General features: G+C 42.4%; 1 protein-coding gene and 1 long non-coding RNA gene across 2 annotated transcripts; one reads left to right on the top strand and one right to left on the bottom strand.

Moving 5' to 3' along the window:
• The first annotated feature begins 9,897 nt into the window (after positions 1–9,897).
• WWC2 (WW and C2 domain containing 2) lies at positions 9,898–123,842 on the top strand. Its single transcript, XM_072123366.1, has 23 exons — positions 9,898–10,266; positions 53,599–53,708; positions 63,806–64,009; positions 65,605–65,681; positions 68,088–68,167; positions 72,470–72,599; positions 73,841–73,987; positions 77,360–77,433; positions 86,172–86,414; positions 87,640–87,729; positions 92,775–93,364; positions 98,000–98,123; positions 98,947–99,018; positions 99,826–99,909; positions 109,001–109,193; positions 111,684–111,836; positions 113,280–113,398; positions 115,364–115,556; positions 116,600–116,764; positions 119,309–119,401; positions 120,595–120,837; positions 122,014–122,141; positions 123,561–123,842. The coding sequence occupies exons 1-23, from the start codon at positions 10,139–10,141 to the stop codon at positions 123,625–123,627; spliced, it is 3,507 nt and encodes a 1,168-aa protein (XP_071979467.1). The 5' UTR covers positions 9,898–10,138; the 3' UTR covers positions 123,628–123,842.
• LOC140076714 (uncharacterized) lies at positions 123,210–125,746 on the bottom strand. The gene is made up of 3 exons (XR_011849641.1): positions 124,345–125,746; positions 123,539–123,790; positions 123,210–123,372 (listed from the first exon to the last, which is right to left on the bottom strand). It is a non-coding gene; the product is annotated as an uncharacterized lncRNA (long non-coding RNA).
• Between the last annotated feature and the right edge of the window lie 1,605 nt (positions 125,747–127,351).

Genomic DNA, 127,351 nt, shown 5'->3' with positions numbered 1-127,351 from the left:
ATGGACTATACAGTGTTCATGTGAGTGCAGCCTCAGGTTGAGACATTAGAATGTGATCAATATACAAACATAATTTATGCTACATTTAGACCTTTTTATGGTTCTCTGTTGTAAGGATAAGTTGGGAGGATTCCTAACGTATCTCACTGTATGCTCATGTAGTGGGATATGTTGTCCTTATCCTCCTCTCTGCCTTTATGGACAGCTGCATCACCGGAGACCTCTGTGAGCGTATGCTCAGTGGAAGCCACAGGGGGATGCAATACAATTGCTTCTGTTCCCCATAGGTTTGATGATACTGCCGCCAATACCCTATTTGTGATCCGGATCGCCCAGCTGACTAACCAATGATGTAATCGGCACTTCCTGTGTCACAGAGATGTCACCGACAGCAGTATCATGATGCTACCTGCGTCCTGTAGGAGAAGCGTGGGTCTGGGGGTAGAGGAGGAATATGCAATGTTTTACTGGTCACAATGATGGGGGTACTGTATACAAGGGGTGTTCTGTGCTATATTACCAAGGGGGTCCTGTGCTACATTACTAAGAGGGGATTATGTGCCATATTACTAAGGGGTGGGGGACTGTGCTGTATAAGGGGGATGTCTTGTGCTACATTACCAAGGAGAGGTCATGTGCTACATTACTAAGAGGGGTCCTGTACTACATTACCTTGGAGGGCTGCTGTGTTAACTAATGAGGGGATGTTAAATTTGGGAAACTTTACCACAGGATATTCTATAACATATTAAGGGGTCAAAGTGTATAAAATGTATATCGTCATTTTTGAAGGGTAAATATTACTAAAAAGCTCTGTGGGATATAACACTAGGATATTGTACTGACTGAACTGGTCATCAGCTGCCCTTTTTCTGGCTCCCCCAAGTCCCCATAGAGAAAAGTGTGGGCTCCTGATGGGAGGTTCCCTTTAAAACTCACCTAGGATCTCCTTTAATGGTGCAACAATACACATCTGGGCTGGTGCTGAAGCTCTAGTTAAGAGGCAGAATCTTAGTGGCATATATATATTTTTTTTAAATCAGGTATTTTTTATTAAAGGTTTTTACCCCTTTTTCCATACATCAATAAGCAAAATGCATATCAACACAGAAAAAAAACTGCCGCAGGCAGCAAACAGGAGTACACATTATCACACGCAAAGTACCAAATTTACACTGTTTCCACATTTCTGTACCGTTTTCTGTGCTTTTAATCTACCCGTAACACATACATAATCCCAACAGCCCCCCCAAACCCCTCCCCATGAGCCAGCTCCCTATTTGGGCCATTTGATCCTAAATCAACTGAGGCGTGTGTGCCTTGTAATTCTTTATTTTGCTAATGATAGCTGATATTCTAGACTCTCTCTAATTCTAACCAAGGCAGCAGAGGGCAGACCGGGAGTATCGAACCATCTACCCCATATCTTTTCAAATTTAGGAATACAATACCTTTTCAGATATGTACTATATTCTAGTCGTATAACCGCATTCATACGTTCTACAAACTCCTTTTTGTCTGGAGGCCGAGGCCTTATCCAATGGGCAGCTATAACCTTTCTAGCCTGATACAACGATCGCTGTATCGCAACATTAATGGGTTCAGTCAAATTATGTACATTTAGCACCCCCAAGAGACATGCCAGAGGGGACTCTTCAACAGAAATGGAATAAACTTTACGTATGATGTCTAAGACAGACTTCCATAGGGTTCCTAGTTCCCTGCACTCCCACATTATATGAAGTATCCCAGCCTCCTCAGCTCCACACCTGGGACATTCAGAATTTGGTCTAACGCCTATTTGACACAGCAATTGGGGAGACTTGTATGCTCTATGCAGGAGCAGCAAATGAGACATTCTGCGTGCTTCACTAGGGGAAAGAGTAGGTAGCAATTCCAGGGCTTCGGTCCATTGTTCTTCTGAAATAGGGCCCACATCCCTGTTCCATTTAGTGAAACATTTTAGCGGGGTGTCCTTATTGGAGTCACTAAGCAATACTGTATATGAATAAGAAATTAACCCTTTGGTAGAATTTGCTTTTAAAATCCTATTCAATGCGCCACTAGTACCCACCTCTATTGGCTCTTCCCTATTCTGTGTGTTAAACGCATGGCAGAGTTGTAGATATTGGTAAAACCAGGCATGTGGCAGTTGAAAGTCTTCTTGCAATTGGGCGAAAGTTTTACAACTATCATCTATGCATAGATGTTTCAGTGTCTTCACCCCCTTTGCTTCCCACGGAGTAAATCCCTCCAACCAGAAGATTTCTGGTAGAGCCGGATTGCGCCATAGTGGCGTATCTGAAGTATATTTGGGAATGCCCATAATTACCTTAGCTTTCTGCCACACCTTATTCATAAGGGATAGGGTCGGCTTTTTCCTCATATCCCTACCGCCAAATGCTGCTTCTAAAGCGTGCACCGGTGTTGTGTGCTTTGTCCATAGACTTATTAGCCTACCTGCGGAGGTAGTCTTTCCCTCAACAATATCTTCCCCCCATCCTCTGAGATGCTGTATCTGTGCTGCTAGAAAGTAGAGCCACGGATTTGGGATTGCCAAGCCACCATCCGTCTTTTCCCTTTGCAGTGTGGTTAAACTTATCCTAGCTTGTTGCCCTTTCCATATCAACCTCCTAAACAAGCCATTAATCCTCCGAAAGTATTTCTGCGACAGCCAAACTGGCGAATTGTGAATTATATATAGCAACTGGGGCATCAGCACCATTTTGATAAGATTGCCTCTCCCGATCGGGGATAGTGGGAGTTTGCACCATATTTTGATCTTACTTGCAAATTTGGCCAGCAACGGTTCTAAGTTGTCCTTAATGTAATCACTGGGATTTGATAGTGGCATATATTTGATAGTGGCATTCATTATTCTTTTACCACAAGGATTTACAGCAGCCTAGATGAATAAATACGAGTCACGGCCAGGGTGTGCCCAAACACAGTGTCAGACACTGTACCCTTCATTCAGTGCCATTAATCAGTTTGACTTCTACAATTTATTTTCTGGAAATTACAATGTAATCAGCTGCTCTCACTTCTTCAGATACAAACACCCTTGCCAACTTTTGAGTGCCTCTATAAATAATAATTTATAATTAGATATCTCCAACATTTTCCAAACCTCTTTTTGAAGGTTCCCACACATGAAGTTTGCATCTTCAATGGATATTCTACTAGAACACCCTTATCCAGATTTCATCCAAACATCCCCGACACTTGGTATATCTAACAAGCTATCAATCAGTTAATGTTGGTCTAGTACTGTTGGTATTTGTCATGTGATATATTCATATAACATGGGACCAAAGATCTCAAGCCAAAAATGGTATTTAACCCTTACAGCACTCAACCAACTTTTTATTCAACTCAACTTTTTTGTTTTTGCATTTCCGTTTTGTACACCCCTCATTCCAAAAGCAACAACATTTTATTTTAAGGTTTACAGAGCTGTGTTAGGGCTGGTTATCTTTTTAGTATTCCATGCAATGTACTGGAAAGCTGGAAAAAAATTCCAAGTGCAGGAACACATTTGTGCCGTTTTCTTGTGGGCTCTGTTTTTACGGGTTTTATTTTGCGCTTCAAATGACATTTTCTCTTTATTCTTTGGGTCGGTACAATCACCGGGAGTTTATATAGATTTTATTAGGTTTTAATGGATTTTTAAAAAGTTAAATCTTTTGTAAATAAAAAATATTTTCCTTTTTGCCAAATTCTGAGGCCAATCATTTTTTCACACTTCAGTGTATGGACCTATGTAAGGTGCCATTTTTTGCAATATATGCTGTCCTTTTAATTTACATTTTTACCATTATTTTAGACCCTCCAGGGTACTTTAACCCTGCTGGGTCTGATTGCTAATAATACTAGCAACACTACTCTTTTGCAGTATATAGCAATTTTACTGCTGATCTCTAATGTTGGCTTAGAAGTCCTGAGGAATGAATTTTCCTCAGTAACTTCTTACTAGGACACATCTACATCTGTAAACTGATGGTGGATGTCCTTTAAGCTGCATAGATAAGTGGGAAAGAAGAGGAGAAGGCTTCGGCAGGGGAACCAGGAGAGGTAAAAAGTAAGAATTATAAGTTTTAGGGCCACAATTGGGAAGGGGACACAACAGGGAAGGCAGAAGGCAACTTGGAGATCCTTAATGGGAGAAGGGGGTACAATAGTTGGATTATGTTTGGAGGGCACTATAGGGGGGTAGTTATAAATGGGGATCATTATAGAGCTGAGGATCCCAGGAATGTTTTAATAAAAAATAGCTAGTTTATACATTCAATTTGAAAGGTCACCCAATTTAAGCACTAAGATTATATTGGGCCCTTTATAAGCTTTACTGTTTTCCTACAGTAAGTCATTTAAGAACATTTGGCTTTTATCTTTACACAAATGGTAGTTAATGGTTTAGAACCATGGACAGGGCAAGGCGGCTGATTTACCCATTTTCTTCTTTCTACATTACTGAGTACCTTACTCCACTACATCTTTAAATAAATGGGTTCCCCAGAAAGCAAAGTCACGCTATTGGTGCACTTTGGAGCTCATTCGGATAAAATACCTATTATTTATTTTTTTTGTACAATGACATGAGAAACATGTTAGGCATGTCTGGACTATACAATACTGTGTTTACATGTGATGTACTGATACTTTGGGAACTAGTAGACTCCTTTTTAACCCCATTTGTAAACCTTTGAGTTGGCAAAGTATAGTATAGTGAATGTTTCTCCCGGATGACAATGCCATATATTAAAACAACAATTTGTAGATTGACCTTTGTATGTCTATTGTTTAGCAAATACCTTCTAAGCATTGCCAACAATTGACCAAAAAAAAACACCTTACATGACAGATGGAATTATCACAGTTATGTTACATGCTGTGTAAGACACTGCCTTTCCTGTCACATGCTTGGTTTCTGTTATTTCAGCTTTGGGCATTGATGGTGCTTTGCTATTCATCTTCATTAAAGTCGCAAAAGTGAAAAATGAACTATCCTTACTATTAAAAAAGTGGAGGTCTGAATGCTGGCTTTAGAGACCATTACCTGATAGATGGAGCTATGGTACACAAGCAAATACTGGGGCACATTTACTTAACCGGCCGACGGAGTTCACCCGAAGTGCATTGTCCGACGACAATGCACTGTGCCGCGATTCACAAAGAGAGCGCGCCCGATTTCCTGCATCTGTCGCTTATCCTCTCAGGTCCGCCGGAGTTCATCATCTTCTTCTCGGTGTATGTAAGTGCATTGGTTGCGACACAATTTGAATATAAATCCCGCGTTGTCTGAATCAATTGGATTTGGCACCGATGCGCCAAAATCCAATCTCGTGCGACACAATCCCCTTCTAAATAGCGGTCACAGTGGACCAAATTTCCAAAATCCGGCAAAAGTGTGTTCCGCGGACCTTTACTAAATAAGCCCCACTGTATCCTCTTAAGTGTATTCTGGTCACGTCTGTTGTTTAGCTGCTGTTCAAGTTCCTGCAGCTCAGTCATCATCATTATCTGCACACTGCTCCCACAATTCTACTTCCTGCTCCCTCATGCAGACATGAGCTGACAGAGATTTGCTTGTAGCAAAGGGACAGCTCATTTTTGCATGAGGGAAGGGGAAGGGGGGAGGAAAAAGTGGAGTTGTAAGAACAGTGGGCAGATAATGATGGTGACTTAATGCAGTTTATTGGCAAAGACCCAGGTAAACTTTCATCAAGAGTAAATGAAACCATTAATGTTAATTACAAAAGCAGATTGGGAAACAGTATTAAACAGGTTATGGGAACCTGTGATTAGGTCAAAATGTGAAAGCCTGATGACAATTTCCCCTTAAATGAATCATCCTCCAGAACTGCTAAAAGGCTCCGGACTCTTGGTAGATCCAGAAACAGGAGATTCAAGCTCCCATACAGGTAAATTTTGTGGGGCCACCATTCAAGCACACATTACAGTTTACCATTTAAAATTTACTATTGATCAGTGACTACAGTACTGATCAGACACAAGTAGAATCAAGAAACTTAAAGGGAACAATTGTGCCCCAGATCATGCAACCAGATCACAGCCCTCATAGCGGCAGTGTGAATGTACCCTTAGTCTAATAGCAGTTTTGATCATACAAATAAATAGACAGTGTTAGGTATTGGCCATGGAAAGCTGTGTTATCAAACCTTTGCGTGTGACAGAAGTGTAAAAAGTGATTTTTTTATTTCAGGATTGTAGCTGGACTAGGAGTGTTGAGGGTGTGTCCACTCTACCTAACATTGTATGCAGAAGCAACAGGCTCCCATTTCTTAATGCAGGACCATCAGTGCCTTGTACTGTTGCTTTGCAACACTGGGTTTTTAGTTTCAAGTCAAGTTATGTGCAGTGATGCACCTCCAATGGTGCACCTGGGTCTAGGGAACCCACACGCCACAATGGTGTTAGCAATTCCAACTATGGACATGGCAAAAGCTATTGGTAATTCTGCATGGGCAATGTTAGAATCAATGGTATCTGCACCTTTAAGATTCCATAGATACCATACAGTGGGAGAGCGGTAAAGCAGAGAAACCTGAGTGTAACCTTTCTGTGACACAGGCAGCATGATGTATGATATCATCCCGCCATGTGCGTCCTCATGCTGCAGCTGGGGCAGAAGATTGTGGCTTTTATTATCACATTATATATAGGTTTGATGTAGGATTCCTAGTCTGATTTGTGCTATGGGGGACTGTATTTTTATGTACACCCCTGGGCAGAGAACCTAATTTTTTCTTCAACTGCTACTAAAAAAAAATCATTAAAAGATAAATCAAAATGCCAATATATAGAAAAGTATATTGAATAAAAACTTCATCTCACCCCGCTAAAAATAAACCACAATATGACCAGAAAAAAAGGAAAAAAATTATGGTCCTTAGAAAGTAAAAACACAAAATGAAATTATTTATTTTTAACCCCTTGGAAACCTAGGACGTAAATGTATGTCAAGTTCAGCAGGTAGTTCCCGCCCTTGAACGTACATATCTGTCCTGCACTGCTGTCCTGCACTCGCTGCTGTGCCGAGGTCCGCCGGTTTTTCCAAATCCGCCGGGTTTTCCAACGGCCACGCCCCCCATTTCCGTCGCATGAAACCTGGCGCTGATGCGACACAATCTGATCGCGTGCGCCCGGGGCAAAACGGGGCAAACCCGGGGCAAAACGGCGCAAAACGGTAATTTTTGGAAAACCCGCCGAAAATGATCGATTTGGGCCCTTAGTAAATGAGCCCCACAGAGTAGGATAGGACCTACATGTTGGTCTAGATCAGCGATGGCGAACCTATGGCACGCGTGCCAGAGAGGGCACGCAGAGCCCTCACTGCTGGCACGCGCCCCATCCTTCCAACCACTGCCAGGTGTGGACAACCACTGTCCACACCTGGTTGTCATGGCTGTTAGCAGTATCGGCGCTGACACTGCCTGCTGTCACTCTGATCACTGCAGCGCACAGGACGGTAAGCATCCCCGCGCTGGCAGCGTAATGATGTCATTACGCTGCCAGCGCTGGGCACCTTACTCTGTGTGCGCTGCAGTGATCACCCGGAGGAACACGGAGTCTGAGGTGAGTTTCTTTTTTTTTTTTTATTCAGCGCATCCGCGGGGGGAAAATTGATTAGCAGGAGGCTGATTTCCGGCCCGAAACTCACTGCACCCGCTACCACAAGCCCCCCCGCGCCCGAACCCCAGCCCGCTTCTTCCCGCTATCGCATATCTACCCCCCCCGCCCACACTCCGCACACTGCTGCAATTTGCCCACCCGAACTCCGGACGCTCTCACTACCCCCCCCCCCCAACTCCGGTCACTGCCCCCCATCACCCCCTCCCCTGGAACTCATAACCCCACTGCCCCGGACTCCAGATGCTGCATTACCCCCCCGCCCTAACTCTGGCCGCCCACCCTCTGCCCATCTACCCTACTGACCCCCCCCCCTGGAACAACAGACACCTGAACGTCTGCCTGCCAGCATGGCCGCCACCTTGGACAACCAAAGAGTAAGTAACATATGTATTTCTATGTATGTATTTATGTACTGTATATGCATATTATATATTTATATGTGCATTTATATATTTATACCTGTGTGAGGGCTTATTTTTTGCGTTACATATTTTACTTCTCATTTATTATTCCATGTCGTGTACTGGGAAGCTGGATTTTAATACTTTCGCTGTGCGCTCCAAATCATTTGTCTCCTTTATTCTTTGGTTCGGTAAAATCACAGAAAATACCAGATTTGTAGGTTTTATTGTGTTTTAATACTTTTTCAATAATTAAAACAGTGTACGAAAAAGAAAATAGTTTTGCCATCTTGTGACGCTAATAACTTTAGTGCACGGAGCTGGGGAGGTGTGATTTTTTTTGCTTAATGAGACGTTGTTTTCATTGCTACCATTTTGAGGACCTTTTGATAACTTTTTATTACTCTTTTATGTGATGTAAAATGGTGTAAAAGTGGCGTTTCAGTGTGTATAGGACTGCTGGAATCCGAGCTCAGGCAGTCCTGTGTAAATTGATTCTAAACGAAACCGTCAGTTTTCTGGTTAAATTGCCGTACTGGCACTTTGCGATAAGTAATTAGGTTTTGGGTTGCAGTTTGGGCACTCGGTCTCTAAAAGGTTCGCCATCACTGGTCTAGATCATGAATAAGTCTTGTAAACGAAACCCGTAGGTCGCATCCAACTCTGTGTGTTAATCGTGCATTTTAACACATATCAATAAAGAAGATTCATACTTTTTCATCGTCCATCTCTGAATATGTGTGCTGAGATCTTTCGCTTTTACTGCATGTTAAATCTGGCGCACGGTCCGACTGAGCACCGGAACCCCCTTATTTGTGTTGCATGATGCCTAGTGTGCCACAAAAGAGTCACATGGCACACTTATGTGGCGCAGACAATACAAAAAAGAACGTGCAAAGTCCAACAGAAAACTGGCGACCCTTGTGCAAGCCTTGTGTCAGTTTTGATGAATCTGCCGCACTCTACACGTTTCACAGGCAAACTGCCTATAGAACAGACTGCACAAGTTTTGATAAATGTGGGCCTATGGATAACAAATATAAGAAGATTATCACAGTCACGGTGCCTGGATCTATTAGGGCGGTTTCCCACGTGGCGTCTTTGTTGCGTTTATAAACACATCCAAAATGCAAGTTTTGGCCAAACCCCCTCCCACTTGCGTTTTGGATGCGTTTAAAAATGCGAAAAAAACGCCACGTGGGAAGCCGCCCTCAGGAAGTGTCCCAGGTTTAACATGATACATTGTGATGGTAGATTTTCATTGTATGACACTAACAAAACAAATTTATAAATCACTTATCATCCAAATTTTACTGACCTGTTATGATAAACTGTGCAAAATTGAAAAAAAAAATGTCTCATTTCTGCTCGGGTGTGGGTATTATTTTTCTTGTTGTGTTTTGTACCAAAATTGGATTCATTGTTTCAAATGATTCTTGTGATCATTTTTACTTTGACACAAAACTTTTAAAGTTTTGTGTTTCAAAAAAATTGATCACAAGAATTGTGTTTCTTATCATCCGGTCCAGATTTAATAAGATTAAGTCAATAAATTATAGTCAACACAAATGCTCGTTGTCAAAAAGTACAACTCGTTTCACAAAATAAAGTAATGTACAATGAATAAAATAAGAAAAAGTTCTAGCTTTTAGGAAAGGCAATAGGAAAATTGCTGTGAGGGTTGTGGATAGTGAGTGGGGCTGTGTACAGCGCTGCAGAACATGTTGGAGCTACACGATGGGGTTTCTCTCCCTCCCTGCAGGCACTGCAGTGTGAGCCGGCACACAAGGGGTTAGCGCTGTGGAATGCAGGAGTGTGGAATGTGCATGCAGATGAGACGGATGCTAATCTCATGCTAATGAGCCTGTGGCTGGGAACAGGCCGAGGTTATTGGCTTCCCCGGATCCTACTCCAGACGGCTCCGTGCTGCTTGTGCGAACCCCGAGCCGGGAGCCCCCAGACATGGCGCAGCGCAGAGCCGAGGGTGCGTGTGCCCTGCACTAGGGGCTGCCCGTGCCGCCGCCGCTGCCCGCTCCTGCCCCTTTGTGTACTTATGGAGGAGTTAGCAGGGGCTGATCACTATGCCTAGGAAGGGGAATGGGCAGCTGCCTCTACCGGATGGCTGGGAAGAAGCCAGAGACTACGACGGGAAGGTGTTTTACATCGACCACAACACCAGGCAGACCAGCTGGATCGACCCCCGGGACAGGTAGGTGACACCAGAGACACCCCGTGGTGCGCAGCCCCCTCCCGCCCTGTACATATGGACTGTTACACTGTACAGCTGTCGGACGGTGAAGTTGTATGTGAGCCCGGAGCCTGGGGGAGGGAGTTTGGGAAGAAAGACAGGCAGGGCAGGGGGAGGTGGCAGCACCGGCCAGGGGGGGCTCACATGGAGCAGTCACTTTGGGTAATGGGGGGGAGGAGTCTCCTCAGGAATGTGAGGGAAAAAATGTGGTGAGGCAACATAGAGCTGGGCCTGGAGGAGGGGGCAATGCTTTCCCACACTCCCAAAACTGTTGTGCTGCCCTTCACCCTCCAAGCGCTTCATAATAATATTATCTAGAAAGTATAATGTGTGCTGCGCCAGGGGAGAGATGCTGCAGGGTTGTATACACGTGTGCCATAGGGACTGGAGCGCCATTGTGTACTACAGGATAACCCCAGCGTACATTCATTGTCATACTAGTCCTAAGGAACCTCGTAGTGCACCGAGGCACGTCCTGGTCCTTGCACACCGGCCCGCCGAGGCACGTCCTGGTCCCTGCACGCCGGCCCGCCGAGGCACGTCCTGGTCCCTGCACGCCGGCCCGCCGAGGCACGTCCTGGTCCCTGCACGCCGGCCCGCCGAGGCACGTCCTGGTCCCTGCACGCCGGCCCGCCGAGGCACGTCCTGGTCCCTGCCCGCCGGCCCGCCGAGGCACGTCCTGGTCCCTGCCCGCCGGCCCGCCGTGGCACGTCCTGGTCCCTGCCCGCCGGCCCGCCGTGGCACGTCCTGGTCCCTGCCCGCCGGCCCGCCGAGGCACGTCCTGGTCCCTGCCCGCCGGCCCGCCGAGGCACGTCCTGGTCCCTGCCCGCCGGCCCGCCGAGGCACGTCCTGGTCCCTGCACGCCGGCCCGCCGAGGCACGTCCTGGTCCCTGCACGCCGGCCCGCCGAGGCACGTCCTGGTCCCTGCACGCCGGCCCGCCGAGGCACGTCCTGGTCCCTGCACGCCGGCACGCCGAGGCACGTCCTGGTCCTTGCACAATAATAATAATAATTCTTTATATAGCGCCTCCAGATTACGCAGCGCTGCACAGAGCTTGGTGCATACTGGCCCACCAGGGCACGGCGTAGTACTTGCATACAACCCGCATCCGAGGCACCTCGTGGCACTTAGATACCCTAGCATGTTACTGCACATACCAGTGTCACAGGATTCCTCATGGCTCTGTAGCTGCTGCTGGCACACAACTGCTGTCATGACTGGGATCACTGAGGCCTTTGCCTAGAAGTCTTTGTTTCAGATTTGGTAAATGAACGTGGTTGCAACAGAAGTAAACGTCGGGCAAAAAACTGTGAAAAGCTGCTGTGTGTGAAACCATTTGACACCTGTCAATACGTGAAATGTATGTGTGAAGGGAGGGCCTAAAGAAAAATAGTCCTCTTCTGGTTATTTACTGTCATCACTACTATGAGCAGATGTGTGATATTACCAGTGGGTTTGGTTTTCATATACACTGTAGAATGTTATATATAATAAGTATATATTACGGGCGTTATTACCAGTTATTGTGATGTATAACCAGTCCTCTGCTTTATGTGGCCTTGGGCTTTAATTTTTGGGGTATACTCACTTTTTTTATTGCTGCAATTTCTGTTCGGTGTGAACATATCCACGAGATACTGTAACTACTCAGAACTAAATTCATTCTAGCAACAATGTATCAAAAGAAGTCCGGAAACCGTCCAGACGATACATTACTTCCAGGCAGAAGATATGGACACAAGTTTGGATCACGAAAGTGGATTACAGTTTGCATTTATTGCTCTATCATAAAATCCTTTCCCTGAAAAGATTCTTTTTGTTTGTGAAAGGACTTTCTGATTTTCAGGATTGAATCTGTTCCACATCTTTAGATCACACAATATATCTCATTGTTTTGAGGCTACATTCAGACCGCCGTTGCACACCACTACATAGGAATATATGGTGCATGGTGTCGTATTCTGTAGAAAGATAGACACTATCTTCCTACAGGGTATGGAGCGGTACGGTGCCGCACGTGTGCTGCACTTTACCGGTCCCGTTGGGCGCCGCTGTATATCGGCCCCCCCATACGTTTGTGTGAATGTAGCCTTGGACTGGGCTCGCCTTGTGTTTTTTGTATACGCTCATCATATGGGTCAGGAAAGCTCCCGACGAGTACACATTGCCATATGCTGCCAAATAGAGGCATAGTTGATGGCTCTGTCTGACCACTATACATCGCATGTACTGAAAAAGGCAGGAATGGAAAGACATGGCAAGCTATTTCTTTCCATCCTGCTCCCTCCTGCGACGTATTCTCTCAGCGGAGGTAATAGAAGCCCAGAGCGGTGTATGCAGGGTATTGTATCCCTCCTCTAGGCGTGCATGAGCGCATATGTCTCAGCAGGAGTGATGTCACTATCCATATGTCACACCCCATACACCGCTAGTAGCCAATCACCAGCTACTGCCGATGTACATTCCTCCCTCAACGTATGGCACAAAACGTAATGTGAACCTAGCCTAATAATGTTGGGTTGTGCACAGCTACAATCTAGTGACATGAATGAGCGATGCATAAGGACCATCCATTTCAACTTATTATCCAGCAGTGATGACCCATCAATCTCCAGATATCTATTAACAATAACACGTAAAATTGTAACTCACAAAGCCATAGGCCAGTGATGGCGAACCTTTTAGGGACTGAGTGCCGAAACTACAAGCAAAAGCCACATGTGTTTCACAAAGTGCCAATTAGAGTAACTCCCAGGTTTTTAAATGTATTGGCATCCTGAGGACACCAATACAGTAGAAAGAAGGAGAAATTTGAATTATCATTCTTGTTCAAGGTCCCCTTAACATGATGTATCGCAGGTCCAGAGAAAGGGCTACAATCATAATCCGGCTCTGTCCACACCTCCTTGATCTTCCTGCACTTCAAGTCACTTTAAAATGGCGCTGAACGTGGCACGTCCTTGGCTGCCTGTGACTGCAGGAGGAGGTCTTGCTGAATGGTGACCTTTGCACTAGGGTTCGTTCAGAGAGGGCTTTGAGTGCCACTTCTGGCACCCGTGCCATAGGTTCGCCACCACTGCCATAGGCCTTTGGTGCGCTCTTTAGTAACTTCCTTTTATGTTATTGCCCTCTTGTGCTATGTGGCTGCATTTTGATATATCTGCATGAGATATGTGACAAGTCTCTATCTCTGTCATGTACCTCTGGAGCAGGCAGTTTACTACTACAAAATGAACTTTATACGATACCTCTAGACTCTTCTAAGCGTGCTTTCACATGCAGTTTTTTAGATGCAGTTTTTGATGCCCAAACTAGAAGTGGAGTGAAAAAAGAGGAGCAGTAGCACAATATGTATGTTATAATCCAAACCTGCTTTTGGATTACAATGGATTTCTGGATTACATCAGAAAAACTAAAATTGGGAACGCACCCTAATGCTGCTGTGCTAGATTAGGCTAAAGTTATGTACCTCAATGTTCCACGCTAGGTCTGCTATTATGAAGCTATCTATAAGTGATCATGATAATAGGACTGTTACTATTTTTTACAGGTAATAGCATGTTACTTTCTGATCTTATTTGGAGATGTTTGAAGTGGAGTCCCAGCCATTCTCCCTAACCCATGCAATGGTGCCAACGTTTACTAATGTATGTCTTTTCCTTCAATGTGGTATGAAGGATCAATTTTCACTCTTTATACCTTAAAGAAGACCCCCATCCCCCACAGAACTCCAACTCTTTGCATCTATAAAAAGATGCTGCTGCTCTGATTCTGGAACATTTTTGGAATTTTTTCTTTGGCTCTTACATTCCCAAATCAGTGTCCTTATTTTTTAAATCTCTACAGTGAAATGGGTGCCGCCAATCTGCCTGTCTCTGCCTAATTAGCATACATGGCTACTAAAACTACTCTGAAATTATGTAGCCAGGCTTCTGACTGTCAGATGGGTGGTCCGTGGTCATAGGCAGACAGATGGGTACCGAGATGAAATTAAATACATTGGAGATTTATATGGGTTGTACCAAGTACTGATCTGTTGGGACCTGCCACGAACATGATAAGGGACCACCACTGTTTGGAAGAATGGGGACCCATTTATTGAATGACGCACAAGTTGAGCATGCCTCTTGTTGCTCCATTAATTCCTTTATTTATATAGTGCACCCTGGTGCTTGCGGACTTTTGGGGGCTATTTTTGTGATCAGTGGCAGTCCTAGAATTCAGACCCCCACAATCAGATTTGCTTCCTCTGTCCTGTCCAGTTTGTAGTTCTTATTAACTGGGACACACAGAAATCTTAAAGTCTGACTCACTATCTCACGCAGCATATTTGTGTGATGAATATCTTTAGTGTACATCCAAATATATGTGGCTGTGTATTTATGTCATGGAGGAATAGAATCAATATAGTGATACATTCAGGCCATGCCACAGGAACCCCTGGTACAGGCGGTCCCCTACTTAAGGACACCAGACTTACAGACAACCCATAGTTACAGACAGACCCCTCTGACCTCTGGTGAAGCTTTCTGAATGCTTTACTATAGTCCCAGACTGCAATAATCATCTGTAATATGTCTGTTATGAAGCTTTATTGATAATTATTGGTCCCATTACAGCAAAAAATGTTTAAACTCCAATTGTCACTGGGGCCAAATTTTTTTTTGTCTGGATCTACAATTATAAAATATACAGTTTCGACTTACATACAAATTCAACTTAAGAACAAACCTCCAGACCCTATCTTGTATGTAACCCGGGGACTGCCTGTATATGGCAGCAGCCTATGTTGTGTAGCTGGGATCTATGTGTATGAGGCTGTGGTCAGCGTCCTCTCTTAGATCTCTGTGGCTTTAGTAAATGCCTGCACTTTGTATTGTGCTTTTACCTGTACCCACAAATAATAATATGGACCAATGGGTGCTATTTAAGAATAAGTGTTTAAATGTTTAGGTTATTTATGCAGTTTTTTTTTTATACCAAAACTAGAAGTTTATTAAATAAGAGATGTGTGTCTGTCCTCTCTGTTTATGGTGGTAAAAACTGCATAAGAAAACATGAATCTGGAAGATGGGTAGCACCCAGCTGTCAATATATTCATAAGCATCTAAAGGAAAATACATTAGTGAATTGTTACCTCTTGGGGAATATAAGTACAGTAGTTTGTATATGTCAGGAGAAAATGTATCCTAGAAACATGAAACCAATTGTCCTGAAAGGGAGAATCCCTTTCAGGAAAAGAAAGCCAAAGGCAAAACACCGGCGTCTCGTTCCCGATCGCAGGCGTTTCCATAGAAACGCCAATGCGATCGAGCCGAGGCCCGCCCCGGTGGGCGCGACTTTGTCTGCGTTTGCAAGCGCAGACAAAGCGCTACGTGTGGCGCCGGCCTAACTGAAAAATATATGCCAATGTAGAAAACTTTATTACATACAATACATTAAAAATTATTTAAAAACATCAAGGTGATAGCAGAGGAGGAAACAGGGCATCACCGGACAAAATGTGGAGCACCTTCCCGGACAGTGGAGTGTGACTTCTAATACTAGGGTAAGACTTGCACAATGTTGTAGCTTTGTGTTGGGAATTTGGTCGGTTGGACATTTGTACTTTACCTTGCATGTGACATTATTATACTGATTGCCCACACTCAAGTTCAGTCTATACCCCTTTATTTATGTACCCACTTTTTTCCACATTTTGTCCGGTGATGCCCTGTTTCCTCCTCTGCTATCACCTTGATGTTTTTAAATAATTTTTAATGTATTGTATGTAATAAAGTTTTCTACATTGGCATATATTTTTCAGTTTGGCTTTCTTTTGCTGAAAGGGATTCTCCCTTTGAGGACAATTGGTTTCATGTATAGCTATATAGCCACACTCTTAGGTGCAACATCTAGGGATCCACACTAGTGTTAAACAATATTGTAATGATCCCATCTTCCCTGTTCTAATATTGTGTCTTTGGGGTCCTAGAAACATATGGATCACCAATATAATGTTCTGGTGCCTCTGGTTAGAGGCAAAGACAAGTACAGACAGTGAGCTGTGATTGGCAACTAGAAATATTCTGACTTTCAGGCAGCTTGATAAATCTGCACCGATATCTTGGTTCCAGCGGTGCTTGGAGATCTTCAAATACTAGTAGATCCTGATTTTCATGTGATGGATCCAATGATCCTGCTCTATTACTCTTATAATTCAAATTGTTAAGGGATATTAAAATTGTGGGGGGTTTTTTTTTTGGGGGGGGGGGCTGCTGCTTATGCATTTGGGGTAGACAATCTTATTCAAACATGTTTGTGGGCAGATTTAAAATGCCTTAATAATATCTGCAATTCTAACAGTATCTGTGTTGGATCTCTTACCTTGGAACCAGGACAATCCATTGTTTGTACCAGAAACACATGGCGGACATTTACTTAAAGTGTCGGTGTCTGCACTCGGCTTTGTTACCGACCTGCTCTGGGAAAGAAGATACACATTTAATATTGTAGAGCTGTGCAGAGACATTTCTGGCGCCGAGACCATTTTCTGTCCCTGGGACCAAAATCTGTCCCTAGCACCAGAAATGTGTCCAACAGTCCCTGCTAGACCAGTTTTCTTTTGGTCTACTTTCCGCCGGTTTACAGCGCCCAAAAAGGGCTGCGACACATATTAATTGTGTCTGAGTTTCCACTTCGCCAAAGCCACGCCCCTTTTCGGAGAAGAGTCGGAGCAGACGGAAAAAGTCATTTTATCTGGCGCCGCCAGCTAATAAATAAGTCTGAGAGCAGAATATGTGGTGAGAGCGCCACAAAACTGGCGGAAACGCCATAGTAAATGTCCCCCATTGTGATACAATTCAACTTGGTAGCTGAGGCAGATTAAGGTGGGCCCAAGGTTGTATGGAAATTGTGTCTTCAAAGGTCCTGAAAGATATCTTGAATACATGTGTGTTTAGAGCAGGACCGCAAGTATGAGGGTTTCTTTATAATCTTTACAGAGCAGTACCCACCTTTTAATGGGTGTTCTGACAGCCTTGTGCTACTGCCCATTGCATCCATAATATTAATATGTTACTGCTTGATCACTAGTTACTTGTGTCTTTCAATTTGGTCTGCAGACTTTTACTGTAGTTTTCCCTCTTTGTAATATTCAGATTTACCACACATCTCCAATGTGGACACAAACTAATAACTATGCATCAATATTTTTATTTTAGATTGCTTACTTCATTACATATCAAGAAGCTTGCTTTAGAGCTTGCTTATTTGCAAACTCTGAGCTGCATGGCTGTTTTTTTTGTTTGTTTTTTTTGTTTTTTTAGGCTGCAGTGAGCGGCTGTGTGTTAGGACGCCGAGGCTGCAGTGAGCGGCTGTGTGTTAGGACGCCGAGGCTGCAGTGAGCGGCTGTGTGTTAGGACGCCGAGGCTGCAGTGAGCGGCTGTGTGTTAGGACGCCGAGGCTGCAGTGAGCGGCTGTGTGTTAGGACGCCGAGGCTAGAGTGAGCGGCTGTGTGTTAGGACGCCGAGGCTGCAGTGAGCGGCTGTGTGTTAGGACGCCGAGGCTGCAGTGAGCGGCTGTGTGTTAGGACGCCGAGGCTAGAGTGAGCGGCTGTGTGTTAGGACGCCGAGGCTGCAGTGAGCGGCTGTGTGTTAGGACGCCGAGGCTGCAGTGAGCGGCTGTGTGTTAGGACGCCGAGGCTGCAGTGAGCGGCTGTGTGTTAGGACGCCGAGGCTGCAGTGAGCGGCTGTGTTTTAGGACGCCGAGGCTGCAGTGAGCGGCTGTGTTTTAGGACGCCGAGGCTGCAGTGAGCGGCTGTGTTTTAGGACGCCGAGGCTGCAGTGAGCGGCTGTGTTTTAGGACGCCGAGGCTGCAGTGAGCGGCTGTGTTTTAGGACGCCGAGGCTGCAGTGAGCGGCTGTGTTTTAGGACGCCGAGGCTGCAGTGAGCGGCTGTGTTTTAGGACGCCGAGGCTGCAGTGAGCGGCTGTGTGTTAGGACGCCGAGGCTGCAGTGAGCGGCTGTGTTTTAGGACGCCGAGGCTGCAGTGAGCGGCTGTGTGTTAGGACGCCGAGGCTGCAGTGAGCGGCTGTGTGTTAGGACGCCGAGGCTGCAGTGAGCGGCTGTGTTTTAGGACGCCGAGGCTGCAGCGAGTGGCTTCTAAGGTTTCGGAGAAGCACCTTGTGTAATATGCCGTGCATTCCTGGCATGTGACACAGCAGGGTAAACAAGCTGCTATGTGTATGTTGTGGTTACACAGAATAGGCAGCGATGTGTCAGTGGCGAGGTGACATACCTGTGACTGGAATGTGCTCTATAACACGGCTAACCTTACACTGCACTATGACCGCAGTCACCTGACCCTGGAACAATGCTTTTACTCCTTTTTAAAACCTCCATTTGGCATGTTCACTATATTGACTACGGAAAGGACCGAGAAGTCATTGGATGTATGATACAACTTGGGACACAATCCTGTGTAAAACTTTGTGTACACTCCTTGGCTCTTCATCATGAGCGTTACATCCATTTATGTACTGAAATACTCTTTTCTATAGGCATTGCTTTAAGGTGTGACATAGTCATTTCTGTATGGATATATACGAATATAGTGCACAGGCCTGTATACAGAGGCACACGCATCCTCGGGCTTCCCGCAGAGCTGAAACTGCACCTTTATGTGCCATAAACCTTTAAGAATTGCTCTAACAATGCTGTTTGGCTTTGGCTCATAAATGGCTTTGGATGAATAGGCAGTCAGGTGTTATCAGGGAAACTTTTATGTGACACTTTTGTGTATTTTATGTCTTTATTATCATTGCCCTAATCACATTTTTCCGTCACTGTGCAAATATACATGGAGAGATAGCCACGTTAAAGCCTCATACATACATTCATTGGAAAGTAAAAACTGATAAATACTTTTGGCTTCGCCAGTGTTTACCGACCTTTGGAAATGCACCTTTTTATAGTATTTTAATCAGAAGGTTTACCAAGACGGACCACGGCTAAGTTTGGATCGTCTGTGAACTGTAGCCATAGGTCAGGAGTGAGAACACAACCCCTGATCGATCTGTAGGATATGTGGTAAGTGTCTGATAGCCTCGAGCCACCTCATTCTTCCTCTTTCTTTGACCACATGGAGAAATTTGAATTTCAACAATTAAAACATTTCCCCAATTAAGAGTTCTAGTGTAGGACGGTTTCAGCTGTTTCCATTAATCCTATGCTAAAGCTCCACTCATACATATCCTACCTGAATTTAAGGGGAGGAGGTTGGGGACTCCTATTCTGTGATTAGAGGGGTCCTCCGTACTGGAACATCCTATCCTGTAGATACCGTATATACCGGCGTATAAGACGACTTTTGAAGACAGAAAAATCTTCTGTCTTCTCTGGGGTCGTCTTATACGCCGGTAATCGTCTTATACGGCGGGTCCCGGTGCATGGAGAGGGCTCACGGGCTGAGCCCTCTCCATAGCCGGTAAGTCTTTGCTGCATATTGCAGCAAAGGCTTACCGGTAACACCCGCGATCGGTGCTAGCACCGATCGCGGGTGTTTGCACAGCGATGGCTGCCGGCAGCCTCAAAAAGACATTGGGGTGCATATTCACCCTCCGTTGGCCCCGATGTCCGCGCGGATCGTCTTCCGTGCAGTCTTCTTTCTTCTGCTGGGCGCCGCCATGCTTTTCCCCGGCGCCGCCAGTGTTCTCCCCTGGACGCCGCCTAGTATGACGCGCCGCTGCTGACGTCATACTAGGCGGCGTCCAGGGGAGAACACTGGCGGCGCCCGGCACGAAGTTAGTGAAGACAGAAGACGGGCGCCGAAGCCAGAAGAGTACCCACGCGGACATCGGGAGAGCAGCGCTGCAGGTCGGGGCCACCGGAGGGTGAGTATATAAGTTTATTATTTTCTATTAATGCTGGGCTGGCTGGATACTACTGGGGGCAGTGCTGTATACTACTGGGGGCAGTGCTGTATACTACTGGGGGCAGTGCTGTATACTACTGGGGGCAGTGCTGTATACTACTGGGGGCTGTGCTGTATACAACTGGGGGCAGTGCTGTATACTACTGGGGGCTGTGCTGTATACAACTGGGGGCTGTGCTGTATACTACTGGCGGCAGTGCTGTATACTACTGGGGGCTGTGCTGTATACTACTGGGGGCAGTGCTGTATACTACTGGGGGCTGTGCTGTATACAACTGGGGGCTGTGCTGTATACAACTGGGGGCTGTGCTGTATACAACTGGGGGCTGTGCTGTATACAACTGGGGGCTGTGCTGTATACTACTGGGGGCTGTGCTGTATACTACTGGGGGCTGTGCTGTATACTACTGGGGGCTGTGCTGTATACTACTGGGGGCTGTGCTGTATACTACTGGCGGCAGTGCTGTATACTACTGGGGGCTGTGCTGTATACTACTGGGGGCTGTGCTGTATACTACTGGGGGCTGTGCTGTATACTACTGGGGGCTGTGCTGTATACTGCTGGGGGCTGTGCTGTATACTGCTGGGGGCTGTGCTGTATACTGCTGGGGGCTGTGCTGTATACTGCTGGGGGCTGTGCTGTATACTACTGGCGGCAGTGCTGTATACTACTGGGGGCAGTGCTGTATACTACTGGGGGCAGTGCTGTATACTACTGGGGGCTGTGCTGTATACTACTGGGGGCTGTGCTGTATACTACTGGGGGCTGTGCTGTATACTACTGGGGGCTGTGCTGTATACTGCTGGGGGCTGTGCTGTATACTACTGGCGGCAGTGCTGTAATGGTAATGTTGTTGTTGTATACCTTATGTTTATGAGCGACAGTTTTCCTGCTATATACCTGCATGTCATAAGAATTTACATTAAAAAAAGGACCATGTTCAATTCAAATCTGTTTTTTTTTTAATTTTTACCGGTGTTTTGTATGCGTTGGAAAAGGGGTAGTCTTATACGGCGAATATAAACTCTATATTTTAAACAGGAAAGTAGTCTTATACACCAGGTCTTCTTATACGCCGGAATATACGGTAGATGGTTGTTTAGAGGTGCACTAAAAATACTCAATGTAACCAAAATGACTTGAGCTTTGGCGTAATCCAGTGCACGACTTTACTTTTAGGAACCTATAATTTATGTGTTAATATCAACATGGTTATATACACTGACAGTGAAGTGCTGTTGTTCAGTGAGTTGTGAAAATATAGGGACTGAAACCCCTACAGCTGTTCTACTAAAATCCTAGTTATGTACAAAAACAGTAATGTTATGGGGTTTTATTTAAACTTGTTTTCCACCCAACAATGATGATGTTAGTTGCTGGATCGTTAGACCCATGGTCGGGATAAGATATGCAACCATAATACAGGCACAAATAATCACATCTGTCAACTATGTAAACTGACATAAAGGTGGCCATTCACCCTAGACTAGTCTTATCTTTCCATACAATATCTATGGGGTTGTCCTGCAGATGCTCGGAGAAAGAATTGTTTCCAATTGTTATAGAAGGGGGCATGACATAACCTGGGAGAGCACACTTAATTCTATTGTGCTGGATCTTCAATAATTGGTTCACATGCATGAAGATGAGAGCAGATGGACACAAAAATACATTGAGCCAGAGAAAGCGAAAGGATGACCCTGCCTGTGAGGGCTCACAATCTTTATGGGGAGGTAGATGGAGTTATTAGGTGAGGGAGCATATTGTAGGCAGTTCTAAGCAGCTAAGTTCTGGGGTTACATTTGGAAGGTGGGGGACAGTCTGACAGGATTAGGTAGAGTGTATGGGGGTATATGTACTGGGAAGCAGAAGGGCTTGTGAGGATCAAAGATTTTTTTTGTGAGATGTTATTGGCCGTTTAGGTACAAGATATATGATGATGGTGATGGCCTTGTGTGTCCATGGTATTTTTAATTGACTCCGTTGTGCAATGGGAGTAAGTGGAAAGACTGGCAGAGAGGAGAGGCAGAGGAGAAACATGCAGAGATGGATTAGCCAGGCAGCAGAGTTAATGAAATATTGGAGGGGACGTATATGGGAGACAATAGAGAATAATGTTGCAGTAGCCCAAGCGGGAGATGAAGAGGGCATGGACTAAATTGAAATGGATCGATTGTAAGAGATGTTCTCAAGGTGGAGATGGCAGGTTGTAGTCAGTCTCTGGATGTGGAGCCTTAAGGATAAGTCGGTCAAAGGTCACTCCAAGGAAGAAGACATAGGTGATTGGAAAGAGTGTGGATCCCTTAAGTATATGATGATGTATTAGCTCATCGTTTCAATGTTTTGTTCTTCTACTGGATTTTATGGAGGATATGTGTGTGGTATCCTGTATGGTGATGGAGTACGAGTGTCCTCTGTGCTGTTTACTCCTTTCTTTACTTTCTACTAATGAGTTGTGCTTACACTATTAGGAGACGCTTCCTTTGTTCTCACTATTTGTGCTCCTGTGGAGCGTCAAAGTTATTCTCTTCTAATGTGGTGATACCGAGATAAGATCCCCAGGTAAGCAGAGCTATATTACTGTGCTTGCTTCATTTCATTATTTTGAAGCATTGGTTACTTTAGCACCAATTTATTCCACATCACTGTAGAATATTTCATCTTCCCATCATATGTACAATAACAGAACTTTTAATTGGCAGCCATTTAAAGGTGTTGTGCTCTGTTTTATTGTTCAGAACATGCTAATAAAGGTGTCTAGGGGCCCTCACCAGCCATGAGAATGGGGATCCTGTTTCCCTTAATGGTGTGCATGCGCTATTCACTGCCTATGGGAGTGTTGAAGATGGCGGAGAATGAATGAATCAGCAGGATACATGACCAGCTGTAATACCAATCGGAGGAAGGAGATCATTGAGTCAGATCTCCATAGATCTATGGATAATCTGTAGTAGCTTTATAAATAAAGAATTATTATATTATTAAAGTTCAGTTTCAGTGGATTGCATAGTATGAAAATCAGATTTTAGGGGGTTGGCTGAGAGGTGGTAGAGAATAGAACAGGGGTTCAGGAAGTAAGGAGATAAAAAGGAGCTTAGAGACTGGTCAGTAGTTAACAGCACTGGATGGGTCCAGGGAAGGTTTCTTCAGTAATGGGGTAACAGCAGCATTATTGAAAGAAGAGGCAAAGACGCCGATGGAGAGTTTGAGAAGTGACTTCTGGGGAGATGTGAGGGGATGGGGCAGGTAGTGGGACGAGAGGAGCCTGGACACTTCTTCTTCGGCTCAAATCAAGAGACCAAATAGGGTGAGGTACCGGACGGAAGAGGATTAATTAATGGAATTAGTAGATTGGAAAATTATTTCCACTCAGTTTTTATCTTTAAAGTAGGTGGCCAGGTCTACAGCCCCAAGGCCTGTGACAGGAGGCTGCAGCTTAGTTGGTAATATCTCTGACCTAAAATCTGCAGGATCATGGTAAAGCTTAGACTAGAAAAGGTTGTCTGACTGTGGGACAGAACATATGGCCCATTATAAGGACAAATCCTAGACTTCTTTATCTCTGCTCTACTTATTAGCTTGATGCGCTGGTGTAACAGATGGCATATGGCTCACATTTTATTTTATTTTTAACGTTGTTCTTACAAGCATTACAATGCTTCCGGTGTATAGGCTGAGAGTAGCCATAGACATATACTGGCAGGTGCGGCCATTCTTTTTGCTGTCTTCTGCACAGTGTATATTACATCCTGCAGAAAACGGGATGGAAAAATGCAGCAAGTCTTTCTACCTGCTCCCTCCTGCTGAGCAACGTATGAATGCATCCTCCGGCCTCCGCTGAGCATACGCTCTGGGAGGTTCCCAATGATGTTGCTGTTCATATAAGGCCTGTTACATCACTGGGGAGCTGGGGGAATTGCTGGCTTGAACTTATCCCACTATATAGTGGGTTACCGTGAGATAGATTCTAGCCCTACATTATAAGGACAGGTTGGTAATCCTTACAACAGAGGGTCACAACGTGGGGTTTATTCTGGTATAGGGGCCGTTTTTAATACAGATGATTTAACTATGAAAGTGCTGTGGCATATGATGGTGCATTATAAATAATTAATAATAATATTGAACAGTGATGCATTCTGCTTCTCCACAAGACTAAATTACTTCCAGACTAAAGAGGTTTTACTCTGCTTGATGGATTCCCCTGGAGAGAACCCCAGTACCTCGGATAGTCTTCATGAGAATATCCCCTGCAATATTGAATGCCAATAACTTGGCTCTTGCTCCACAAATAAATCTGATACGATAGCAATATATATGTATATACTCGAGTATAAGCCAACCCGAGTATAAGCCGAAGCCATTTAATTTTACCACTAAAAACTGGGAAAACCTATTGACTTCAGTATAAGCCTAGGGAGGGTAATGCATTGGTCACAGCCACCAGCCAGTATATTGCTGGCCAGCCCCCTGCCCCCCAGTATATAGCCAGCTCCCTACCCCCTGATACAGTGGTGGCGAACCTATGGCACTGGTGCCAGAGGCAAACTCGGAGCCCTCTCTGTGGGCACCAAGGCCATCACCCCAGCATGAAGTTCACCAGATAGGACTCAAAGAATCTACCTGCAGAATATTCCTACAATGATAGGCCAATTTGCCCTCCTCCTTTCAACTGCATTGGTGTCTTTAGGAGGCTGAACGACTAACAGTTGTCAAAGAACAAGGAGAAATAAATTACTGCTTGAATTGCTGCCCTGGCACTTTGCAATAAATAAGTGGCTTTTGGTTGAAGTTTGGGCACTCCAGCTCTAAAAGGTTAGCCATCAGTGCCCTAGTATATAGCCAGTATAAAGGCTTACAGCCCCTCCACAGTATATAGCCTGTCACCGTTGCAAAGGTGACTACAGTGTTAATTTTTTTATAGACTCAAGTAGAAGCAGAGTTAGGGTTTTCCAGCACAATTTTTGTGCTGAAAAAAATTTGCGTATATACGGTATACCAATTTCTTCCTAGGACTGAGAAATGTACTTCATTTTTAAACGTCCTGCAAAAAGAAACCTGTCATACATAATATAAAACTTATTGTGTGTTTGCGCCTTCCACCATGGATTATAGGTATGTGGGAAATTAACAATATTACTTGTAGTATTTGCTTTTAGAATTACTTTCATGTCACATGAATCACGTCCAGATTTATTGTATGACCCAAAAGTGATTCCTTTTACTACACACTGGAGAATTTTATTAGCTGTCGGGACACATTATTTGCTGGATTCTGTCTCGTACTTCCCTCTATTTGTTCTCCTCGTTTTGCTAGCATATTTTTGTTGGTTATGGGAGGGCATATGACTGCAGAATCGGACTAGACAGTTTGTTGTCTGTTACCATGAAGACACACGGGGCACATTTAGTTTACCCGAAACTGCATTGTCTGATGATAATTGTGCGCCCAATATTGTGCGTCGCTTCCCCGCTCATGTCCAACAGAGTTCACCATCTTTTTAGTGGTACATGTAAGTGCCTTAGCTTGCAAGTTGTATTCAAGCCAGTGCAGCTACGCCAAAAAAGTATTGCGTATGCCAAAATCCCAGCACAGACACTTCTTAAATACTTGTGCAAGCCGTTCAATCTACGAAAAGGGGGCTGACAGGCTATATACTCCAATTGGGGCTGACAGGCTATATACTCCAATTGGGGCTGGCAGGCTATATACTCCAATTGGGGCTGGCAGGCTATATACTCCAATTGGGGCTGGCAGGCTATATACTCCAATTGGGGCTGGCAGGCTATAAACTCCAATTGGGGCTGGCAGGCTATATACTCCAATTGGGGCTGGCAGGCTATATACTCCAATTGGGGCTGGCAGGCTATATACTCCAATTGGGGCTGACAGGCTATATACTCCAATTGGGGCTGACAGGCTATATACTCCAATTGGGGCTGACAGGCTATATACTCCAATTGGGGCTGACAGGCTATATACTCCAATTGGGGCTGGCAGGCTATATACTCCAATTGGGGCTGGCAGGCTATATACTCCAATTGGGGCTGGCAGGCTATATACTCCAATTGGGGCTGGCAGGCTATATACTCCAATTGGGGCTGGCAGGCTATATACTGGGGACGCTGTGACCAATGCAGTTCCCACCCTCGGCTTATACTGGAGTCAATAGATTTTCCTAGTTTTTGTGTTAAAATTAGGGGTCTCTGCTTATACTCGGGTCGGCTTATACTCGAGTATCTATGTTAAAAGGGTAAACCTTCAACATAAATAGAAGAAATCCTGAAAAAGGATATTTATACCCTTTTTGAAGGGGCTGGTAGTTTTGATGGGGTAAAATCTGTTGCCCCCGTCCCTTTAAGTGTAATTATTGCTCTTCTGTATTTGCACGGGATGATCATTTATTATCATATAGTTCTGCGCCTTTGTCAATATAATAAGAATTTCTGGTATAAGAAGTTTCATTGTATATTCTTCACAAGTGTGCACGTGTCAGTAGGTGGATAGCAATTTCCCCAGTTTGATATTCTATATAAGATATCTTATATAAGATAAGATACAGTTCCTCACTAGACTTGTATGACCACCACATCCTCTATTGTTTTCATTATTTATGGGATATTCTGGAAGCCAATAGATTGTAGTGGAAAAACTACTGAGCTGTGTCTTTACTAGAATGAAGAATTGAAAGTGACAGATCATCAGGTTTCAGTGTGCAAAGTAAAATTGAAAGGATTACAATACATGTTCTCATTTTTTGTGACTTTGTTTTTCCCCCTCTGAAGATCCATTGAATCTTGTTTTCTGTGAAGAACAGCAGCCGTTCTGTGTTGTGTTTACTGTCGCCGCTCATCTCTGAAGATCCATGTCATTTTAGCCTGAGCTGGCAGAAATGAGAAATATTCTCTGGGTCCTATTAATTATTTTTTTTTGTTATTACAAATGGCAGGTGAGCTGTTGAGCAGTTCAGCAAAAAAACTGCATTTCACAGAAGTGTCATCTCTTCTGTCACCCAACAGATATTATTTCATATTCTGCTATTTTGTTTTTTTGAGACCACTAAAGTGGAAACCCATTCAAAAATTAACACAGAAAGAAAGCGTGTGTCAAAACTAACAATAAAAACTTACCTAACTACTACCTAAAAAAATTAAAAAAAATAACTTCCCTTCCCTTTTATATTAAGACCATGAAAGATCTACTCCGGGATTCACATCTTGGACATTTAGGAATCTTGAAATATCCACCGGATAGATGTAGATAATAAACAGCATCTGAGTTTAAAATGTGTATTGTACCAAGTCTGTTTATTTTATTTAATAAATTAAGATTTATTTCTATTAAATATTTCTGGACTGTGCTACCTTTTAGATGAGAGTGATTGAGGGATGGCGATTCTGTAGATATTTGGTTGGGACACACATCTCTGAAATATACAGTATATACAATGCCTATGCTATGTATGTCTAAAGTGAGAATAACCTTATAACTCCTCTATGTCCCCTTATCTTATCTAGAAAGGATCAGATGGAAAACTGAACTTCTATGGTAATATGCTGCAGGGGCTACTGTGGGTGTCACCATAGCCTCTATTAGCTCTGTGAGCTATGGCTATTACACACCCCTGGTAGCAGAGACGCTCCTTGTGCGACCTCTCTGATTGCATAATCTCAATACAAAAATTATTTATCCTGTGTTTGCAGCTTAGAAATTTACCCGAAGTTTTCTCTTATATGTCCAATTAACGCCACTTCACAATCTTCTAAAAGATCGTCATACAACTGAGTGCAGCAGCCCTCTTCCATTTATTTCCATACCGCCGTGTGCTGGAGAGGAGGAGGAGGCGGCCCCTCCTCCCTCCATAGAGAATAGCGGCGCTCGTCTGCACACACGCCGAAAGATAGAGCATGCTCTATCTTTTTGCGGTGTGCGGCCCGTATCGGTGGCACCGCATATGCGCCGCGCCGCTATTGCCGTCTATGGGGACGTACATGCGGCCGCATGTACGTCCCCGCAGACGGCCATGTGAATGTGCCCTTAAAGGGGGTATTAGTAGTGTGTGATATTGCAGGCAAGTTCCATTCATCTCTCTATACAGCTGAGCTTGCAGCACAAACCATGGTCAGGAGAGGAGCTATTGTTTACCAGATTCTTAAAAACTTCCATAGTTGTTTTTCTTTGTTATGGAAGGGATATTTTATAGCGTTATGGGGGTCAAAAATGGATCTAACTTAAGCTTTTTCGGGATATTGTTCTACTCAGTAACACATTACTTGTAACAGAACTTGGATGCATTTCTTTAGATATTGCTAAAAGCACAAAGTACAGTAGACACATTCTCCGTACTTCTTGTACATCCATTTCCCCAATCCTGTGAATACTCTTGTGCTTTCTTATAATAACTTTTCAAGGAACAGCAGAAGCCCGGCGCTATGGCTGACTATATAATTATGACATTAAGAGATTTACTGGAGAGCGTGGCTCAAATCCCTGTGTGAGCTGCTCCTGACCTTGGAAAAGTCACCTTGTCTGCCTGTGTCTGAGCGCAAAAAAATGGACTGTAAGCTTGACTGAGCAGGGAAAGTGCCTGAAAACGAAATTCTTTGTACTGTGCCATGTAAAACTGCTATATTCATTGTGATAGTGTCTTAAGATATAACCGAAACCTTCTCAGAAGTGCTGAGAATATAATAGGTGTTTGACCAACCGCTAAACCCCAGACCTGAGATTTCCTTATGCTGAAGGTTGAGTGTAAATGGCAGAATAACACTGCAAATCTTACACTACAGACACGCTAAACGGCTTGTCAAGAGAAAACTTACTGCTCGGTTCTAATAGTGGAAAGTGATATGGAACAATACTGTTGAGAATTGAACGGGAAGCATTTTCATAAAAATATTTAACTTTTGACAGCCGCTAATAAAACCTGAGCCATAGAATTATATACCACAAATCAGTAATATTTTGTGACCATAAATATCTAACCGCACTTAAAGTACATCTACCACCAGGATGAGGGATTGTAAACCAAGCACACTGACATACTGGTTTATGTCCCCTCTGACAGGATCTGTTGTACTCTAAGCTTCTTATTCCCTTGTTTTTAAGAGAAAATGGCTTTAAAATTATGCAAATGTGCCTGAGGGGCTCCAAGGTCTAATTAATACATGTGGAGCACTGAGCCACTCTAATTTTAAAAAGTCATTTTTTTTTTTTTTTTTTTTTTAAACTTAAGGAATAAAAAGCTAAAAGGTGAACAGTTCCTGTCAGAGGGGACCATCCTGGTGGTAGATCTCATTTATAGGAGATCTCTTGCTAATTTTATCTCACTAAACTAACACCCCCCTCAGTTAGGGTATGATCCTTTCCCTCTTTCCCTGTGAAATCCTGGGTTCGGCTCAGAGGCCAGAGGGGACTGTCGCTTTAGAAATCTGTATGTTTGGTTCTACTGTATACTAGCTAGAACCCTGGTTCTGGTATCAGATTAAAAAAGATGATATAGTTGTCTGATGTGACACAAGCTCTCTCCACACTCTTGGATCTTTTTTTCTGCATATATATCTGGCTCTGTAGATCAGTTAACCACTTATCTAATGTGATTTGAAAGATAAAGTTCTCTTCCTAACCAGATACCATGGTTCTAGCTGTTAGAGAGTCACTTTAGACTTCTATATGTTAGGTTCTAACACCACAAGTGTCTGTAAATGATAAGTGAGACAACTCACTGGTGTTACCCATAATGAGTTCTTGTGTGGCATCTTGGTAATGAAACCCCCTTTTTTTTTGTCTATCAGTTGAATCAATCAGTGGATATTCTATTTCATTATAAGGCTACATTCACACGGCCATATTGGGGACTTGTATACATCCCCCGTAGACAGCAGTGGGCACACCGTTCCGTAGCTGGGGAAAAGATTGGACATTTCCATACATCGCTATGGAGAGGGGCGGGGGTGAGCTCCTCCTCTCCCTGTTGCCGACATGTGCCCGCCGTGCTACACTATGGTGGCTACAATTTCGTGTGAATGTAGCCTGACTCAGAATTGCTTTATAATCACTGATGGATTTCACCTGGTGTCATGACTTTCCCAGACTTTTGCACCTCTCTTTTTTTTTTTTTTTTTCACGTGTTCAATACTTTCCTGCGTCATTTCTCACGATTACACACAATTTAATTTATGGACATCTATGGCTTGTTCCTTTGCAGGTGTGGATTGGATGTGGATTGGATACCAACATCTGCTGAGACTTTCATGTCATTAGCAAGTTGTGAAATTTCTTTACTTGGCAAATCGGTGATGCATTCATTAGTTTACCTGCTATATATAGAATATATTGTGTATATGTATGTGTGTGTAATATATATATTATAATATATATTCCTCTGCCATCCTGGTGAACTTGTGTAGAGCTTACATGCCAGTGCTCTAGTCATCCCAGTGCTCATTAGTGAGATACTGTCAGTGGAGAATGGGCATCTTTACCCTTGAGGTGGCATCAGGGATTAAAATCTGCTGCTTTTTCCAAACCACACTCCAGGTTTTATGAAGATCCTAATTGCAGCTGCTCACTGGAGCATAAGAGAAAACAAAATTCTTTAAGTCACATTTTGCTACTTTGAAAGGAAACTATTTGCTAAATCTGATTACTGAAAGATTGTACGGTTACAGTCCAGAATTGCAAACCAGTAACGTGTGATTAATCCCCTGTCACCTTACACATAATACACCGAGCAATTTTACACACCGGCCCAATGGATATCAAGCCAACAAAGTGACCTAAACCTTTCATCCTAATGCTAAATAAATCTTGTAGGAGAAGGCAAATATACAAGCTGCGGCTTTGGTTTAGAAATTGCTTACCTACCGTAGCTGGTTTAATTGCTTTCAGAGTCAAAGCTTCTTGGTCTTTGATATTTCGCATGTCTAGAAACCTGCTCGCAGATATTTTTGTGTTTTTTACATTTTAGCCACAATGGCCTCTTTGGATGCATGTGCTGTCTAGAGTGTCCTCTATGAAGTTTCTAATGTATTCTCCCAGAGCCTCGTGTGGGTCTATGATGTGAACTGTAACTGAAGTGCTGTCTGCGCTTGTGTGTGTGGTTTACCATTGTGCCAATGTAACATGCACAACGCCGCATCCCGTCTACACGCCATGAACTTGTGGAATCTGTTACTGCAATCTCACAAGAAAACCTTAATAATAGCCCCATAGTAAACATGCCCACAAACCTGCCCAAAAGCTCTTCTTCCTGACTCCTCCACTTCTATGCACTTTAGGTGGCTGTGGGCTGAGCCAAAATCCCTGTACAAGTCCATTACAGGACTGCTTGGTCACAAATACACGGTTATTCCCCATTAAAAAACAGACTTTCTGCAGGTAGCTTGTTATAGAGCAGGGAAAATATTCAGTAAAGTTTTGATTTACTTCTTTATTGCTCTGTTCTTCCTATTCTTTGGAGGTGGTCCTATTGGTTATTGATATTCCATTATGTATGACTAACTAAGATGGTCAATCACTGATAGGACAGCCCCCTTTTTCCCAAATGTCCAGTTTCAAAATATATAGAGTAGATATTAACAAAAGTTCTTAATATTTTTCCTCACACAACTATATATTTGTTGATCATCTCTTGCTCTATAATGCTTTGCCTGCATATATAACTATATGTACAATCTACTATACTCCTCTGCTTTATAATATGCTGGGTACAGATAGAATACTGTTACAATATGGTTAGTCCCTCCTGTAGTGAGCTGTGCATTGTGTCCTATATGCAGGCAATCTGCTCCACTCCTCCCGCTCTATAACATGCTACCTGCATACAGGACACAATGTAGAATCTGCTCAGCTCCTCCTGCTATAATATGCTACCTCCTGTTGCACTGCATTTTCGGTGTATAACTCCCTTTAAATAGGGTAAAACTGAATGAATAGATGAAACACATGCCCACTCACTGGGTTAGGAAAGGAATCTGGGTTTGGGGAATCTGAAGATTGAGACGGAGCCAGGTCCATTATAAGACATGATTAAAGGGAACCTGTCACCAGGGACAGGTTACAGTAGCCCATTACACCTGCATTGCAAATATGCCTTTCTGCTTTCTTTAAGCATTTTCATTAATTCTGCGTTATACCTTGCACCCTGTAGTCCTAGGGGTTGAGCTTTGGTTTGGATGCATTTTAAAAAAACAAACAAACATGTGACTTGTATATGCTGCTTACTCCTCAGCTCGCAGCCCCCCCCCCCTTTGTGCTCCTGTACAGTTCCTCCCTCCCCCACTGATGTCAGCTCACCAGGCTGGGACCTCTGTTCCTGTAAAGGAGCACAAAGGTGGGGGCTGAGAGCTGAGGAGTTAGCAGCACACACGAGTCACATTTTTTTTTTAACCGCATCCAAACCAAAACTCAACCCCTGGAGAGGATTCTGTCAGGGTGCACGGTAAATTAATATACACAATTATATTGTAATACAAATGCTTAGAGAAAGCCATATTCAAAATGCAGCTGCAATGGGCTCCTGTCTCCTATCTTTAGTGAAAATAAGGTCCCTGGTGATGGGTTCCCTTTAAAGGGGTATTCCGATTTCAGCAAAATAAATGTTACTGTTTGTATGATAAGTTCTAACATTTTTCACTATACTTTCTGTATCAATTCTTTGTGGTTTTTTAGATCTCTGCTTGCTGTCATTGTATAGAAAGCTTCATTGTTTACTTCCAGTAGATAGAAATCTGTCCATGGTCACACAGGTGCAGGGATCGTTATATCACACAGCTCTGATTACTCTCTGATTCTAACAAGCCGTGCACCTGTGTGACCATGGTCAGATTTCTGTCCACTGCAAGTAACATAGAAACTTCCTATAGAATGACAGCAAGCGGAGATCTAGAAAACTGTAAGGAATTGATATACAATTCTCAAATATAATTTCTGTAACTTTTCATTATATAAACCATAATATTTATTTGCTGAAATGAGAACACCCCTTAGTTGTTGGAGGCGCTTGCTGTGTTGCAGACATGAAAGGTCACATTAATATGAGATGTTTGCGGGTGTCATAATGTGTGCACTGTCACGCTGGTTATCATTTATGCATGTCTCCCTAAAGGCTCTAGATTTTGCCATTCTACAGTGGGGCAGTGACTGCAAAGGGAATTCAGAGCTCCGTGAAGTAGTAATTATTTATTTGTTATTGAATTCATGACCCCGGCCTGAACTTTGGAATGTTTGTCGGATTCTGTAACATTCCAGGAGGTTACACATGGGGTGACTGGTTACAATGTACTTTCTAATGCATGTTACCACTCTGCTTGGTGTCACCTTTAAAGAGAACCCGTCATGCAGAATAACTCCCCTAAACTAAATATATTTTCATAAACTGCCACTAGAGAGCATTGCCTTTATCCCTTCATTGTCCCTCTACATACCTGTAAACCTAAGCAATGAGGTCCTAAAGCTGTATGCAAATGACCTGTGAAATGTCCAATGAAGCATTAGCATATTCAAGCTGTCCACTCTATTCATGAGTGGGAGGCACAGCCACACCCCCAGTGCATGACTGACAGCCTGTATAATGATGTGAGGCTGTATAATGATGTGCTTCCTGGTGGCCACACCCCCAGCAGCCTGTGTGTGCATGTGTGTGTGTGTGTTTAGGAGAGATACAGCAGCTCCAGGCAGCCATGTTACAGCAGAACATGTCAGATTCATGTGTAGCTGATGTCTGTGTCTCTGTATATTAGGAGGATGCAGCATGTCAGCAGATGCAGCACACACTAGCAATGCTTTACTATACATTACACACAGACATGAGCAGGGGGAGGAGAGGGGAGGGGTAACAGGGGTGACATCACTGCCTCTGACCATGTGACAAGACTCATTTACATGATAAAAAAATAGATGATTTTACAATGAATAATGTATGAAATAACTAGATAAAGGCTGGGATGGATCCTTGTGAGCTGCTCCAACAGGTAGTAGTGACAGGACAAGTGACACAGACCTGATGACTGGTGTCCTTTAAAGACCATTCTATTGTTGAAGAGTTAATTTGGGAGAATAAAATGACTAGATTGGATCCCTGCCTGAGTCTGTGAGGGCTGGATGACTGGCTAAGGGCTCATGCACACAAACTTTTATTTTTAGCAAGTATTATCTGTTGTATCCTTGATGAGCAGACCTCTCCATATATTTCTATGGGATCATTCACACAGCCATGGTTTCCACATCCCCGTGTATGAGCTGACTGGTCGCAGCACAAATTCTGGAACAGGTCCTATTCCTGCACATGTATCCAGCTCCTATTCTACTGTCATTGGCACATGATGGGTCAGTTATTTGCTGCCCCGTATCACGTTTGTGTGCGTTTAGACAATCGTCTGGTAAGCCTGTCCCATTTTTATCATGACCACCGTATAGGCAGAAGATAGAGACTGGCTTATGAGTTATGTAGCCCCTCACCTCACAGACAGACAGGTAAACCGGGCTGGGAGTCAAGGTTGAGGTTCTAGAACAACAGTTTCATCACCTTTTCTGCCTTTTTTGCATCCTAATTACTATACCATGGGGATACCGTGAGCAGTTTGCATCACCATAACAAATATATGACCCTAAATTAAAATGTTGGATTTTCTAAAAAAAAAAAAAAAAAAAATGTTTTTTTTTTTCCAATTTTGCCGCATAGAAATCTGAATCTGCATATCCAAATTCATAAGGCATTTGTACAATTCTCAGGCTCTTGCACATTGACTGAAGCATCCTAGCATCGCACCTCTCCTCACACCGAGCCTCTTAGTTTCTATATGAATGAAGCAACATCTCAGTATCCGAGCAGCTTAGCTCCACGCGCCTTGGGCATCTTTTAACAGCATAAATAAATACTTTGCCTAGTTTATTTTTACTGCACATTAGAAAGAATGATTAAGCCAAGACATTCATTGATCCCTGAGCTCTGGAAGTCATTCTCTGCACAGTTTATGTACTATCCTAAATCTGCATGGAGTCATTTAGCCACCAAGTGTTTTATACACTCTCCTGCCAGTTTATCCATGGCTTTTTCTAGTACAAGACATGATATCTGCTGGTTTATTGTATTGAGGTGTTATGACACCTCAGTAATTGTTAGTAGATTTTCCTTTTGTTATCAGATCTACCAAAAAGCCGATAAGTGGCCATTTATGTAAACTTGAATACAATGTTGCAGGATTGGAAGATGGGGAGCTCCTAGTGCTGCAATTGTGGACACGTCGCTACTGTACTAAGATAAAAAGCTTTACGTTATGCAATTATTGGCTGTGTTTATTTTTCAAAGAAAAAAGTTCTATTACAATTGTCCTAGAACATTTACAGCTATAAAAAGCCTTATGCTTAGCAATTTGACTCAACTTTTCAAAAGTGTGTTGGGACATATATGTTTGTGCGTGTGTGTGTGTGTGTCGGGCGTTCTTAACTAGGGGACCGCCTGTATTCGTCATACTGGGGTATTCTGCCCTGTTTTTAAAACCACTGAGAATTTTACATTTCTTCTCCCTAGAAAACCTTATTTTTTTTTTCCACAAATTTGCTTATATATAATAAATTATACCACCATATGACAGTGTATGAGGTTCTTAATTATAATATAATACTGTATTTCCAGATTATGAAATCCCTAGCATTCCCGCTATGGCTAATTTTCCATGCTAGTACCTTGTAGTGAGCAATATGGACTGCAAGTTCTTCAACCTTTCTATGCTGCAATTATCAATGTTGGATCTCATAAGACCTTATATATAATTTCAATTAACAGTAACAATCATTTACATAAATATTGTGTATAATTAGACATGTTTCTTGCATGTTGGACTTGTGCCTCATTTACTAAACTAATCCTCCTAATCATGGATCTGTACAGACTCTTGCCCCTAGATTCAGTATAATGAGTAAAGGTGGTGTAAGGCCAAGCATGGGATTAACACATTACAGTCTGTTTATTAAAGGGGTCACAACAAGATGTGACATTTGCTCTAGTTGTTTTGGTTTAATTGGCAAAGTCACTAATGATGCCCTTTTTTTTTCTAATTCTTGAAATGATGGAGAAGTAGTTTTATCACGGTAATTAATTTAAGGTGAAGGTATTTATGTGATATCCTCTAATATAAAAATATCACTGGGAAGGATCTTGCCTGTTGAGGAGGATTAGGTTATGTTCTCATATTCATGATGTTGTATTAATATTTTTTCTTTGTATAATATTTTTCATTGCCTCTCTAACAGTCAATATTAAATTATAAGAAACAAAGTGTGAGTAGAGGGAGGGGCATAGAAAATTACAAAATAAAAATTTTGAGGTTAACCTGTGCGATTGTAAAGCATCGCATGTCTACTTTACTCATTTACTCCAGTATAGGAAACATCTGAAAAAAAATTGTAAGATAAGATGAGACTTTAATAATGTATGAGGGGCAATTATTTTGTTACAGCAGTACAAATAATAATAAAAACACACACATTAGAATACATATAAAACATTAATAAGAAGGTTTCTTGACCACCAATTCCAGGAAAACCATTTGGCCTGTCATCCAGTTTCATAGTGTGATTACCGTAGCTAGAAATGAAGGCTTGAAAACTATTTTTTTTCTGTTTTTTACCGGCTGCAAGCTAACAATGAATTAACTTTGCATCTTGTTAACCAATTCATATAAGCCAGTGGTGGCAACCCTATGGGACGGGTATATGCCAGTGGTGGCAACCCTATGGGACGGGTATATGCCAGTGGTGGCAACCCTATGGGACGGGTATATGCCAGTGGTGGCAACCCTATGGGACGGGTATAGGCCAGTGGTGGCAACCCTATGGGACGGGTATAGGCCAGTGGTGGCAACCCTATGGGACGGGTATAGGCCAGTGGTGGCAACCCTATGGGACGGGTATAGGCCAGTGGTGGCAACCCTATGGGACGGGTGTAGGCCAGTGGTGGCAACCCTATGGGACGGGTATAGGCCAGTGGTGGCAACCCTATGGGACGGGTATAGGCCAGTGGTGGCAACCCTATGGGACGGGTATAGGCCAGTGGTGGCAACCCTATGGGACGGGTATAGGCCAGTGGTGGCAACCCTATGGGACGGGTATAGGCCAGTGGTGGCAACCCTATGGGACGGGTATAGGCCAGTGGTGGCAACCCTATGGGACGGGTATAGGCCAGTGGTGGCAACCCTATGGGACGGGTATAGGCCAGTGGTGGCAACCCTATGGGACGGGTATAGGCCAGTGGTGGCAACCCTATGGGACGGGTATAGGCCAGTGGTGGCAACCCTATGGGACGGGTATAGGCCAGTGGTGGCAACCCTATGGGACGGGTATAGGCCAGTGGTGGCAACCCTATGGGACGGGTATAGGCCAGTGGTGGCATCCCTATGGGACGGGTATATTCCAGTGGTGGCAACCCTATGGCACAGGTGCCAGAGGTTATTTTAAAATGAAGCATTTTGGTCTTGCTGATCTGTCTTGAAGTGAGCACCACTGGGAATCCGAATATCTCCCTAATGTTGTCAATGATGTTGATGTCCTCAGGAGGGTTGTAAGCTGTGGTAGCATAGATGGCAAGAAGATTGCAATAAGTTACTGCTTGCTAAAATTGCTTTGTTGGCACTTTGCAATATATATGTGAAGTTTGGGTTGCAGTTTCGCCGTCACTAGTATAAGGTGAGTTCTTTGCCTTATGCTAGTGACTCCAGTGTCTAAGGCGTACTATATTTTTAACCCAATAAATGTTACTAATTTTCCCTCTGAGAAGTTCCATCATTTCCCACCTTCCATCGCCAAAACAAACCACCCCAAAGAAGAGACAACCGGCCACCACTGTGTCATACAAAGTGTGTAGAAACAAAGAAGTCGGGACTGACCGTTCTTGTATTGCTTATTAGTGTTAGTGTTACCAACATAAAGCAGGTCAAAGGCTATTTTGTTTTTATAATTTCAATCAATATATATAGCTGAATCATAAAGGGGCTCCCAGAGCGGCTAGTACACATCCCCATATACTTCAATGGGCTCACACACACAGCTGCAGTTTCCACCGCCCTCAGTGCCGACGGCCTGAGCCACAAAATTTGGATCAAGTCCTATTCCTGCCAATTTTGCGTCTTTTTCTAGTTTTGTCAGCGGACCTCACACAGAACAGTTACTTTAGACTATTACTAAAGCACTTCCTAGGGCTGAATCCTGAACATTGCTTGGCAGGTTATGTTTGCTTGTGTTGAGTAAGAAGGCCCCTGGACTAATGAATGGTATGTGAAGAATGGAGGAGAGAACGCACATCCAAGATGCCAGTGATAAGGCTCAGGAGGTGTAGGGCAGTAAAACCTTCACGTAGTATAAGGCAGGCGATGGCTATAAAAATGCATATGTAGAGCTTGTACTTCTGCATAGATATGAATTATACCTTTTAATTGACTTTCTGCGCAATTGCTCACACCCCCAAGTATCAATAATAGATACGGTATTATTATTTATTATTGTTATTGGAATGCAGTTAGAATTTGTCACATACTGCATATTGTGTAAAGTTACTGAAAGATAGATTCATTAACATCCCTACAAAAGATAGAAGGTTCTCTACACAGTTACATGGTGTGCGGTTATAAACCTGCCACTTATTCTCTCTCCTATGTGCTCCCTCCATGCGTTCCATCCTATCCGCTCTGCAATTAATACAGTTAATAATAAAATATTAAGGTAGATCCCAGAGCTGGTGTCTAGAATGGCTCATCAATATTTCACCTCTTGTACTGAGAGTAAAACCTTTGTAAGCCACTTTCCATTATTTGTCTAGTCAGACTCCACTACAATGGGCTAGAAAGTGAGAGTCTGTGATCATGGAGGTTGTGAGGCACGTGGCTGGCCCGTGGAGGATTACAGCTCTGGGGTATCAAGTGTTTACAAAACACAAAGGAGTCTTCTCATTATACAGCCGCTTATTTACCTATATGAATGGGGACAATGTTATTTTGTAAAGTCAGGTAAGTTGTTACAGACATCGTCAGCTAGAACTTCACCAAAGGCAGAAAGAATAAATTCCATTGTCTGGGGTATGAAGATCTACTGACAGTAGAGTTGGGATTTTGTAGGGCACATCTATGGGGTTATGTAGATATTTATAGTTATTTCATCGTATGCTGCTTTTTTTGCAGTTAGTACTGTCATGTGGTACTGTCATAAAAGGTTGGTATATAAAATGAGACTGCTGGGAATAGGAGAAGATCTGTGTATTTGGGTAAGTAATTGGCTTAGTGATAGAAAACAGAGGGTCGTCATTAATGGCACATTCTCAGATTGGGTTGACGTTACCAGTGGAGTGCCACAGGGGTCAGTATTGGGGCCACTTCATTTTAATATTTTTATTAATGACCTTGTAGTGGGTTTACACAGTCAGTTTCAATATTTGCAGATGATACTAAGCTGTGTAAAGTAATAAATACTGAGGTCGATAGTTTAGCATTACAGAGGGATTTGTGGAAGTTTGAGGAGTGGGCAGAGAAATGGTTGATGAGGTTTAATGTAGATAAATGTAAAGTTATGCCATGGAAACATAAAGTATAATTATGTTCTAAACGGTCAATTACTTGGTAAAACTGGAGCTGGACTTGGGGGTATTGGTGGATGGTAAACTTAATTTTAGTGGCCATTGCCAGGCGGCTGCTGCTAAAGCAAATAAAATAATGGGATGTATCAAGAGAGGAATAGATTCTCATAATAAAGACATAGTTTTGCCCTTATACAAATCCCTGGTCAGACCACACATGGAATATTGTGTACAGTTTTGGGCACCAGTGTATAAAAAGGATATAGTAGAGCTGGAACGGGTGCAGAGGAGAGCAACCAGGATTATTAGGGGAATGGGGGGATTAGAATACAATGACAGATTACAAAATTTGGGATTGTTCAGTTTAGAAAAAAGACGACTGAGGGGAGACCTCATTACAATGTACAAATACCTGAACGGACAGTACAAGGATCTCTCCAAAGATCTTTTTATACCTCGGCCTGTGACCAGGACAAGGGGACATCCTCTACGCCCAGAGGAGAGGCGATTCTACCATCAACATAGACAAAGGTACTTTACTGTAAGAGCAGTGAGACTGTGGAACTCTCTGCCGCAGGAGGTTGTTATGGCCGACTCTATGTACATGTTCAAGAGAGGCCTGGATGCCTTTCTGGAGAGAAAAAATATCACAGGTTATGGGGATAAAACATTTATTTAATTCCTAAAGGTTGGACTTGATGGACTTGCGTCTTTTTCCTGCCTTATATACTATGATACTATGATACTATGTGCAAATCAAAATAAATGGAAAAAGTGATTATAAAGGAGACCAACCTAAAATATTACAATAAGGTTTCTACCATGAATAAGGCAGAACCTTGGTCAGATAGAAGTTGCTTTTTGGGGAAAAAGAGACCTAGATAAAGAAAAACAAAGGAAACCGATAGAGAGTGTGAGCAACTATAGAGAAAATAGGAAAAAGGGGGAGTACATCTGGTATTTTTTTTTCTATATGGGGAAAGGACTATTGAGTGTCACTGTCATCTCCAGTGCTACCACTGTAGCTACGTCCCTGTCTGCATCCCTTTTTTCAAGTCCTTATGACATCAGATTAATTTGATACGTTTTTTTTTTTTCATGTTGCAAAAAACTGATGTATTAGATGGCAAAACGCCTAGTTCCCCAGCATCATCTGCACATGTTTTTATCGATGGTAATGGTGGATAGCATATTAATATAATGAACAGGTGCGTGAATAAGCTCTAATCATGTGGCCCGCAGTGTTGTAACTTCTGCTCATATTCGGGGAGTGATGCTTTGTTCTGGAACAAAATAGTTAGTACCAGTGTCCTCCTGGGTCATTTACCCTTGCAGTTCATGCTTGAAAAGTTAACAGGAACTTAACCTCAGTCGTTCCTATATAAGGTCCATAGGTCAGCACATAGTGTTGTGTAATGACCTCCGCACTTTGAGCGTGTGCCAGACATTCCAGTCATTTCATTGCCTGAGTAAAGGTGCTTCCTAGTTTTGATACAACCTTAATGACACCCTTCCCGAATTATTTGTATAATGAAGGATCAAGGAGATCCAAGCAGAAAGGTTCTTTTACAAATATGATTGGTATCTCTATCATAGGACTACATATTCAGACGCTGTTCCTATATTCACTTCAACGTTCCTACGGTAGTTACTCCTTCCAGTAGATTAATACCCAATCTACATGCACTGGGGTGTTTTGTGTATAGATTCTTGGTACAAATCCCCATACATGCTGGAAACTGTTTTTTAGGGATTTGTTGCTATATCTAAAATGAGCACCTGCAGTGTCCTGTGGCTCCCATAGGCTCCTTTACGGATGAAGACGACAAATGTTTTACATTTTGTAAATGTTTTCACTATTATGTATTTTGAACAACTCATCGTTGGCTGCCATAATGGTGGCATGACCTCTCTCTAGTTGGTCTTGTCTCCTCTCAATAGACTCCATTTCTGTGTGGCCATCAATATACTGTAAGTTGTGGTGAAATGCTCTTTGAGTTGAAGATTTTTCTTGTGCCAGAGGAGCTGAACCAAGTTGGCAGGCTCATGGGATGGGCTGGAAACATAGTTGTCTTTCCTATGGCTTCATTAGGACTAGAGATGAGCGAACATGCTCGTCCGAGCTTGATGCTCGGTCGAGCATTAGGGTACTCGAAACTGCTCGTTGCTCGGACGAATACTTCGCCCGCTCGAGAAAATGGCAGCTCCCGCCGTTTTGCTTTTTGGCGGCCAGAAACAGAGCCAATCACAAGCCAGGAGACTCTGCACTCCACCCAGCATGACGTGGTACCCTTACACGTCGATAGCAGTGGTTGGCTGGCCAGATCAGGTGACCCTGGGATAGACTAGCCGCTGCCCGCGCTGCTCGGATCATTCTGTGTCTGGATGCCGCTAGGGAGAGAGCTGCTGCTGGTCAGGGAAAGCGTTAGGGTGTTCTATTAGCTTACTGTTAGGCAGGAGTGATTCTCAAAGAACCCAACAGCCCTTCTTAGGGCTACAATAACGTTCTACTTTTTTTATTTTAATTTGCATCTAGTACCATTTTGTGAGGAATTAGCAGGGGGACTTGCTACCGTTGTGTTTAGCTCTTAGTGGCACACATATCCATAGCAAAGACCGAAGTGGGAAAATTTAGTAGGGGTTGGATTTCAATTAGGCACTAACTCAGTGTCATCTCATCTGGCATAGTAGTGTGCTTTGATACTTGGCTAGAAAATAGCCATAGGAGAATACAAAGAGCTTACTTACGCATACAGTAGCGTTCTATATATTTGATTTCTGGTTGATCTGCTGGTGGCTGTACTTTCTGCAGTGCATGTACTAGCCAATTCTGAGCAATTTGTAGTGAGACTTGCGACCGCTGTGTTCTGCGCTTAGTGACGCACATATCCATAGCAAAGACCGAAGTGGGAAAATTTAGTAGGGGTTGGATTTCAATTAGGCACTAACTCAGTGTCATCTCATCTGGCATAGTAGTGTGCTTTGATACTTGGCTAGAAAATAGCCATAGGAGAATACAAAGAGCTTACTTACGCATACAGTAGCGTTCTATATATTTGATTTCTGGTTGATCTGCTGGTGGCTGTACTTTCTGCAGTGCATGTACTAGCCAATTCTGAGCAATTTGTAGTGAGACTTGCGACCGCTGTGTTCTGCGCTTAGTGACGCACATATCCATAGCAAAGACCGAAGTGGGAAAATTTAGTAGGGGTTGGATTTCAATTAGGCACTAACTCAGTGTCATCTCATCTGGCATAGTAGTGTGCTTTGATACTTGGCTAGAAAATAGCCATAGGAGAATACAAAGAGCTTACTTACGCATACAGTAGCGTTCTATATATTTGATTTCTGGTTGATCTGCTGGTGGCTGTACTTTCTGCAGTGCATGTACTAGCCAATTCTGAGCAATTTGTAGTGAGACTTGCGACCGCTGTGTTCTGCGCTTAGTGACGCACATATCCATAGCAAAGACCGAAGTGGGAAAATTTAGTAGGGGTTGGATTTCAATTAGGCACTAACTCAGTGTCATCTCATCTGGCATAGTAGTGTGCTTTGATACTTGGCTAGAAAATAGCCATAGCAATAGGATAGCATTGTTTGGTTTTAAAAACTCAAAAAAACACAAAAAACACAAAAAAAAACAAAAAACACAAAAAAAAACAAAAAAAAGTAAAAAAAAAAATAAAGTTATAACTCTCATTTTAAAAATGTTTAACCCGAGGGCTAGGGGTAGAGGACGAGGGCGGGGACGTGGGCGTCCAACTACTGCAGGGGTCAGAGGCCGTGGTCCTGGGCGGGGTGAGACACCACCTGCTGATGAGGGAGCAGGGGAACGCCGCAGAGCTACACTCCCTAGGTTCATGTCTGAAGTTACTGGGACTCGTGGTAGAGCACTGTTGAGGCCAGAACAGTGCGAACAGGTGATGTCGTGGATTGCTGACAATGCTTCGAGCAATTTGTCCACCACCAGTCAGTCTTCCACGCAGTCCACCCATGTCACCGAAATCGCCACTCCTCCAGCTCCTGCACCTCAGCCTCCTCCCCCCCAGTCTGCCCCCTCCCAGGAAAATTTGGCATTTGAACCGGCATACTCTGAGGAACTGTTTTCTGGACCCTTCCCACAGTCACAAACCACTTGTCCGGTTGCTGCTGAGCAATTTTCCGATGCCCAGGTTTTCCAACAGTCACAGTCTGTGGGTGATGATGACCTTCTTGACGTAGTGGAAGTGTGTAAAGAGGTGTCCGACGATGAGGAGACACGGTTGTCAGACAGTGGGGAAGTTGTTGTCAGGGCAGGAAGTCCGAGGGGGGAGCAGACTGAGGGATCGGAGGATGATGAGGTGACAGACCCAAGCTGGGTTGAGAGGCCGGGTGAACACAGTGCTTCTGAGACGGAGGAGAGTCCTCGACCAGAACAGGTTGGAAGAGGCAGTGGTGGGGCCAGACGGAGAGGCAGGGCCAGAGCTGGTGCATCAGCGCCAAATGTGTCAACTAGTGAAGCTCCCGTGGCGAGGGCTCCTGCGGCGAGGGCTAGATCTTCAGAAGTCTGGAGGTTCTTTAAGGAAACACCGGATGACCGACGGACTGTGGTGTGCAACATTTGCCAAACCAGGCTCAGCAGGGGTTCCACCACTACTAGCTTAACTACCACCAGTATGCGCAGGCATATGAATGCTAAACACCCCACTCAGTGGCAACAAGCCCGTTCACCTCCGGCCGTGCACACCACTGCTCCTTCCCCTGTGTCAGCTGCTAGTCAGCCCCCTGCCCAGGACCCTGCCACAAAAACCCCATCGTCGCCTCCACGATCCTCCACAGCATCCACCAGCGTTCAGCTCTCCATACCCCAGACGCTGGAGCGGAAACGCAAATATAGTGCAACCCACCCGCACGCCCAAGCCCTTAATGTGCACATCTCCAGATTGCTTAGCCTGGAGATGCTGCCCTATAGGCTAGTAGAGACCGAGGCCTTTCGCAACCTCATGGCGGCGGCCGCCCCTCGGTATTCGGTCCCCAGCCGCCACTACTTTTCCCGATGTGCCGTCCCAGCCCTGCACCAGCACGTGTCAGACAACATCATCCGTGCCCTGACCAACGCCGTTTCTGACAAGGTCCACCTGACCACGGACACGTGGACGAGTGCTGCCGGGCAGGGCCACTATATATCGCTGACGGCACATTGGGTTAACTTGGTGGAGGCTGGGACCGAGTCTGACACTGGGGCTGCTCATATACTGCCGACGCCGAGGATTGCGGGGCCTACCTCGGTCCAGGTGTTTCAGGCCTACTATGCCTCCTCCTCCTCCCACCCCTCCTCCACCTCCTCCTCCGAACTACCATCCGTGGGCACGGCGCCATCAGTCGGTAGCTCTAGGCACAGCAGCAGTGCCGTCGCTAAGCGACAGCAGGCGGTGCTCAAACTGCTGAGCCTAGGCGACAAAAGGCACACCGCCCAAGAGCTATTACAGGGCATCACGGCGCAGACTGATCTGTGGCTGGCACCGCTGAACCTCAAGCCGGGAATGGTTGTGTGTGACAACGGCCGTAACCTGGTGGCGGCTCTGCAACTCGGCAGACTGACACATGTGCCATGCCTGGCCCATGTGTTAAATCTGATAGTTCAGCGTTTCCTCAAGACATACCCCAATCTGTCTGATTTGCTCACGAATGTGCGCCGCATCTGTGCGCATTTCAGGAAGTCCAGCCCAGATGCTGCCACTCTCAGGGCAGCGCAGCGCCGCCTCCAACTGCCCGCTCACCGACTGTTGTGCGACGTGCCCACGAGGTGGAATTCAACACTGACCATGTTATCCAGAGTTTACCAGCAGCGCAGAGCGATTGTAGACTGCCAGATGTCAACTTCCACCAGAACTGGTAGTCAGGTCAGTCAGCTTCCTCAAGTCTACAATGAGGAGTGGACGTGGATGTCTGATATCTGTCAGGTGCTGAGTAACTTTGAGGAGTCAACACAGATGGTCAGTGGCGATGCCGCCATCATCAGCCTCACCATCCCGCTGCTTGGCCTGTTGAAAAACTCTCTGGTCAGCATGAAGTCGGAAGCTTTGCGCTCGTCACAAGAGACAGGGGAAGAATATTCCCTTGTTGATAGCCAAAGCACCCTCAGGTCTGTTTCTCAGCGCATATCGGAGGAGGTGGAGGAGGATGAGGAGGAAGAGGAGGAGAATGTTGGTGAGACACAAGAGGGGACCATTGTTGAGTCCTTTACTGTTCAGCGTGTATGGGCAGAAGAAGAGGAGTTGGAGGAGTTGGAGGAGGAGGAAATGGACAGTCAGGCCAGTGAGGGGAGTGAATTCTTACGCGTTGGTACTCTGGCGCATATGGCAGATTTCATGCTAGGCTGCCTATCCCGTGACCCTCGCGTTCAAAGAATTTATTCCAGCACCGATTACTGGGTGTTCACTCTCCTGGACCCACGGTACAAGCAAAATCTTTCCACTCTCATCCCTGCAGAGGAAAGGAGTGTGAGAATGCATGAATACCAGCAGGCCCTGGTGCACAAGCTGAAACAGTATTTCCCTTCTGACAGCGCTAGCGGCAGAGTGCGTAGTTCTGCGGGACAAGTAGCGAGGGAGAGTAGGCGAGCAGGCATCTTGTCCAGCACTGGCAAGGGTACGCTTTACAAGGCTTTTGCCAGCTTTATGTCACCCCAGCAAGACACTGTCACCTGTCCCCAGTCTCGGCAGAGTAGGGCTGATCTTTACAGAAAGATGGTGAGGGAGTACGTAGCTGACCATACCATCGTCCTAAATGATCACACAGCTCCCTACAACTACTGGGTTTCAAAGCTGGACATGTGGCACGAACTGGCGCTGTACGCCTTGGAGGTTCTTGCCTGCCCTGCCGCTAGCGTCTTGTCCGAGCGGGTTTTCAGTGCAGCTGGTGGCATCATCACCGATAAGCGTACACGCCTGTCGACTGACAGCGCTGACAGGCTGACGCTTATTAAAATGAATAAAGGCTGGATTTCTCAGAATTTCCAATCTCCACCAGGTGAAGGAAGCTCAACCTGAATAATTGATCCACTCCTCCTCCTCCTCCTCATTTTCCTCCTTCTCCTCCTCTTTGTACAGTAAAGCAGAGGAAAATGGCTATTTTTTGACAGGGCCCACTGGCTCTTGCTATAGTACTTCATGCATTTAATTTTTCTGGAGGGCCACCTACCCGGTCCTCTGTTTGAAACAATTTTTGTGAGTGCCACATACAGGCACTCAATCTATTCCATTTTACTGCAGGGCCACCTACCTGCTCCTCTGGTTTGAAACATTTTTGGGACTGCCACATACAGGCACTCAATCTATTCCATTTTACTGGAGGGCCACCTACCTGCTCCTCTGGTTTGAAAAATTTTTGGGACTGCCACATACAGGCACTCAATCTATTCCATTTTACTGCAGGGCCACCTACCTGCTCCTCTGGTTTGAAACATTTTTGGGACTGCCACATACAGGCACTCAATCTATTCCATTTTACTGGAGGGCCACCTACCTGCTCCTCTGGTTTGAAAAATGTTTGGGACTGCCACATACAGGCACTATCCAAATTAAATTGTCTCCATAGCAGCCTCCACACGTTGTCTCCATTGCTACCTCCAAAAGTCGTCCATATAGCTGCCTCCATACATCGTCCCTTTATCAAACGAGGTGTGTCAGGCAGAAATTTGGGTTGTTTTCATGGATTCCACATCAAAGTTGTTAACTTTGTCGCCACCCTGCTGTGTTATCCACAAAATATACTGGCAAACTTTTACCATTTAGGGATATTATTTCAGCGCTTCTTGCGCATCTGTTTACATTCCCCTCACCCGGCATATCCTAAACTTATAAGAACGCTACTACACTTGATCTTATACAAAAGGTTCTTAGAAGTGCTGTTTGGGGAGTAGCCTAGAGACAGGGGCTTGAATTGGCGAAAGCTCGCCTGGCAGCGGAGCGCCAGCTCCATGCGCATCATGCGCTTCTTGCGCATCTGTTTACATTCCCCTCACCCGGCATATCCTAAACTTATAAGAACGCTACTACACTTGATCTTATACAAAAGGTTCTTAGAAGTGCTGTTTGGGGAGTAGCCTAGAGACAGGGGCTTGAATTGGCGAAAGCTCGCCTGGCAGCGGAGCGCCAGCTCCATGCGCATCATGCGCTTCTTGCGCATCTGTTTACATTCCCCTCACCCGGCATATCCTAAACTTATAAGAACGCTACTACACTTGATCTTATACAAAAGGTTCTTAGAAGTGCTGTTTGGGGAGTAGCCTAGAGACAGGGGCTTGAATTGGCGAAAGCTCGCCTGGCAGCGGAGCGCCAGCTCCATGCGCATCATGCGCTTCTTGCGCATCTGTTTACATTCCCCTCACCCGCCATATCCCAAACTTATAAGAACGCTACTACACTTAACTTGGTGCAGGCTGGGACCGAGTCTGACCCTGGGGCTGGTCATATACTGCCGACGCAGAGAATTGCGGGGCCTACCTCGGTCCAGGTCTCAAAGGCCTACTATACCTCCTCCCACCCCTCCTCCACCTCCTTCTCCTCCGAATTACCATCCGTGGGCATGGCGCCATCAGTCGGTAGCTCTAGGCACAGCAGCAGTGCCGTCGCTAAGCGACAGCAGGCGGTGCTGAAACTGCTGAGCCTAGGCGATAAAAGGCACACCGCCCAAGAGCTATTACAGGGCATTCCACATCAAAGTTGTTAACTTTGTCGCCACCCTGCTGTGTAATCCACAAAATATACTTGCAAACTTTTACCATTTAGGGATATTATTTCAGCGCTTCTTGCGCATCTGTTTACATTCCCCTCACCCGCCATATCCTAAACTTATAAGAACGCTACTACACTTGATCTTATACAAAAGGTTCTTAGAAGTGCTGTTTGGGGAGTAGCCTAGAGACAGGGGCTTGGATTGGCAAAAGCTCGCCTGGCTGCAGAGCGCCAGCTCCATCCCAAGATCCAACTAACATAGTTGCAGCACCTTTAATCTACTACTAGTTCACTGCCTCCATAATAATAATAATAATAATCTTTATTTATATAGCGTCATCATATTCTGTAGCGCTTTACAAATCATAGGAAACAAATACAAATGTAATGTAACAGAGCACAACATTTGTATGGAACAACAGGAGTGAGGTCCCTGCTCGCCAGAGCTTACGGTTTATGAAGATGATGGGGTAACACGAGGTAAAAGAATATTTAATGGTCAAGCCATTCTTCTTAGGGAATAAAAAAAAATATAATAAATGGAATTGCTGTCGCTTGAACCACTCAGCCGTCATCTTATATACCAGGTCCAGGGTGAATGGGACTGCAGAGAAGTCTGGTGCCTGTTGGTTGCTGGATAACAGATGGGAGGACGACACAGGACGGGTTAGTAGAAGAGTTAAAACTTCATGCAGTTAATGAGTGTTATAGGCTTGCCTAAAGAAATGGGTTTTAAGAGCACGTTTGAAACTTTGGAGGTTAGGTATTAGTCTGATAGTCCAGGGCAGAGCATTCCATAGAATTGGTGCAGCTCTAGAGAAGTCTTGGAGACGCGAGTGGGAGGTCCGCACTAGGGTAGAGGTTAATCTAAGATCACTGGCGGATCTAAGAGCACGGGTTGGGCGATAGACTGAGATAAGAGAGGAGAGGTAGGGGGGTGCAGCATTATACAGAGCTTTATGGATGAGGGTTATTATTATTTTAAACTGTATTCGAAAGGAGACTGGCAGCCAGTGCAGCGACTGGCATGAACTGTAAGCATACATGGTCCCCTTATCAAACGAGCTGTGTCAGGCAGAATTTTGGGTTGTTTTCATGGCTTCCATGTTAACTTTGTCGCCACCCTGCTGTGTAATCCACAAAATATACTGGCAAACTTTTATCATGTACCGATATTATTTGAGCGCTTCTTGCTCACCTCCTTTGGTTCCTCTCTGACACCCATTGGTTTGAAGCCTGAGTCCAATTAGGGTATGTCGCCATGCCACTCTCTAGCCTGCTGCCGCTGCCTCTGCCTCTGCATGCCGTCCCCTATAGTGTCAGGGTCAATTATTGGATGTTTTACATGCTATCTAGCTTCATTCTGTCACTCTGTCATGGCCATGCTGTTGCCCATACTTTTGGCATAATGGTGCGATTAAGCAGCCTCAGAGGCATCCATGCATGCTGCCCCTGCTGTTTCCTGTCCATTTCCGTGGTGTTTCCATCCTTTTCTGAGGTTCCCAGGTGTTTGGCCAAGCTTCCCTGTGCAGAGCCTTGGTCCCCTTGAAAAATGCTCGAGTCTCCCATTGACTTCAATGGGGTTCGTTATTCGAGACGAGCACTCGAGCATCGGGAAAAGTTCGTCTCGAATAACGAGTACCCGAGCATTTTAGGGTTCGCTCATCTCTAATTAGGACCCTTCTTCTAGAAGGTCATTGTTTCCTTTGACTTAGTAAAATAGTCAGAAGCCGGCAACCAATATTATCGCTATTTTAATTATGCAGAAGACATGTCATGGTGATATGATACAGCGGACCCTATGGAATGCATCATAGCAACCAGGTCAATACCTTCAGCGGGAGGATAAACACCAGGGAGATTGCCGTAAAGGATTTATGTCAGACTGGTCTTCTTTTAAACAAATCTGTTTGCATTTTGTCATGGCTTCTATTCTTGCCTTGTCAGTAGGCTTACCATGAGTGCTTCATTTAACATAGGGCAGACTTTCCAGGCAACATCTCTGGAACAAGAATACAATTTACTATAAGCTATTGGTATAATTGTAATCTCCCCAGTCTAAAATTGGTACGCATCTTCCCCCTTTTCCGGATTTCCCATGGATTTATGTAACCAGAACACAATACAAAGGGGATGTACAGACTAAACCGAATTACTTTGTCAGATACAAAAATAAACCACAGTCACAGTGGTGGCGTCTGTAGCGGAGACCCTCCCTAATGATGTCCATATTCTCTAATATGACAGAAGGACAGATTGATTCTAATGTCATAATCTTGCACGTGACCTATAGCTTTGTCCTATCTTATAACTGTCTGCAGGACATCTTGTGATTTCTTACAGCTTCTATTGGATTGTGAGGACCAAGTATGGACACTGTTGGTCCGCACTGTGTTGAGATATTTCTCAGATTGATATCTAGTCTTGACATTTTGTGCTTATTTTACTTCCATCTCCTTTTAAAAGGAGACTTCTGTAGTATTGAAACGGAAACACTGGCTACAGCAGTGACTCAGAGCAGAGGGAAGGGCTATGCTGTCCTCAGGAGATCTAGTGCACCAGAATGCTGTCCAGCTACAAACCTGGAATACAGATTTACTTATTCACAGTTCTGTTGTGGCTAACAACGCATACAAATGTCTGGCTAAACAGATATCCCACAGCTACTACGTAACAGCACATGCAGTTTTATGTGGTCAAAAACTGAGGACAGAGACTGTATAGGCAAATTTTACTCCGTCTAAATTTGGGATGGTAAATCTGCCCCTGGGTGTGAAATAACCTGTATAGCAGTTACATATTTCACACATCAAGACTGAGACTAGAAGACAGTGAACCTGGAGAAGCATCTTGATCTTGTCGGGTGTTTGCTCGACAATCCTGACTGTTAGCAACATTTTAGTGCGGCTTGTGAACTCATTATTTTTGGGATTCACGACAGATTTGACATGCATTCCATCATCCAGCTTTCTGTATTCCAAGCACTCCTCTGCACAAAGAGCTGCAATAAGAATGAGCGGGTTTTCCTGACCTGACAGATGCAATTCTTCATGAAGATTTATTGTGCAAATTGTGTCTGCATGATTTTATGTACACGCCACATTCTGTCAATAAGTTATGTGAAATTTCTAACTGTTTTTAATTTTAAGTGCAATTTATCTCTATTTTTTTTTAAGTGGTCTTAAAAATCCAGTAATTATACAAATGTATTAGAGAGGTTTCTCTGAGACATTACTATTAATGGATCACCAATCTCTCATTACTGGGGGGTCCTTCTCCGTGTTTCCCCACCTATCACCTGCTTTCTGGAATGGGCACATGAACAGCATTGCTACATAATCTGGGCACTATAGTAAACGGTTTCCAGTTAATTACAACTTTTGCCACTGCGCAGTATATGCTGAAGGATAAGTTATCCATATTTATGCCCTGGAAACCATGTTAAGGGGGTTAGAATAATGAGATCGGTGAGGGCACAACTGCTGGGACCCCCCACAATTGCAGGTAGCTTTCTTGTCCTGACACTACATTCAGTTGTATGGGATTGTCGTAATTGCTGAGAACAGCCCTCTGATTTCTTTGGTATTTCCAACACTGCCAGATTATGGAATCAAGTGGCAGGATGAGAATCCATTAGTAAGAATGGGACCCCATTTTTGTGAATGGTGAATCAGCTTGTTAACCACCTATCCTGTGCATAAGGGGATAACGTTCAGCCTGCTAGGAATAGCAAACTGTACACCATGTATGTGATTACATGAAATCACAGCAGCCTCCATGGAGGATGGAGAGGAGTAGAAATCCGTGGAGGATGCTGTGACTTCATGTGGTCAGATACATGCATGGGGTACAGTTTTCTATTGTTAGGACACTAAAGGACCTGAGATGATGTCACTCTGGTCACATGACATGCCTCCTTACTGGTCACAGTTCATAAGGCATGGGGAGCAGTTGATAATTTTGGATAAAAGATGTTTTATGTGGATGTAAGCTAAACAATTTTTTGTTAAAAGAAGGGCGTCAGTCAGTTATTAGAGCTCAATAGGATCCTGTCACTGGCTGTATATGTGCAAATGTGGTGACCGGTTCCCTTTAATGGAAATCCATCATGATAAACCAGGGACACTTATTTATAGATCCAGGCATTGTGACTTTGGTAATCCTCTTATATTTATTACCAATCACCTTTTTTCAACCTTTTAAATTATACTACTGAGCCAGTGGGGCACTGGGGGTGTTACCACAGCGGGGCACATTTACTTATCCGTCCGCTGGAGTTCACCAAAAGTGCATTGTCTGACGATAATGCACTGTGCCTCGATTCACTAAGATCATGTGCCTGATCCTGCATGTGTCACTTCCCTTCTCAGGTCCAACAGAGTTCGCCACCTTCTTCCTGGTGCATGGGCTTGCGACACAATTTGAAAATTAAATCCTGCACTCAGTCCGAATCAGTCGCACCATCCAATAGCACGCCCCTAATTTGTGTTGCATGGAAGCCAGAGCAGCTGCGCCAATAAACTATTGTGTGCACCAGAATGTCAGCGCAGACACCTGTTAAATACCTGTCCAGGCCATGCAAAACCCAAAAAGGCGAACAGTAGTGAGCAGCGCGACCCTTAGCAAATGAGCCCCAGCGTCTCTGTGCTGTTCCTTACACTGTGCAGGAGAACTGGAAGGGGGAAGTCGGGGAAGGATAGCAGAGGGGAAGACGGTGTAACAGCTTGTGAAGCTACAGCACAAAGGGGCTCAACCCCGGAACCCTTGTGGCTCATTAGCATAATCGTAAAAGTTCCTTTCAGAAGGAAGGAGGCCATGTATAACAAATATATATGATTACTACAGTGACCGTGCCCCTGGTTTATTATGCATGATTTTGATGGTAGATTTCCTTTAGTTAGTATGACAGTCTTAAAACAATAAATGTATAGACAGATTGATCATAAAAGATGCAGAATATACCTCCTACCAGAGAACCACAAATTCTAATATGCCCATCTTCTACTCCTGCTAAAGCATGACCACACTCTTCTCATGCATTTATGTTGCACTCTAAACCAATTATCTCATGCTTTGTCTTCCTTCTCTTTTATTGCAGATTAACAAAGCCGCTGTCATTTGCAGACTGTGTTGGAAATGAGCTGCCATGGGGATGGGAATCGTGCTACGATCCACAAATTGGAGTTTACTTTATTAATCATATTAATCGTAAGTCACTTCTTATTTAAACGTATTTTGTTAATGTACCAGGTTTATCATGGTATTGAACATGTCTATTGTGACTGCTCTCTGTTGGACCACCTGAGGCTCTATTGATCCAAACTCACATGTTCATGGAAGTCTTGGGTGGTTCTAATGGACTGCACATAGATCACCAACAAAGATCCATATGTGAGAGAGGTTTTATCTTATACATGCAATCGCTGGGTTACAAACAAGAGACGTTCTGTAGGTTTGTTCTTCAGCTTAATTTGTATATGTCGGAACTGGTATATATTGTACAAGTAGCTCCAGACCACATTTATTTGTTTGACAATAGGATTTTGACAGCTGTGAAGCTCTCTGTACGTGGCCAATGTAATACACTTCTGCAATGATTTGTGGGTCCGGTGTGTTGCTGATGCTTAGTTTCACCGGGGCCTACAGATAATTGCAGCCTGAGGCTGAAGTTCTTTGCCCTCCCCCTTTGCCCTGCATTACATACAAGACAAGCTCAGACACAGGCACTTCCTGCCAGCAAGCAGCAGTATTCAGAGACTTGTTCAACAAGCTACAGACAAGATAAGGCCTTTATCCTAAGGGAGGGAGAGGCATAGCAGAACTTATTTTGTGTGTTATAGGAGAGATAGCAGAGCTGAATGTTTCATAGTGTCTTTAATCCATGTCATTACCTTTGATCTGTCTCCTGTCTCTTTTTCTATGTCTCAGATTCTAGCAGACTGTTCAGAAGCCAAATGAATGTGTAAATAAACCCTGTACCCTATCTAAGCACACTGTCAGCACACAGCATCTTATAGCACAGAGGAATCATGAAGTGTCTTGAGTCCCCGCCCTCACTCTGGAATTTTACACTGACCATCACTGAGTGATAGGAGTTAAAACAGCAATAAAACTGTAAAGTAAGGGCGTTAAAATATGAGAACTTTTCTTTCATGGGCAAACCCCTTTGAGAAACTTTAACCATTGCTACTAGGGCTTATTATCAGGGTACAGTGTATATTTCATCTCCAGTCTGGAAAGGCTGGAAAATCATGCTTGAGCCTATTTTCTGAGAAACTGTGTAGCTTCTCACAGGTTCATGGTCTGTTAAGGCCTCGGCGAATAAGATTCATGTACATGAGATGTAATTTGTACTATACATTGTCTTAAAGGTGTCTGAGGTCACCCTGAATAGACTCATTAACAGCCTAGAATGGAAATAGTGAAATATTATCTGATTATTGCCATCTTTATGCAGATCTTGTAGGCAAAACCTCTCATAAGTCACTTTCTTTTTACCTTGTTCAGTGATTAAAATAACAAGAATATAATTTTATAGGTAACCCCATTAACCTGCATTTAATTCCTATTATCTCATTTTATAAATACATGTTATATTTAATTGGGGTCTCTTTATTTTACTCAGCTGTCATCACCCACGGTTAATCATGTTTTATATAATAAAAAAGACTGAAATTGTCTTTAACAAGTGTTTTCACTTATAAATGGGGGGGGGGGGATATAACCCATATTACATAACATGGAATTTAGATTAGCGGTGAGGCTCATAGATGCTGTAAATATACAGAAAAGTTGTAAAGGTTTTAATTTGTTTTTCTACAGACATTTATTAGTGTGTAAAGTAAGAGAGCTCTTAACCCTTACCAGTTGGCACTGTTGGATGTGATGCCAGACAAGTCTTTGGCAGTATAATGTGGTGTAAATAAACTTGGTGTAAAGGTTTCATTTAAAGGATATAGATATTAAAATACCCATCCTAATGAAATTCCTTGTTTTAGCGTTGTATCTTTATGCACATTTTAGGTGATGAAAGTATCCTTATGCAAGCTAAAATGAAGTTTCACTTTTCAAGATTCTTTAAAGTGAAGGTTCACCTTTGATCATCTTCTGACATGTCATTAATACATGTCAGGAGATGTAATGGGTGTGGGTCTGCGCACTGGGGCCGCTTTAAGTCTAGACTTCAATCGAAAACTGATGACAGACTTGGAGATCCAAAGATCTTTGAGCCAAAAATGATGGGGTATGGCGATTGAAGAAACATCATGGCCACCTCGTGGGGGTCCTAGTGCAAAGGCTCTCATTGGTGATCCCTTCTGATGTGTTCTAAAGCTAAACAGACAGAAATCACAAAAATAAAACAATGCCAGATCTACTCTACCTTTTTTTTTTTCTCTTTGCCTTTGTCCAGGAAATTGCAACCAAAATATATATAAAGTGTGTAGATACCTTTTATGTGTCTGATGAAAACTCCTCTACTAATACAACAAAAGCAAAGTTAAGCACTTTGTTTAGAGCTTCTAAAATCTGGTTACTCATATAAAAGCCATTCAGAAATTAAATGAACATGTCGACACGTTTCAGACAAAGTCACGTTATGTTTAAGGACGTCTTGTCTGACATGTTTATATTATTTTTGTGTGCTGGCTTTGCGCACAAGGGTGCGCAGCTCCTTGTAGCTGCGCTGAAGATGTCCTGGTAGGCGGATCAAGGAGGTTACTGGAGCGTGGAGTAGCCGCGCGGCATAACCTCAGCTCCAGCTACTCCACGCCCCAGTAGCCTTTTTGGTAAATTAGCGTTTTATCTTAATTAAAGATTAAAAAAGATAAAGGGGACTAAAGGATTAGCCTTTAAAAGGGCTATCCTTACATACATTAGAGGCACCTACCACCGGATCTACCTTAATAGGTAGATGCGTGGTGGTAGGTTTCCTTTAAGGTGCGGTGAGCAAAATTTTAGAGCAGGTCTGATTCGTGCCAGGATTCCAGGCATGGGCGCCTGACTTCTATGGAGATGTGAGCACAATGGGCCTTAAAATTCCCACAGTTTTGTGGCCCATGGTCGTGTGTTTGCGGTATGCCCAAGCCAAGACCCTGCTGGTGCTCCTCGCCCGTCCCCTCACCATAGGGTGCTGTGCAGCTGGGCCGTAGGTGTGGCAAAAGATAAAGCATTCTCTATCATTTATCCAGTGACAATGCACTTTTATGGCGACTGTATGCTAGTTGCCGTCCAGTTAAAGGAAACCTACCACTTGTAGTGGCAGGTTTCCGATGGAAATACCGGGCACCAGCTCAGGGTGAGCTGGTGCCGGAGCTTATTTTAGTTAGTGTTTTAAACCGCGGTATCGCGGTTTAAAACACTTTTTAAACGCTATAGCCGGCGCAGGCAGGTACGCGCTCGGCGCTTACCATGCGCGCGGCTCTCGTTCACTTCCTATGTAGCCGCGTGCACGGTAAGCGCCGAGCGCGTACCTGCCTGCGCCGGCTATAGCGTTTAAAAAGTGTTTTAAACCGCGATACCGCGGTTTAAAACACTAACAAGAATAAGCTCCGGCACCAGCTCACCCTGAGCTGGTGCCCGGTATTGCCATCGGAAACCTGCCACTACAAGTGGTAGGTTTCCTTTAAGATACGGTCACATGAAAGGGGCCTTAGATTGTAGAGAGGAGGGAATCACCCAAGATATCTTTCACAGAAGCTTTGGAATTTTTTTCAAAAGTTTGGGTTCTGGTCCAAATATTTATTTTGTCAAATTTTTAAAAAAATGTGCTGAAAACCCAAACTCTGCTTATACTATAAAAAATCAAAACTCTCCTTTCTAGCTTCCCCCGCTGCTGGCTATTTACTGGGGGATATGGCCTGTCTATATACTGGGGGATATGGCCTGGCTATATACTGGGGGATATGGCCTGGCTGGCTATATACTGGGGGATATGGCCTGGCTGGCTATATACTGGGGGATATGGCCTGGCTGGCTATATACTGGGGGATATGGCCTGGCAGGCTATATACTGGGGGATATGGCCTGGCAGGCTATATACTGGGGGATATGGCCTGGCAGGCTATATACTGGGGGATATGGCCTGGCAGGCTATATACTGGGGGATATGGCCTGGCAGGCTATATACTGGGGGATATGGCCTGGCAGGCTATATACTGGGGGATATGGCCTGGCAGGCTATATACTGGGGAGGCTGTGATCAATGCACTTCCCACCCTCAGCTTATACTCAAGGTTTTTGTGATAAAATTAGGGGCCTCGGCTTATACTTGGGTCAGCTTATACTCGAGTATATACGGTGTGTGTATATATATATATATATATATATATATATATATATATATATATATATATATATATATATATATATATATATATATATATATATATACACACACATTATACATATATAATGGATAAAATATTATACAGACAGATTTGTTTGATAGAGAAAACATGTCAAACTAAGTTGTGGAATTTTTCAGCTTCCTCCTATCTGTGGAACTGCTGGAATGCGGCCTCCTGCGAGGTGCATGACATCTTTATCACAAGTTGATTTAGTGCATTCTGCATATTGGAGATAACTTGACATATGATGTGTTGTAGGTATATGTACTCTTCGTGGCTCCCAGAGCTTTATCAAAACACTTCCATTGAACTTTTGCCTGTTTTTATCTAGCAAAACATTTTTTTCCATAGTAAGCAATGAGGAAAAACAACCACAGGTCACACTATGGGAGGAATGCAGCAATTTTTGCTGAAAAAAAGGTGACACGTTTTAGCACAAATATAATTTATACCGGAATTTGCTACTTTTACATTTTTGCTTGTGTGTAGGGTTGACAAGGAGATGGAACGGTGAAGAGGTTTCCAAGTAATTTATTAGAAAATACAGAAAATGTCACAAATTATAGAACAAATTCATGTCTGCTCATGGCCACCTTACTGTGGTGATCTGAAAATGAGATTGATTACTTGGGAATGTTTGGGGCTTTACTGTATGACCACCTAATGACCAAAAATTACGGTATTCAGTATATACGGTATACTTGTGTCTTCAGGCTTATTTCCTATCCACATGAAAATTGTCTGGGGGCTGCAGGTTCTCTCAGAGCAAGGTTAATGTATAGATTGGGTGAATTGGAAGCCGGTTGGTATACATTTCATTACTTGCATTCCTATGGTTTAGAGGTTAGGGATGGGCTTTACAGGAACTCCCTAGATGACGGAATAATGATTGGTGAATATGTCTGTTTGTGGACTTTAATTGATCTAAACAAAACCCACACAGAATAGGCCAATGCCTCCAAAGATGGAGCCTATGATTCTTTTGTAAGGGGCCTCAGGAGGAATAATTATGATCTCTGTACATCATGTCCCAGCCGTAATAGTACATTATAGAAAAGTCGTACAAGACCCCATAAAGTTTACACAGCTAACAAGCTATGCAGGCTGGAGGCAACTCTTTGATCAGTGCTATGACATCTTAGGGGCCAGAAAGATTATAATTGTCCCCTCACCCTTTGAGCTAGGGTGGAAAGCCTCTCTATTCATGTGGCTTCCTTTCTGGAGAAAAACAAGTCATCCTGGTGTTATGGGTTAGAGGGTTTAAAAAACAGGCTATGGAAGCATGTCAATCCAGAGAGCTTGTTTTTTTCCCTAAACCCACTAACCAATAGCATCCCAATATCCATTGGGACCCAGGTAGATGTAGCAACTAGAGATGAGCAGACCCGAAGTTTCCATATGGATGCGCCCAGCGTGACCCATACGTATTACCAGATTGGTGGCCAAACAGCCATCTGACAAATTAATGCCCTTGGCAACTAGCTACAGCATTGTTTGGCCAATCATAGCCACGTATAGTGGCGTCAATCTGACAGATTGATTATTCAGCTACCAATCTGACAATAAGTCCATGGTCTCAAGGGGCACACCAAAACCTGAATGGAAACTTCAGATCCACTCGTCTCTAGTAGCAACCAATATCATACTAAACAGATAGTCATGCCTTAAACGGAGCACCAAGTACCCCAAAACATTTTGATATTATCCTGGTATTCTGTTAGTATGAATGCCATGTGATGCTACTTTTCCTATGTAATGGTCAGGCTAACTATGGCTTTCCCCCCGGTTAAGGCTAGATTCATGTTGTGTTTATTCCCTCTGTTATAAGGATACTTTAGGGAAATCCCCGACATACCCTTACAATGGGGGGCAACAACATATCCCACTGTATGCTCCTACAGTGAGATATGTTCTCTGGTTCAGTTTCTCCACCATTGAAGTGGGAGGAGTGAATATTGGGGATTTGCTGCTGCCTATGTTCTGGGTGTCTCCTCAGTGACGTAACGTTTCATATTTGGAGAAACGCCCACATTGTACGCACAGCGTAGTCGGGCATGGATGCAAACAGTTGCATCCGTCCCCCACAGCCTTTAATGGCATCCACTAAACCTATACTGCGCTCTCCAGCAGGTTGGGCAATGTAAAAGGAGGCCTCAGTCTGCTAGTATATGTCTATGGGTAGGTTCATTTTATTTGCTGTGAGCTTTTCTGGGATATTGGCTGAATGTATCCAAAAATCAAGGTGTGAATGTAACCTAAATCATCTATTTGTTTCCATAAGGACCTATAGTGATCAGCTGATCTCCCTGGGGACTGCATCAGAGACAACTCCTTCAAGTGTCTCAAAATAACCTCTCAATAATTGTAAAGTAGGTCACTGTTTATTTAAGAAAACCAATCGCTAGGCATTCCTAAGAGATGTAAAGCCACAGAAACTTGAAAATATTGACTTTTCTACAGTACGAAATGCAATGGATTCCTAGAAACCTGAAATACAAGTTTTGTTTTCCAGCTTGTGAGGTTTTAGTGCCTTGTGATGACCAGTTTATTTTACTTCACAAGGAGTGAGAAAATTCCCATAGATAGCGAAAAAGAAATCCTTAACTATCTAAACAAATGCTAAATATACAGTTTTTATCGCTTGACACGGTGATGCTTTAACAAGCTCTTTTATTTCTATTTACTTTAGTTGCATATTTTTATAAACTGTTGATTGCTTTACATGGCATACTAATTTCCATCTTTACAAAATCCATCATGATGAACCAGGTACACTTACTCATAGATCCAGGCACCGTGACTGGTAACCTTCTTATATTTGTTATTTGCTTTCTTCCTTCTAAAATCAACTTTTAGAATTATGCTAATGAGGCAGATAGGCTCTGGGGTATTTAGCAGAGCCCCTCTGATTTGTAGATTCACGGGCTGTCTGTGTGCAAGGAGCATCTCCCACTTCCAATGTGTGCTGTAACATCAGGGAGAGGGTGAGACAGTGTAACAGCCTGTGAAGCTACGCCATTGAGTGGCTCTGGTAACACCTCTAGGAGTTCTTCAAGTTCATTAGCATAATTATAAACACCTCCTGAGATCAACCATGGATAACAAATATAAGAAGATTACCACTAGCTCAGTGTCTTGATCTATGAGTAAGTGTCCATGGTTGTCCACGCTTGACTTTAATGGTAAATGCAGCCTGTGTCTCCTCATGCATTCTTCCTCTACTCCACACCATTCCTTCCCTCCTCTGTCTACTCAATGCACATGGCAGTGAGGTGGATTAAGCAAAGTTGATTTTTCTGGATGATGCCACCAAGCTGGGTGATGAAAGAAACGTGATCTATAAGCTGCTTTACAACATACTGGTAGTGGTTTATTAGGCCAATTTCTGATTACCTTTTCCCTTTTAAATGCCACCAGATGCAAAACAACATACAATCATGTGACCAGAAAGCCATTACTTTGTGTTGGTTGGGTGTAACGCGTTTTTATACGCACAAGCCTTTTTTTTTTTTTTTTTTGCGAAAAGTAAAAGTGACTCTCATTAATGCAATTATGTCCCGTAGTAATACTACAACCAATTTATAAGCATCATAAAAGGGGTTGTCAGAGACTAACTAAAAATAAACTAGGTGGCCTGCATAAAAAAATTAACTAGTACTGTACTTCATCTGGCGCTCCCTCTTTCTCGCACCACACTCTCCACATGCCGTGCCACTGTTTATTTGCAGAGGCGCGGAAGCTCCACTCTGACCAACTTCTGGCATGCCCACTTGACCACTGTCCCAGTGTTGTATCGGGGGCTGGTAAATGGTGATGAGGGAGCATGCCCGGCCAGCTGGAAGCTGGTCAGAAGGACCTGAGCAGATCCTTGTATGTCATGCCATTTTTTATTTTGAATCTTTTCTCTTTGTCGGCTTAGGGGTCCTATTCTAGTGGCAGCTATCTAGAATGACTGGAGATTAAAATATTTTACACAATGTTCCAAAGACAGTGGACTCTATAAGCGGACCCTTATAATTGGGGCCAATATTAAAAAAAATGTAAAACATTTTAATCCAGGCTCCAAATCATGGTAATGGTTAATATATCTTAGAAATGAAGTATCTGGAGTTGTCAAAACGAACAAAACCTATAGCTGATTTACCCTAATTTATCTCTTCGATGCTTGTGCTGTTTTTCGTTTTGCGCACACATGATGTGGCGTGTGATTACTGTTTTTATTGTCAAAGGCTTATAAAGCCGCTGCAGTCTCCTAGTGTAAATTATTAGACCTCTGCATGGATGCCGTAATAGAGACGGATGGTTTGTGGAGCCCTGGGGTATTCTGTATCTTGCTCTATAGGGAAACACATATCTGTGATGGTTTGCGGAATTCCAAAAGTGTTACTATCTATACGGATTAGCTGCTTTTTCTTTCCCGCTTACAGAGTAGGATGGGGATTTCAATGTCTTCTATTTCATTACATTATAACGACTATTATGGATTTATGAGGTCCAACATAATCCAACTATAGTTGCAAGCTATGACTGAAATGGCAATATTTTTTAATTACGGTACATTCCTGTTGTAAACCTGGATATAAATCAATTCTGGAACACCCTTTTAAATTTTATTTATATATTTTATTGGGGTGTTCCAGAATTTATTTATTTCTAATCTATCTTTTAATGATCAGATGCAGGTGAGTGGGGGTCCAACCAGGCAGGTGAATAGGAGTGGAAGATTCCCATATCAGATTTCTGAATGGTTCCACCTTCCCACTCAGAAAATAGTTTTCTGAAAATGTCTAAACTTTTATACACATTTATACACTCGTGCAAACACATTCATGCACTGATAAATACACTGATAAATAAATGCACTAATAAATACTGATAAATACAGATCTGTCCCAGGAACTGCTGTCCACATTTGGGAAGAAGATGGCAGGAATGAGAGTCCACTCCTCATCCCCAACATTTCTTATCTGTGCTACGGATTCATGCTGTGTACTGTGGAAGATGTGCACTATTATATACATATTATCGTGTACAATGTGCAGCATAATATGCATGTAATGGTGCACATCCTCCATTCTGTAGTGTATCATGTAAGATGGCTGGGCCCCCTTTGCAATGCCAGCCCCATGGCAGCAGCTATGGCTTCTACTACTGTAATTACTCCCCTGGGTCCAACATCATAAACCCCTCTTGATCATCACTAGGAAGTAGATGTGGGGCTTCACTTGGCACTGCTCGCACTTCACCAGCCATTTATGTCTGATCGCAGCTTGATGCCTTTGCAGTACCTCGATGCAGTACCGAGCCCAGCCACAATACTTGATTGCTGTAGTCTCTTCAAACAGCTTCAGATTTGATAAGTTAACAATCAAAAGGATATTTGAAGCAAAAACTCAATCATTAAATATTAAAGGTATATTCCAGAATTTCAATTGAGAAGCTAGAACAATACTGTGACAGAGTATGACTCCATCTCCGTCTAATATGTGATTATTTCTGTCTGATAGGTGGGGCTTAACCTTTTGTGAAACTCTTTTAATGTTTTTAGATTAATTAGTAGGGCAGCCAAAAAATTCCTTGAGCCCTAGGAGGCGTTTTGGTGCTCATTGTCTCCTGTGTTGAGTAATACTTTTCTGCATGTTGCATAGTTTAATATAATTGTTGGAGGGGAGATGACAAAAATAGCTATTCTTTCTCGTTTTGATATTTTATAAAGAAAGTCAGGGTTTGCACATTTCAGGTGTGGCTCGTATAAAGAGAGGACACTACTATGCGAACATGTGGGTCAGAATGGGCTTCCTTTTTTTATTGAGAAGTTGCATTTTTCATTGACCTTACTCTTTATGGCCCTGGACATGGGCCACACAAGATGCTGTCTCTTGGATCTTAGATCTCAATAAAATATGTGCAATTTATTTTTGACCTACGGTTATCAGAATTTAATGTGTTCTCATTTAGAAACCACACAGATAGAAGATCCACGCAAGTTATGGAGGAAAGAACAGGAGCGGATGCTAAAGGACTACCTAATGGTGGCACAAGATGCTCTAAGCACTCAGAAGGAGCTTTACCACGTGAAGGAACAGCGGTTAGCGCTTGCCCTGGATGAATATGTGAGGCTCAACGATGCCTATAAAGAAAAATCTAGTTCACGTACTAGCCGTAAGTATATAGGTTATTGTCCAAGCCAAAAGTTGTCATTTGGCAGTACATAGGTAATCTACTTTCACACTTATCCAAGCCACAGTATTCAACTTGAAACCTTTTATTTTGGACATTCCACTATTGACCTGAAATTACCACAACATATATGAACCTTTTGTAGGAAGATTTAATATCTTCATGAAAGTCAAGCATTGCTATCAATTTTGTGGTGTTACTGTTGCTACAAAGTGGATTTGCTGATACTGCTGACTCTTTACATTCTAAAAAGTAATTCAGATAAGTCAATTATTTTTGGTGAATCGGAACGATCCATTTAGCCATCTCTAGTTATGTCATCAATTCCAAGGGCGAGATTTATCAGGACTTGGTGTACAGGCCCTTAAATAATCCCAATACCTTGTGAACCGCCAGGAATTTAGATTACGATCCACTTTAATCTAAATTAAAGTGGGCGTGGAGGGGTGTGAAGGGTTTGTGGCCGGTGGTGGAGGCCCTGCCTCCAGATGTATCCCACACATTGGAGGGGCAATGCGTACATCATATGCATCGATAAATGTCTCCCCTGTAAAGCTGGTCACCTTTACAAATTGTAAGGCCATAAAAAAATTGCTATATGTTGGGAGTAGTGGGGGCAGTGTTATACACACTGAAGCTAAGCGCTAGGTAACACCCCGGAAGCCCCTCTGGCTCATTAGCATAATTTTAAAAGTTGATTTTAGAAGGAAGGGGGCCTTGGAAATAAATATAAGCAGATTACCACGGTCACGGTGCCTGGATCTATGAGTAAGTGTCCCTGGTTTATCATGCTTGATCTTGATGGTAGATTTCCTTTAAAACTTTGCCACTAACAATAGACTCGGTGGCGACCGGTATACCTGCCTATCATTGGATAAGACTACAACAAATATATCGACACAAATGGTCGTAAAAAGCCACTAGTTGAAACGATCTCTATAGTACTGGAAAAATTTAATCTTGGACTCTGAGGGAGCCGGTGCTAACTTTAATAAACACATGGTAGTGAGCATGAGTCAGCTCCTCAGTCACGAAGACTCAGATAGACAAATAGCCATCCATCATGTAACTGCTGGCTAGATGGGCACATTCCACGCTGGTGGCAGTGTGTCCTGGCATCAGTCAAATAGACTTTGGCCTGTATTCAGTTTTGCATACTATTTTTGGACATGTGGCATACTCCTGCCCTGCAGCTGCATTGTGTATGAGCACTTTTATATGTAATATCTATACACCTAGGAATCATAGTATGTTCTATATGTAGATAGTCAGAACATTGTTTTTCTATTACTAGTATTCTATTGTAGCCGTATAATCTTCTGAGTTTACTGCGATGACCTTTACCTTGTGCTGACCTCCCCCCTCTTGTACATAAACACAATTTCTCTATCTGTCTTCAATGATTTATGCAAAAATTTAGAACAGAACACCAATAATTTGTATGGTAAATTTTCTCTATTTTTGTGATTAGTGGAAGTAACCGTACTTAACCCTTATTATGTTTTATTATGACAACTTGCTTTACATGTTTACAAAGCATCTCCATTTCACTGTAATCCTAATATTTTGTTTTACAGTATTTTCAGGCTCGTCATCAAGTACGAAGTATGACCCCGATATCCTTAAAGCTGAAATCTCCACCACGAAAGTTAGGGTAAGGTTTCTACACGTTTCTATGGTTACTTTAAAAAAAAAATTTAAAATTAATCTTGTTTGCATTCATTGTGCGCTGCGCTTCTATAACACAAAGCAGAATGACTAGTTCTAAAGCAAAACACTTACATGTACAAATTGAGCCAAAAGTGACCAAATAGAGACCAAAAGATTCTTATTTACTATAGTGTGGTCACTATCATTTTACCAAGAAAAAATCCTGTGTGCAGAATATGTTCATCCGGATAATTGGACAGAATCTGCAATGAAGGTTTCCAGGGGAGATGCTGAAGGTTTGAACATAATCTCACTCATAGGTAAAATGTTCCCCATGTATAAATATATTAACGTATAAATAAACTTTTTACATAACTGCATACATGAATAGTTCCTGTGTCCTTCTTTTTCCCCTGCCTTTCTTAATTTTTTTAACCCCATAAGCATGTTTTTTCCAAATTCCATAACTTTTTAAGTTTTCTGTGTACATAGGTGTATGACAAATTTCACTTCCTAGTGATGGTATTTTAATATACCACACAGTGTACTGGGAAATTGCAAAAAAATTCCAAATCCAGTGAAACTGACAAAAATATGCATTTTTGCCATTTTCATTTTTGCCTTGTTTTTACGGCATTCACTGTGCCCTCCAAATGAGACCTCCCCTTTTATTCTTTGGGTGTGTACGAACACTGAGATACTAAATATATATAGGTTTTACATAGGTTTAAAGAGAAGCTGCTATTTAAATTAACCCACCCAAAATAAATACTTCATTAAAACTATGATTTAAAAACATTGCCCTTATCCCTGCATCCCTTATCACTAGCCTTTCTGTGGCTGCAATGTTAAAAAAAAATCAGCCAATATCATGGGGTCTGATATATGCAGTGTTCACTTTACTGCCCTGTCACATTATTGGTGAGGTCTCACTGCTAGGACATGCTGCTGTGTGGTACATAGAGAGAGAGAACTCTGTTACATCATTGGGCACTATGTTGTGTGAACAGGATGATGTAATCTAAAGTTCTGTTACGTTTACATCGTCTACCCCATGTATGTATCTGATCACATGAAATCACAGGAGCCTGCATGGAAGATGAGCAATAAAAGTCTATTGAGGCATGTTGTGGCTTCATGATTTATAGGGATGTGAGGGAAGCAATGTTTAGCTAAAAGAAGGGTGTCCATTAGTTAATAGGACTCTATAAGAACCTGTCACTATCTGTACTTGTGAAAATGTGGGGAAAGGTTCCCTCTTAACTTTAGAAATATGTAAATGAGGGTGAAGTGCTTAGAGAGACATTAGCAGTGCAGCTCAGTGTCCCAGCTAAATAACAACACCCATCACTGCACTTACACTGACCAGAGCCTTGTCTCATCCTTCCCCCTTCAGCTACATTACTCCTAGGCCCAGCAAGATGTGGAGTCCTGAGCTGCACTGACAAAGCACTTCAGACTAATTGCATATCTCTAAAGTAGCATTTGGAGGAGCATTTGGACATTAAAACAAAGGGACAGGTGGCAAGTGTGGGCATAGCCCTTCACAATATATCAGTTAGTTATTTTGGCTAGGCGAATCATGGTGATGGATTCCCTTTTATTAAAGTATATTACAAAGTTTACTATTATCACCTGATCTGTTAATTTGTTAAAAAAAAAAATGTTTGTCAAAGGTTTAGTTACTCTTTACGGCTATTTAGGTCATTGCTTTGTTCCAGTTCTTCCTTCTAGATGTCATTGCATGTCTAAAAAGATAGAAACTTATTTCCTAAATTGGTTTTTGTACTGAAATCCATGAACGATTGGAAGCTTTTTCGCCTACACCTAAGGGTGAATTCACACGACCGTTGTGGGTTGTATATATGGGGCCGTATACAAGTCTCCCATAGGCCAGCAATGGGTGTACGGCATGTTACAGTGCTGCACACGTGCGGTACCGTACCGTTCCGTGCCCGGAAAAAGATAGGACATGTCCTATCTTTTCCCTTAATACAGCGCCGTGCACCATATATCTCTATAGAGAGCAGAGGGGGCAAACAGTGCTCACCCCTCCTCCTCTCCGGTGCGCCGGCGCGTCTCCGCCATGCTACGGTACGGCGGGCACACGTTTGTTTGAATTCGCCCTAAGATAGCCGCTTGTTCCGATCACACTTTTTTGACCTTACCACCCCTAAAAACTAAAGGATCAAATGTGATACCAGACAAACATTAGACTTTGAGAATCCGAATAAAATGGGCATGTCTGGATACTGTTCATCTGATGTGTATTCTAGATTATACCACATTATCAGTGCTGACCAATTCACGCTGGAGAAGCCAGAAGTCCCGATGGGAGCAGCCCTGTCTGACCCCGCTACTGTACATAAGTAAACTAACAATCAAACTTGTGTTAATATTTCTTCACTAGGTGAAAAAACTGAAGAGGGAGCTGTCCCAAATGAAGCAGGAGCTGCTGTACAAGGAGCAGGGTTTCCAGACACTGCAGCGGTAAGATTGAATACAAATCCTTGTTCTCTTCACATCCCTCCTCCTTCTCCCTACACTTGGCATAACCTTTTACTTTAAGGACATGTAGAAAAACAAGCATGTTTTCCATAAGAAGTCATGAGATCTTCTCGCTTTTTTTTTTTTTTTGAAGTGATAATCCTTTGCTTGTGACATGACACTTATGCAGCAACAAATTGTAGCTCTGTGGACTGAGAGGGTTAGAAAATGATGAAAATAGACAATAAAACAAAGATTAGTTCAAGCTGTAACGTGTAATCCTCTGCGCATCTCCTGACATTATGACATTCGCAGTCATTTGTAGAAACGCAGAAGGGAAGATGGTGATGGTAACTTCCTACCGCTAATGATTTGCTTTTTTCATTTAGTTTGAAGTAAACCTTCTGAAATGAAAGTGTCACAGGATTTTATTCCTTCTCCTTTATGCTTTCTTGGTATCCAAAAAAGATGAATGAGGCAGTGGAGCAGGGTCTTGTAGTTACCCTGTCGGCACAAAAGTGTAAACATTTTTTTTGTTGCTGCAAAATCGTGGATTCTTAAAAATAAAAATTTTAGGTACTCCCTGTGGTAATATTCTTGGCGATAACTTTAACAATGAACCTAGTAATAAATATTAATAGAAGAATAACAAGCTTGATACTTCAAATTTTTAGAACCTCCAATAATAAATATATATGTACTGTGTATATACAATGGGGAAACGTATACATTGTCAAAGGACATCTACCACCAGGATGAAGGTTTGTAAACCAAGCACACTGACATACTGGTGCGTGCCCCATCTGGTATGATCAGCTCCTTGTTTAGCTTATTGTGCCCTGGTTTTTGTAAAAAAAAAAAAAAAAGCTGGGGGCCCCTCAGGTTCATTTGCATTATTTTTTAAAGCCCTTTCCTCTTAAAAACAAGGGCATAAGGAGCTTGAAGAAGAGCAGATCCTGCCAGAAGGGGGCACACACCTGCATGTAAGCGTGCTTGGTTTACAATCCTTCATCCTGGTGGTAGATCATGATCCTTTAACCCGTTCATGCACCAGGGCGCTGCAGGGGGTGTATGCAGAGAGCTCACGGGCTGAGCTCTCTCTATACACAGCGGGTGTCGGCTGTCCCCCCGAGACCAGTATGTCCGTGTGCTTTGCTTACAATCCTTCATCCTGGTGAAATTTACCACTCCGTTATACCTCTATTGGACCTAAATGCTGCTGGTTACCTCCCAGTTGGGTGAATACAGCTATACTTTAGGTAAAAAATAAAAGCACAAGTGTTTTTGGGGAGCTCTGTCTAATATAAACTCCCCGAAACACTTGTGGGGATGCCTCCCTGCACTACTGTATTCTCCCCGGCCTGCTATGTGCCTAGTGCCAAGGGAGCAGTTGTGGCGATGACAAGAGCTTTGGGGGTTAGTGTGAAGTCGCCAGAGATCAGGTGCACCCCAAAACACTTCTGCCTCATTTAAATAAAGATAAAAGTTAGTCTTTTCATAAACTATGTAAATAAAGTTATTCTTGTATTCAACCTGCACAGAGCTACCACATGATCCACATGTTTTATGCTGCCTACATATTATCATAAGATTATGACAACAGCCCATTAAGTCACTGTGACCTATATGTACAGACATCTTCTCTCACTGCCTCCTTGCTGTGACTTTAATAATGACTTTAGGGGTAAGAAGCTAAAGAAAACTTATGTTTAGAGGATTTTCTTTACATTGAAATGATTGTTATAATGTGTGAGTACGATATTGTCGATATGGCGCTGCATGCAGGATTGCCACCAAAGGTGAGTGCTTAGGGACCCGTGGACCATGTTTTATGTAGTGATAATCCTCTAGAGTAGACTTCTCCGCTGCATATTGCATTTAATCCTCCTAAAATAATGTCGCCCTTCCCTCTCTGTGAGCCAACCTACTGATGAATGTCTTCAATTTAATGTTTTCCGTGCAGAGGTCAGAGGAAGCCAGCAGGACTGTTTCTATGGCCTAGATTTTGGGTGTTTGATTTAGGCTCATTATAACTTTACAGCTGGTAACAAGTTAAATATATCATCACCTTTCCTGTGTTCTTCATGTCCTGCCTTTGGTGCTAGCCTACGGAAAGGCTTCTTTTGAGATTGGTCACAAAGCATCGCACGAGTCCACGCCGATGCCGTTTCATGAGATGACGTTCATTCAAAAACGACACTCATTTTATTTTCTATTGTTTGTCATGTCTAATCTTCCAGCGCTGTCCGGTAGCGTGGAAGATGCATCCTGCCTTGTAAAGGGAAATAAGCTGCTTGTTTTTTTTGGAAATCTAAACTAAACCAGAAATGGTTTCTTTTTTTTTTTCTGTCCTCTCCTTTCTGTACCTTAAGTAATCACACCTCACGCCACCGTGCCAGATTAAAGGTTAGCCAAGCAGCCTGTTATTCTATTCATAAAACAACGCCGCATTGTTTTAAATCAGCTCGCTTGCAAGCAATTTTGATAGGAATCCAAAGCATGTTTGAGAAACTGACAACATACCACAAGGAAACAATGGGCAGTTGTTAAAGAAACTCGGGCAGACTTGCCTTGTGCGGAGACATAGAAGCACATGTGAAGCTACACCCCTGAACATGTCAGTCCTCTCTACCCAGAAATAGTTCACGTGTCTTCAGATAAGTGCTAAATGGTATATGATATAACCTTTTACTACATTCCTCTTGTTAAACGTGTTTCCCAACTATAGTAAGTAACTGCTATTCTATCCACTGCTTTCCTATTACTGGGGAGTGGAATCTCTGCTGATATATCTTCCATGAATGAAGGACAATAATCTTTACAATATTTTCTTGCACATTTTTAACCGAATATCCAAAACCAAATGGAGTGACGTCATCTCCTCAACACATCATTACATTGATAAAGTGTAGGAAACATGGACGACATAGAGTACTGTTGCATTAGTTGGTGAAATGTACCACATGACCCTCAAGATCATTTTCAACATCAGCACTTTCCATACATTGGAAAATGTGGTCCTGATTTACTTTTGCCATGCTTACTAGAACTCCCTACTTATTGATTTAAACTCTATCCTTAAAGTAAATCTACCATCAAAATCCATCATAATAAACCAGGGGCACTTACCCATAGATCCAGGGTGACTGTGGTAATATTTTTATACATGGTCTCCTCCATCTAAAATCAACTTTTAAAATTATGCTGATAAGCCTGGGGGTGTTATCAGAGCCCCTTTGTAATGTAGCTCCACAGACTGTTAAGACTGTGCAGGAACACATCTACCCCCCCCCCCACCTACTCCCTTGAGTAAGTAAGTGTCCCTGTTTTATCATGCTTGATTTTGATGGTAGATTTTTTTTTTTAATGCAGCTTCTATACTTGTCCTTTAATACAGACACTACACTGATGTCTCCAGTCACTGCACTGGCTGTCCATCACATCCTAGATACAGTTAAACCAATCACCCTCATCCACAAAGCTCTGCACAGTTCTGCTCCTCCCTACTTCTCTTCTCTCATCTCACTCTCCTCACCCTACCCGTGCTGTTCGATCTGCCAACAATCTAAGATTATTCTCTTGTTAAGGCTCCTTCCACTTGAACATATGGTACACTTGGGCCTGGACCCATGCGTAGCACATGTTCGGTTTTAGAGGTGGAAGGATGAGCGGTCCTCGCCTCTCCCCTCTCCATAGGGAGGTGTGCTGCCAGGCTGTTTTTACAACAAAAAATAGAGCACGCTCTATCTCTTTCCAGTGACTGCCCAGGAAGGTGATACTAGTATGTGTGCTTGCCATACCCTGTCGTGCACAATGCACTCCTATGGCGGCTGCATGCTAGCTTCCGTTCATACACAGCTAGCATGCAGCCGCCATATACCGTCAGATTAAGGGTCTTTAATCCAAGCATCCCACTCACTTGGCCATGAATACTCCCCTGCTGCACCAGTTCTCTGGAGTGTGGTTTCCAAATTAGCCAACTCATTTTAACTTTGTTAAGGCAGAAAGAAACAGCAAATTCACATGGGAACTTGTATCACATCTACCTCAGTATTACATTGTATTCACAATTGCTTTGAGCGTTCTATATATGTCAACAAAAATAGTGTTATTTCAGTTCTCCTTTTGAAACAGAAGCAGTAACGTTAGTTACGTTCGCTGCTGTGGGAGCAACATTGGGTCCACATGCATATCTATGTTTCTAATACTATAATACATCAAAACTACACATTATTTTTTGTTTAAAAGTAAAGATCAGACCATCAAGAGAACAGATGAATAAGTTTATTTTTATTTTTCTCATAGAATTGACCAAAAAATGTCAGGAGGGCAGAGTGGTTACGAGCTTCGAGAAGCAAAGGATATCCTCTCCGAACTGAAAAGCATAAGGAAGGCGATCAGCAGCGGGGAGAAGGAGAAGCAGGACCTCATGCAGGTTAGTGGAGCCGCAGATGAAGTAAACCTACGTCTTATTGTTTCTTTGTAACACCTGCGACTCTGACAAAGATATCTGTAGTATTGATGGAGAGTTGTCAACGTAAAGCAAATTCAGTCCAAAGAGACGCTGGATATCCTTGTAATCCGCGGGAAGCGCAAGTATAGTATACTCTGCTGTCAGTACTGAGATTTCATAAAGCCTCTGCATCAGTGTAACCCATTGTATCCCAGGCTTACTGAACTGTCGTCATCACATGTGGGTTTCATGTTCTATAAATTACTTTTAAGCGTGGTAAAAGACCCACATATACAGGACATTAATACTTTTGCAAATGTATGAATAATTATTTTCCTTATAATTATGTTTAAAAGAAATCAAAATCCATAATGATAAACCAGAGGCACTTACTCGTAGATCCAGGCACATTGACTGTTGTTATCATCTTCTGTGTGTTACCCATGGCCTTCTTTCTTCTAAAATCAACTTTTATATTGATGCTAACGAGCAAGAAGGGCTCTGGGGGGTGTTACCAAAGTTCCTTCATTCCTTAGCTTTACAAGCTGCTATAATGCCCTCCCCCTGCTCCCTCAACACTACCTCCCCTCTTTCTCTGCCTGCTGCAGTCCTACACAGTAAGAGGAAGTGTTGTGCTCCTGCACACTGTAACAGCCTGTGAAGCTGCAGCACAGAGGGTCTTTCCTCATTAGCATGGTAACTTAGCATAATTGTAAAAGTTGATTTTAGAAGGAAGGAGGATATGAAAAACAAATTAAATGAAGATTTATCCACTCAGTGCCTGGATCTATGCGTAAGTGTTCCTGGTTTATCGTGAATGATGTTGATGGTGGATTTCCTTTTTAGTGCCTGTTAAAAGACCAACCACAAAAAACATGGGTATTAAAAATGCTATAGATTATTGTACAGTTACTTCTTCCTGGGCATGTATCCCTCCATATAGGAGTGTTGGCAGCTCCTGATAGAGCTTTGATGTGGTTTCTTATGCTGTACTGATGGTATAGTTTGCTCTAAACACCTTTAAGGCAGCGGCTTGATGTGCCCTTTGTATCTGTAGGACGCACTTGAGCTGTATAAGATGAAGATACTTATTACCATGTGTCGGCAGGGGCAGCGTACTTTTCGCCTGTAGAGATGAAATACCCTGTTTATTTCTCTTTGTTTTCTTTTAGTTTGTATCTTGCTTTATAGTTGTTACATGTACGTCTGCTTTGTTTTATTAGAGCCTCGCAAAGCTGAAGGAACGATTCCATCTAGAAGAAGGCAGAGGAAGATCTGAGCCAGACCTAACAACTAGCCTCACCAATTCTCACTTGTCTCTGTCCAGGCAGACGTTGGATGCTGGGTCGCAGACTGATATTTCTGGTGATGTACGTATAAATGTGCGTTATGATACAGTATAGACTGAAAATTATATAAAAAATGTAAGACCTGCGTACCTATTATTAATTCCATTGTTCTCTGAATACAGTGTTCCTTGTACATGGGTGCTCCCCATACCTGCTGGGACTGTCTCATTCACTTTACACAGGGAGCCTAGTGCCCTGAAACATATGGTATACCAGACACTTTCCAAATACAGAAATCCAATTGTACTTCCTGTCCTCAATTTGAGGTGTGGTGTACCCCAAATGCCATCCCCACTCTCATCTACAAAAAGATGGGTTAGGCCCTATTTTCTGGGGAAGTTTGTTTTTTCCCTCCAAAAATCCATATTTAAACAAATCTTTTCATGTCCTAATCTTCTGGATTATCTTCATTATTTGAATAGTGTTTTTTTTTTTTTTTTAGAATCATTGGCCCCAAATTCTTCATGTTTACTAGTGGCACTTTTTCCATACATGAGCCCCTTTTGTCCATGTAGCTGCTTGTTGCACATTTGATCTGTCACCTCCCTCTTCCCTGCAGCTGACAGGCTGTCGCAGGGCATTTCAAACTAACATAACCTCTGTAGAGTGGCACCTAGACAGTTCTGGTTACATTTTTAAGAGGAGAATCAACAGTAGGTGCCACATATATAGAGAGGTGTACTGTTAAAGTTATAGTCGGAAGTTGGAGCGAAAATTGCAGTCCTGACTGTGAATTTATCAGTTGATCTCTCTGGTTCTGTGGCATCTAGATAGACAATTCTCCTGGAATATTAAAAGGGAGAGGTCCTATTTTCTGGGAAAAAGGGCAGTATCCTTATTTTTTTACCACGGTACATGGAATGTCCCAGTGGGGCTCATAGACCAAACTGCAAATATTCTGGGGATATGACATGGAAAATGGTTCCTTTTTATCGGTCCCTCTCCCAGTATATAACTAATAGTAGTAGTCCAGAAACAAAGACCATCAGCGAACCACCGATTACATGGCCAGGAATTTATTTAAATGACAATTGTGGAACAATCTATTTCTTGTACAGCGGAAGTTGTCAGACCTTTTAATCCAGTTTTGTGATATTATAATATGTACATTGGTAAAAGGTCTGTAGTTTATCAGTTTGTATATTTGACATAGGTTAGTTATTCTAATATACAGAGTGTTTAGAAGCTGAAACTCTGTGACTCACATCATGAGTTGTAATACATTATTATTAGTGACCATTGGCCTTTATGGAAGGTCAGTATGATTGAAATACTCTGCCAGACCCTCCCCTTCACTCAGTGTTAAAATATGAATAATACTTGGGCCTGGCATTATTTTTTAATTTTTCTTGGTGAGAAAGAGAAGTGCGCTCCTGATATTGGGAGAGATGTCATTTTTCACTTCTGCGTGTCTATTCTTATTATACCGCAAACTAATATTCCATCATTTGGCTGTGATGAAATATATCCTTTATGGGTGGGGAAACCAAGTTGTTTCTCTATCCCTATTATTTTTATAACCTCTTTCAGAAACCTCTCTACTTTCCTTGACCGTGCTTCAGCACATAGCTTTTCAATAACGCTGAGCGTGTTTCCTGGGCGTATCGAGTACCGCAGTATCTCACATACGCTGAAGTCTACAGCCACAGGCGCCTTTCTCTCAAATTCTCTTACCCTCATCCCACCAGCAATCCGCTTCTGAGGAAGGTCTTTTCAACCGATTGTGGATTGCTAGTGTTTCAGTAAGAGAACATTTTTTATTTACCTGCATTGGGAGTGGCGAGTTATACATTTTATTAAAGAATGAATACAAAAGCCGTGGTGTGAATGTAGCCTTATAAAAGTTTTTCACTGAGATTCTGAAGCATAGGGGAAGGTAATTCTTATGTATTTCCCCCTTTCTTTGCTTTTCTTTCACTTACCCCTTTACTGCCTCTTCTTCTTCCCAGTAGACAAATCTATTTTCAGGTTTCTTTTATCAATGCAAACTATTTAAAAAAAAAAAAAAAAAAAAAAAAAAGTCCAGCCGCCTACAGTTCCATACACTTATTTCTATACAAATGAAGGCAAAAATGCACCTGCAAGAAATGAGCTTATTATTCAGCTGCCTCCAACTGTACGGATTACTTCTCTAAATCGCTGACCGTAGTTATTTTATACGTATATATTTTTATAAAACCTGATTCCCATTGTGCAACAAATTCACAATGAATCTTCTTCCTGTAAGTAAGGTTTTATGTAATCGAGATAAAAATGGTGGAAGACTACTTCAGCCAAGTTCTGTTGCTCAAGTAATATTACAACTTTGTGCACCGGTAGTACTTTATCTGAGCATTTCATGTGATGGAAAAGCCCATTCATCGAGGAGGGACTCGTATCAATAAGCATAATTAGGAAGCTTCTGCAAAAAGTGTTACCTCACTGAGGCCAGCATGTAATGTATGATGTGGATGAGAGCCTAGAAGAACTGTACAGGACTCCCCTACAACCTCATGGTGATCATTTTTTAATACAACTAGTTTTAACAAAAAATAATCAGATGTGCACCAACAGTTTTATGCCTTGCGTTTCAGATTCCGTTGTGCTGTGCTCCTCTTTAGTTGTAGTGCTTCAAACCGAATTGGTTTCCTGTGGATACAGATACAGTTTATAGCAGCCAGAGATTATGTACTTTAGTATTCCTGTACTACTTGGTTCACCAAACTGTTTTCCGATTTTTATTTATAAATAAAACCCACTGCACCCCACCAATGTGTGGTCTCCCTCCCATAGTGCCTGGTGAGAACAAAGATAAATCACTGTCACCATTAACTCTGTGTAGCTACTGATATAACTTGGCTTGTAACATGGGGTGTGTTTTGCATGCGGTCAGCCTTGCCTTTTTTTTTTTTTTTTTAAATAACAAAAGCAAATCAACTTTGCCAACAATCCCCTACTTGCCTTCAACTACATACAGTAATTTAGTGGGACATAGATGACCATTGCAATGGACCAATACTGCAGGGTCCACAAACCAGCCACTATTTGTTTGCCGTCCAGCCACTATAATCTCATCAGATCTGAAGACATCAAAGGGTGGAAGATTTTCTGTCCTTAATTGATCATGGAAATAAACATAAGCTTGCCAATAGCAGTTCCTACTATTCACTCTGAGATGAGAGAGGGACCTAATATTTTGGACAACATGAACTATATAGAATTTCTCTGTTCTTTATATAACCCTTATGTAACCATGACTTGCTAAGTTACATTTCTTATTTATGAGATGAGACAATACTTTACACGTCCAATACATTGCTGCATTAAGAGGTTTTTAAGACTTAGGTTAGAACATTTTATCATCTGTGTAAATGAAATTTGCTTTATTATATTTTTTTTATATTTTATTTGCAGATTGGAATAAGGAACCGAGCGAATCTGGCAGAAAAGGTCAGACTGAGCCTACAGTACGAGGAGGCTAAAAGAAGGTAACGTGCAATGGTGCTCGGGCTACTCTAACTTTTAGGCCTCATAAATAGTCTTTTGCTGTCCTCTAGTGGAGAAATCTAACTTACCTGTAAAAAGCGGTATTGACTTAGTAGACTAAAGATGCACATACTCCTTCCATTGTTTAAATTAAAGAGAAAAGACGGATGTCTATGAAAAAATTTTTTCAATGCAAATAACAATTTTATTTAATTACAGAAGACAAATGTATTTTTAAAAACATTTAAAAAACACAATTCTGTGCTGCACATGCCCCACTATCACAAATGGTAGATAAATCTGCTAAAGATATAATAGGTAAATGGAGATGCAACATCCCCCACCGGGGCCTAGCCCTTGAGGTGAGGCCTGGAGACAGCCGGGGCCCGCGGTACCGGAGTGGCTGGCGGTTGCGGCCTAAGCACGCTATTGTCACGGTGCTTGGTACGGGGGAACCGGAGGGCTGTCCTACAGCCTGGCAGGTCTCCAGCAGGGTGGTGTTGGCAAGAAATGATGAGGGAGAGGCTGCTATAGCGGATCTCCCTGGGGCAACCCCTTAATGTCCCGAGTGTGAGTCTCTGGGTGATGGACAGGGTGCCGGTGATGAAGGCAGCCGTATTAGCAGGGACCAGACGGAGACAGAAGTTGAAGAAAACAACTTACAGTTCTTTATTTGAACCGGCAGGAACCGCAGCAAACGTGCCTTTAACAGGTAGATGGAGTGCTGAGATGTGAGGTGGAGGGAGCCTCAGGAGATAGTTCACCAGCCTGGATGTAGAGGGCAGGCTGGGAGGCAGCTGTGTCCTGGTAGGAAGCTTCAGCTTGTCCTGTAGGGCTTCAGGTATCACCTTTAAAGGTAAGATGATACCCCTTTTCCTCACTACACTAACTCTAGTCTAATGCTCCACTCTTCAGAGGCAGGGGCTAGGCTCTTCCTGCTCTGGTATGGGCCAGACAGAGATTACTCACTCACTCACTCACTAGGATTCTCCTACACTGGAATCTCTCTCTTGAGAGACTTCTCTCTAAATCCTCCAGAACATTCCTGGCCAGGGGGTTTTATTACCTTCCTTTTGTCAGGTGGTGGCTGCTCCTCCAATCACATCTCAGCTTACAGAGGACAGGATGTAACACAAATCATTGGACAACAGCATCTTGCATCATACAAAATACTTAACTCCTGCCGTGCCAGGCAGGATTCACCACTGCAATACCTCTATGTCCTATCAGGACCATGTAGTGTGATGTGGGTATATGCAGGTGGGACGTATTCGCAAACACTACCTCGCCATTGCATCGGCGAGGGTGTTGCATACCCCGGGGGCAATTGAAAGAGCTGCCCTCGGCTCGACTATAGATGTTTTGGGGCACAGAGGGGGCTAAGGGCACTTCTGGGAAGTGCAGGCTATGTGAGGTGTAGGGACAAACCGCCCATGGTCCTGGAGACAGGCACCTGGGTTGGTGTCGGACTGAGACAAAAACATATAGCTGTATGACAGTTGGTCGCTGACGCCATTAAACCGAACTGTACAGTAGGAAAGGTGTGGTGTCATGTCCTGTAATCCACTCCTTGCACCAAGGCCTGTATATTTGTTGTATCAACGCTTCTTCCCTGGCGGCAATTACATAGTGTGTATATGCATTGCGTTAGCATATGCGACACGAGTACCTCCTGACTGGCATCCTTACCCATGTATGGGTGGCATCCAGGTGCTATCTCTGTAACACCCCCGGTCCCCTAAAGACCCGCAGTTTACGGACTACCCCCATGTGCAAACCTCGGTTTGAGGGATCAGGTAGCGCTCAGTGTTTTATACAAAAAGACGGTCCGACACAGCCACACTACAACCTGTAAAGCCTATGAAAGGGTTAATGCAGACTACTGGCAGATATGACAGTGTGCAAACAGATTAATTCACATTGGCTTAGGAGCCCAATGGGTACACATCTTAAAACGTTACAAACGTTATAGAGGTAGATAGGCTACTCAGGGTAGCACGATAGTAAATGTCTCTTTTCCTGCAAAGAAAAGGCATAAAAAGTGCAAGCATAATGTCCGTACCTAAAAAGGAAGGCATTAAGTGCAAAATGATAATAAATAAAGTGGCAACTTTTCCTTGGAGTTGGCAAAAGTCTCACAGAAGGTCTTTAATGACAAAGTCCATCTTCTGGGTACAGCCCTTGGTGTGGGGAAAAGTGCACTGAGAAGCAAAGGGTCTCCTCTATGTGTAGAGGGACAGAGTCCTTTGAAGAAATTCTCTGCTGTGGCAGAGGAAGGGGTGCTATCATAGCACAGGACAATGTATAATCTCTTGACTGAGATAAATAAGGGTAAGAGTCTCAGGAAAGTCTCTGGCTCTTTAGGGAAAGGACAGAAATATACATATGTACACAGTACAGTACCTGAAGTGGGCTACAGCCCTTCAGGGGTTACTCAGTTGCACCCTCGCTGGGTTCAGCAGGGACAGGATCCAAAGTCAGTAGGGAATCCTGTGCGTCCTCAGCGGGAGTAGGTGCCGGCTGGGGACACCCGGTGGCAGTAGCGGGTACTGCAGGTGCAGCGACATCCTCCGGACCTTCAGGGGGAGGAGCGCTGTCGCCCGGGGTGTCGGCTGTTCCAGCCAGGGACCACGGAGGGGTCCAGAAGGAAATAAACTGGGACCTGCGGCAGCGCCGCAGCTCCCTCCAGCTCCGGTTCTTCCGGGGCCAGGTCATCACCCCATTGGTAACCGGCAAGGGGAGATGTGGGCCTAGACGGAACCTCCGGACAAGGTTCACTAGCCGGGATGTCTTCTCCCACAGAAGAGCCGCGGGACCTGGCAATACTCCCGGCCGGGGAAACGGTGGGGGTGGCGCCCTGGATCATGCCCGGCCCATGGATGGCAATGGGACCCGTACTCACGATTACCGTGGATGGGGCATTCACCTGGGTCACCGCCCGGGGACTCGCAGCCGAGGAAGAAGAGGTGTTCGGAGATTCCGGCCACTCGTCGTCCTCATACCAGTCGTCGTACGGGAGGTAGCGGTCCTCATCGGAGTCGGGGATCCGGATCACACCAGCCGCCCAGGGTCCTCGGGGCCCCTCTTGCAGGGAGAATTCAATGCACTCGCCTGGCTTCAGGTTGTGCTGGCTCTCCGGCAGATCAGGCCTCTTGACAGACCGGCGGGGTATAAATACTTCCCGTCCGGTGTAGTCCTGGGTGGCGAAGCCATAGCCACGCTGCTTATCGAAGAACCGGACCATGCCGGTGGTGCGGTTCTTTTCCACCCAGGCTCCAGCTGTAGACCGGCCGGCCATGTAGCGTTGGGCCTCCTTCTCGCGGCGTCGCTGCTCCGAGACAGCGTCCCGGAGCTGCTGGCGGGCGGCCTCACCTCGGCCTTGAGGCTGCGGAGGTGCCGGTGCTGGGGCTCGTGGCTCCGGTGCAGGCTCGGATCTCCGTGATGGTCGGGCAGGTGCCGGAACAGGAGCAGGAGCAGCCGGAGGATCAGGAACCGTCACAGCAGGGCTAGCAGGCCGAACAGCAGGGACAGTAGGCCTCGGAGCAGGTGGCACAGCAGCAGTAGGCCCAGGCGCTGGCTCAACAGGAGTCGGGGCCTCCCCACGTGGTGCCTCCACGTGGGCCTGCGGTACCGGAATGGTAACCGGGATAGGTACGAGGAACCGCCCGGGTGGGACTTGGTACTCCGTCACCGTCTGGACATACCGCCGGGTGACGAATGCTCGGGTCAGTCCTCGATGCAGCCGGTGCCCAGCAAAGGGCCTCCGGACCGGCTGCGCAGAGACCACCACCATAGTCTCCAGCACTTCATAGAACTCAGGACGCTCCACAGGAGGGAAGGGCGGAGGACCCCACATGATGCTGTCCTCACTGTCCAAAATCCACTCGAGTTCTGGCGTTTCTCTGAGGCGGGGCAGGAAGTCCGCCTCTAGCCAGTGGGAGGAGTCCAAGTCCTTCCCGCCAAGAGCTGTGGCGGGCTCTAATTTTTCCTGCGCCACAGGAGGCGGGGTTCGCGCCATTCGCGCGTGGGTGGAGCTTGGTGCGTCATCTGGGTTTCCCGCCAGTGAAGGTTTTGGCGGGCTTGAATTATTTGCTGCGCCACAGTTTCTGAGGTAAAAATCTTCAGGCGCGGCAGCGCCGGATGTAGCAGAGCTGGTACAGTTCTTGCCGGGATTAACCTCCTGAGTGCTGGAGCGGCAGCAGTTAACACAGTTCAATCCAGAAACACACAATTACTTGGGCCTAAACCCGGATGGCAGCAGGGTTAGGCAGCACAGTCTTTTTAATAAAGGAAAGTCTTTAATGCCGGAATAAGGCACAGAAGTATCAATCCTGTTCGTGACGCCACTTGCAACATCCCCCACCGGGGCCTAGCCCTTGAGGTGAGGCCTGGAGACAGCCGGGGCCCGCGGTACCGGAGTGGCTGGCGGTTGCGGCCTAAGCACGCTATTGTCACGGTGCTTGGTACGGGGGAACCGGAGGGCTGTCCTACAGCCTGGCAGGTCTCCAGCAGGGTGGTGTTGGCAAGAAATGATGAGGGAGAGGCTGCTATAGCGGATCTCCCTGGGGCAACCCCTTAATGTCCCGAGTGTGAGTCTCTGGGTGATGGACAGGGTGCCGGTGATGAAGGCAGCCGTATTAGCAGGGACCAGACGGAGACAGAAGTTGAAGAAAACAACTTACAGTTCTTTATTTGAACCGGCAGGAACCGCAGCAAACGTGCCTTTAACAGGTAGATGGAGTGCTGAGATGTGAGTTGGAGGGAGCCTCAGGAGATAGTTCACCAGCCTGGATGTAGAGGGCAGGCTGGGAGGCAGCTGTGTCCTGGTAGGAAGCTTCAGCTTGTCCTGTAGGGCTTCAGGTATCACCTTTAAAGGTAAGATGATACCCCTTTTCCTCACTACACTAACTCTAGTCTAATGCTCCACTCTTCAGAGGCAGGGGCTAGGCTCTTCCTGCTCTGGTATGGGCCAGACAGAGATTACTCACTCACTCACTCACTAGGATTCTCCTACACTGGAATCTCTCTCTTGAGAGACTTCTCTCTAAATCCTCCAGAACATTCCTGGCCAGGGGGTTTTATTACCTTCCTTTTGTCAGGTGGTGGCTGCTCCTCCAATCACATCTCAGCTTACAGAGGACAGGATGTAACACATATCATTGGACAACAGCATCTTGCATCTTACAAAATACTTAACTCCTGCCGTGCCATGCAGGATTCACCACTGCAATACCTCTATGTCCTATCAGGACCATGTAGTGTGATGTGGGTATATGCAGGTGGGACGTATTCGCAAACACTACCTCGCCATTGCATCGGCGAGGGTGTTGCAGAGATATAGGTCATTGAGGCTAAAGTTAAAATGGACATAAGTAGAAATGAAAGACCAAGGTGAGCATCAAGCATATAGTCTATAGAAAGTCACAATTTACCTCAATGTCTAGATCCTCCAGCTTGGGGATAGAAGGGGCAAGAAACAGTCCCCATGCGTTCCGCCTGTCTGGGCAGGCTTCCTCAGGGGTAATGTGCAGAAAGGAAGTTCAGGGAATATATAGGGTACTGCTTGCCTCTGCACTTCTCTTAGAGCTTCCCTATAAGGCCCAGTTCACACCTGTGTAAGGGCTTTCTGATATACACTCCATTTTAGGAGAGCGTTGGTGAAACAAAAGGTCTTCCATTCACCTTCCATTCCCCATAGACTTCCATGTATGTTACTTTACCTTCCGTTATTTATTAGTGGGGAAAAAGATGTGGGCTGCTGTGCTATTCTGCTATAAGTAACCAATAGTGGAATGGGAACCTGCCCAAAGGATGAAGTTGGCTTAATCTGATAATCCTATTAGCTTTGGTCCATTCTGCTATCAAATCCTGACCAAATTCTGTGAAAGAAGGTTAAAAAGGAAGATGGTTAGAGGGAAGGTTGGCCACTATGACTACACTTTACCAGGGTAAAAACACAACCCTAATCGGGTCACCCATATAGTACTTACCCTGAAACAGTTTGTGTAAAGCAGCTTGGACTGACGGGTCACGTGTTTGATGGAAGTAGGACAAGCGACTTCCTGTTACAGCCATGGATATGGTAGAGGTTATGATGGAGGGGGAGGGAATACAGAAATGTCTGCACGCTCCCCTCCATCCACAGGAAGCCAGCAGGACACACAGGAAGTCATGTGACCCGTTGCTCCTGGATGCTACCAGGGTAAGTACTATATGGGTGACCCTATTGCCAACCCCTCTAAGAGGCAAAGGAATTTAAAAATAAGGTCTATGAGAAAGACCCTTATTAACCTATCAACTATTACAGGCTGTTGCAGGTGAACTGGAGCACAGGAGGAAAGGAGTATACGATGTTATTTTCAGTCGCCCCTCATCCCTATATATATATGTGTATGTATGTGTGTGTAATGTATATGTATATGTGTGTGTGTGTGTGTGTATATATAGATATAGATATATATAGATAGATATATATATATAGAGAGAGAGAGAGAGAGAGAGAGAGAGAGAGAGAGAGAGAGAGATATAAATAGTTATATATGAGAGAGATAAATAGATAGATATATATATAGAGAGAGATAAATAGATAGATATATATATAGAGAGAGATAAATAGATAGATATATATATAGAGAGAGATAAATAGATAGATATATATATAGAGAGAGAGATAAATAGATAGATATATATATATATAGAGAGAGAGATAAATAGATAGATATATATATAGAGAGAGAGATAAATAGATAGATATATATATAGAGAGAGAGATAAATAGATAGATATATATATAGAGAGAGAGATAAATAGATAGATATATATATAGAGAGAGAGATAAATAGATAGATATATAGAGAGAGAGAGATGGATGGATGGATGGAGAGAGATGGATGGATGGATGGAGAGGTGTGTGTGTGTGTGTGTGTATCCTCTTTTTTTTAATCCTAGGCCAGCCCCTTTAAATAATAGAAAATCTCCAATGTTAAAATAAAAGCCATTGCATAGAAAATCAGGACATTGCAAATGGGGAAAAATTGCATTCATTGCTGGATGTGTGCAGTGGTTTTCACTTATCAAAATAAATTGCAGCAGATCTTCGGGGGAGAGCAGATGTTATAAATATCTAGTAATACACCAGCCATCTGCAAGGCGTATGGTGTTTACCCAGTTAACAGGTTTATAATCACTGCAATCAATTTGTGTCGCACATATCTGATCAGTGGCCACAGAGCACGGATAGAATTAATAAAATGAGTGTTTCTAGTTTTACATTATGCCAAAAATGTTTATTTATAGATGTGAATGAAAATCACAAATCATTGAGAATAAATGGACACTTGCCTTTTCTCTTGTTCTTGCGGTTTCCATCTTCTGGCTTTTTCAATGATTGAGTATTTTTAAGGTATTTTTAGCTGGGTAATTGTAGTAGATGTGTCTTTTCACTGCTGTGCACTTACACTCTGCGCTGAAAGAGAATCGCCCACAAAAACTTTTTCTTTCCATTGTGTAAGCCAGCCGTACTTTGCTTAATTGTTATGTTTTCTGCCATCTTGTGCTTTTTACCAGCACGGGGTTTGCATTGTATTTTTTTTTTTTTTTTGTATCCCTGAACATTTGATAATTTTATCTACAGCTTGCATTGATTTTCTCTTAATGACTCTTTTTGCAACATTTGGAAATAGATTTTTACTTTAATGGTCTGTGTTGTGTGTTTTTATTATGTAAGCAGGACTACAGAAAGTAGTGTTTTATTAGGATATAATTTGCACAAAAACATGAAAGCTTAACTAAAAGTTTAATGTAATGAAGTACTATTACTCCAAGTACTATTATCATCTGCAGTACTGATTTATGCAATCTACTTTATTAAAGAAAGATGTTACTCCCTTGTCGTTCTTTTCTTTCGTTTTAAGCAGTTTGTAGGTCTTCAGCTAATAAAGTTTCTAATGACTAAACTCTTTACAGACACTGGATAGACTTCCCTATCTAGAGATGAATAATCAAGTGAAATTTACTCTATGTATGGAAAGTGTTAAAGGGGTTGGCCAATATCACAAAATGTTTCTGTGAAGTTGCTAGGACGGGCAGGTCATATCATGTGATTAACTGTGATCTCCTAGTAAAGTTTTTGTTAAGCCATGATCCGCTTCCTGCTGCCATTTGGAGGATGGAGGGGGTTGTGCAAGCCCCCTCCATCATAAAAACTCTGGTAGCAGGTGCATGCAAATGTGTGTGGTTATGACGGAGGGGGGTGTGCATATAGTAATTCCTGCACACCCTCTCTATCCACAGAAAGGCAGCAGGAAACAAGGTGGCGGCTGTACTTAGCAGGGGTATTATGGGTTACCCTAATAGGGTCTTGTACTTACACTGCTAAAGTTTTTTGAAAGCGGGGAACCCTTTAAATCTTTAGTCTTCTGTCCTTATGTGTGTTATCGTTGTAAGGACATAAGAATGCTTTCAGAAGCACTGCTCATTGCAGGAAAAAGAAGAAGCAGAAAAGGTTATTCAGGTTAAATTTACAATAATGTAGCCCAGAGCTGAATTCACAGTTCTCGTGCTTATTACTGGAACCAGTAGATAACTTGTTGATAGGCACATCTTTTAGTAATGTTGTATTGTTGCTACATGTCACCAAGGAAGAGCCAAATATGCATTACATTATAATTTTATGACATAACTACTGTCAAAGCAGAGATTTTGGATGGTACTAAGCCATACACATTACCTTTCTTTTCAGTATGGCTAATCTAAAGATAGAACTATCCAAGTTGGACAGCGAGGCCTGGCCAGGAGCACTGGACATAGAGAAGGAGAAACTTCTGCTAATTAATGAGAAAGAAGAACTTCTAAAAGAACTTCAGTTTGTAAGTACCCGAAAACGTACTCAAGATGAGATGGAAAGACTGGAAGCAGAGAGGAAGCGGCTAGAAGAGGACCTCTTGTCCGTCAGGAGCACTCCCAGCCGGGCACTTGCCGAGAGGTAATTTTCATTAGTTTTCTCTTCCCTAGTAGTGTATAACAGTGGACTTATTTCGCTCTTGTAAGAGACTGTTGTGGATCCCCAAATAATCGATTTGGGTAGGTTTTGTCTACATGGTTTTCATCCTATAACCCATTTAGAGGGATCTGGACTAAGGTGACAAAGCCTTTCACAATAGTTCCAGTGAAGGCTGAACTTGGTTTGTCAAGAGAAGTTCATGTGAAGAACCAGGGTCGAGGAGTGAGTGATTAGATTGTGAGCCCCTTTGGGGACAGGGACTGATTTGGCAAGCTCTGTGCAGCGTTGCGATATCTGTGTGCGCTATATAAATGAATAAATAAAGGAATAATCATATAAAGGAGTAGTCGGGGGGCATCCCAAGGTTAGGCATGCTGACCTCTCTTATTCAAGAGACTGGTTGAAGCACAGCTTCATACATGGGAATTTTTCTATTCTTGTCATAATAATAATGATCTTTATTTAGCGCTTTACAAACTATAGGGGACATAAACAAATAATTTAATAAATTACGGAGTATAAACAGTCATATGGAACAATAGGAGTGAGGGACCTGCTCGCAAGAGCTTACAATCTATGAGATGGAAGATTGGGGGATCAGAAGTGAGATACAGGGCATCATGCAGAAACATGGAGAACCTTTGCTTGATCTAGTGCACCCAGGAACCTTTACACTTGGACTCCTTTCTATGGCGGAATAAACCTGTGGACTAGGGGTGCGGATGGTATGCACACACCTATGGATGAATCTGTACATAGGTGGAAGGAAGAGCTAACTGCAAGCATTAACCCCAACATCACAAATCTCTGTGATTCAGCATAGTGTGATAATGATAGAGGCAGGACTGGTGCCAGGGCTGCGCTTATATGGGGGGGGGGGGCCCACATAAGGCTGTACATAAGGAATCCATAGGGGTGAGAGGGGCTGTATTTAATGAATCCATAGGGGGTCTTTATATAAAATAGCCATGGGGGTCCTGTTTAGTATGATAAACTAGGGAATATTTTAGGGAACAGGAGACTGTTTAAGTTTCTGAATTTTTAATGTCTCCGTGGGACTTCACTTCAAAGGGGCCCACTGAGGCTCTGTCACCCAGGGGCCTACTGAAAGCTGGAGCCGATCCTGGATAGAGGACCATACAAACTTAAAGAATTAAAGAACTGTTACAAACTTCCAGTGTCGCTGATCACTGTCTATTTCATTTAGGTTAAAAGTTCAAGAAAAAAAGAAGGAGCTGGTGAAAAAGTTGGAAGAAACAACAAAACTGGCCACTTATTTGCATTCAGAACTGAAAAGGTAGGTCAGGGAGCTGATGAAAATTTATCAGCATACCATATACTATCCAGTCTTTCCTCCTCTGCTCTCTCCTGTCCAATCTTACTAGAAGCCTGTCGTTAAGCATCAGAGAGTATCACTAAAGAAGGCCATGTGGGCATATCTGCCAGGCACATGACAAGCACTCAGCTTTGTAGTGATGTGCCAGTGTTCACAGCCTCAAATACGCTAGAATGTACATTGTGCAGTCTGAATATTTATAGCTCTATGTGTGTAAAGTTGTCAGTACATGTGCAAGTAATGGAATATTGCAAATGTAGGGTTAGCTGAAAAGGCCACACTGTGTCATGGACTTCAGCTTTAAGGAAACTAAGCATTATAATATATTAGACGTAGACTACGTGGACTTTTTGTAGTGGTATTGACAACTTCCGAATGTCCCCACTACTGAATGTGTTTCTTTAAGCCGTTTTCACACACTTCTGTTACGCTCGGGTGCAAATCGGGCATATCATATGTAAGGTATAAGGGAGTTCAGCCCTCCCCTCTCCATAGGACGTTGTGCTGCCGCTCCGTACACATGGCAAAAGATAGTGCATGCTCGTCACAGCATAGTGACATGCATGTACTTTTATGATGGGTGCATGCTAACTCCTGTTTGTACACCTTGCATACGGCCGCCATCTTTACCACTAATCCCACAGTTAGGAGGTTAAATATTATTTTAAGCTTTTCTTAAAAATCACTCGCTTACCTATAAAATATATCAACTCATTCCATTTGAGGAGACAAATCACAGGCTGTAGGGGGAAGGGTCACTACAGATGTTATATATTGGGTTCTATGGCACCTTGAAGCATGCCTCTGGTGTAATTTTAACATAAAAATATGTCACGCATCAGGGCCACATTTCTATGTGCTATAGGTCCATACATCTAGGCATTTGAAATCATATGGAATTGGAACTGCAAATTTAGATCCAATTCACAGCTATGTCTTATAAAAGTGGAGATACTGCCATTTAAAAACAACCCCAGTCAATTGCTAGTATCTGTTCCCTTTATCATTTCCACTTAGATAGAAGGAAGCTTAGGTATGAGAGCTATCAGTGTAGAACCAACCTTGGCTCCCATATCAAAGAAGGAGCTCTGTGACCTACTGAATTGGTAATAGTCCTCAGCATGAACTGCAGGCGGTCTGTGTTTAATCGCATAGAGATCTGTGCTCTACATAAACACAAGTAAAAAGGTCAGTCTTGCATTTTCCTCTTAAAGACAAAAAAAACTTCTAATGTGGGACTGTCAGCAGAGAAATGGATAATGGACAATCTACCAAACCGTGTTCTGTAAATTCTCATTCTATTGCACTCAATATTTTCTCATTACAGATTGCACTTCCATTTTTGTGGGAAAAAAAGAGTTTCTAAATATCCAAATTGCAGTAGGGTTGTGCTATTCCCAAAGCCGCCCTTTTGGCAAATATTTTTTCCAATCCCGCCATTTGATTGACTTCCTCTGCCTTATTTAAGGGGTTGTCCACTTTTAGGAAATTTATACAGTTTTCCAATATAATTTCTGTAACAATTCCTCGCTAGATCTCTATAGGAAGCTTCATTGTTTTCTTCCTGTGATGTCACACAGTGCAGGGCTCATTACAACGGACAGCTATGATTACTCTCTATGATATAATGAGCTGTGCACTTATGTGACATCACATGGTCAGATTTCTATCTACATGAATTAAACAAGTAAGCAAAGTGATAGCTAGCAGAAATCTAGCGAGGAATTGATATGGAAAGTATATTGGAAAATTGTTCATTATACAAATAATTTGACTTGTGTGCTGAAAGTGGACAACTCCTTTAACAGAGATGCTCATTGCAAGGGTCCAGGGTGCATGCACAGTTTATTTCTTTTAATTTTTCCTAAAAATTGGGCAACAATCTGCAGAAATGTAGCAGAAATTCAATCTGCATTTTATTATCTGTAGACTATTTTCCATCCAGAACCTCCAAATACTTGAATATAATGTCTACAATTTATCTTTATTTGACTTGCAGACACCTTTAATAACTGTAACTAGGGGTCGTCTGTAAGTCGGGTGTTCTTAAGAAGCGGACCATCTGTAAATGATAAACAATGGGTGTAGGGTCCCCTGTATGAAGGAATTCACCATGAATGTTATTCTCTTCCTATGTAACAGTGGTCTTTGGTGTGAGTGGATGTAGCATACTTGTTGTTTGCTCGCTGTAGGGAAGACGATGTGTACCAAGATGTAATTGTGAGCAGAACTATTTGTTTTAATTAACATGATGTGCTAATAGAGTAATAATGATCCATTCTGGGGGCGGCTTCACATATACGGCAAAATAAACAAATTGATAATGTTTGAAGAAGTAATTAGGTTTGACAAACATCTTCATTACCTCCTGAATAATCACTGGCGTCTTGTCAATAAGAGGCGTTTTATCTCACTAAGTGTTCCTTGCAGCAATGTTCAGTGGGGGCAAATACTTAATTCCATAGCATGCATCACTGCTAAAGTACACCGCGTCCATGTGCTCAAGATTGGGAAAGTCCTTCGTATGTTTTATATAAGGGCATGAAATAAGAAATAAACTGTTTAGGAGGGCGGTCAGGTGGGAATACCACAGAGCAATGACAATACCGAACAGAAGCCAAGAGAAATACATTAAAGGGCATCTCTACTTCCCCCTCACAGTGCATAGAACAGGTGATGAGCGGGACCGCCAGCACGACCGGGGGGAGTGAGTATATTAAAAGACGAGGCGCTCTGGTGATGTAGCTGGAGCGCCTCAGGTTAATTAGTATACATATAATATAATATAGAACTATATTACCACAATTGCTGCGTATAGAGTTATAATAAAACAAGAAACCTTTTAGTAGGACACATCTACCATTAGTAAGACTGATGGTAGGTGTCCTTGAAATCTACCTCTTAGGCAAATTTTGCACAGGTGTGAAATTGCAGGACCGTGCGACCTTACATTGAAAATTAGAGCAGGTCCCAGTCAGATCCATTTTTCACAGATTACTCATAGACTATAGTTCAGGATTAAAGGAAATGGACCATGAAAAATGGACATTTGGCCACATTCACTAGCAGGTATCAAAAGATGCCATAGAAGGCTTCTCATTTTTTCCTTTTTTCCTGGGATTTTTTGGGTAACTCTGTGCTGTGAGGGTATACATGTAGGATATCATTGCAAAGTCAGCATACTGCTAAAAAGGGTGACATCAAGCACTACTAAAACAATATAGAAGTACAGTACAGGCAAGAAAGATTCTGTAGGTGTGTTCTTAAGTTGAATTTGTATGTAAGTTGGAAGAATAGATTTTATAATTGTAACTGGGAATAATTGTAACTGGGAAGAATTGTCATGGGAACAAGGATTATCAATAAAACTTTTTAGACACCTTACAGCTGAACATTAAAGCCGGATAAGTAAAGCATCCAGAGATTTTTTTTTTTTACCAGAGGTCACAGTGGGCAGAGAGGTCCTTCTAGGGGTCGTCTTTAAGTTGGGCAAAACATGTTATTGTTTGAGTAATGAAAAGTTGTACAATTTTCCAATATACTTTCTGTATAAATTCCTCATGGTTTTCTAGATCTCTGCTTGCTGTCCTGCTATAGGAATCTTTATTGTTTACTTCCAAAAGACAGAAATTTGACCATGATCACACAGGTGCACAGCTCATAATATCACACAGCTCTCATTACTCTCTGATACTAACGAGCCGTGCACCTGTGTGATCATGGTCAGATTTCTGTCCACTGGAAGTAAACAATAAGGATTCCTATAGCAGGACAGCAAGCAGAGATCAAGAAAACCGTGAGGAATTGATACAGAAAGTATATTGGAAAATTGCATAATTTTTCATCATGCAAACAAGAACATTAATTTGCCGGGACATTTGGGGACTGCCTGTATATGCACTGTAGACTGCTGGCACAATTCAGGTGTATTACATAATATCCAAAGAATGGCTGAGGGAAAGTGCAAACAGATCAAAAATAAAGGCACCCAAAAGCTATGCAGGGTGCTTTAGGAAGTTGTAGATTCGTACTTTAAAACCACACATGCATAGCCTGAACAACAGGCCAAGCCTGATAAGAAGAAGTTTAAAAGCACATAGAAGGGAAGTAACCTGATTCTAATATTTATATATTTTTTTTGTATATTCTATCAGAATAAGTAATTGTAGGTATTGACTGTGGGTTACATAACTGTGCATCAGCTGACAGGAGCATCTAGGAATATAAACTACTGTGATAAGTGCTCTGTGACATAAAGATCTTAATGTCACACAATCCTGCCTACATAGATGACAATGCAGAACCATGGATGCACTCAGCTTTCCACATCCCATACTGCTACAACTGCTGTGTATAATGGAATAGATAGTCCTGCAGTGTAAAAGCTCAAAGTGTCCAAAAAGACAGACGCAAAATATTTCAGATAATTTTGTCCGTTACAATTCCATAAAGACTATTCTTTATCATACAGCATGGCAGCCATATTATGGAATATATGTTCTGTAGGATTAAGGCAAATGTGCAGAGGTGCAACATTTATCCAACTAACAACGACATGGAACCAAGGCAATAACCTGCAATCCATTGTCAGCATGTTCTCAGACAGGAAGAGCTGAGCAAATTGATTACAGGATCTTTGTGTAATATATATATATATATATGTATATATGTATATATGTATATGTATATATATATATATGTATATATATATGTATATATGTATATGTGTGTGTTATATTTTATAAATCTGGATCATTTTTTTATGTTTATTATATGGGTGATTGTCTGATGTGTGGGAGGCTCTTGATCTCTGTGTAGGACTGTCTACACCGTGCAATCTTCTTCTCTTCACTTCACTCTTATCTGATTTTTTTTTTTTTTTTTATGTTTTTTGCCATGTGACAAACTGTTCAGTAGCTAAACTTACAGTTACATGAATGTTACCTACTTGTTATATAATGTGTAATTGTGGTTTTACTAATTTGGATTCTTTCTTTTATACACAGCCTGTCCGCCAGCACTTTGTCTGTTTCATCGGGTAGCAGCCTTGGCTCCTTAGCATCTAGTCGAGGGTCCCTGAACACGTCTAGTCGAGGTTCTCTTAATTCTCTGAGCTCCACGGAACTGTATTACAGTCAAGGAGACAGTACATCGGACTTGGACTACCAGTACAAATTGGACTTTATGCTCCAAGAGAAAAGTGGTTACATTCCAGCCGGGCCCATCACCACCATCCATGAAAATGAGGTGGTCCATTCCCATGGTGGGTCAGAGTATACAAACCTGCAAACAGCACAAGAAGACCCACAAGAAACCAAACCTCCAAAGTCTGTGACATCACTCTCTTCGCTATCCTCCCTTTCATCCTTGTCCCCACCAGGCTCTCCTCCAGTATTGGAGGCAGCTTTCTCTTTGTCCACTCAGGATACTATTGGTACAGATTTTGAGAGTTATGACTTTCCTGGAATATTCTCAGAAATGAACATAAGTGAAAATCGACATTTATTGGACTCTTGTATAGAGCAATCACCAGCCTTTTCGGAAGATAAAGCCACAAAGCATGGGACACCTGCAGCGCTGCAAGAAGAAAGTACAGGTAAGCACCAAATTGTCTGATATTCATGTCATATGAGCTGTGGCCAAAAGCAAATACTCTATGAGGATGTCTGTGATGTTGGCAAGTCAAATGTATTTCGAATCTGCCATCAAAATAGAGCATGATAAGCCAGGGACACTTTGTGATCCATGGCCTCCTTGCTTCTAAAATCAACTCTTAAAACTATGCTCATGAGCCTGAAAGGCTACTGGTTTAGTTCCCAGAGCCCCTCTGTGATGCAAATTCAGCAGATTCAGAGGTTGTTACAGTGTGCACGGAGCACTTTCTCTCTCCCTTAAGAACAAACCTATGGAGCCTATCTTGTACGTAACCCAGGGACTGCCTGTAATTGAGAAAATAAAGGTTATGGCTTTGGAATGTAGGAAGTGAAAAACAGAAATTCTAAAACCAGTAAAGAGACCAGTAAAGAGTTTTTGTTTCAATCGATAAGCCATAGCTTTATTTATTTATTTTTTTTATTATGTTGCTAGTGTCCGGTATCCTGGTCTCCCAACAATAGAGATTGCTTCTTGTCTGAAAAAATCATATACAGGCGGTCCCCTATGTAACGACACACGGCCCCAAGTTAAAGACAGACCTCTCGGCCCCCTGTGACCTCTGAAGCTCTCTGGATGTTTCACTTTCCTCCCAGGCTGCAATGATCAGCTGTAATGTGTCTGTAATGAAGTTTTGATAATCCTTGTTCCCATTACAGGAAAAATTTTGAAAATTGAATTGTAACTGTGGAAATTTTTTGTTGTTGTCTGGAGCTACAATTATAAAATATACAGTCTATCCCAAGTCTTCTCTTGACCAAATCATGACCAAACGGAGCTATTTGTATCTCAGACAAGCCCTGCAATATAGTGACAGCCATAAGTCACCTTGCAGTTTGGCCACCGAGAGCCTTTTCTTTGCCGTTTTACTTTTACTTTTATAAGATTTTCTAGGCGTCTTTTTTTTTTTTCCTATCTCAAATACTAAAATATGATGTATGTTTGGGCATCAATTAGATTTTACTAGTAATCTAGTAATTTCATTCTAGTGCATGTGGTATGCAAATACAAAATACGAGCAGACTTGGAGGCTGTGAGCTCTCAGCGCTTCTCTCCAGCTAAGCAGCAGTTTTGGAAACCTGAATCACTTTGAGACAAAAAAAATGCAGTCTGATTTCTCATTGAAAAGGCCCCCTACTGCAGGGAAGCAGTGTGAATTTAATACTTCAGCTTATTTCGGATAATTTGTGTCTTCACCAAAAAAAAAAAAAAGGGAAAAATAAAGTCTTTTTTTTTTTTTTTTTCCCTGCAGCTGTTTGCTGTATCACTCTGCCATCTAGTGGCCAGCGCATGGACCTGCAGTTTTGGATCTCTGACTAATATATACATATTTTGTATTGTAGATAATACACATTGGTCAACAATCCTTTAAATTATGATCAATCAGTATTTTTATATAACTATATTTCTGTTGCACTTTCATTTGCTTATGTTCCAATTTTTTTTTTTTTAAGTTTCTGGTGGTTTAAAATTATTAAGGTAACTGAAAACCTGAACGTAAATCCCAATCTGTTAAATGTCAGGTGTCAATGGATATCAAGCAACCCCCTTTGACTTTACTGGGGATTAATTGGGTAGCAATTCTGTTACCTGTAATTTTTCCAGGAAAAGAAGTACTACATGCGGGATCTTTTTCTCCAGCTATTTTAGATTTTTTTTTTTTTTTTAGCAACAGATTATCTGAACAGAACCCCTGATGCAGATGTGAACATAGCCTTACTCACCTTTATGTCCTGGTTCACATGTTCTAATGGTGCTTTAACCAACTTTTTACTTAGCTTCAGCAAAGATATGATGGTCTGACTTGTGACTACTACCGCCTTAAAACACTGATTTGTCGACAATGGGCAGTTATGTGTTGAGATGACATTAGTGAAAAAGCATTAACATACTATGGAGTATTGTCAAAGGGAACACCTGTGCACCACAGTGGAAAGAATCCAGTTACATTCCTGCATATAAATGTATTTTTCACAGTCCTGCTGCTACTAACACAAACACGCACAAAGGTATGGTTACACAAATCTCCATGGTTGCTGCTTGATTCTGTATAGTCAAATCATATTAGAAATCAGTAGACAGTGTCAGGTAGCAGCCCTGGAGATCTGTGTAACCATATCTGTTGGAAGTAGATGCATGTATATTCCAGGGTTATAGCTGGATTATGTGCACTGGTATATAAGATCATTTCACTGAATGCAGCACAGCCCCTCCACCTGAGTATCTGCTGAAGTATTCAAACAGAAGCCTGCTACAGCAGTGACTCAGAGCAGAGGGGAGGGGCTTTGCTGTATTCTTTTAAGACATCTCACACACTAGTGATGGGAAGTTTGTCTCTTTATAATGAGCTGTCTCCTGAACGGTTCCCCATGTAATTACATAAGTATTCGTTTTCAGGCAGCCAGCCGCCCATTCCCACTAAACTTTCAACCAGAAATTTCAGATTAAAAGAGGCTTGACTCAAAAATAAGGATGAGGGGGCTCCCCAATTTGGGGCGGGGTTAAGCAAGCAATCTGTTTTCTGCCAAGAGCTGTCTCCCATCGTTCACCATAAAGAGCCGACTCTTAGAGGTAAATTGCTCCCGAACAACCCATCACTACAGTGCACCAGAGCGCAACACATATAAAGGTATTGTTACACAGATCTCCAGGGCTACTGCCTAACACACTCTGGAGCTTTGTATGGTCAAATCAAAGTAACCTATTACACATTTGTACACAGATGTACAGTATACATAATATTTGTTCATATGCAATAAGTTGTATTGCTGTTTGGGTGTAAATTTTGTTTTAATCGATGTTATAGATCATCTGTATTACTTCTATTCCTGAGGTTGAACCACAAGAGCGGTTTGGTTCATGTTATAATGATGGCTCAGCACACCCAGGGGTCTGCGGTATTCACATCCAGAATGATCATTTGTAGTCATCACTTCACTTTGGGCACCATAGCCAATATTAAGCAGAGACAAGGTGTGCTGCGAGGGCACCCTTTTGTGTGTCCCATTGTTAGAGCCATTACAAGGAGACTGCGGATCCAGGCTCCTGCTGGAGTGACTGTGAAGTCCTCCCTGAGTCCGTGTCTGTCATTGCCAGAGTTTCAGAAAAGCTACAGATATTCCTATGGGTAATCAATAAATCATGTCGCCACCTTCACCCCATCACAAGGGGGAAAATAAAAAGCTTCTTTATCATTAAAAGGGAGTAAAATCAGCATTCTTCTGTTACACCTTAAAAAAGACATTCAGCAATCAAATCGGCAATCTGAAGCCGCAGAACTTTAAACATCCTAACAAGATGTAAGGGCTGCGCTCAGAAGGGAGCACAGAGCATCGCTACGCACTTTCTCGTGGCGGATGAAAGCCCTTCTTGGAATGTCAGAATTGCGTCTTTATTTAAAGACTTTTGGCGCTCTGCGGGGGAGCAGCCTGTGAATGTGGGTTACAGATGAAACGCAAGGAGGTGCAGCACATGGTGGAATACAGTTATTGGGGAAATAAAGGCTTCCTTTGACAAGTGTGGATGTAACCAACGGGGAGGTTTTTGAGTGTTTGTGTTTTCAAATGAAATAAGATTCCCTTCTTAATGGCGTAAAGAAGATCTTAAGGGAAGATGCTCAAGTCCCAAAACGCTTAGAAAATAATACTAAAACATATTCTGACACTATTAGTTTCCATATTTTCCAAATGTTTCCTACATATGCTTCCATGATAAGATACTTTATAGCAGGTGTTTCTTTATTTAAAAAAAAAAAGTCTATTTTGTATTTGGGCATTTATGATCATGGATACATCATGAGACTAATATACATACAGGCAGTCCCCGGGTTATGTACAAGATCGGGTCCGGGAGTTTGTTCTTAAGTTGAATTTGTATGTAAGTCGAAACTGTATATTTTAAAATTGTAAATCCAGACAAAAAAAATTTTTGGCCCCAGTGACAATTGGAGTTTAAACATTTTTTGCTGTAATGGGACCAAGGATTATCAATAAAGCTTCATTACAGACACTTTACAGGTGATCATTGCAGCCTGGGACTATAGTAAAGCATTTACAAAGTTGGGTGTCCTTAAGTAGGGGACCGCCTGTACATGCCGAGGGACAATTTAAAGGGAACCTCCACTACCCCCCAAACACCCCAAACATTACCCTGTTCACCACTTTCCAATTGGTGTTTTTAGAACTCCAGAATCCCTCTAAACACTTTTTTAAAATCATCCCTCATAAGGTCACGGAGATTGTGGAGCTCAACTATGCAGACAAGTTCCCCCCGCCTCCTCACAGTCATTTGGATTGCTAATCCCGCCACCACGTCATTATCTTATTGCTGTGCGTTTTCACAACAGGTTCCCTTGATAAGTGAAGGTATATCTGTAGGAAATTATATTGTGGTGTCTGGGTCTAATTTCTGGAAACCAAAGTCACTTTTTATGGTGAGGAGGCACCTAAATGGCCTCCTAAGGCCCCCATGTCTGCACCTCCTCATGTTTAAAATTTTTTAGGAGGTATGTTCATTGTGCCTCTGTACCTGGTGTATTTTCTCCCATATTTACTTGGTTTTTTTTATGTTTTTTATACAGATGTTGACTTTGGAAGAAAGTCTGCAAGCGACATCCAGGAAGGGAAGACGGCCTGCGTTTCTGCTGCAGTTTCTGATGAGTCTGTTGCGGGTGATAGCGGTGTATATGAAGCATGCATAAAGCCGTAAGTGTCCTCTTTCCTCTGCATGTACCTCTATGGTACATAATGCTCCAAATGTTATAGTCACTTCATTTCAACCACATGAACCTTTTGATCGGTCCATCACTTTGTCAATCTGGTAACATCTGATGAAACTTGAGATTAAACCATTAACTTTCCAGCCACCGCTTTCTCCTATATTGGCCAATGGAAAAAAAAACAAATGTCTATTAGCAATGACCCACCTGTGGACAGCGCATGCACAACTATTACCACAGATCCCACAGGTCAAACAAGCACCCCCTAAGTGACTTTCATTAGAAACCTCATGCCACCAGTCTCATCTGGCCAACCCTCCCAAAAATGGCCAGAAGTTTGGCTACATGATGGACTATGTTCACAAAAGCAAATTGAGGCTGCCACATGGGCCACTTAGATTGGAAAATTTGCCCGGCCTTATATCATATTCCATTCCTGACAACACAATTCCCGACTCTGTACCCAAAATGCTCCAATGCTCTCTCTATTCAGCTCTCTATTCATATTTTTCACAGACCTGCTACTACTAACAGCACACACACATGTATGGTTACATGGATCTCCAGAAACTGACAAAAAATCCTTGTTAGTTTCTTTCCATATGAAAATGTTTCTGGTTATGACCGGTGAGAAAGAAAAACCTCCACAATTATACTCATATTTTCAATATCAAGATTTTGCTTTGACTTTGGCCCAGTGTGTACTTGAATTTCACACCCCTGGTTTAGCTAATCATTCTTTATTATTATTTTTATTAAGACATGGATAGTTTTACTGCTTTTTGAAACATTGTGTACTTGCTTGCCAGGCCTTGTGAAGATGCTGCATTCAGTGAAGATTATCCAGTGCTTGGAGCAGCTGAGGTGCAGCTTTCTCTTAGGTGAGCAACACAGCACTTACCCATTCATGCTCCCAAGGGACCTCACCAGGCAGACCATGGTGATTTTTGGACACTTTTAAAGGACATCTACCACCAGAATCAAGAATTGTAAACCAACACACACTGACATACTTGTGTGTGCCCCCTCTGACAAGATCTGCTCTTCTTTTAGCTTCTTATGCCCTCATTTTTACAAAAACGGCTTTAAAAGGTATGCAAATGAGCATTATGGGAGCCCAGAGCTATGGAGCCCAGAGCCCCTTAGGCTCAATTGCATTATTTTAAAGGCTATTTTTTTATAAAAACAAGGGCATAAAAAGCTAAAAGAAGAGCAGATCCTGTTAGAGAGGTCCCACACCAGCATGTAAGTGTGCTTGGTTTACAATCCTTCATCCTGGTGGTACATTTCCATTAAGTGAAGTCCGTACTACAATTAAGAAAGACTTAATCAATTAATAAACCCTAATTACACAATGAGCATTTATCAAGCATCATGGGCCAGTCTTATTATTCCCCCCACTGGCACAAGATATTCAACAGATATGCTAATAGGCTGTGGCCTGGATGAATTCTACACCAGGCCCGTACTGGGGTATAACGTGCACTAAGAAACTGGCACAGACTATGGTCAATTCAGCCCTCCCCGCGCTTCCATGCCCAAAAAGCAAAAAGGGGGAAAAAACATGCCAAGAATTGTGACCTTAATTGTGCCTTGTACGCTTGATAAATAACCCCCCAGCAAGAGTGAGAAATTTCTTTGATATTTTGTGTCTGTAAAATAAGTAGTTACTTTTGTTTTTAATTTAGATATGACCCAGGGAACTCCAGCTTTGTTATTATTATTGGAGAGATGAGGAATCTTCCTTCCCGAGTTCAGTACCACTCCCGAGTGTAAGTATAACCAAGCAGATTGTTGCACGATGTAGTAGGACGGGAACGGGGAGGAACAGGAAGTGGTCGGGGACCCATGGGTCCCCATGTTGGCATACGTAAATTAATAGTGAAGAGAGGAGGTAAGAGCCCCGTTACCAGCATCCTACAGAGACCAGACTTCATAGAACTTCTCTAGGCGGCCATAGAGCACATGTCCTGTATTTTACTATAGAGATTTAGGGAACGGCGGAGAAGCAAATCTTCCAAAACCTTCTCCAGATCTAGGTCTAGGCTTCTGCTAATATTTGGAGGAAAAGCTTGGCCCTCTGTTTGCCTAAAGCTATATGGAGACGACACAGCAAGAATGCCATGGGGTCCAAAACTTGTGTAATATTCTCTAGAGTGGACTGCAAGCTTCCAATAGGGGATTATAGAAGGAAGTTATTATAAAAGTTCAGGAGTGAGATACCTATTCTGTAAAAAATTTGTACTGATTCTCCTTATATATAGTAGAACGAGAACCTTAAGGGTCTTTAGACTGGATAACCTCCAAAAACCATCTTACCAGCTGGACATGTAATGCAAAGTTTTCCAGGCTAAGGGCTCATTCACACAAATGCAATGGGGACCAATATGCAGCCGCATTGACGTCTATGCTGCCTAAGTTGTCTCATTGCATATGTCCGCTTGCTTCTCTATGGAGACAGACATCGTGTGGTTTGCTGTAAATACCCAACCTCTTTAACCCCTTCCCGACATTTGACGTAATAGTACTGCATGGCGGGAGGTGCGTTCCCGCAAAATGCAGTATTATTACGTCATGCTTCTGGCACCGGCTCCTGAACGGAGCCGGCGCCAGAAGCTGCGGGTGTCGGCTATATATTATAGCCGACACCTGCCTCTAACACCCGCGATCGGAGATTTCTCCGATCGCGGGTGTTAACCCCTAACACGCCGCGGTCGCGCTGGGGCCGGTGCCCGGGGCTGCGAGATCTTCCTCCGGAAGCCGGGTCCCTGCCTCCTGGCAGGACCCGGCTGTAAGACACTGGGCATGCGCAGCATGCTCAGTGTCTTACATTACACAGTGCAATACATCTGTATTGCACTGTGTAACCTGTAAAAAAGCTTGAACAAGTGATCAGAAGATCACTTGTTCAAGCTTAGATGTCAGTAACAGTAAAAAAAGTAAAAATAAATAAACTTTTTTACAATAAAAATAAATAATAAAAGAAAGTGAAAGTCCCCCCAAACACCACATTTCCCTTTACACAAGTAATAAAGTATAAAAAACACTAAATCACGAAAAAACCCCACTTATTTGGTATCGCTGCGTCCGTAACAATCTGTACAATAAATCCTAATCATAATTGGACCCGCTCGGTGAACGTGGTAAAAAAAAAACCCCAAAAACTTGCCAAAAATTAAAACTTTTTATCAAATTGCTTTACAAAAAATGTTCTAAAAAGTGATCCGAAAAAGTTACAAGCACCAAAATGATACCAATAAAAAGAGCAACTTGTCACGCAAAAAATAAGCTTACAACCAGCTCCGTCAACTAAAAAATACTATAATTATGCCGCTATAAAAATGGCAATACTAAAACAAATGCAATTTTTTCTATTCTAGTTTTCCTTCAATAAAATTGGACAAATAAAAATAAAACTATATAAATGAGGTATCACCGTAATCGTAGTGATCCGTAGAATAAAGATAATATATTATTGTTATGCTACAGTGAACACCCCCCCAAAAAATGCTAAAAATCCAAAACAAGAATTGATGATTTTATTTTCCTCCACACGTAAAAAGTTAATAAAATTGCTTCAATAAGCTAAAAACCCACTAAAATTAAGTTTTTTTACAGTGCATCTCGTCTCGCAAAAAATAAGCCCTTATTTGTCTAAATTGCCTAAAAAATAAATAAAGATTGTATAGCCTATTCCCAACGAGCGTTGTTATAGAACGGTGCGGCGGGTAGTGACTTTCCAACACCGGTCAGGGTAAGACGGCGGCTGTTCACTGATCGGGGTAAGATGGCGGCTGTTCCTGACAGCCATCCATCCTGCCCCATGGACCAGAAGGGTTACGTTCCCCCCACACCCCCCCAGTTTATTATCGCTGCTATTGGCTCATCAATTCAGACGAGCCAATAGCAGCGAATTTACTTATGACGTCTGTAATACCGGTCACCATGTCTGTAGACACGGTGATCGGGGCAGGATGGCGGCTGTTCCTGACAGCCACCAATTTTGCCTTGCGGTCCAGAGGGGTTTTGTTGCCCCCCTCTGTCCATGTTTGTCGCTATTGGCTGGTCGATTTGGTCCAGCCAAAAGCAGCAATATTCGTCACAATGGGCATCGCTAAGGTGAATAAGAGCAACACTTGGCTATAATTTCCCTACTAAAACGAAGATATGGTACAAAAGCGCTGGCCGTGCACATTGTACAGATTATGCTGTACAACTCTTACGTGCTGTTCCAATGTGCAGGTCCTGCCGTATCATTTCTCCGTTTTCAAGAGGAAGGTATTAGGAAACTAATATTGGGACAAGAAGGACGCGGCCCCAGTACCTCTGGTTTAGATGTTCCTGTGTTTTGCTAGGACAGCATTTTCCCGGTGAATTCTGCTGCTTCTAATGGTAGGACTCAATAAAGAGTCTGTTCCAAAAGAGGAGTTAGGATGGACACTATATACTACTAAGAGACCTGCGACACCTCCAGAGTGACAAAAGTTTAGTTGGTCCCCTGGTATATTCTACCTCCTTATACGCAACACATTCACAATTCACGCCCAAGCTGTTTGAATTAATTTCGGTAAAATGAATAATTGTAACAACTGTTAGGTCCCTTTGCTCCCTATACCCCTCCATTATTTCATAAGGGGCACCACATAACGGGCACTGAACTTTCCAGAAATAATTGCAATTTCCATCTTGGACTCCATTGCACATCGTATTTGGAAACCACCTATATGTTCAAAATGCTCATTTCACCACGTGTATTACACTACACCACATATTACACCTTGCTATATTCCCCAAGGGGTGTACATTCAACAATTAGGGTCACTTTTCGGGTTTTCCTCTGTTTTGGTACCACTACGGCTCTCCAAATGTATCCTGACACATGTGAAGGATTTCTTGCAAATTTGGCCTCTAAAAGACAAACATCCCTCTTTTACTCTACTGTGCGCCCATAAAGCATTTTATATGCACATGTGGGGTACTTCTACACTCGGGAGAAATAGTTTTACACCTTTTTTGGGGTTATTTAATATATTATCCCTTGTGGCTTACAAAAATTAGCGGTAAAGTGACATTTATAGGAAAATTTTCACCTTTTTAATGTTTAGGGCCTAATTGGATCATTCACCTGTAGGGGCAAATACATATATTACACATTGCAAAATTCTCTAAGGGGTGTGCGTTCAAAAATTAGGGACACTTTTTGGATTCTTCTCTGTTTTATACCACTAGGGTTCTCCAAATGCATGTCAAACATTTCTGTCAAATTTGGCTTCTAAAAGGCAAACATCCCCCTTTCCTTTTACTGTGCGCCCATACAACATTTTATATACACGTGTGGGGTACTTCTACACTTGAGAGAAATAGGTTTATACATTTTGAGGGGTTATTACATTTTTTTATCCCTTGTGGCTATATAAAATTAGGAGTAAAATGACCTTTATAAGAAAATGTTCACCTTTTATCTATTTAAGCCCTAATTAAATCAAACACCTTTACGGACAAATACACATATTACACCTTGCTAAATTCTCTAAGGGGTGTGCTTTCCAAAATGGTGACACTTGTTGGGGTTCCGCTCTGTTTTGGTACCACTACGGCTCTCTAAATGCATCCTGACACATGTAAAGGATGTCTGTCAAATTTGGCTTCTAAAAGGCCAACGCCCCTCTTTCCCTTCTGAGCTTCACTGCGTACCCATACAACATTTTATTTGCATGTGTGGGGCAATTTTATACTTGGGAGAAATGCTAGTACACATTTTTTGGGGTTGTTTCATCTTTAATGTCTTATGGGATACAAAAATTAGCCGTAAAAGTGACTTTTTTGGGAAAATGTTCACCTTTTTCCTTTTAGGGACCTAATTGAAGCAAACACCTGTAGGGGAAAATACACGTATTACACCTTGCTGAATTCTCCAAAGGGTGCACTTTCCAAAATGGTGACACTTGTTGGGGTTCCCCTCTGTTTTGGTACCACTAGGGCTCTCCAAATGCATCCTGACACATGTAAAGGATGATGGTCAAATCTGGCTTCTAAAAGGCCAAAGCCCCTCATTCCCTTCTGAGCCCTACTGAGCCCACTTTATATGCAAAAGTGGTGCAGTTCTGTGCTTAGGAGAAATAGTTTTACACATTTATGGGGTTGTTTCATCTTTTATCCCTTGTGTCTTACAAAAATTTGGGGTAAAAGTGACTTTTTTGAGAAAATTTTCACCTTTTTTCCCTTTTGGGGCCTAATTGAATCAAACACCTGTTGGGGAAAATACACAAATTACACGTTGCTAAACTCTCCAAGGGGTGTACTTTCCAAAATGGTGTCTCTTGTTGGGGCTTTCCTCTGTTTTGGTACCATTATGGCTCTCCAAATGCATCCTGACACATGAAAACTTTTTCAGCCATATTTGCCCTGCAAAAACGAAACAACGCTCTTTCCATTCCAAGTGCCCCCCTGTGCCCGTACAGCAGGGTACAGTGACAAAATGGGTAATGGCATGCTCAGGAGGAATTGCCCTAAACATTGTAAAATGCATTTTCCTTTTTAACCCATTGTGAAGGTGCAAATTTTAGTGTTCAATGAATTTATAGTAAGATAAAATTACATTTCTCTAATTTCACTTTCATTTATCTTTCACCCTCATGAAACACTAATAGGGTTAACAAAATTCCCAAAGGTTGTTTTGAATATTTTGAGGGGTGTAGTTTCTAAAATGGTGTCATTTGTGGGGGTTTTCTGTCATGTAGGCCTTATAAAATCACTTCTAACTAAATTGACCCTCCAAAAGTAGGTTTTGATGATTTTCGTGAAAATCTGAAAAATTGCACCTAAAGTTATAAGCCTCCTAACATCCTAAATAAAGGAAAAGATGTTTGAAAAATGATGCCAAGTTAAAGCAGACATATGGAAAATGTTAGTTATCAAGTTATTTTAGTGATATGACCAACTTTACAAAAAGTAGAAAATTTTGAATTTGGAAAACATTGTTTTTTTCAAAATTTTTGCCAAATTTCCATTTATTTCATAAATAAATACTAAATATATTGATTAAATTTCTCAACCAGCATGAAGTACAATGTGTCACGAAAAAACAATCTCAAAATCAACTGGATATGTTAAAGCGTTCCAAAGTTATAACCACTTAAATAGGCACATGTCAGATTTTAAAAAATGGGCCGTGTCAGGAAGGTGAAAAGTGGCTTCAGCGTTAAGGGGTTAAGATTACCTTATCTTTAATAACACAGGGCTCTAATACTCATACATCCACTACATTCATACATTCTAGCATTTAACAAAAGCCCTGCTAGAGGAATGAAAGTTGCACCGCTGCTCTTGGCCGAGACCAACTTTCATATTCTCTGACTTTACATGACAGCCAAGGGCTTAGGTCGCCATTCTCTTCTGGACCCCGCTGCCAGGTGTGAAATGATGGATATGCAGAAAGGCTTTCGGATATATCCCGTGTCACCCATAATCGGCGGTAGTGGCACTAAGAGATCAATCGTTAACGCGTCTGACAATGAGAGATTACGTTTCCTCTAAATATTAAGTACATGTTATGTTTATGACTCAAAGTAAGAAAACTATTGTGTTCAAAAGGTTATTAACCCACCGGGGCTTAAAAAAGTTAATGATGTAGTTTAAGTCATTGGGCGCAGGGTTTGACTGTAGAGGCGGCAGCACTTCGCTTTGACTACTACTTCAACAACCTTCAGGAAAAGAGCTGGAGACTTCCCTTCATGAGCAGAGTTGAAGGAAAAAAAATCCTCTCAAGTACTAAGTGCTTTGTGTTGCATTGGATATCTAAGTTCAAAGGGTGGAAAGCATATACAATGGAGACTGCTGTTATGGTTGATGTCTGATTTATCTCTTTCATCTTAGTATTGCCTTTCGTGATTGCAGCTACACATGCTTTTTTCCTGGGGATTAAACGTCTTGTAAGCACTTTTAAGCATATAAAAGTAATAGGAACTAAAAACGAGCTTTATATTTCTTAACCACATCTGTATTTATGCTGCTGGGAGAGCATTACTATGATGACCGAACCTTTATAACCGCACATGTGTGGAATCTACCTTGTTTTTTTAATGTACTGCCTATGTGCAGGGCTGCACAGGAGATATAAAGTCAGCTATACGGATATATTTATGGGACATTTAAAGACCTCCTTGTATATGGCATGTGTGTTGTTTTTTATCTCTTTATCTGTGCTGTGTCAGTGCTTCAGATAACAGGGATCTGCTTTTTTTCTTTTATAAATAACTTGATATATTAGGAGTTAAAGAGAACCCGTCATGCAAAATAACCCCCTAATCTAAATATATTTTCATAAACTGCCATCAGAAAGCATTGCCTCTATCCCTTCATTGTCCCTCTACATGCCTGTGAACTTAAGTAAAATAGAAGGGATGAGGGGCACTGCATAAGAGCCTTTTCATGAATATGTCCATAAATATTTTCAGCATACAACATGCTAGTATCAGGCATCAGCCATAGGAAAAAGTGGTGCTTTTAGCTAAAAAAAAAGTCCATAAAGGTGCAACAAACAATCCAATAGAAGGAAAAAATAGAGCTGGCACTCACCGATAAAAGTTGATTCTTTATTCCAAAACTTTAAAATACATAGTTGCAGGAGGGAACAAGACTGCAGGACACTAAGAAAGGCGACAGCCTGTTTCGCGCTGCACTAGTGCTTGATCCTGCCTGTAAACTTAAGCAATAAGGTCCTATAGCTGTATGCAAATGACCTGTGAGATGTCCAGTGAGTCATTATCATATTCAAGCTGTCCGGCTTATTCATGAGTGGGAGGTACAGACCCCTCCCCCCAGTGCTTGACTGACAGCCCCTATAATGTTGTGATGGCTACTCCATGTGCTTCCAGGTGCTGGCGCCCCTTGCAGCCTGTGTGTATGAGATACTCCTATACACATGACTGACAGTCTGTATAATGATGTGAGGTATAATGGTGTAATGGCTCCTCCATGTGCTTCCTGGTGCTGGCGCCCCCTGCAGCCTGTGTGTGTGTATAGGAGAGATACAACCGCTCCAGGCAGCCATGTTACAGCAGAACATGTCAGGTACTTGTGTAGCTGATGTCTGTGTATTAGGAGGATGCAGCAGATGCAGCACACACACTAGCAATGCTTTACTATACATTACACACAGACATGAGCAGGGGGAGGAGAGGGGAGGGAGATCAGGGGTGACATCACTGCCTCTGACCATGTGACCAGCCTCATTTACATAATAAAAAAAAAGATAAAGAAATCTACCACCAGGATGAAGCATTGTTAACCGAGCACACTGACAAAATGGTGTGTGCCCCGTCTGGCAGGATCTGTTCTTCTTTTAGCTTCTTATGCCCTGTTTTTTTTTTTAAGGGCATTTAAAATTATGCAAACAAGCTTGTGGTGCTCCATAGGTGTTAATGGATCCTGGAGACCCTCAGACTTTTTTCTTAAAAACAAGGGCACAAACAGCTTTAAGAATAGTGGATCCTACCAGAGGGACACACACACCAGCATGTATGTGTGCTTGGTTTACAATCCTTCATCCTGGTGGTAATGTCCTTTAAAGACATACAGCAGCTTGCATTCCCAACTATATTTTTAATCCCATGTATCTCAGGTTGATGCTTACAGAAGCACAAGTCTGAAGTTTTGAAAGATGAGATTCCCATCTATTTAATCTGATACCGGATCCAGGGTTCTAGCTGCTACAGAACCAAATATATAGATGTTTGAAGTGATGCTCCCTCTGAGCCTGACTCATCTCAGACAAAAAAAAAATACAGTTTTCAGCAGATTTTCACATCACATTGAAGGAGAGTTCTATGTAGGTATAAAGGAGATCCAAGACAGGGAAGCAGCACTCAGTGTGGTTCAATTGTTTATTCATGTGTGGATATAATGCAATGTTTCAGTAGCACACTGAAGCCATTCTCAAACACATTGCTTGAAAATGGCTACATTGAGTTAGCTGAAACATTGCATTATATCCACATGTGAATAAACAATTGAACGATATGGAGTGCTGCTTGCCCCGGTCTTGGATACTCTGGAATTTTGGGGTCATGAGCCAGACCTTTACAAGACTGCACCCACAATTGGATTTTAATCCTCTCTTTCACTTCCTTCACTTTCACGTCCTTCACTTCTCTCTCTCTCTTTTTCGTTAAATCTCTCCTTTATACCTACAAAATAGCAGATCTATATAGGGCATTTCTCACCCTACCTGAGGGGGCTAGTGGTTTAGTGGGGTAAAATCTGGTGACAGAGACCCTTTCAAATGATCTGCATGACATATGTTGCGCCATATTGGGTCTATATAATAGACCCACTGTAATTTATGCTGCTTAGAGAGTATTACTGTATTATGAAAACTAGAACACTTATCCTTCATATTTTTTAATAGTCAAAATGACAACATTTCTTAACACCAAAAAAACACACAAAAAAGCTCTGTAAACAGGGCAAAACGTACATAAAGATCAGCCCACCAACGTATTAATGTCTGCTGGTCTCCAGTGGATGCCAAACATTTCCCTGATTTATAATTCTATTTTAAAATATGCACAATATTCTGTAATGGATATTTGATAGCTAATGATGAAAAAGTAATGTGACCAACAGCAATGATTCTTACATTAACGTTTTCACCTTTTAAGATAATGATGAATATTGGCGGTTACACCTGAGACTTCAGCTCCATTTACTGTCCGCCTGGATCATCTGATTGGTTGAAAAGCATAATGCAGTCCCATATATAATAGCTCCACAGCAGTTGGATGATTCTGCCATAGACTTGGACAATACAGTAAATATATGATATACAGTGAATACTTACCTAACTTTCTCCCTTCCTTACAGCTATATCCGGGTTGCCATTCTCCCATCTTCACATGACATCAGCTGCCTCTTTAGGACCAAAGTCCACCCGACCACGGAGTCGATACTGTTTAATGAGCTATTCAGAGTGTCCATTTCACAAAGTGTTTTGCAGCAGAAGACTCTAAGAGTGGACGTGTGTTCTGCTGGAAGGACCCTTCACGAGGAATGCTTGGTATATGACTTCTATCTCCGCTCATTCTGCTCGCCCTGTTTTGTGTTTCTTCTCTCACTCCCCGAGAGCCCTTGAAATCTATTACTGCTGGAGTGGATCTGTTTATGTGTGTAGCATTCATGCCACTGCCTCAGGATAAATATTAGAGCTGTAGTGAAAGCAAACTCTTTAATCAAGTATCCTTTAACTGTGAGCGGACAATAATTCATTGACTGCGTGATAGCGTTTCTTCATCGCTAAGTGCAGACATTAATTCCTGTATACAGTAAAATCCGCACTTATAAGTGTGTCATTCTCTGCTCTTTAGAAGAATGTTTATAAATGTATATAGTTATAGGGAACTTCTAGGGATATCACACATAAATCTTACTAATCTGTGCTACAGTTATATTAATATAACTCGAATGATATAAATATAAAAGAGCAGTTATCCTCCCAGGGTTTGTGCTCTCTTGCTTGTTTGTGCTCTCCACTGGTTTATCCATCCCCTTATGTCATGTATGTAGAGTATTGATGGGAATTCTGTCTCTTCTTAGCGAGCTGGCTCATTAGGCTCCACTCACTAAGAAGAGCCGGCTCTTCTGGCTCCTGAACGGCTCCCCATTACATATATAATAGGGAGCCGCATGCCAGCCAGTCACCCCATTCCACTCCCCCTTTAACACGATTTTATCAGGTTAAAGGGGGTGTGGTGAGCCGGCTAGGAGTGGGATTAAGTTAGCCACTGACTCACTAAGGTGAGCCGGCTCCCGACGTTCACAAACAAGAGCCGGCTCTTAGAGCCTGCTCGTTTGCGAACGGCATATCACTAATGTAGAGGTGATAATAACACCATGTAACACTTCTCATATGTATATCCGGAGATTTAACTGTGTTTTCATGATTAGAAGTTATTGCAGTTTTTTTTAAGCCAGAACCAGGTAGCACTTTTTTTATTCAGGAATGGAGTGGAATTTGGCTTTAGAAACTGCATGAAAAACCCTGAACTTTGAAACCCAGCCTCAGCTCGGATTAGTTTACTGCAGTGGAATCAACAGCCAGCATGTTACAGATCTGAAGGAGCAGAGCAGATTGTACATAGTGTCCTATCTGCAGGAAACGTTTTCTAGAGCAGCAGATGAACACATTGTACATAGTGTCCTATCTGCAGGCAGCATGTTATAGAGCAGGAGGTGTTGTGTAAATTGTATGAAGTGCCCCATTTACAGGAGGCATGTTATAGAGCAGGAGGACCTGAGCATATTGTGCATAATGTCCTATTTCAGATTGGGATTTCAGACTTAAAGGAAACCTACCACTTGTGGTAGGTTTCCGATGGCAATACCGAGCACCAGCTCAGGGTGAGCTGGTGCCGGAGCTTATTTTAGTTAGTGTTTTAAACCGCGGTATCGCGGTTTAAAACACTTTTTAAACTTTATAGCCGGCGCAGGCAGGTACGCGCTCTGCGCTTACCGTGCGCGCGGCTTCATAGGAAGTGAATGAGAGCCGCGTGCATGGTAAGCGCCGAGCGCGTACCTGCCTGCGCCGGCTGTAAAGTTTAAAAAGTGTTTTAAACCGCGATACCGCGGTTTAAAACACTAACTAAAATAAGCTCCGGCACCAGCTGGTGCCCGGTATTGCCATCGGAAACCTGCCACTTCAAGTGGTAGGTTTCCTTTAACTCCTAAAGAATGAGCAGAGAAATAAATTATAGCAAGCTACATTGTTTCTTTTCCCACAAACTGTATATCCTTCTGCTCCCCCAGCCATATAACATATTTGTCTGCAGATATGTCTGTACAGTCTGCTCTGCTCCTCTTGCTCTATAGCAGTGATGGCTAACCTATGGCACTGGTGCCAGAGGTGGCACTCAGAGCCCTTTCTGTGGGCACTCAGGCCATCACCAGAGATGACTCCAGGTATCTTCCTGCAGTCCCAGACAGCCCAGGACTTGCTGTGCACAGAGCTATTTTAAAGTGACAGCGCTACCTGGGACTATTTTCTGCTTTATTGGTGTCCTCAGAGTGCTGGTATCAATGAAAACTGTGACTGAGAAGGGAGTATAAATCACAAATTAAATTTTTGTGTTGGCACTTTGCGATAAATAAGTGGGTCTATGTTGTAGTTTGGGCACTCGGTCTCTAAAAGGTTTGCCATCACTGCTCTATAGCATGCTGTCTGCATGTTGGTGCAATCTGCTGAGACCCCACTGCTCTTTAAAGCGCTGCCTGCTGGTTTCCTTTGTGGTGTGCGGTGTCTTTCATACCAGTACAGTTTTTTTTTTCATCAATATCCAAATTGACATCTGGCTGCAAACTTTATTAAATATAGGGTTCTGCAACATAATAGTAATAATAATTTAGTAATAATATAGATAACCCCCTTAAAAAAATCCACTTTATTGTGATAAAATATGCTTAATCCTATAAGATTTCTCCTTCTGAAAGCAAAAGTAAAAAAGCAGGTAAAGATGTCCTGATTTTTTTCCCTCCTTCTCTCTCCACTCTTCAGGCTGGTATCCAGATTAATCTGACAGATCTCTCCTTCATAAATGAAGTATATACCCGGTGGCACACATTGATGCCCTGCAGAGCCACTCATCATCCTAAAGAGGCTGCTGAAAAGTCAGTATTAGACAAAGCCCTGCCCGCTGCATTGGATTTGGTAAGGCTACTAAAGTTGCTGTCTTTCCAACATCTTTCCAATTTATCAATTTTGTAAAAAAAAATATTGAAGATTTGTTTTTTTTATGTTGTGTCATGTAGAACACCAGGGGGCGCTGTAACAAGTGTTTAATGCCAATATCTAAACACTGTGGCATTGATTTTCAGTTGGAAATCTGATGCGTTTTCGAAGGCTACATCTGGTTTTTATTATATATTCTGCAATATATACAGCTGGAAAGCTTCTGGAGTATAGCCTGAGAGTATCCATAGACATGTACAGGCAGAGACAGCCTTTTTACCTCCATCTGCACAGTATACATTGCATCCTGGAAACATGCAGAAAGCCACGTCTTTCCATCCTTTTTCCTGCTGAGCCATGTATATGTTCAGCAGAGGCCATAATATCCAATGGGGAGCGGATACAAAGCATTGCATTCACCGCTGGCCTCCACTGAGCGTAAGAACAGGAAAGTCCCCAGTGATGTCGTGGTCCGTATAAGGAGAGTTACGTCACTCAGGGAGACTCCCGGGACATAGGCATCAACCAATCACCAATACTTCCACCAATCACTGCCTACTTCCGAGGTGCACTTCTCCTCCCACTCTCAGATTAGAGGGGGTGGAACAGTACGGCATATCCCACAGTATTAGCATACAGTGGGATATATCCTAGCCCTCTGTTGTACTCTTGTAAGAACATCTCGGGAATCCGCCTGACATCATTTGTGCTGAATACTACTTTCTACGTTTGAACAAGTTAAGGATCATTTCTAACAAGTACAGAGTGCCCCCTTGCTGAGACCCCCAGTATCAGGCGTGCTCTTTGGGAATCCCTGGCAGTAGTTTTGCTCCAGGTGCAAAGCGGAAAAAATAACTGGGGTATTCCAGTTTCTGACATCTAGATCATACCCACAGGACATTTTATGTTCCTTTTCTAACCCATGATTCACAAACTGAAAAGTTAAAGAAGACACTGATAAGTATGTAAAGTCAGGTTATGTATAAAGGACTAATATAAACAATTCAGCACATTTACGTTTGTTCCCTCTTTACTAATAAGTCCATTTAGCAAGATTATAGTTAAATGCAGTTTGGTGCCGGCTCGCTGAGTGCTCCTCCACCGGGAATAGGAATGAAAGCATCCAGAATCACTTTGCACCTCTTCTTTCCCCAGGCTTAACAATAAGAGCCATTGCCTCTTGTCAGCTGACATGTGCCTTTGAATGTAAAAGAATAGCAAATGTCTAAAATGTGACTGCTTTTCTCTTTAGAGGTTATATGCTTTTTCGTTGTGCCGCAGCGGCTGACGCCAGATGACAGGAGTCAAACAGAATTTCTATTAAAGATTAGCGGGACTGTCGTTAGATTTTCTCTCTTTTCTGCTGTCTGCTTTTGCTTTCATGATCCACTCCTGACTGCTTTTTTCTCGGTTTTCTGCCAGGATGCTGTGTCAGCATTGCTAGAGAGGACATCTGCTGAGCTGGAAGCGGTGGAACAAGAATTAGCCCAGGAAGAAGCCAGCGAGGGTGATCAGGAGCAGATGTGTCCTTCAGAGGAATGGTAAGTCATTAGCTCCAAGCCCTAAATCCTTAGGGGACAGCAAACATGTGTGGTTCATTTTTAAGCCTACAATATCACCATATTATCATGTACAAATAATAATGCAGAGGTTTTATATCACGGTGGTAATGTCACAGAGAAGCAGAACGTTGTGGAGCCAGTGCCATGTCACTCTATAAGGGATGTGCTTCTGTAACCTCCCAGCTGGATTTTCAGAAATGAAAAGTGCAGGTGACATTGCCAAACTTTGTAATTAACGTCATTAAAGGTAATCTACCTCCAGGAATCTACGTACTTAATACATTCCCCAAATATGCCAAATCCCTATACAGCTTTTACTATTTTACTAAACCTAGGCCATGTGTTTAAAACTATATTCAGTGTATATGATAAATACCTTCAGGGGCTACTCTGGTCGTGGAGTAGCCTCTGTGTTCTCTTGGGCTAAGGCTTAGAGTAGCCTCTGCGGAGCCACCCCTATGCGCTTTCATGCCGCCTGTGAATGCGGCGCCATAGCCCGGGAACTTCTGGCTTCACTTAGTGGTCTCACCGCTCACCAGGGGCCACTGTGTAGTGGCCTCAGTGATCTCTGGGGCTAAGGCTAGCCTCTGCAGAGCCACCCCTATGCGTGTCTACGCCACCTGTGAGTGCAGCGCCGGGAACTTCTGGCTTCACTTAGCGACCTCACCACTGCATTTATAGGGGGCATGTAGACCCAGGGGAGCAACTCTGCAGAGGCTACTCAGGGAATGGAGTAGGACTTAGCCCGGAGTTCAGAGGCTACTTCATGTACAGAGTAGTCTCTAAAGGAAATTAGTGTATACACTGTATGAGGTTTAAAACAATAGGGATAGGAATTTTTTTTAAAAGATTTTCTTAAGTAAAGAATCCTCTCTGTGCCCTTTTCTGATTCTTTATCCTGTAGTGAGCAGTGTATCTGAAAACCTTCTGAGATCCATTTGCTTCAGACAGATAAGGAGGCTAATGATTAACTCTTTCCATACCTAAAGAATATTTCCCTTGATGATTGAACTCTTTGAGAAGATGAGACTATCCAGGGACTGTGTGTAAACAGTTTAGCCATTAGACATTTTGTCAGGTTCCTTTATCTCTCTGCTGTCAGTGGACAGAAAGGACAGAAAGCTGATGTACACAAACTTTTTTAATTACCTCCACCATCAAAATCATTCATGGTAAACAATGGATACTTACTCATAAACAGTGACAGTGGTTATCTCCTTATATATAGTATCTAGGGCCTACTTCCTTCTAAAAATCAACTATTAAAATTATGCTAATGAACCAGAAGGACTCTGGGGGCATTAGCACAGCCCCTCTATGCCTGTAGCTTCACAGGCTGTTACAGTGTGCAAGGAGCACTTCCTCCTCCCACTGTGTGTGCTGAAACTTTCTCTTCTGCTGTGAGATTACATCAAGCAGAGGGAGGGATAATTGCAGAAGGAGCATGGGGGAGGGGAGACGGCATAACAATCTGTAAAGCTACTGCATGGAGGGGCTCAGTTTATACCCCAAGAGCCCTGCAGGCTCATTGGCATAATTATAATATTACCACAGTCACAGGTGCCTAGGTCTATAGTTGTGAGTTGTTTATGTTGGATTTTGATTTCCAATTGATTTTGTTACTATTGATTTATTAAAATGTTGTAAAAAGTTTTGTTTTATGTTTTTAAGTTGGTAACTACTGTGTGCATAAAATTGTGGAAATACCAATAAACACAGAACAGCCAGACAAAAACCACCAAAACCAAACAAAATGTGTAAGACTCTTCACTCCGCACTGGGGTTAGACACACAGTACCTTTGGAGAAACATTTAAGAGATTTGTATTTTGTCTTAATGGTTATATTAAGAGGAATTATGCACCTGCTCTTGATAAATTTGTTTTATATAGAAATGTATTTTATCATGTAACTGTATCTCATCTTGCCAACGTTTCCAATTTAGGGTAGAAATACCAGCAGAGGATTCATTTGATGCCCTAGATGAACCTTGCACCACAGATCTTCTGGCTGACTATTACTCCCCAGCAACACAGCCGAATGCTAACCCAGAAGAAGTATCCAGAGAACCCTACGAAGAGGCAAATAGCTGGGATCCTACCTCTACTGTCCCTCCTGCTGCTGAGCTTCCAACTCTGGTAAAAATATTAGTACATATGCTTATGTATAGACGTCTACATATGACATACATATGTAGACACGTAAATCTGTGCTTTACTCAAAACCTATGTAGGTCTAACATGTTTCAAACCTCACCCAATGGCATCAAATCTACCGCAAAGACTCTCAGAATAAGTAGGATGGGGGAGTGGGCAGAACCTTCTATCACAGTTAAAATAAATACACAGTTCTAAAAGAGAAGCCTCCCTGACTGTATACTTATGGTAAGAAGAATATAGAATAGGATATACTAAGTGCAATTTCTGAGATGGTTCTGTCTATAGATGGTTGTGGGATACAATGCTGAGGCACCATAGGATTGTTAGTAAACCACAGAGGAATATAAAGCAGGTGACCTCTAAAAATCAAGATGGACCCTTATTTAGAAGGGGTTGTCAGACACTTCCATATGGGGACAGGTGGGCGTGGCCATCCACCACCGCCTAAAGCTGAACTTTGGGCCGTGGGACACAGTGAGGGACAACAGAGGTAAGTAAATGTTTATTTATTTTTTTATTAGCCCACTCCCATACACATTTTTTGTTTTTCAGGTCTCTGACAACCCCTTGTATGTATAAAAAAAAAAAAAAAGAATTGTAGTTGGTGATACATACACATCAAGGGATGAAAAGGTGTCTTTCCACTAGATGACTTTTTATAATATTGTACTATTAGTATTTAAAGAATGGATTATATGAAACATTTAACCTCTTGTTGATCAAATATACAAAAAGCTCGGGAATCCAAGTCTTTAGAGAAAATTTCTTCCAATTTTTTGCCTGCTGCATTTAACAGACCTGGTTCTAGGTGTGAAATTTTGATCCATGTAATTTTACATAGTCACCAACTCAGCCTTTACTTTCCAGAGCCAAAAACAGTTTCTTTTCTGACTATTTATGATAAAGTTATTTTGTGGAATTTATTATGCATTGTATTTTTTCTATGACAAATACTTTGTTAAAGTGTTCCATGTTGTATATTAATGAAATAATCCAATTTTATTCCTAAACTGGAATTAAAGGTCGACAAAGAAACAAATACAGAAGAAGCCATTCATGAAAATATTTCAGTTCGACCCAAGGACAGAAGTACCCTTGGATCAAGACAGCGACCGTTTGTGCGAAACAGCATGATCGTCCGGTCTCAAACATTCTCTCCGGGAGAGAAGAACCAGTATATATGTAGGGTAAGATCTAGCTTTTATCACTGCAACTAAAATATATATATATATTTTAACAGTTCTGCAATAGTATTTATCAGGCTACATTCATACCTTGTTTAATTTATACGCCAGGATATACATCGCTCAGCAGGAGGTAGGTCCTCAGGGATGCAACTGTCCACATAAAGACACTGACATCACTGGGGGAAACACTCAGAACAGTGATTGATTGGCTGGTGCCGATGTTTACGTTTCCGCCTTCATATTTACAATTTTCCATTACTTCCAGCTAAGGCAACTCCACAATATTGAAAGTGCCAGGGGGTCACGTGACACACATGATCAATCAGTGGTCACCTAGAACCCTGTGATGTGACACAAGAGGAAACAATCTGAGGTGGCCACTGATTAGCTGAAACGGCTCTTGTGATGTTCCAACACTTCAGGCCGAGGCAGAGGTGCCAAAGCTAAATTCTTTTTTTCCCATTCTCAAATGTAAGACTCCCACAATACAATATTGATGACCTATCCTATGGGTAGGTCATCTGTATTTATATGAGTATCTGCTTTAAACTGGAAAGTGTAGCTCATTTTGGGCAATCCCTAATTCTTAGAGGTGTTCTTTATCACAGTAATCTGATTACAAAGTGTCCTGCTTGGGAACCTCTGCTTTAAGCTCTGTTGGTGAACCTGCTCATAGTATGGTTTCCGCTGTAGGTGAATCCTTTCCATCCATTTGTGAAAAGCAAGACCATTGATCTAGTAGGAGGTTAGAACAGCTCACCCTTTGCAGCTCTTCAATGATGACACTTGTATAGGGCTGTAGACCTATACCACAATGTTTCGAGCAAGGCTGCTGGAACTGCGGAAGTGGAAAAGAATCTTCCTGTACAGAGGACCCTCTCACCATAATTCTAAGTAACCTCCAGAGAGGAGGAGTAGGCTTAGCTCACTTGGCACAATACCTTTATAAAAGCTGGAGGCCCTAATCTTTTTCTACAAACTTTTTCATCTGTAGCCATGCATAAATTATTATCTGAAGAAATGCTCAAAAATAGAAATACATCCAACGCATTGATATGGCCATAATTGAGCCATATGCTGCTCCCTTGGAATCTGACCCCTCTGAGGTAGAAGGCATCAAACAATTATTCCATTAAATCCTGGCACATGGTCATTAGAGGTAGCTGTGTGTCCTGTACATACTATATCATAATCTTGACCTAGGGAATCCATATATCAGATGTCCTCAGTTAATCTCTCCTTTAGGAACAGGATCTTCTCTTTCTTCATTTCATTTGGGCTTCAGAGAACGTCATTCAGAAATCTGCATTTGCGGTTTCCTCCTGTAAACTGACCCCAGTGTCTTTAAATCTTGCATTAAAAGTTGATTTTTGGCCAAAAACAACATTACCTCTTCAATTCCACACCCTTTGTTAACATGTGTAGCATTAGCTCTGCATTCCTCCTCTGCTCCGGTCCAGGCTGTCATTGGCTATGTATATTAAACATTTCTAAGGTTTGCATTACATAATCATGACTGGCTTTAAGTGGTTGTCCACTTTCAGCAAATAATTGATATGGTTTGTGTTATTAAAAATTATATAACATTCCCATATTCATACCTTTCAACCTCTGGGCCGAAGAAAAAGCCACAAATTAATTTTTTTGCTTAATAAACCATACCCTTTGCCCCGCCCCCCTACCCCACCCCTATTATTCCCATACAGTATAATTCCTAGATTAATGGCTCTACTGTATATTCTCACCCTGTACAATGCACTAATCCCCCTCTCCTCTTATCATGAATCCCCTCTCTGCTCCCTCTCCCCTCTCATTGATCCCCCTTATGTACTCCCCCTCTTATTGTACCCCCCTCTCTGCTCCACTTCTTATTATGGCCCCCACTTCTGTCTCTACCCCCCTCCTATTTTACATCTTTATTTCAGCCCTCCCTTGTCTTTCTTAATCTGTGCCCCCACCTTTATTGTGCCACCTTCTCTGCCCCCTCCTTCAATTGTGCATTTTTACCCCCCCCCACACCTTTTATTGTGCCATCTTCTCTGCCCCCTCCTCCTATTATGCATATTTACCTTTTTCCCCCACCTTTATTGCGCCATCTTCTCTGCCTCCCTCCTATAATGCATCTTTAGCTGTACCCCCACCTGGCTGTGATGCAGAGAGCGCAAAATCCAGATCTCTGCTTGCTGTCTTTCTATAGAAAGCTTCATTGTTTACTGCCTGTGGATAGAAATGTGTCCCTGGTCACGTGAGGTCACACAGGTCCATGGCTTGTTATAACACACAGCCTGCATGACATCACATGACACAGAAAGGATGTAAGAAAATTGTAGAACTTTTCATTACTCATACTATGTCAATTATTTGCAGAAAGTGGAAAACCCCTTTAAAAAATATAGCAAACCTACCTATGTTGTACATATGGTCCAGTTTTCAGCATTTCAATTGAGAAGATTGGTATATATAGTGTGTGTGTATGTGTGTGTATTTGTTGTAATATAATTGCACATTATTAGCACATTGTCATGTATAATATCTCTCTTGCAGCTAAATCGAAGTGACAGTGACAGCTCAACCCTTGCTAAAAAGTCACCTTTTATAAGGAACGCAACAGAAAGGCGCAGTTTGCGAGTGAAGAGGGTATGTTCACAGTTTAATAGTTTTTTTTCCAAAGTAATGTCTATTTATACTATCTTAGAGGATTTTCTAAATTTTCCAAGTATAAATATGGGCTGGAAAACCAGAGAGGTATGTCTGGGACATCACTCCCTAAGTCCCTGATTGTCTGGAACAATCACAAACCACTGACTTTGATGCAGCCCCGAGGCAGCTACAGCACTGGACCTTATGTGAAAAATTTGTTTTGGGAATTTATTTAAATGGTAACTAATAAAATAGTGCAGATGACTGTAAACTTTGTTCTATACTTTATTAAAGTTATACTGTGTCCTTCTTTTTCTTCTGCTTTTCCTCCTTATTTAAGCAGTTTGTGTAAATCAGCTTTCTGTCTTATTCTCTGCTGGCAGATAAGAGATAAAGGGACCTGAAAATGTTCCTAATGATTTAACTCCTTACAGACAGTCCTGGGACAGTCTAATCACTTTGGAGAACTTAATCTTTTAGGGAAATATTATTTGATTTTTGGAAAGAGTTCATTTTTAGCCTACTTATCTGCCTGAAGTGGAATGATTTCAGAAGGTTTTCAGATGCACTGCTCACTACAGGAGAAAAAAGCATAAAAAGGCACAGAGAAGCTGCTTTACTTTTATAGTTTAATATTAATCACCTGCACTATCCATGTCTGACATTAAAGAGTAACTAAACCTTTGAAGCAAGTTGTGTAAAGACATTTTGGGCATGTGTGAAATTTTTTTTTTCCCTAAATCATGGCCCATCTCTTTAAATACATCAGGGCAGATTCATCAAGATATTGGATCTGCCATCGGATTGCCACGGATATATTGGCCAGCTCCAGCCTATTGATATATAACCAGAAATGTGGTTGCACTATAGAGCAGTTGTATACAACTTTTGCAAGAAAGTTGTACACAACACAGTTGTACCCAAGGTCCTTCCTTGCATAGAATTTGCTATAGGCTGCGGCCTGACCTGGCGTAGGCTACATCTAATGCTCAGGTGTTGCACAAGTGGCGTAGAGAGGGAGTTGGTCGCAATTTCCGGCTTTTTCAAAAGGAAATGTGACAAAACCACAGCTTGTACACTGGTCTTTTGGTGTAAAAGGTGTTTTGTTGTAAATAACGAATTGCCTTTTGCTTGCTTTTAACTTCAAGTTTCAACTGTTGTCACTCTCTTCCCTCTGTTGTTCCCATTAGCCAATGTGTCCGACCGTGACAAGAAGAGTCATGCATGAATGTCGTGAACGGACATCTCTGGACTTGGAGCTGGATCTCCAAGCATCACGGACAAGGCAGAGACGGCTCAATGATGAGCTCCAGTTACTGCGAGACCTGAAGCAGAGGTTAGAGGAGATGAAAGCCAGGGGAGAGACTGAGCTGCCTCCTTGTGTTCTGGATGACGATCGCTTCCAGAAGCTTCTGAAACAAGCTGAAAAGCAGGTAAGGATCCCTCACCTCTATCCATGTACTATATATATTTAATAGTATTAAGCAAAGAAATAAATAAAGTTACTATAGAGTTAATCTCATAGTATAAAGGCAATTATGGGATTAACCACTTTGTGACTGGGGTCACTGGTGCCTGAATGTCCAGGTCAGTTTTTGCAGTTCTGCTATTCTTTGCTTTAAATCTTGGAACTGCTTTACAAATCATATCAATTTTTATATTTTTTTTTCATTGATCTGAGACTTTAATTTGATATTTTAATATTATTAACATTTTTAATTTTTTTAATAGAATTAGCAGACAATAACTAAAAATGGGTAAAAATGGCTTTTTAATAAGCGATAAAATTGTACCAAAATATGTTATAAATATGTGCATTGGCAATCCATCATCATTTTCCAGGTGCAGAGGCAAGGGGTGCATGTACTTTTGCAAAGTGTCTTCTGCAGCTCCTTCTGCATTACGCCTTTAGCTGATTCAGTTCAAAAGATCATATCTCTAAAATACCAATTCTGTTGTCATATTTAAGAGGAGAATCCGACCTAGGGGACTCATACCTGGAGATATTCAGTGTTAAAATGTTTTGCTCCAGCTTTATTTTTAAATACAGATTTGCAAATCTCCAGTTCTATTTCATTTAAAAAACATCATCATCACCAGGAGAAGAAAATAAAAGGGAGATTCTCCTGTTTAATAAGACACCAGAATTGTGTTTCTAGGTGCCTTGGTTCAGGAGTTATGAGCATTTAAATTGGGACACTGCTCTGTCTGCTCTGGGCATGTAATTTATATAGCCTTATATAGCATAAGGAAATCTTCACAACAAACTTTTACCTCCTTTCATGAGCTTTATTTTCTAACTTTGTTATAGACTAATGTTCCTGCAGCATCATAGTAACTTATTATAGAGGACACAAGCTATAAGTAAATACTGAAGTATATATAGGGAGGTGAGAAATGAAATCATTACTCAAGTATCAGCTTTAAGCTATATTACACAACACAGTCTATCCTGCCTCCTAGTTCAATGTGACCTGCCAATAACAGTGGTAAAATAAGTTGTCTGCCAAAAAAGCCCAGAACGACCCATTAATTGAAGTTATGTAATACATCCTGGTGATCCGATGCCATGAGCTCTAAAGACAGATGATGGTTTTGTTTGTCTTTAGGCTGAACAATCAAAAGAAGAACAAAAGCAAGGATTCTGCGCTGAAAAATTGATGAGAAAAGCCTCAAAGGACGTATGCAGGCTACGGGAACAGAGCCAGAAGGTGCCTCTACAAGTACAGACATTCAGGTGAGATGGAACGTTTGCTCTGCACTTCAGCATTATCACACATGAACACTGATTAAACACTTTTAATTTAACCAACAAATAAAGAAAAAAGGTAATAAATGCCAATACACAGTAAATCGAAATAAGAAATGCCAGTCTATTTCAGTATACTTGAGACTCCTAGTGAGATTAGTGAGTTTCCTTCTTTTATTCTTTGTTATTGTACTGCTGGCATCTGCACCAGAAAGTCCATGTTCTGTCTCTGTACAGTACAATGATTTGAAACACATTGTTATATCTCATTTCTCTATTCAAAACAAACAGAACAATTCCCATATTATGTCAGCGGACAACTTCTTTCTAACTTTGCCCTAAAATTGAGTCTACTGTATCCTGCTCTCACTCCCATTATGTTGCTTGTTCTCTCAAGAAATACATAGTACAGCAGCAAATCCATATTTGTTGATCCCCTTATAGTCTGTAAACACAGGATTTTTATATTGACTATCCTATCAGCTTTTATTGCATGCAATAATGTGGAGCATGGAATAAGTAGTAGAAACCATCAGTGAAACCGTTACATGACGTGAATGTGATTGTGCTTTGTGAGGGTTAACAGCTTTCCTGTGCAGAGGGGTGAAGTTGTCTGAAGTGGAGAGAGAGAGAGAAAGTTGTGCAAGATCACAAACTGGTATGGAAAAAGAGGGGGTCAATTTTCATCAGGATGCATTCATAAAGCTACACAGACGCACAGCTCTCCTGCTAGCTAATATAGAGTTACATCACTAGAGTAAGCAGGAAACAACAGTCCTCCTTCTCTTTGGTTGCTGTATCCTGTTGCTTATCATTTTATTTGATGAATTCGTAGAGCTGATCAGCACAGTCTTGAGAAAGGGGAAAAAATGGATTGCTGCTCTAATGGGCTACACTGAGAAGGAAAGAAAAGGAAATGTTAGCCATAGTTAATAAAAGTAATAGGACCAATTGTCCAATATGTCAAAAGCTATTGGCAGTCCTCCCAAAGAGTTGTTCTTCCAGAGATTTATTCTGATATGTAATCTGAAAGAAAAATTGACTTCTACTTCCTATCCTCTAAATCACTACCGGACAATAGACTGAAGCGGATGGATCTTTATCATATAGAACTGTGTTACTATGTAAGCAGGGAAGCTGACTGTAGAGCATTAGCTGTCCTTCCTTTTCTGTAACTACAACAATGCTGAATTTGTTTCCAGTAAACCTGAGGAGTGAGCTGCAAAAAATACATGTACAGGTTATGTGTGCACTGGGGGCTAGAATACTACTGGTGGATGTTACTAGTTATAAGCAGAGGCCATGGAGGATTCTGGGTAGATCTCTGCCATTCACACCTATGGAGGCCATGCCCAGCCATGAACTGATGGGGATTATACACTCACCTGTTTCTTCATATTCTTTCAGGGAGAAGATTGCATACTTCACCAGAGCCAAGATCAGTATCCCATCTCTCTCGGCGGACGATGTATAGTTCTATTTTTATTTCACTGCTGTAGTTTTCTATCGGCCTCTCTTTTTAGATGAACATTTTTGTAGAATAGCTCTTGCTTTTATGGTAAAAGTAAAACTGAATATTTTTTTTTACATTACCTGTAGTTTGTAAAATATCTCGTGCTATATCTTCCATTAAAGACCTAGGTTAAAAAAAAACACCAAATGAGGAAAAAACACAAAAAAAAAAAACAACTAAGAAACCAAAGTAGAGTAATTTGGTACACTGCTGGTAATTTTGTACAGTTTGTATGTGACCTATCAACGTATTCCGAAAGTTTTGTAAAGGTGGAGCAAAGAAACAGATCCGGTGTGTTTTTTTTTTTTTTTCCTGTTGAACTGCACTGTGCTCAGATCATTTCTGTTCAACGGACTGACGTTCATTTTTTTTTCATGTAAGCTGACTGTGAAAATGGCTGATAAGCCGAACATTTTAACTTTTGAAACATAGACTTTTTGGGAGTCGATTTCAAATTTCCAAACAAGGCTGCCTCATGAACCAGGTGCTTCTGTATCCCCTGGTGGTGCCATTGCTGTTGTTGGTATTCACAGAGTTGAGAGGTGCTGGAAGGTGACGCATGTTCTTTCTAGACCGGGCCAGGGTTACAGCGATGGAGAATAAAGTTACTTTTCTAGAAAACTGCACAGTTAGCTGAATTTTGCAGATGGTTTCTAAACTGATTAGGTATCCACATACCTTCACATTTCTTTCTTTATTTTCACTTCCCTAAATGTGTGATCAGTCAATTATCCGTATTCCTCAATATTTTATGGAATGACTATGCTGTATGTTATCCTATGGCACATACATGTATTTAAACCAGGAAGTCCACTCTGTTCTCTGCTGTGACACATAAGAAGGATTTTCTGTGGAAATTTCAAAGAGACATAATAGGCTTTTTAAAATGGGGAGCTCTCGAAACCTATTCCATGCCGTTAAAAAACAATAACCTCTATCTTCATCTGCCATATATATACATTTCCTGAATTGGATGTTATAAAAGAATTTACCTGTGTGAAGAGCATTTCCCATGAATGTAGCCATGTTGTCCCTTAGAAACAAGATAGGAGTCCCTGGATACGACCACTTGCAATCTGATGTGCATTTTGCAAGAAAGTTAACATCATAACCCACCTACTACTGCCTATTTTATTTTTTTGTGTATTTTTTTTCCCAGTGGCAGTGATAAAAATCTTCACAATTTTTTTTCCAGAACATGGAGTATTTTATATCTTATTCACATCTATTGGAAGCAGGCTGAGCAAATTTATCAGTATCAATGTCTAAATCTTCCTTAAATCCTAATCGTGCAACCCTAAAACCATAAGATGTGTGCTGCTTACTCTAGGTCCTAGGACATCATTGCTGTGGCCTGACCAAGGTGCAGACACAGAGCTATGTCCATAAGAAGAGTAAACTAACAACCGGAGCTAGCCAGACATCAGATCATGATCCTCATTATAGAGATCATTCACAGGAACATTTTCCTGTAGAAAACCAACTAAAACTACACTAATATTGACCGCTATAATGGCAAGAGGACTTTTCATCAACTCTATGAATTGTGGCTTTTGGCAGACCATATGGAATTTTTACTCCAGCTCCCACCATTCCCACACAATCAGTGCTGTTACTTTGAGTCAAATATGCTGACTGGGCTCTGTAATGTCAGTTAGTCTACTAGGTACTGAAAGTAAAAGAAATAACTAACTAGGAAAGGTAAGGGCTAGAGAGAACTTTATCTACACAAGAATCCGTGGATCAACAACTATTAAAAACTATTTACAGCTGAAGGTGGAACTGGCATTAAAAGGTTTATTTTTTAAAAGGGAATCTGCCAGCAGTTTTGACCACAGAAAGCTGTAGACCTTGTTAGGGAGCTGCACAATTAAACTTGTAATCAAGGTTTGCAGCTCTTGCAAAGCCTGGTGTTGGGGTCTGCAGCCTGAAGAGCTTTCTACTCTCTGCACTTCTGCTCCATAGCCCCTCCCTCTGCTACTTGTAGGAGCTGTATCAGAATATTTACAGTAGTCATTCATAACAGAAAGGAGGGGCTGTGATACAGCTCATTGCAAACAGCAGAAAACTCTTGAGGCAGAGCACCTGTGGCAGCAGAAAACCATTTCACAGTCCTGCTGCTACCTAAAATACACCTAACGCTATCTACAGTTTATGATTTATCAAAACTGAGGATGGATTCCCTTTAACACCCAATATAAAATAAACTGCTTACAAATTAAATTTTCAGTAGTCATTTCTATGTAGACATTTTTAATAATTTTTGTGAAAATACACTAGGGTAAAATAACAGCAATTTCTTATGACCCCACTGTGCTGCCCTGCCAAGTCACTTTCCAATACTTCCAGTCCATATGAGGATTTTCTGTATGAACCACTCTTGCCAATTCCCATGTGGATCGGCTGTATACAGTTACTCCCCAGGAACAGGTTGTCAGACCTGTATGAGAACTGTGTATTAGCAGGGATTACAGTGAATTAGGGCCAGCATTGTGTGGAGCGCAGACAATTCTTGTAATTACTGGAATACATCCATAGTTATATTTCCAGGCTCTGAAATATGAAAGTGTCTATTCAGAGCTTCTGCCAACAAACAAATCCTTTTATTTTTGTTGTTTTTTTTATACTTAAACCAAATATCTCTTTATATTACATGGATTATCAGCTGATTTCAGCTTGTGGAAAAAGCCTATTATTATAGGTGTAATATATCATAACAATGTAGTGGTTGCACCTTAAGGGCATGTGTGTATAGCACTTCCTTTAAGAGGCAATGATTTATGATTCAGAAGTAAAACAAATTGTTCTGATAGTCCTCGTGTTGCAACATCCAACACAATGAGCTAGTTAATAGCCAAAGAAAGTTCTGTGTCCTGAACCAGTGGTTAAAGGGGTTTCCCAAGGAAACAAGTTGGGCCCTATCCACAGGATAGGGCATAACTTGCTGATCAGGAAGTAAGCCTTATGCACAGGATAGGGCCTAACTTGTTTCCTGGGAAAACCCCTTATCCCAATATCTTGCTATGGGCGTAGTTTTTACCGCCCCATGTCTGAGCCAACTATGTGGGGCGCACAACTCCTGACTACTATAAACTGATCCCTACACAACAGGAAGTGTCCCACATTTGGAATTTTAAAGGACACTTTCTATAGGAGTTTTCCCTGCTGTATCTTACTCTAATAGGGAAATAGGGATGTTGAGTAAAGTTACCAAAAGCCATAAGAACAGTAATTGTCTTTTATTTGGATCAGACCAGGAAAAAAAAGTATTCTTGCTGTACAAACAACTTGGCTAAAGTTCATAAAGCACACTTTTCTAGAAAAAAAAAAGCTGATTTCTCATCTTGGTAATGATATGATCACCTCTTTCCTCTGCTCACCTGCCTGATTCTGTAATCCTAAATCATTCCACTCTACAAATGTGAAAACAAATGCTCATTGCAAGTGAGGCTATCATGCCACAAGGAAATTGTGCAAAGGATTTCAAGTGTCTGTTTCAAGACAATCAAGTATTATTGTGAAAAAAGGAAATAACATAAGATTCTAGTGAGATGATACAAAATGGAATACTGCTACACTGAGGTTATGTAGCCTCCTGTTCTGTACCTGGGGAAGCTGCAGGTTACCTGTCATAATTCATACATGGGGAGCTGTTGGTTACCTGGCCATGCTCCATACCTGGTGG

The sequence above is a fragment of the Engystomops pustulosus genome, chromosome 1, assembly GCF_040894005.1.
Source record: "Engystomops pustulosus chromosome 1, aEngPut4.maternal, whole genome shotgun sequence".
In the NCBI taxonomy this organism is placed as follows: domain Eukaryota; kingdom Metazoa; phylum Chordata; class Amphibia; order Anura; family Leptodactylidae; genus Engystomops; species Engystomops pustulosus.
This window is presented reverse-complemented; position numbering and strand designations above follow the sequence as displayed.

Bases quoted from the DNA above. Each gene is read 5' to 3' on its own strand.
- WWC2 (XM_072123366.1), top strand. From the start codon at position 10,139: ATGCCTAGGAAGGGGAATGGGCAGCTGCCTCTACCGGATGGCTGGGAA. The intron at 93,365-97,999 runs GTAAGCACCAAA...TTTTTTATACAG, and splicing joins GCTGCAAGAAGAAAGTACAG to ATGTTGACTTTGGAAGAAAG. The intron at 98,124-98,946 runs GTAAGTGTCCTC...CTTGCTTGCCAG, and splicing joins TATGAAGCATGCATAAAGCC to GCCTTGTGAAGATGCTGCAT.